This window comes from Mobula hypostoma, chromosome 21 (genome assembly GCF_963921235.1).
Source record: "Mobula hypostoma chromosome 21, sMobHyp1.1, whole genome shotgun sequence".
Classification (NCBI taxonomy): domain Eukaryota; kingdom Metazoa; phylum Chordata; class Chondrichthyes; order Myliobatiformes; family Myliobatidae; genus Mobula; species Mobula hypostoma.
The window spans coordinates 50113641-50257819 of record NC_086117.1 but is presented as its reverse complement, the minus strand read 5'-3'; the positions used below and the strand labels follow the sequence as shown (position 1 = coordinate 50257819).

The window sequence follows — 144179 nt, the reverse complement described above, 5'->3', positions numbered from 1 at the left end:
ATATGTTGTAACTGGGTTACCTGTCTGGACACGCCCCTCTGCTGACTGCTCCTGTGGCTCCTCCCACAGAGCCCTGAATAAAGGCGATTGCGCCCTGCTCCTCCTCCTCAGTCCAGGAGCAGATACTCAGCTTGCTGGAGGTCACGTTTTACCGTGTTGGTCGTAGGCAGTGGGAGGTGGCGCCGACCAAGATGGCCACCTCCATGTCTCGCACGTGGTGGCGGCGGGCAGGGAAGATGGCGACTCAACCCTGGCCTCCGTGACCCTCGACCAAAGCGCTCCCCACCAGCTCGCAAAGTTAATGATGGACATCCTGGTGGAGGGGTGCAGGACAAGCTACCTGTTTGATATGGGCAGCATGGAGAGTTTTATCCACCCGGACACGGTGCAGCATTGTGGACTCGCGATATGGTCGGTAAGTCAGAGGGTCGCCATGGCTTCCGGGTTGCATACATCCAGGGGGGTTGTGTAGCGACGCTAGTGGTGCAGGGCACAGAATATCAAGACTTTACATTACTGGTCATACCTCAGCTGTGTGCCCCTGTGGTATTGGGGCTCGACTTCCAGAGCCACCTGAAAAGCGTGACAATGGAGTATGATGGGCCCCTCCCACCAATTACTGCCATAAATCCTCAGTTTTGTAGGGATGCGTCACATACCCTGCTACTGACCACACACACACACTGACCCGCACATCCCACCCAACACCATGCCAACAGCCGCACTACCGACACCACTTGCGGCCTCTCCACCCTCAGGATCCCTCTCCCACCGCTGTTTGCCAACCTGACCCCCGACTGTAAACCTGTGGCAACTAAAAGCAGGAGGTACAGCACGGGGGACAGAGCCTTCATTAAGTCGGAGGTGCAGCGACTGCTCAGGGAGGGGGTCATTGAGGCAAGCACAAGTCTCTGGGGGGCGCAGGTGGTCGTTGTTCAGAATGGGGAGAAAAATAGGATGGTCGTGGACTATAGCCAGACCATCAATAGGTTCATGCAGCTCGACGCGTACCCTCTACCCCGCATCGCGGATATGGTCAATCAGATAGCACAGTACAAGGTGTACTCAACCATAGACCTAATATCCGCTTACCATCAGCTCCCCATCTGCCGGGAGGACCGCCCTTACACTGCCTTCGAGGCGGACGGCAGGCTTTATCAATTCCTGCGCGTCCCCTTCGGTGTTACGAATGGTGTATCTGTCTTCCAGAGGGCAATGGACCAGATGGTGGACGACAGCCAACTGAAGGCCACGTTCCCATATCTGGATAACATCACCATCTGCGGTCACGACCAGCAGGATCACGACAACAACCTCCAAAAATTTTTCCAAGCGGCCAAAGCTTTCAATCTCACCTATAACAAGGACAAGTGTGTGTTCGGAACCACCCAACTTGCTATCCTTGGGTGTGCTGTAGAGAACGGAGTCATTGGCCCTGAGCCCGACCGTATGCGCCCCCGTTGGAACTCCCTCTTCCCAACACCCTCAGAGCCCTTAAAAGGTGCCTGGGCTTCTTTTCATATTACAGCCAATGGGTCTCTAACTATGCAGACAAGGCCCACCCCCTGGTCAAGTCCACCACATTCCCCCTCTCTGTTGAGGCCCGCGCGGCCTTCAGCCGCATGAAAGGGGACATTGCCAAAGCAGCAATGCATGCGGTGGATGAGGCCATTCCCTTCCAAGTAGAGAGTGACGCCTCCGACTTTGCGCTGGCTGCTATCCTCAACCAGGCGAGAAAACCAGTGGCGTTCTTCTCCCATACCCTTCAAGGCCCTGAAATTCGGCACTCCGCAGTGGAGAAAGAGGCCCAGGCCATAGTGGAAGCTATTAGGCACTGGAGGCACTATCTCGCTGGCAAAAGGTTCACCCTGCTAACTGACCAGCGCTCAGTCGCATTCATGTTTAATAACCAACAGCGGGGCAAAATCAAAAGTGATAAAATTCTGAGGTGGAGAATCGAACTCTTCACTCACAACTATGACATCATGTACAGGCCTGGGAAGCTCAATGAGCCCTCCGATGCCCTATCCCGGGGAACGTGCGCCAGCGGGCAGATCGACCGGCTATACACCCTACATGTAGATCTTTGCCACCCAGGGGTCACCTGGCTTTTCCACTTCGTGAAAGCCCGGAACCTGTCTTACTCCCTTGAGGAGATCAGGACGATGACCAGGGACTGCCAAGTCTGCGCAGAGTGCAAACTGCACTTCTACCGACCCGAAAAGGTACCACTCATCAAGGCCACCCGCCCCTTTGAGCAACTGAGTGTTGACTTTAAGGGCCCCCTTCCCTCCACCGACTGCAATGTGTACTTTCTTAACGTTATTGACGAGTACTCGCGGTTCCCCTTCGCCATCCCCTGCCCCGACACCACTACCACGTCAGTTATAAAAGCCCTGCGCAAGCTCTTCACTCTGTTCAGATACCCATGCTATATCCACAGTGACAGAGGGTCCTCGTTTATGAGTGACGAGCTGCGCCAATACCTGCTGGCTAGGGGAATTGCAACTAATAGGACCACGAGCTATAATCCCCGGGGGAATGGACAGGTAGAGAAGGAGAATGCCACGGTGTGGAAAGCCACACTCTTAGCCCTCAGGTCAAAGGGACTGCCGGTCTCCCGCTGGCAGGAGGTCCTTCCCGAGGCACTTCACTCCATCCGCTCCCTGTTATTCACGGCCACCAATGCCACCCCTCATGAGCGGCTCTTTTCTTTTCCCAGGAAGTCGACCACTGGGACCACCCTACCAACTTGGCTGACATCCCCGGGGCCAGTGCTGCTCCGGAAACATGCGAGGAGCAATAAATACTCCCCGGTGGTCGAGAGGTTTCACTTACTTCATGCGAATCCCCAGTATACCGATGTGGTTTTACCTGATGGGCGGGAGGACACAGTCTCCATCCGGGACCTGGCGCCCGCAGGAGCACCAGGCCCCTACCCTGAACACTCCGTAGTGACTATTGACCCCGTACCCACCGATATATGTACCCACGAGACACCGCGCACTCCAAGCCCTACACAGACACCACACGACACTCCCATACTAGGCACGACGCACACGCATGAGGGATTACCGACGCCTAACGTGCTGACACCTCAAGTCAGGCCGGAGCCAGCACAACCGCCGTCGCCGATGCAATCACCACTGGTGCTACGTAGATCACAGCGACGGACTCCACCGCCTGATAGGCTTGACCTGTAAATATACTTGTTTTATATATTGTCAGTCACTTCACCCCGCGGGACTCTTTTTATAAAGAAAGGAGGGGTGAATGTGGTAAACCATATATATATGTTGTGACTGGGTTACCTGTCTGGACACGCCCCTCTGCTGACTGCCCCTGTGGCTCCTCCCACAGACCCCTGAATAAAGGCGATTGGGCCACTGCTTCTCCTCCTCAGTCCAGGGGCAGACACTCAGCATGCTGGAGGTCACATTTTACTGCTAATAAAAGACTTTCAGTACTTACTCTACTTCCAGTCTTTTGGAGTTATTAGTGGTGCATCAGGTATTGATCTACTTTCAGTACTGGGTTGCTGATAACCTTGAAACCACCACAGATCCTGACAAACCCATTCTTCTCGGCTACTGGGATCACTGCTGTTGCCAATGGACTCCTCTCAACCTTGGAAAGAATTCCTTCAGCCTCCCTCCATGCAATCTAGCTCACTGGCTACTTTATCATAGATGGTGTAAGGAACCAGACGGGCTTTGTAAAACTTGGGTGTGGCATTTTTATTTAATACTATTTTATCCTTGATATATCTGAGTTTTCCAATGCCATCCTGGAACACTGCTGTGGCATCATCCAGTATCTTTCTTAATTCGCTTTCACATGGCTTCATTGTGGGGGATGTGGCATGCAAATGGTGGATGGATCCCCAATCAAGTTGTAGTTGTCTCAGCCAATCAGGACCCACAATTCTGGTCCTTGTGTTTTCTACCACATACAAGCTCAATGTGGCTTGTTAGTTGTCGTATTTCACTGTTATGAATGACATACCCACAGGAGTCATCTCTCTCCGCTATAAGTTCTTAGTTGGATAACTGCAGGCTTTAGTTCAGTATCTTTGAAATGGTGTTCAAACTCATTTTAGTGGAGTGACTGAAACAGCCGAGCCAGTGTCCAATTCCAATTTAATTAATTTGCCGTTCACTTCTGGTGTAAGTCATATTGCTTGTCCATTGTTAATTTTCACACTGTAAATCTCACTATACAATCCTGTGTCATTATCAGATTTTTCATCAACAGCTTGCTGATTAGTGCTCTTTTTGAAACTGCATCTTAACAGTTTAGCTTTTTCCCTTTCCTGAGCAGTCCTTTTATTTTTGTCTGCCCAACATGCTCGTTGTAGTTGTCCTATGTCTTTGCATTTTCTGCAAGTTTCGCCTTTAAACCTGCACCAGTCTGGTATATGTGAGTCCCCGCCACATCGGTATCAAAATTTGTTGGTCAAGCCGGTTTCTGATTAGACGTTGCAATTTTATTCACACTCACTTTCATTCCTGACTGTAACTCTAACTGTCTCTGTTTGTAGTTTACATCGACACAGTGATTTCCACTGCTCTTTTGAATGTAAGCACTGCTTCAGTTAGAAGCCATTTTTGAATGCTTTCTTATAAGATTCCACGAACTAAACAATCTCTCAGTGCATCAAGACCATTACCGAATTGACAATGCTCAGACAATCACTTCAATTTAGCCAAGTACGCCGAAATGGAATCCCCTCCCTTTTGAGTCCGCTTATGAAACTTAAATCGTTCTGGTTCTAAGTGTTCCTGAATTACTTTGACAATAATATCAAAGCTCAGTTTTGGTTGTTTAGTTGGAGCAGTTAAACTTCGAAGGAAGCTGTATACCTTTAAATCCAATGCACTTAGCAAAATTGGCACTCACTTCTCATTGGCAATTTAATTTGTTTTAAAATACTGTTCCAATTGTTCAGTATACATGAACCAATCACCCATTGTGTAATCAAACTCGTCAATCTTTCCGATGTAGCCAGCCATTTCTGTCTTTTTTTTAATGATTATTATCACTTTTTATAAACACTGAATTCTTCTGATTGAGGCCTTTTTTAAAAACTCAATTGAAGAATGTTCTTTCTTTGTGAAGAACATGTGCTTTTTGTAACTCAACCATCCCTCACTGTTTTTTTTAGTCTGAATGCCTCGCTGAGCATGAACGGATCAATGGCTGTCTTGGATTCATTTTAAAAATACCTCGTCACCAGTGCTGTTTTGTAACTTCAAAACATTGAATTCATTCAGAGGACACTAGAGTCCAAAATATGAGCATAACTTCGGGTTTACTTTAAGCGAGGTGCATACATATTATGTGGTAGTGTGAAAACATATGCAATTAATGTATTTTTACACATATCCCATAATTAATTATTTAAACAAACAAGAATGCTTAATTAAAATATATATACAAGATTACTCAGATATTATTGAAATATTAAATGCACAACACTTCCCACAGTGTAGTCACTAGATATGTCCCTGATCTCCCACTTCCTGCAGGATGAGAATGCCACTGCCCTAACCCCCATGACCTTTATTCAAAGTCCCTTTCACTGCAAAACAGACAAAACCTCACCTTATCACTACTTACCCCCCTTGCCCTATGCTCACCAGATCTTACACTTTGAGCTCAACAGCTGCTCTCAAAATAGGTGCTGCTTCCACAGCCCCTCATCTTATAACACACCATCACTGATCCCAAGGAGCTGCCAGTCTCACTGGTCATCCAAGCCTTACTCGCTTGCTGTCAACGATCTTGTAAGTGCTACGTGTCTCCCTGGTGCATCTCAACCTTAACACTTTCTGAGCATTACTCTGGAGGATAGAAGCTTCAGATGTCTTGGAGAAGGATGAAGAAGAGGAGGGGAAGACAGATTACTGATTAGGGAGAATGTAACGGTTGTTTTACGGGAGAATATCCTGGAGGAATATCCAATGAGGACATATCAGAATCAGGAATAGTATTAGAGTCAGCATTATTATCACCAACATACTGTATGTCATGAGATTCGTTGGATTGTGGCAGCGGTATTGTGCAAGACATAGAAAATATTCAGAGTTACAATTTGCCTACTGTCACAACAGGTCAACAGAAGGTGCCATTTCATTGGATCTTCACTGAGTCCGGGAACATCTGGACAGTGAAAATGCAAATATTAGGATGCTCTTCATTGACTACAGCTTGGCATTCCCTCAAAACTAATCAATAAGCTCCAAGTCCGAGGCCTCAATACCTCCTTGTGCAACTGGATCCTCAATTTCCCCACTTGCAGATCAGTTTTGATCACTTCCTAGTCAATTCAGACTGGCAACATCTCCTCCACAATCTCCCTCTGCACAGGAGCACCGCAAGGCTGTGTGCTTAGCCCCCTGCTCTACTCACTGTGAGGCTAAGCATAGCTCCAATACCATATTTAATTTTGCTGACGACACCACTGCTGGTAGAATCAAAGTTGGTGATGAATCTCCATTTCTGTAGATGAAAATCTGGCTCCCTGATGCCACAACAAGAATCTCGCACTGAATGTCAGCAAGATCAAGGAAACGATTATTAACTTCAGGAGGAGGAAATTGGAGGTCCATGACCCAGGGTAAAGACTGCCTCAGAGTAGAGGTACGTCCATTTAGAACAGAGATGAAGAAGAATTTCTTTAGCCAAAGGGTGGTGAATCTGTGGAATTCATTACCTTGGACAGGTGTGGAGGCCAAGTCATTGAGTGTATGTAAAGCAGAATATGATAGTTCCTTGATTAGTCGGGGCCCCAAAGGTTACAGGGAGAAGGCAGGAGAACGGGATTCAGAAGGATAATACATCAGCCATGATGGGCTGAGTGGCCTAATTCTGTTCCTGTGTCATATCATTTAACTCTGGAGCAATAGGTTAGACAAAGGTTAAGGGATAATCTTTGTGTGTTTCCAGCCGATGTGGTTAAGGTTGTAAGTGAATACTTTTCACTTGTACTCCCCAAGACGAACATTGAAGGTGTGAATTCAGGGAGGCTACATGCAGGTACAGGTATCTGGAGCAGGTCATATTAAGAAGAAGGAGATGTTATACACTGACCAATAGACTGCAATCAGTAAGGACAGGCAACAACACCTCTATCATGAATATTTTGAACACGGGTACTCCACAAAACTGGATCCTCCACCTCCGATACCACCCCCTGTACACTCATGACTGTGGCCGGATTCTGCTCTAACTCCATCTAAAGTTTGCAGATGACACCACCATAGTGGGCTGTATCTCAGATAATGAAGAGTTGGAGTACAGGAAAGAGAATAGGTGCTTAGTAGTAACAAGTTATCATTACAACAATCTTTCCCTGAATGTCAAGAAAATAAACGAACTTCAGCGAGGGAGGTAGCGTGCATGGTCCTGTTTACATCAATGGTGGAGAGGTCGAGAGGTTTGAGAACTTTAAATTCCTTGGAATGAATATCGCAAGCAGACTGTACTGGTCCAGTCACATAGATGCCGTAGTCTAGCTCACCAACATCTCTGCTTCCTCAGGGGGATAAAGAAATTTGGCATGTCCCTATGAACACTTACCGATTTTTATTGATGCTCCTTAGATAGCGTCCTATCTGGATGCATTACAGCTTAGTATGGCATCTGCTCTGCCCATGATCGCAACAAACTCCAGAGGGTTGTGGACACAGCTCAGCACACCACCAAAACCAGCCTCTTCTCAATGGACAGTCTACACTTCTCACTGCCTCAGCAAAGTAGCCAGCATAATCAAACACCCCACCCACTCTGGAATCTCTTCCACCAGACAGAAATACAAAAGCCTGAAAACACAAACCACCAAATGCAGGGATGACTTCCACATCACCGTTATAAGAGTATCGAATTGTTCCCTCGGACGATAAGATAGACTCTTGACCTCACAATATGGTTCATAATTATCTTGCAAGCACGAGGAATTCTGCAGATGCTGGAAATTCGAGCAACACACACCAAAGTCGCTGGTGAACGCAGCAGGGCAGGCAGCATCTCTAGGAAGAGGTACAGTCAACGTTTCGGGCTGAGACCCTTCATCAGGACTAACTGAAGGAAGAGCTAGTAAGAGATTTGAAAGTGGGAGGGGGAGGGGGAGATCCAAAATGATAGGAGAAGACAGGAGGGGGAGGGATGGAGCCAAGAGCTGGACAGGTGATTGGCAAAAGGGATATGAGAGGATCATGGGACAGGGGGCCCAGGGAGAAGGAAAGTGGGGGGGATCCCAGAGGATGGGCAAGGGGTATAGTCAGAGGGACAGAGGGAGAAAAAGGAGAGAGAGAGAAAGAATGTGTGTATATAAATAAATAACGGATGGGGTACGAGGGGGAGGTGGGGCATTAGCGGAAGTTTGAGAAGTCAATGTTCATGCCATCAGGTTGGAGGCTACCCAGACGGAATATAAGGTGTCAGAGGGACAGGGGGAAAAAAGGAGAGAGAGAGAGGGGTATGAGGGGAAGGTGGGGCATTAGCAGAAGTTTGAGAAGTCAATGTTCATGCCGACAGGTTGGAGGGTACCCAGACAGAATATAAGGTGTTGTTCCTCCAACCTGAGTGTGGCTTCATCTTTACAGTAGAGGAGGCCGTGGATAGACATGTCAGAATGGGAATGGGACGTGGAATTAAAATGTGTGGCCACTGGGAGATCCTGCTTTCTCTGACAGACAGAGCGTAGGTGTTCAGCGAAACGATCTTATCTTATCACATATTATTCTCCGTAACTTCCGCCACCTCCAACGGGATCCCACCACTAAGCACATCTTTCCCTCCCCCCCCCCCGCTTTCCACAGAGATTGCTCCCTACGCAACTCCCTTGTCCATTCGTCCCCTCCATCCCTCCCTACCGATCTCGCTCCTGGCACTTATCCTTGTAAGCGGAACAAGTGCTACACATGCCCTTACACTTCCTCCCTCACCACCATTCAGGGCCCCAGACAGTCCTTCCAGGTGAGGCAACTCTTCACCTGTAAGTCGGCTGGGGTGATATTCTGCGTCCGGTGCTCCCGATGTGGCCTTCTATATATTGGTGAGACCCGACGCAGACTGGGAGATCATTTTGCTGAACACCTACACTCTGTCCGCCAGAGAAAGCAGGATCTCCCAGTGGCCACACATTTTAATTCCACATCCCATTCCCATTCTGACATGTCTATCCACGGCCTCCTCTACTGTAAAGATGAAGCCACACTCAGGTTGGAGGAACAACACCTTATATTCTGTCTGGGTACCCTCCAACCTGTCGGCATGAACATTGACTTCTCAAACTTCTGCTAATGCCCCACCTTCCCCTCATACCCCTCTCTCTCTCCTTTTTTCTCCCTCTGTCCCTCTCACTATACCCCTTGCCCATCCTCTGGGTTTCCCCTCCCCTCCCCCTTTTCTTTCTCCCTGGGCCTCCTGTCCCATGATCCTCTCATATCCCCTTTTGCCAATCACCTGTCTAGCTCTTGGCTCCATCCCTCCCCCTCCTGTCTTCTCCTATCATTTTGGATCTCCCCCTCCCCCTCCCACTTTAAATCTCTTACTAGCTCTTCTTTCAGTTAGTCCTGACGAAGGGTCTCGGCCCGAAACATCGACTGTACCTCTTCCTAGAGATGCTGCCTGGCCTGCTGTGTTCACCAGCAACTTTGATGTGTGTCATTATTATCTTGTACCTTATTGTTTATCTGCACTGCACTTTCTCTGTAGCTGTTACACTTCATTCTAGTATGTGTTGTTGATTTATCTTGTACTACCTCAACACACCGTTGTGATGAATTGATCTGTATGGATAATATCCAAGGCAAGTTCTCACTGTTCCTCAATAATGAACCAATTCCAATGACGTGAGACACATAAGTGGGCCGGATGAGATCTATTCCAAGTTACTCTGGGAAGCAAGAGAGAAGATATCTTGGGCTCTGAAGGAGATTTTTGCAGAAGACTGGAGAATAGCTAATGTTGTCCATTTTTTCAGGAAGGAAGCAGGGATAAGCCAGGTAATGAAAGGCCAGTGAGCCTTGAGTCACTGGTAGGGAAATTATTGGAGAAAACTCTAAGGGATAGGATTTATAATCATTTGGAAAGGCAGAGACTGTTCAGGAACAGGCACGTGGTTTTGTGTAGGGGAAACGTTATAATCATAGAGCATTACGGCACAGCTAGGGGCTCTTCAGCCTAAGCAATTTCTTCGATCGTGGGCAGAGCAGATGCCATACAATGCCAACTATGGTGTCCACCTAGCCAGTCCCACTTTCCTGCATTCGATCCATAGCCCTCTAAGCCCCACTCCTCTATGCATCTATCTAAGTGCTTCTAAATTAAACTATTTAACTAGCCTTAATCACTCTCTCTGGTAACTCATTCCATGTACTCACCGCACTCTGCAGGGAAAAAAGTGGCTCTCAGGTCCTTTTAAATCTTTTCCTTCTCACCCAGAACCTACGCCACTATTTTTGCACTCCCCTATCCTGGGGAAAAGACTTGTGTCATCCATCTTAACTATGCTCTTCACATCTACTTACTAGAGTTTTAAACACAGCTTTTAGTGTCACTAATTTGACCGAGCTTTTTTTGGGGGGCAGTAAAAGAAGAGATTGCAAGAGGTGGGGAGGTAGGCCTGTTTATGTGGACTTCAGTAAGGTATTTGAAAAGGTCCTGGGTGGTATATTAATCCAGAAGGTTAAGGTACACAGCAAACAATGTGAACAGGCTGACTAGTATTTTACGTCAGTCTTCAATGTAGAAGACACTAGCAGCATGCCCACAATTCAAGGGTGTCAGCAGGCAAAAAGTGAGTATAATTACTATTACTAAGGAGAATGTACTTGGGAAGTTGAAAGGTCTGAAGGTAGATAAGTCACTTGGACGAGGTGGACTACACCCCAGGGTTCTGAAAGACATAGCTGAAGAGGTTGTGTAGGCATTAGTAAAGATCTTTAAAGAATCACTAAATTCTGGAATAGTTCCAGAGACTGGAAAATTGCAAATGTCACTCACTCTCAAAAAAAAGGCAGAAGAAAGGAAATTATGTCAATTAGCCAGACTTCAGTGGTTGGGAAGATGTTGTAATCCATTATTAAGGAAGAGGTTTTGGGGTACTTGGAGGCACATGATAAAGTAGGCCAAGGTCACCATGGTTTCCTTAAGGGGGAATCCTACCTGACAAATCTGTTGGAATTCTTTGAGGAAATTACAAGCAGGATAGACAAAGGAGAGTCAGTAGATGTTACTAACTTAGATTTTCAGAAGACCTTTGATAGCTGCCACACATGAGGCCACTAAACAAGGTATAGTAGCATCTCCTACCACCAAATATATCTTTACCTCCACCACTCTCTCTTCTCTCCGTAGGGATCGCTCCCTCCATAATTCCCTTGTCCATTCTGCCCTCCCCACTAATCTTCCTCTCAGCACCTATCCCTCCAAGCGGCCAAAGTGCTACACCTGCCCATTCACCTCCTCCCTCGCCTCCATTCAGGGCTCCAAGTGGTCCTTAAAGGTAAGGCAGCATTTCACATGCTAATCTGCTTAGGTCATCTATTGTGTCCAGTGCTCCTGATGCAGTCTCCTCTACATTGGTAAGACAGGTCATAAATTGGGTTGAGCATCTCCACTCCATCCACCTAAAGTGGAACTTCCTGGTGGCCAAACATTTTAATTCAGGCTCCCATTCCTGTTCTAACATGTCGGTTCATGGCCTCCTCTTGTGTGAAGATGAGGCCTTCCTCTGGGTAGAGGAACAACACCTCCAATCTGGGAACAATTCCACCAATCTGGTGTGCCACAGGGATTGGTGCTGTGTCCACTGCCATCATTTATATTAGCGATTTGGATAACAATGGTATTAACATGATTAATGGATGGTGAAGGTCATCTAAGAATACAGCAGGATCTCAATAAGTTGAGGAGGCGCAGGCCAAGGGGTGACAGAAAGAAATTAACTCATCGTTTCATTTTCAAACAAGAGAAAATGCTGGAAATCCGAGCAACATTCAAAAAATGCTGGAGGAACTCAGGAGGCCAGGCAGCATTTAGGAGAAAAGTACAGTCAAAGTTTCAGGCTGAAACGTCAACTGTACTCTTCAAAGGTTCAAAAGTATAATTTAATGTCAAAGAAATGTATATAATGTACATCCTAAAATGCTTTATCTTCGCAGACATCCACAAAAACAGAGAAGTGCCCCAAAGAATGAACAACAGTTAAGCATGAGAACCCCAAAGTCCTCCCCAACCTCCCCCCCTACACATAAGGGGTAGCAAGCAATGATTCCCCCATCCCTCCAGCAAAAAAAAAGCATACTTACTACCGAGCACAAGTGTGAGCTAAGTGATAGCAGACACAGACCTTGCAGTTACCCCAAAGACTTTTGCAGTTCATCTGGCATTCGACAAACCACAGGTCCTCTCTCTCCCTAATAAGGGGGAGGGAGGTGTCCCCCATTTTCACAGCGAGCTGGGAAACATTAACAACAATTCACTGGCTTACGATGTTAAGAAGTCTGTTTCATTGCTTTTTACCAGCTCTGTGCCTGAAGATTGTAAAGATCTCGGTTCTTCGGGCCCACAACGAAAGATTTTCTGGCCTCCCCGACGACACGAGTCTCCTGCCATGACACTGACCCTCGATCCGCCTGTCTCCAGAGCCCTGAGTTCTTAGGCTTTTGAATTCAAGCTGGATTCTCAGGCCAAACCCTTGGCATGCCGAACCACAACGGCCGGTCCTGAAGCCCCGAGAATGGGTCCCGTTCCCGTAAAGAACCAAAGTCTGCATGTAACTTCAGGTCAGGGTCTTCAAACGAAACCTGAAAGGGAAAAATAAAGATATTAAAGATGGAAATTGTAGTAACTTCTACTTTGAAAAAGGCACACTCGACAACTTCAGGCCCAAGAAACAACTTTATGTCGAACTTCAAAACCGTTATGTATATACAGAGGCTTTCACAACCCATACGGCAAGGCAGGCACACTATATACAAAGCCCACCGGAAGTAAAAAAAAGCGGAAGTAGAAACCCCCCATTATCCTAATTAGTATTAACTTACTTTTAATAATGCTCACATTACAACACTTCTCCCACTTTAAAATCCAACATTCCCCAAATGTAAAAACTAGGAAATAAAACAGTGGTGTTATTAACTTGCGTACCTTATACTACTATCTCACAACAGTTTATCAGTACAAAACATTTGGGAAATGTGACAGATTCAACATTCAATCTAACAACAACAAAAAAAGAACTGTCCCGTCAAAGATTCAGTCTGTCAGGAGGTTTACGAGTGCACTGTGATCTGCGCACTACCCCCAGTGACCCAGCAGGCACCGCTGCTGAGGGTGTTTTGGGTGGATCTGGTTTTGGGGGCATGAGAGGGGTCTGTGTGTCTGCGTGAGAATGTCCATCCTCCTCAGGGGACCCCGACCCCTCTGCTAGCGTCTCGCCCTCTGGCAAAGTCACTGATAGACATGCTTCCACCGTAGTCTGTCTCACAAATGGAAACTCCATGGAGCTGCCTGCCTCTGAGCCGGTATCATGACGCAGGTGCACATGGTCCTGATGTCTGCGGAAAACATGCCCATCAGTCAGCTTAACAACATAGGAGACAGGACCGCTCTGCTTTAGAATATCCCCAGGCAGCCACTGCTGATTGTTCCTCACATGGACATTGTCATCCGGTTTTAACTGCCTCTCTCGTGCATGTTGATCATGTCCCTCCTTCTGCTTTTCCTGCTTTCTCTCCACTTTTGCCTTCATGTCCGGACGCAGCAGGTCCAATCTTGACTTGGGCCTACGCCCCATCAGCATCTCTGCTGGAGTGCAGGCAGTCGTAGTCTGTGGCGTAAGGTGGCATTTAAACAGGAAACGTGAAAGCCGCATACTAAGAGAGTCCCCTGTCATCCACTTCAGGCCTTCCTTCACTGTCTGAACAGCCCGCTCAGACAAACCATTGGAGGCTGGGTGGAAAGGGGCTGTCCAAATGTGATGAATGCCATTCTGCTGCATGAACTCACTGAACAGCTCACTGGTGAACGTCGGGCCATTATCAGTGACCAGAGTGTCAGGCAACCTGTGGACGGCAAACACTTGCCTGAGTTTGTGTATGGTTGAGCGGGCTGTGATGTTGCTCATGATGTGAGCTTCGATCCATTTAGAATGTGCATCTACCATGACAAGAAACATCTGCCCCATAAAAAGGCCAGCAAAGTCCAAATGTAGCCTAGACCAGGGGTGGTCTGGCCACTCCCATGGATGCAAAGGAGCTGGTGGTGGCATATTCTGATTAGTCTGACATTGTGTGCATGATTTTACCTTGTTCTCCAGATCCTGATCCATTCTTGGCCACCAAACGTAGGATCTTGCAAGGCTTTTCATTCGAGACTCCTGGGTGAGTCTCATGAATTTCCTCCACAATCGGTGAACGGCCAGGGGGAGGCACGATGACCCTCGCTCCCCAGAAAATGCAGCCATCCTGCAGACTGAGTTCTGTCTTGCGTTTGGTATAAAGCCTCAGTTCCTCTCCTTCCACGACTCTGGGCCAACCTTGTAAAGGAAAAGTCTTGACTTGGGACAGGACTGGGTCCCTCTCTGTCCACTGCTTGATCTGGGTCGCCTTTACAGGTGTTTCTGACAGCCTCTCCAATAAAAACACAGTCTCTGGAGGCACATATGTAGTAACAGGTATCTCAGGTAAAGGTAGTCGACTCAGCGCATCAGCATTTGCATTATTCCCACCCGCTCTGTACACTATCGTGTACTGGTAGGCTCACAATGTAAGAGCCTAACGCTGTATCCTGGCTGAGGCTAGCGGTGGGATGTATCTAGTCTCACTGAACAGGCCCATCAGTGGTTTATGGTCTGTATAAATTGTAAATATGTGTCCATAAAGGTGCTGATGAAAACGTTTGACAGAAAAACAATGGCCAGAACTTCTTTGTCTAGCTGTGAATATCCCTTCTCTGCAGCTGTCAGGGTACGTGAAGCAAAACCAATAGGCTTCTTTGAACGGTCCTCCATTACATCTGAGAGAACTGCCCCGACTCCATAGGGCGAGGCATCACATGCAAGGGTGATCTCCTTGTCTGGGTCATAGTGAACAAGCAGCTTCGCTGAGTGGAGGAGTTCTTTCACTTCCTTGAAAGCTTTATCCTACTCTTCACCCCACTGCCACTTAGTGTCATTGTGAAGCAGCTTATACAGTGGGGTCAAAACCCTTGAGAGGTCAGGAAGAAACTTGCCATAATAATTCACCATGCCCAAAAATGACCTGAATTCAGTGACGCTCTTGGGTCTTGGGGCCTCCTTAATAGCTCTCACTTTGTCCTCCACAGGGCAAAGCCCCTCAGCTGTGATCTTGTGTCCCAGGTAAGTCACACTCGATGCCAGGAACACACATTTTCCGCGTTACAACCGCAGCCCTGCAACTGAGAGCCTCTTCAGCACCTGTTCTAAATTAGCCAGATGCTCCACCTCTGTAACCCCCGGATCAAAATATCGTCAAGGTACACTGCTACGTGCAGAATCCCCTGCAGCAAAATGTCCATTGTCATTTGGAAAATGGCAGGGCTGGATGCCACTCCAAACACCAGGCGATTGTACTTGAATAATCCCTTGTGTGTATTAATTGTGACGTACTCCTTTGAATCCTCGTCGAGCGGCAGCTGTTGGTAGGCGTGGCTCATGTCCAGCTTTGTGAACAGCTTACCCCCTGACAGGGTCGCAAACAGGTCATCCACCCGTGGCAATGGGTACTCCTCCAGCCTAGAGACCTGATTCACCGTAAGCTTATAATCCCCACGTATCCTCACCGTTTTGTCTGCCTTCAAAACTGGAACAATGGGAGCTGCCCACCTTGAAAACTGGATGGGCTCAATAATGCCCAGCCTCTGTAAATGTTCCAGCTCCTCCTCGACTTTGCCTTTCATGGCATAGGGCACCGACCTGGGCTTAAAAAACGTGGTGTAGCCTCAGGGTTGACATGGAGTTTCACTGTCACACCCTTCAGTGTTCCCAGCTCGTCCCTGAAAACGTCACTGTATCACTGCAGAATGCCCTCCGTCGCGTGTGCATACTTAATTTCATGCCAGTTTAGCCGGATTTTGTGAAGCCAATCGTGATCCAAAAGACTGGGCCCCCTGCCCTTAGCTATCACTAGCCTGGCTTCAGCCTTCTGATCCCCGGCTGAAATGTCCACATATAACACCCCTAAATGAGGTGTGGGCTGCCCCGTATAGGTCCTAAGTTGGAGCTTTGACGGTCTAATGGGAGGCAGGTTGGAGCCCCATGTCCTCCTGTAGGTCTCCTCGCTAATGACCGATGCAGTAGCCCCTGAATCAACCTCAAACTTAATGTCCTTTCCCCTGACAGTGACTGTGGCATAATATGGTTCAGGTGGTTCCTCATCTGTTTCCACTCCAAACATGTTGTAGGCACACGCTGCCTCTCCATCTGCTTCTTCTAGATGGTGTGTGGCTGCCTGAACCTGTTGAGCTTTCCCCTGCCCAGGCTTAATCTTACCCTTTGAACTTCTGCACTTTTTAGCTAAGTGTCCCTTTTTGCTACAAGCATGGCAGACAGTGTCTTTGAATTTGCAATCATTTGCATAGTGCGTCCCTCCACATCGGAAACATTCCACCCGCTTTGCCTGTTTACCAGTCTCCCTCCTGACTTGGTGCACTGCCGCCGACTGCGAACCCCCATGTCCTTTCTGCGTATCCTTGACATTATTAGGAACCACCTCCATGCCTTGGGCAATCTCCAAGGCTTTCTTTAAAGTCAACGGTGGGGTTTCCCCTAACAGGTGGCGTTGTATATCGTCAGTATTAATGCCGCATACCAATCTATCACGGAGCATATCTTCCAACACCGCTCCGAAATCACAATGCTCCGACAGCTGCCGAACCTCGGCCACAAAATTGGCCACCGACTGACCTGGCTTCCTGAGGCGGCTGTGAAACCTACACCGTTGGACTATCACAGAAGGTTTCGGATTGTAGTGGTTCCCCACGAGCTTGACCAGTTCGTCATATGGAATGTCCCCCGGTTTCCATGGTGCGGCTAAATTCCTTATTAGCCTGTAAGTCTTTGCCCCACACGCACTCAGGAGAATAGAGCGCTTCTTAGCCTCTTCAGTAATTCCACTAGCACAGAAAAAGTGACCCAACCTTTCCTCATACTCCAGCCAGTCCTCCGTTACTTCCATAGATTCAACGATAGTCCCAAACGTAGCCATCTGAACGCGAGGCCCCTTATCAGCGCTGCTGCTCCCATTCAAAATGTGCCGACACGTCCACAAAACCAGTTTACCTCATCGCCAAAAACATGTGGTAACTTCTACTTGGAAAAAGGCACACTCGACAGCTTCATGCCCAAGAAACAACTTTATGTCGAACTTCAAAACGGTTATGTATATACAGAGGCTTTCACAACCCGTATGGCATGGCAGGAACACTATATACAAAGCCCACCGGAAGTAAAAAAGAGCGGAAATAGAAACCCCCCATTATCCTAATTAGTATTAACTTACTTTTAGTAATGCTCACATTACAACAGAAATAGAGCTGTTTCCAAAGATGTAAGCAAAGGAGTTGCCGCTTAGCACCATCTTTACTCTGCCTCCAACTCCAAATTTTCCTAACTGTTTCATTTTTATCAGTTAAACCAGGGCATAACTTGCACAATAAATAATAAGGCCGTGGCAAGTGTTGCGGAACAAACAACCTTAAGGATACAGATACATAATTCCTTGGCAGTGGCAACATAAGGCCATGAGACCATGAGGTATAGAAATAGAATTAGGCCATTTGGCCTATCAAGTCTGTTCCACCATTTCATCATGGCTGATGCATTTTTCCTCTCACCCCCAATCTTCGGCCTTCCCCACTCCCCCCACCCATATCCCTTCCTGCCCTGACCAATCAAGAATCTATCAACCTCTGCCTTAAATATACATAAAGACAGCCTCCACAGCTGCCTGTGGCAACATATTCCACAGATTCACCACTCTCTGTCTTAAGAGATTCCTCCTCATCTCCATTTCTAAAAGGATGCCCCTCTTTCCTGAGGGTGTGTTCTGTTGTCTTAGATTCTTTCACCATAGGAAGCATTCTTTCCATATCCACTCTTTCAAGACCTTTCACCATTTGATAGGTATCAATGAGGTCACCCCTGATTCTTCCGAATTCTCGTGAATATAGGCCAGGTGTGTTGGCGCGTGGCCAAGTGGTTAAGGCGTTGGTCTAGTGATCTGAAGGTCGATAGTTCAAGCCTCAGCTGAGGCAGCATGTGTGTCCTTGAGCAAGGCACATAACCACACATTGCCCTGTGACGACACCGGTGCCAAGCTATATGGGTTCTAATGCCCTTCCCTTGGACAACATCGGTGGCGTGGAGAGAGGAGACATGCAGCATGGGCTGGTCTTCCATACAACCTTGCTCAGGCCTGCGTCCTGGAAACCTTCCAAGGTGCAAATCCACGGTCTCGCGAGACTAACAGATGTCTATTAATAGGCCAGGCCATCAAATGCTCTTCAAACATGCCTGTAAACAGAGGGATCTTGGGGTTCAAGTCTGGAGCTCACAGAAAGTGGCTGCACAGGTTGATAGGGTGGTTAGGAAGGCCTACTGCATGTGTGCCTTCTTTACTCCCAGCATTGAGTTCAGGAGTTCAGTGCTAAACAGGGTGGTGAAGAAAACGTTCGGCATGCTTATCATCATTGGTCAGGGCACCAAGTACAGGACATTTGGACAGCACTTTCTTTATATAGAGGAACAGCACGGTAGCATGCCCTTCTGGCCCAATGTTCTGTAGATTTGCTAAGCATGCCCACAGACAAAGAATCTCTGGGTGTATCCGGTATGTACTCCGATAATAAATTTTACTTTGAACTTTGAGACCACGCTGTCCAATTACACCCATGTGACCAATTAACCTAGTACTAGTAACAGGAACATCGTTGGAATCTGGTAGGAAACCATAGCACCCGGAGGAAACTTAAACAGTCATGGGAAAGGAAAAGCTTCTTTCAGACAGTAAAAGAATTAAACTCGGGTCACTGGTGCTGTGATAGTGCTACGTTAAACGCTGTGCTATTACCACGCCACACCACGGCTGTGTGAGACTGCACTTGGATCATGTTGCCGCTGTACAAGTACTTGGTGAAATTGCAACTGCAGTACGCAGCTCTCGCTCAGCTATAGGAAAGACGTCATAAAGCGGAAAAAGGATGTATAAGAGATTCATAAGATAGATTGTGATTTTTTTGGGGGTTTGGGGGAATGACCTCATAGACGTGTATGAAATCATGAGGGGAGGAAACAAAGTGAATGATAGCAGTCTTTATCCCCGAGATGGGATTCTACAACAAGAGGAAAAAGACTTGTGCTGAGAGGAATAATTTTTTTTTCCAAGTTCACGTTTAATTGTCATTCAACCATACATAGGAATTCAGCCAAATGAACCAGTGTTCCTCTGTGGAAAACACAGTCACACACAACACACAGAGGAATGAATGCCAGAGGAAGTGGTAGAAGCAGCTACTGTTACAATGATTAAAAGATATTTCTACAGGGTCAAACGAAAGGTGGTGTATATCATCCCCTCAAAACTAATCAATAAGCTTCAAGACCTCGGTTTCAATATCTCCTCGTGCAATTGGATCCTCGATTTCCTCACTTGCAGACATCAGTCAGTTTGGATTGGCAGCATCTCCTCCACAAGGCTATGTGCTCAGCCCCCTGCTCTACTCACTTCACGTTTACGACTGTGTGGCTATACACAGCTCCAATGCCTTGTTCATGTTTGCTGACAACATCACTGTCGTGGGCCGAATCAAAGATGGTGATGAATCAGCAGATAGGAGGGAGAATGAAAATCTAGCTGAGTGGTGCCACAACAATAACCTCCCACTCAATGGCAGCAAGACCAAGGAGCTGATTATTGACTTCAGGAGGAGGAATCTGGACGTCCATGAGCCAGGGGGTCAGAGGTGGAGAGAGTGAAAAACTTGAAATTCCTCGGTGTTATCTTTTCAGAGGGTTTGCCCTGGATTCCACACACAAGTGCCATTATAAAGGTAACACAACAGTAACTCCACTTCCTTAGAAGCTTGCGAAGACTCAGCATGTCATCTAAAACGTTGACAGACTTCTATAGATGTGTGGTGGTTTCATCACTGTGTAGTATGGCGACACCAATGCCTTTGAATGGAAAATACCACAAAAACTGGTGGATACGACACAGTCCATTATGGGTAAAACCCTCCCCACCATTGAATATACCTACATGAAGCGTTGTTCAATAAGGCAGCATCCATCATCAGTGACCTCCACTACCAGGATATGTTCTCCTCTCACTGCTGCCATGAGGAAGGGAGGTAGCCTCAGGAACCACACCACCAGGAACAGTTATTACCCCTCAACCATAAGGCCCTTGAACCAGAGAAGACAACTTCACTCGCACAATCACCGGACTGCATAGGCCCATTTTCAATGCTGCTCTTGCTATTTATTGCTTATTTATTTTTTTTATTATTTTGTTCTTTTCTCTCTTTTTCTATTTGTGCAATTTGTTGTTCTTTTGCAAATTGGTGTTTGTCTTGTTGGGTGTGGCCTTTCATTAATTCTGTTGTGTTTATTTGTTTTATTGTGAGTGCCCACAGGGGGGTTGTGTATGGTGTCTATATACACATACACCAGACACACACACACATATTATATATACACACACTCTTCTAATCAATTTTCTTTGAACTTTGAACATGAATAGAGAAGATTTACATGGAAATAGGCCAAATACATGCAGGGCAATGGGACTAGCTCAGACAGACATTTTGGTTGGCATGGGTGAAGGGCCTTTTTTGGTGCTGTATCGCTCTATAACTCCATGACAAATCATTGCTACCTGGAAAGTGCTGCCAGAGGAGGCGGTGAAGATGGGAACAGCCACAAGATTTGAGAGGCATCCGTACAGGTACTAGAATGAGTAAGGCATAGAAAGATATAAAATTAATTCAGGTAGTGAAATAAGTACAGACATTTGATGAAGACACAGAGGGCTAAATGACCTGTTTTTATGTTGTATTAAATTTACTATTTCAATAAGGAATGATTAAAAGTCAGTGCTTACTTAAGAATTCCTGTTGTTACAGTCCACAAACCAAGCCAGAAACCTTGGTGTTGTGATGGACTTCAACTTAAATTTTAACTGCCACATTAAGGTAATTAAAAAGACAGTCTACTACCATCTTAAAAATTTAGCAAGAGTTAAATGGCTTGTGTCTCAGCAAGATCTAGAAAAACTCCTCTATGCATTTATTTTTAGTAGGCTTGACAACTGTAATTTTAACGCAAACAACAGGAATTCTGCAGATGCTGGAAATTCAAGCAACATACATCAAAGTTGCTGGTGAACGCAGCAGGCCAAGCAGCATCTATAGGAAGAGGCGCAGTCGACGTTTCAGGCCGAGACCCTTCGTCAGGACTAACTGAAGGAAGAGTGAGTAAGGGATTTGAAAGCTGGAGGGGGAGGGGGAGATGCAAAATGATAGGAGAAGACAGGAGGGGGAGGGATAGAGCCGAGAGCTGGACAGGTGATAGGCAGAAGGGGATACGAGAGGATCATGGGACAGGAGGTCCGGGAAGAAAGACAAGGGGGGGGGGGTGACCCAGAGGATGGGCAAGAGGTATATTCAGAGAGACAGAGGGAGAAAAAGGAGAGTGAGAGAAAGAATGTGTGCATAAAAATGAGTAACAGATGGGGTACGAGGGGGAGGTGGGGCCTTAGCAGAAGTTAGAGAAGTCGATGTTCATGCCATCAGGTTGGAGGCTACCCAGACGGAATATAAGGTGTTGTTCCTCCAACCTGAGTGTGGCTTCATCTTTACAGTAGAGGAGGCCGTGGATAGACATGTCAGAATGGGGATGGGATGTGGAATTAAGTGGCCTTTTATATATTGGTGAGACCCAACGCAGACTGGGAGACCGCTTTGCTGAACATCTACGCTCTGTCCGCCAGAGAAAGCAGGATCTCCCAGTGGCCACACATTTTAATTCCACATCCCATTCCCATTCTGACATGTCTATCCATGGCCTCCTCTACTGTAAAGATGAAGCCACACTCAGGTTGGAGGAACAACACCTTATATTCCGTCTGGGTAGCCTCCAACCTGATGGCATGAACATCGACTTCTCTAACTTTCGCTAAGGCCCCACCTCCCCCTCGTACCCCATCTGTTACTCATTTTTATGCACACATTCTTTCTCTCACTCTCCTTTTTCTCCCTCTGTCTCTCTGAATATACCTCTTGCCCATCCTCTGGGTCACCCCCCCCCCTTGTCTTTCTTCCCGGACCTCCTGTCCCATGATCCTCTCGTATCCCCTTCTGCCTATCACCTGTCCAGCTCTCGGCTCTATCCCTCCCCCTCCTGTCTTCTCCTATCATTTTTCATCTCCCCCTCCCCCTCCAGCTTTCAAATCCCTTACTCACTCTTCCTTCAGTTAGTCCTGACGAAGGGTCTCGGCCTGAAACGTCGACTGCGCCTCTTCCTATAGATGCTGCTTGGCCTGCTGCGTTCACCAGCAACTTTGATGTATGTTGCTTGACAACTGTAATGGTGTTTTCACAGGTCTCTGTAAAAAAAATCCCTCAGACAGCTGCAGCTCACTCAGAACGCTGCTGCTAAGTCCTCACTGAGACCAAGAAAGTAGAACATATCACCCCAGTTCTCAGATCACTACACTGCTTCCTGGCCATCAGAGGATTGGCTTTAATATATTACTACTGGTTTATAAAGCACTGAATGGTCTAGGGCCAAAGTACATCTCCAATCTCTTGCTGCATCGTGAAACTTCCTGAGCTCTCAGGTCATCTAGCGTGGGTCTGCTTACTGTTCCCGGGGTCAAAACCAAACATGGTGAAGCAGTTTTTAGTGACTCTGCTCCACATACCCGGAATAACCTTCCAGAGGAGCTGAAGTCTGTCCCAACTTTAAGCTCTTTTAAATCAAGGCTTCAAACTCTTCTTTTCGTTGTAGCTTTTAATTAGAATTTCCGGCACTGTAACTTCTATTTATTGTATCTATTTTATTCTCTTATATATTGTCCGAAATTTGATGTTTGATTTTTATATCTTGTTCTATGTAAAGCGCTTTGAACTGTCTTGTGATCGAAAAGTGTTATGCAAATAAACTTGCCTTACCTTGCCTTGCCTTAATAGACAGGATACAATGACAATGCGACATGGAAAAAGAATTAATCACCTACCTGTCACACTGTTGTCTACATTGTCAATAAACAGCTGCAACTGATTTTATAGACATAATTGGTGCAGACTATCCTCCAATCTTTGAGGGGAATCAGCTCGAAGATGTTGTTGCAATTTCTATTCTACCTGCTCTTTAAAAACACTTATTTTGAAGTGGATTGATTCTGACCACGAAATCCACAGGTTTGTCCTCGTGTTATCCATATTGTTTGTCAGAAAAACAACTGCGGTAGTAAATCATTGACTTTTTAATAGAGAAATTGATCAACGTATTTTAAGTAGGGATAATACAGAGAATGAGTGTTCAGACTGGCATTGTGTTCACTACAGAATAATTTCAATCCTTGGTCTAGAATCAAATGGAAATAAAACTCTAATAATTAAATAAATAAAGGTATCCGTTAATCTTGCGAGACCATGGATCTGCACCTGGAAATTCTTCACTCTCCAGGGTACAGGCCTGGGCAAGGTTGTATGGAAGACCAGCAGTTGCCCATGCAGCAAGTCTCCCCTCTCCACGACGCCGATGTTGTCCAAGGGTAGGGCACTAGGGCCGATACAGCTTGGCACCAGTGTCGTCACAGAGCACTGCGTGGTTAAGTGCCTTGCTCAAGGACACAACATGTTCCCTCGGCTGGGGCTCGAGCCGAGCCAACGCCTTAACCACTTGGCCATGTGCCAACTCTAAAAATTGCAGCACAACTTAATCAACTGATATCTCCTCTCCTCCATAGTCATGTAATTTTGGCTCCTGACAAGACTTTGTGGCTCTTGGTAGGTACCAACAATACCCACCAATGCTCTTTACATTTTATTTTCTTTGTCTCATTTGTGCGAGCATATCAAATAAAACGTGGGCTCAGATTCCAAATTTAACTGATCCTATTTATTTTCTGAAATTGGTGTGTGCATCACCACATAAACCAATATCCACTGAATCCCAGAAAACAACTCAATGTGCAAAATGAAATCATATCTTCAACTACACTTTTCTTTCCCAAGCAACAGTCTACAGGATATCGTTTTGCAGCAATAAATTTTGTCTCCACCTCTTCCAAAAGTATCTTTTTTTTTACCCTGCTCTTACTAGTGACTCAAGATTACAATCCAGATTGCCTATTTTAACTATTATTCAGTTACATTCAAATGTTACATTTAAATAAGTTGCAATTTTCTCTTGGCAGGAATAATGACAGTTGTGGAGTAGCTTTGTCCGGAGTTTACTGTCTTTCACTTGCATTTTGTTACATTACTTAAAACATAGAAGGAACATCATCTTCGAACTGGCTTCAGCAAATGAAAGCTGGGATATTCACTTATGTCCTTTGGTATCTGCTACCATGGCCTTAGAATGAAGAGCAGCAGAGTGTTGCAATTGGTGCTGCTACCTCATTGCACATCCACACAAGTAGACAGGATGTTAAGAAGGTCTCTACCATGCTTCATTAATCAGGGCCTCGAGTTTAGGAGTAGAGGCATTATGGTCACCCTTGTTATAGGAAAGACACTGTCAAACTGTCAAGGGTTGAAACTAATTTGGCTGGGGAATGGGAACCAGAGTGATGGTGCTGAAGGTGAGGTAGCTGGTTTACAAACAGAGGCGATGTGCAGTGAGGAGTGGCTGTTGATAGGGCAAAATTGCAGGCAACAGGATGAGCTGCAACATAAAAGGCGGACAAAATCGAAAAGGGTGAATACAGGACTAAAGGTGTTATACTTGAATGCACGCAGTTCACAGAATAAAGTAGATGAACTTGTAGCACAGTTACAGATTGGCAGGTACGATGTTGTAGGCATCACTGAATCCTGGCTGGAAGAAGATTATCGCTGGGAATTTAATGTACAAGGATTAGATTAGATTATGAGGACACACAGTCCTCTTTTATTGTCATTTAGTAATGCATGCATTAAGAAATGATACAATATTCCTCCGGTGTGATATCACAGAAACACAGGACAAACCAAGACTGAAAAACTAACAAAACCACATAATTATAACATATAGTTACAACAGTGCAACAATACCATAACTTGATGAAGTATAGGCCATGAGCACAGTAAAAAGTTCAAAGTCTCTCGAATGTCCCACATCTCACGCAGGCGGGAGAAGGAAGAAAGCTCTCCCTGCCATGCCCGACCACAGTCCAACTCCGAGTCGTTCGAAAACTTCGAGCTCCGATCAGCTCTCCGACACCGAGTACCAAGCACCACCTCTGCCGAACGCTTCGATCCCAGCCTCGGTCGCCAGTGGCAGGCAAAGCTGGGGATTTTGGGGCCCACCCTCCGGAGATTCTCGATCGCACAGTAGCAGCGGCAGCGAACCAGGCATTTCAGAAATTTTTCCAGATGTTCCTCTGTGCTTCTCACGTCTGTCTCTATCAAATCAGAATTGTCCACGGCATCCTACTTACAAATACGATATCATTTTACCGGAGAGCTGCGCGCGCTGCATCGCGCCGCCATCTTCTCCTCCCGCCTTGTATACACATACATACACATTATGTTGAAAGGATATGCGATGAGAGTCCTTGATGAGGATGGTTTGGATCCAAATGCTGGAGACTCCGAGGCTGGGATCAAGACATGGACACAAACAGGATCAAGAAACTGAGCACAGAATGAACGCTAGATGAAATCACTGCCAGGCTTACAATTGAGCACTGAACCTATGTTCATGTGTTCCTTAAATACTCAATTATTGGCTCCCAAAACATGATTATCAATTAACGGGAATGTCCTAAACCCTTAAAGAGGAGCTATCCGTGACTTTGTAGAGTTAGAGCATTTAAATCTCGGAAGGGGGCATTGTTGGGAGTGTCTCGTAATAGGACCTCCTCCCCTACAGCCGATTTCTGATGGCCCTGGTTGCTCGGATAGGCAGTGATGGTAATTGTGGATGACAGTCGGATCCAGGATATCCCATTCTGATACCCAGCACCTTTCTTCTGGTCCGAACCCCTCCCAGTCCACTAGGTATTGCCGAACACCTCAAACAGTATGCGGGTCCAAAAGTCTTCTCACCGTAAAGACCTGTTCCCCCTTGGTATACCTGCATGGCAGGGCCAGTGGTTCTGGGGCTAAGGGGCTGGTAGAGACAGATTGTACTTTAGAGATATGGAAAGTGAGGCTGACCTTTAGGATCTTGGAGAGCTGCAAGGTGTAGGCTACTGCGTTTACTTTCCTCAAGACCTTAAAGGGACCAATGAACTTGGGCATCAACTTTCTAGATTCCACTCGAGAGGCAAATCATGAGCGGACAGCCAGACCTGTTGCCCAGGCTATAATGGGGGTCTCAGACCTCTCCTTTGGTTTGCCTTGGACTCTGCTCTCTGGGTAAAGGCCAGCAAAATCTCTCTTGCCCTCATCAATTTCTCCTTTCAGCATTAGAAAAGATCTTTTGCTACAAGGACCCCAACCTTGGCTTCTTGTTGTGGAAGAAAGAGAGGCAGAGAATAACCAAGCTGGCACTCAAACAGTGACATCCCATATGCTGAGTGTTGTAAGGTGTCATGGGCGACCTCTGCCCACTTCAGCTGGTCACACCACTCAACAGGTCTTTCCGAGACCAGACATCTGAGGGTATGTTCTAAATCGTGGTTGGTCTGCCCCATTTGACCATTGGATTGTGGGTGAAACCCAGAGGAAAGGCTTGCTGTTACCTCTGTCAGTTAACAGAAAGCCCTCCAGAAATGTGATGAGAGTTGTGGACCACAATCTGAGACAATGTCCACCAGGAATCCGTGGACCCTGAAGATCTGGTCCAGGACAATCTCAGCCATTTCTGCCACAGAAGGTAGCTTCCCCAAGGCAATGAACTTGCAGGCTTTCGAAAACCAATTGACAACTGCCATGATAACCGACTTCCCCTTAAATGGTGGAAGACCCATGACAAGCTCCATGGAGATGCCTGCCCAAGATCTCTTCGGGTAAGGGGTGGAGGAGCCTTTGAGGTTTGTTTTGGGTGCACACCTCGCATGCCTGCACATACTGCTGAACTTCTCTCATCATTCTGGGCCACCAATACCTCCTTTTGATATACTTGAGGCTCCTGCCAATCCCTGGACGGGCAGTCATTCGTGACTAATGTCACTATTGGCAGTACCTGGGACCTGGGACAAACAGCCGACCCGGAGGACCGTTCTCAGGAATCCCCCCCTTGCACCTGGGCCTTGTGAACAAGAGCGTCGATTCCCCTACGAATTGGTGCTATCACCCTGGCTTGGGGCAAAATGGTGGTAGGCTGCTCCTCTCATTCTGGTTCATCAAACTGCCGGGACAGGGCATCCAGCTTCTGATTCCTAGATCCTGGTCGATAGGTTTGGATAAAACTAAACCCGTTAAAAATCAAAGACCACTTGGCCTGGCTGGAATTTAGTTTCTTGGCCTTCTGAATATAGGCCAGGTTTTTATGGTCAGTCCAGATGATAAATGGGTTCTTGGCCTCCTTCTGCGACGCCATTCCAGGGCGCCTGGAGAAGAACGTACACGGGTGTAGTTTACTGTCTGAAGGTGATCGTTGAGACAAGATGGCACCTATTCTGATATCTGAGGCATCCAGCTCCACAACGAAGGGAAGGTCCAAGTTTGGAGGAACCAAGATGGGAGTTGTAGTAAACTGCTGTTTAAGCTCTGCAAAAGCAGCCTCTGCTTCAGTAGTCCAGACAAAAGGGCCTGTCGATTTTTTAATTGGGGCCATCAGGGAAGCTGGCACCAACCTGAAGTTCCTGATGAACTTCCAGTAGAAGTTAGTAAACCCTAGGAATCGTTAGACCTGTTTGGTATTGGCTGGTGGTGGCCAGTCTCTGACTGCCTGGGTTGGGAGAGTCCATCTCGAGAATCCCATTAGTGATGAAACCCAAAAAGGAAACAGCCGTCACATAAAACTTCAATTCTTCAACTTGTTGTGAAGTTTATGGTCTACTAGCCTCTTTAAAATATCTCTGATGTGAGCAACGTGCTTCTCCATGGACTTTGAGAAGTTTAGGATATCATCCAAGTAGTCAAAAGCATATTTATGGAGAGTATCCTGGAGCATGTCGTTTATAAAGGCTTTCCAAGCTGGGGCATTTGCAAGGCCAAAGGGCATAACCTGGTACTTGTAATGCCCTGTTGGTGTATTGAGTGCTCTCTTCCACTCATCACTCTCCCTGATACGGACCAAATTGACACTCTGTAGGTCTAATTTTGTGAATACCCTTGTCCTTAGAGCATCTTGAAAGCTGTATTCATAAGAAGAAGGGGATAGCAATTCTTGGTCATTATGTAGTTTAATCCCATGTAATCAATGCGCGGCTGCGGGCTCACATTTTTCTTTTGTACTGGCAGGTGAGGTGGGGGGGCCAAATGAAGCCCGTGGCAAGATCTTCTTTTATATACTCCTCCCTGGTGCTTCTCTCTGGGCCTGAGAGCACGGACAAACAACCCCGCTGAGGACAATTACAGGGCACTAGGTCTATGGCACAGTTGTAGGATCGGTGTGGTGAAAGAATTGAGGTCTTTTCCTAGCTAAAGGCCTCCTCTAAGTCCTTGTAAACGGAGGGGACTTTGACCGGTTTGGGTGTTGCCATTTTCTCTATACCTTCCTTCGAGGATGACTCCTGAGAGTTCTTTGGTGACAGGAGTAATTCAACAGACTTCAGAGTCCCTTCTCTGAGCTCACAAAGTTCATCTGTGGAAGCAGTGGCCAAATCAGAGTCTGACTACCCCTCTGTATCCACAGGCAATGGATCAGCACAAAGGAATCTTTCACATCCTTGAGACCTGGTGGCTGGGTCCCTTCATCTTAACGGCAAGTCTCCCAGGCAGCTTGGGCATCTCCTTGCTCTTCTCCTAACCTAGAAATTACCTCCCTCTAGTTCCTGTGGGACTCTAAGTAGACTGTGCCTGGACTCGCACAGTCCCATTGGCCAGAACCGGCTTGTCTGCTCTTGGGGAATGGACCAGGTCTCGGGTTCGCTGGCACTGAATCCTGTCCCCTTATAGGTCGTTGGTCATTAGAAAGTCTGGGTGTCGGAACACCATGCTGTAAACAAAGCCTCTTACAATGATTGGACCAACCAATGATTCTCCCCTCTCTCCGTTCTACCGATGGGTTATGCTGGGACAGCCAAGGGTACCCAAGGATCAGGAGTATGAGTGGAGAGTCATTAAAATAGAAACAGATGCCCTCCACTTGATCTCCTATCCTTATTTGCAATTCCACGGTCTGATGCTGGACCAGCTGGAACCTAGAAGTCAGCCATCCAAGACAGCAGCAGACAAGGACTGGCTCAACTCTCGCAGTGGTATGTCGAACTGACGGACGTTTCCAAATTCAGAAGAATTACTCACTCCCCCGAGTCCACAAAAGACTTCACCTGCCTTAAGTTCTTACCCCAGGTGAACTCCACCTTCAGCACAAAACCAGAGTCTGTGGGACTGGGCATATTGGCTGCTACTGTCACAGTCCTCCTGACACTGGACAGACTTAGCAGTTCCCCTGGTGGCTGCAGCCTTGGATGTTTGGCCTGCAGGTGACCTGCTTCCCCACAGTAAAAGCAGCAACATTGGCTCCAGCACCGGGACCTCTCATCGGTGGAGAGTCTAGTGCAACCAACCTGCATGAACATGGAGTGGGCGACGGGCCGGTTATGACCCAAGGCTGGGGAGTGGAACGGCGATGTGTTGGGTCCGGGCTCGGACCGGCTCCCTTCAACCTCCTGAATCGGTCCCACTTTCGCTCTGCCAGACGATTATCAAGACGGATGGACTGGTTGGTGAGAACCCTTCTCTGCTGGCTCTCCCAAGGCAAGGGCATTCTTTAGTTCGTCTTGGAGCCTGTGTCAATACAGTGTGACCAAGGCCTCCCCATTCCAACCACTCTCCTAGGTCCAAAATTTGATTACATAATCGGCCACTCTCCATCACCCCATCAAACCTTCATCAGGCGGTCTGAGGCTCGGCTTGCTCCAGCAGGGTGATGAAACAACTTCCTCATGGTGGCCATGAACTCCTCCGAACCCGTGCAGAATTCTCACCTACATTCCCAATGCGTGGTAGCCCATGCCAGGGCTCTTCCAGTCAGGAGGGAGATAATGAAGGCCACCTTTCCGCACTCCAAAGGAGACCTGGATGGCTGAAGTTCAAATATTAATGAGCATTGAATGAGGAAGCTGCGGCAAGAGTCCGGATTACCAGTGACTCTCTCTGGGGTTAAAGATGTATCGGCCCTGGAGGTGGACCGACCTGTCCTCCCAAGCGACTCTGGCTTCCTCCTTGCAAAAGTTGACCAATGGCTACCTGGAGGTCATGAATCTCCAGGTTCTGTCTGGAAATATCTTCACTGTGGCTGTTCACAGCAGGCAATAGACTCTGACTGCCTTCTGGGTCTATGTTGACTCAATCATACTGTAACGAGGGTCCTTGACCAGGATGGCTTGGACCCAGACACTAGAGTATCCAAGGCTAGGAACGAGACACGGTCTCAAATGGGATCGAGAAAATGAGCACAAAAGAAACGCTGGACAAAATCACAGGAAGGTTTACAACTGAGCACTGAACCGATGTTCAAGCGTTCATTAAGTACTCAATTCTTGGCACCTAAAGCATGATTATCAATTGCGGGAACATCCTAAGCCCTTAAAGTTATCTGTACATTGGAGAGTTAGAGTGTTTAAATCTCAGAATGTGGTGTGGTTGAGAGCATCTCATAACGGAACAGGCAGGAAGGCAGAGAGGAGACGTTGCTCTGTTGGCAAAAAATGAAATCAAGTCATCAGAAAGAGATGACAAAGGGTCAGAAGACGTTGAATCAGGGTGGATAGAGCTAAGGAACTGGAAGGGTAAAAAGACTCTGATGGGGGTTGTATGCAGACCTCAAACAGCAATAAGGATGTGGTCTACAAATTACAATGGGAGATAGAAAATGTATGCCAAAAGGGCAATATTACAATAGTCATGGGGGAGTTTCAATATGCAGGTAGATTGGGAAATAAAGGTTGGTGCTGGATTCCAAGATGGGGAATTTCCAGAATGCTAACAAGATGGCTTTTTAGAGCAGCATGTGGTTAAGTCTACTAGCGGATCAGCTATTTGTCCTGTGCGGGGGGGGGGGGTGGCTTATTCTGATTGAGGAAAGTCCCTTCCATCATGATTGGTTAGTTTAGAAACTGCAGCTGTTTTTTGCTGAACACCTACGCTCTGTCCGCCAGAGAAAGCAGGATCTCCCAATGGCCACACATTTTAATTCCATGTCCCATTCCCATTCTGACATGTCTATCCACGGCCTCCTCTACTGTCGAGATGAAGCCACACTCAGGTTGGAGGAACAACACTTTATATTCCATCTGGGTAGCCTTCAACCTGATGGCATGAACATTGACTTCTCAAACTTCCACTAATGCCCCTCCTCCCCTCCTCTCCCTGACACGCTAGAGGCAGGAAACATGTTCCCGATGTCGGGGGAGTCCAGAACCTGCGGCCACAGTTTTAGAATAAGGGGTAGACCATTTAGAACGGAGTTGAGGAAAAACTTTTTCACACAGAGGGTTGTGGTTTTGTGGAATGCTCTGCCTCAGAAGGCAGTGGGGGACAATCCTCTGGATTCTTTCAAGAAAGAGTTAGATAGAGCTCTTAAAGATAGCGGAGTCAAGGGATATGTGGAGAAGGCAGGAAAAGGGTACTGATTTTGGATGATCAGCCATGATCACAGTGAATGGCGATGCTGGCTCGAAGGGCTGAATGGCCTACTCCTGCACCTATTTATTTATTTATTATTTTTTATTTTTCTCCTTTTTTTTCTCTTTCTCTTTTTTCTCCCTCTGTCCCTCTCACTATAACTCCCTGCCTGCTCTCCATCCTCTGGTCTCCCCTCCCCTTTTCTTTCTTCCTAGGCTTCCCATCCCATGATCCTCTCCCTTCTCCAGCCTTGTATCCCTTTTGCCAATCAACTTTACAGCTCTTAGTTTCATCACTCCCCCCCTGTCTTCTCCTATCATTTCAGATCTCCCCCTCCCCTTCCCACTTTCAAATCTCTTACTATCTCTTTCAGTTAGTCCTGACGAAGAGTCTCGGCCCAAAACGTTGACTGTACCTCTTCCTATAGGTGTTGCCTGGCCTGCTGCGTTCACCAGCATTTTTTGTGTGTGTTACTTGAATTTCCAGCATCAGCAGATTTCCTCGTGTGAGCTGCTTGGTGTCCAGTTTCAAATATCCTGGGTATACAAAGAGCACATGTGGGTGTTTTTTACCTATCTCTCTTTGCTTAAGGCAAGTTCGTGTACATGACCATTGGGAAGATATGCTCTGTGTGCTTTTAATTAAGTATGTTTGTTGAATATTCAGCTTTGTAGTTTCTGTAACCTGGGAAACATGAATGTTTGGCTGAATTTTTACTGTTTCCAAGTAAATGGTTAATATACTAATTTTCAGTCGGTGTTTTCTGTCTCACTTGCGAGACCCAGGAACCTGATTCAATATTACATTCTGGTGCTGTGAGCTGCATACCGCTTTTTGAGCAGAAATACATTTTTAAAAGGTTATTTAAAAGAGTTGATTCTACCGCGCCCCCCCCCCCACACCCGCCGTATGAGAGATGCAGAGTCCCAGGGTGGACAGATAATGACACAGGCTTTGGAACCTACTAATGGGCTATGGAATGCCTGTAAGTTAAACTTGGGTATCCCACTCTTACTGAATGGAATTTAAATCACCAAGCAGAATGGAGCACAGTACGGTGGGGCGGGGGGGTGGGGTGGGGAAGGCACTAAAGTTCCACATTAGTAGGCTCTTATTACAGAATTCTACGCAATAGTGGCAACCCGCCAAAGGATATTGAATTAACTTCTGGAATGAGATGAGAGGACATGGCAGTTTTTCCAATAAAAGGGGTAGTGCTGCCTTTAATAGCACCAGCTGTTGGCCATCCCATAAGTACAGCGATTCAATTATTGTAAGGTTTAGAGTGTGTAGAAGAGGGTGCACGTAGCCAGGTACGGAAGTTGGAGAAGCAGATGGGGAGTGGGGATCCCGCATATCTCGTAAATGAATGCTTTTAGCGTTGATTAATGCCAGGATCCCAGGGTGCAGGTAAACGGGGTTCCCACCCTCACCCTCTATGCAAAGTAAGCAAGAGAGGGAGACTGTTGACTGAGGGGGGAGGGTTAATATTCAAGCCCTCTGTAGATGAGGGCTTCTTTTGTCCTCTGTCAGATTCCTCGCGTTCATTGAGTATTCCCTCCAAAGGGCGTGGCTAATGTTCACCAGTGGGGATCAGGGAGGTGGTTAGCTCCTCATTGTTGTAGGGAGAAGGTCATTTGACCTGCGTTCCTCTTCCCTGGAAATAGTGTTAGTGATTTGAATGCAGAGAAATGTTGGGTGCGGCCACACATTTGCATGTGTGTGTGTGTGCGTGTGTGCACGCCAGTGCGCACGCACGGACTTTGCCTTTAAGAGATTACTTGAATATGTTGGGCCCCACCTAGTTGCTATTTCCTTCTCAGCTGTTTGCTGATAAGCGTACTGTTTCTCTATGAGAAATTAACTGTCTATTTTAGGTCCTTACCATTTCATACAAAGTTTTAAAGAAGAGTATAGCCTGGGTTTTGTGTTCTAATCTATCACAAACAAGAAAATCTGCAGATGCTGGAGATCCCACTCTCCCTGGCGGTCGATGTCAGTAGGTGCTCAGCGAAGCTATCTCCTAATCTATGTCGGGTCTCACTGATATATAGGAGGCCACACGGGGAGCACCGGATGCAGTATATGAGCCTAACAGACTCTCAGGTGAAGTGTCGCCTCACCTGGAAGGACTGTTTGTTTGGGGCCCTGAATGGTATTGAGGGAGGAGTTGTAGGGACATGTATAGCACTTGTTCTGCTTGCAAAGTATAATTGCCAGGACGGAGATCAGTGGGGAGGGACGAGTGGACAAGGGAGTCATGGAGGAAGCGATCCCTGCAGACAGTGGCGTGGAGGAAATGAAAGATGTGTTTGGTGCTGGGATCCCGTTGGAGATGGTGGAAGTTACAGAGAACTATGTGTTGGGTGTGGAGGCTGGTGGGGTGGTAGGTGAGGACAAGAGGAACCCTATCCCTGGTGGAGTGGCGGGTGGATGGATGAGGGCAGATGTGCGCGAAATGGAAGAGATTTGGTTGAGGGCAGCATTGATGGTGGAGGAAGGGAAGCTCTTTTCTTTGAAGAAGGAGGACATCTCACAGATTAGTGTGCAAACTTAAAGCACACGGTATTGGGGGTAAGGTATTGGTGTGGGTGGAGAATTGGTTAGCAGACAGGAAGCAAAGAGTGGGAATAAACGGGACCTTTTCAGAATGGCAGGCGGTGACTAGTGGGGTATCGCAAGACTCAGTGCTGGGACCCCAGTTGTTTATAATATATATTAATGACTTGGATGAGGGAATTAAATGCAGCATCTCCAAGTTTGTGGATGACACGAAGTTGGGTGGCAGTGTTAGCTGTGAGGAGGATGCTAAGAGGATGCAGGGTGACTTGGATAGGTTGGGTGAGTGGGCAAATTCATGGCAGATGCAATTTAATGTGGATAAATGTGAAGTTATCCACTTTGGTGGCAAAAATAGGAAAACAGATTATTATCTGAATGGTGGCCGATTAGGAAAAGGGGAGGTGCAACGAGACCTGGGTGTCATTATACACCAGTCATTGAAAGTGGGCATGCAGGTACAGCAGGCGGTGAAAAAGGTGAATGGTATGCTGGCATTTATAGCAAGAGGATTCGAGTACAGGAGCAGGGAGGTACTACTGCAGTTGTACAAGGTCTTGGTGAGACCACACCTGGAGTATTGTGTGCAGTTTTGGTCCCCTAATCTGAGGAAAGACATCCTTGCCATAGAGGGAGTACAAAGAAGGTTCACCAGATCGATTCCTGGGATGGCAGGACTTTCATATGAAGAAAGACTGGATGAACTGGGCTTGTACTCGTTGGAATTTAGAAGATTGAGGGGGGATCTGATTGAAACGTATAAGATCCTAAAGGGATTGGACAGGCTAGATGCAGGAAGATTGTTCCCGATGTTGGGGAAGTCCAAAACGAGGGGCCACAGTTTGAGGATAGAGGGGAAGCCTTTTAGGACCGAGATTAGAAAAAACTTCTTCACACAGAGAGTGGTGAATCTGTGGAATTCTCTGCCACAGGAAACAGTTGAGGCCAATTCATTGGCTATATTTAAGAGGGAGTTAGATATGGCCCTTGTGGCTACTGGGGTCAGGGGGTATGGAGGGAAGGCTGGGGTGGGGTTCTGAGTTGGATGATCTGCCATGATCATAATAAATGGCGGTGCAGGCTAGAAGGGCCGAATGGCCTACTCCTGCACCTATTTTCTATGTTTCTATGTTTCTATCTCATTAGTCCTGGAATAAAAAGCCCCATCCTGAGAGCAGATGCGGCAGACGGGGAGGAATTGAGAGAAGGGATGGCATTTTCACAAGTAACAGGGTGGGAAGGTAGCTGTGAGAGTCTGTGGGTTTATAAAATATATTAGTTAAGTCTCCAGGTATCAGATAAAAGATATCAGGTAAGTTGTCTCCAGAGATAGAGAATCAAGAAAGGAGAGGGAAGTGTCAGAAATGGACCAGGTAAATTTAAGAGCAGGGTGGAAGTTAGAGGTAAAGTTGATGAAGTTGATGAGCCCCACCTGCAGTTACTGATGTAGTGCAGGAAAAGTTGGGGAGTGATACCAGAGTAGGCTTGGAACATAGCCACCCATTTCAATTCCACTTCCCATTCCCATTCCCATTCCAACATGTCAGTCCATGGCCTCCTCTACTGTCCTGATGAGGCCACATTCAGTTGGAAGAGCAACACTTTGTATTCCATCTGGGTAGCCTCCAACCTGGTAGCATGAACATTGATTACTTGAACTTCAGGAAATGCTTCTCTTCACCATTCCTCATTCCCATTGCCCTCTCTCACCTTACCTGTCCATCACCTCCCTCTAGTTCTCCCACCCCTTCTTTCTCCCATGGCCTTCTATCCTCTCCTATCAGATTTGCCCTTCCCCAGTCCTGTATCTCTTTCACTAATCAACTTCCCACTCTTTACTTCACCCTTCCCACCCTCTTAGTTTCACCTATCACCTCATGTTTCTTCCTCTTCCCCCTACCCCAATCTTCTAAGTCTAACTCCTCAACTTTTATTCTCCAGTTCTGATGAAGGGTCTCGGCCCGAAACATTGACTATACTATTTTCCATAGATGCTTACTGGCCTTTTGTGTTCCTCCAGCATTTTACATGTGTTGCTTCACCTATCACCTACTACGTTGTATTTCTTCTGCTTCTCCCCCCAGCTTCTTACTCTAACTTCTCAACTTTTTTTCTCCAGTCCTGATGAAGGGTCTCAGCCTAAAACATTGATTGTTCACTCTTTTCCATAGATGGTGCCTAGCCTGCTGAATTCCTCCAGCATTTTGTGTTGGTTTGGTCAGTTGCTTTGTTACTTGTTTCCCCATGCAATTGGATCACTGATTTCATACTGGCCATGTGAAATTTGAGTTGATGGGGTAGAAATTTGGGCAACTTTATTCCAGATATGTGATGCCCGCATTTTAGAGGGAATTGAGTATTCAGGGGGCAAATCTAGTCCAAATGACTTGTCTACCTTCAGACCTTTCAACTTCCCAAGCACCTTCTCCTTAGTAAGAGCAACTACACTCATTTCTGACCCCTGACACTTAGATTTCTGATGTACTGCTAGATCTTCTACAGTGAAGACTGACACAAAATCCTTATTAAGTTTGCCCACCATTACTACCTCTCCCAAATCAAATCTGGCTCATTACACAACAAGCAATCCAGAATTGCATTTTCCCTAGTGGGCTCAACCACAAGCTGCTCTAAAAAGCCATCTCCTTGGCATTCCACAAATTTCCACTCTTGGGATCCAGCACTCAACCTGATTTTCCCAAATTACCAGCAAATTAAAATCCTCTATGTCTATCGCAACATTGCCCTTATTACATGCCTTTTCTACTTCCCATTGAAATTTATATCCCACATTCTGGTTACTGTTTGGGGGCCTGTATATAATTCCCATCAGGGTATTTTTATCCTTGCAGTTTCTTATGTTAGACACACAAGAATTCTACATCTTCCAATCTTATTTCATCTCTTTCAAAAGATATGATTTAATTTTATACCAACAGAGCCACCCCTCCCCTCTGTCTACCTGCCCATCCTTTCAAAAAAGAGGTATACCCTTGGATGTTCAGCTTCCAACTGTGATCTTCTTTCAGTCATGACTCAAGAGATGCCCACAATGTCATACCTGCCGGTCTCTAACTGCACTACAATATCATCCCTTATTCTGTGTACTCCCATATATCAACCTGTGCAGCTACTTTCAGGGAGCTTTGAACTTGGACCCCAAGATCCCTCCGCCCTTATTAACCCTGAACAGTGTACTGTCTCTTTGCATTTGACCTACCAAGGCGCAACACTTCACATTTGGCCGGGTTAAACTCCATCTGCTATTTTCCTGCCCCAATCTGCAACTGGTCTATATCCCATTGTTTTTTTTTGATGGTCTTCTATGCTATCCACAACATCACCAATCTTTGTATCATAGAACACGGAAGAGTACAGCACAGGAAAAGGCTATTCGGCCCACAATGTTGTGCTGATCTAGCTAAAAACAGATCAAAAACACCCAAACACTAATCCGTCCTACCTACACCATGTCCGTATCCCTCTATTTTTCTTACATCCACGTATCTATCCAAAAATTTCTTAAAAGCCTCTGATGTACTGGCTAGGTAGGCAGGCACCATACCAGGCAGCGCATTACAGACATCCACTGAGTTACAAACTTGCTCCTTACATTCCCCTTGAATCTACCCCCTTCTCACCATCAATACATGCCCTTTGTATTAGACATTTCAACCCTGGGAAAGAGATACTCCCTGTCCACTCTACCTATGCCTCCCATAATCTTGTAAACCTCTATCAGATCTCCCCTCAGCCTCCAATGCTTCAGAGAAAACAACCCAAGTTTATCCAGCCTCTTGTGATAGCATATGCCCTCTAAACCAGGCAGCATCCTGGTAAACCTCTTCTGCACTCTCTCCAAAGCCTCAACGTCCTTCCTAGAGTGGGGCAACCAGAAATGTAAGCAGTATTCCAGATGTGGCCTCACCAGAGTTTTATAAAGTTGCAACGTAACCTCTTGACCTTTGAACATAGTGCCTCAACTAATAAAAGCAAGCATTCCATAAGCCTTCTTAACCACCTTATTGACCTGTGTAGCCAGTTTCAAGGAGCTATGAAATTGGATCCCAGGATCTCTCTGCTCAACAACACTATTAAGGATTTTGCCCTTAATGTACTGTCTCCTCGCATTTGCCCTACTGATGCGCAACATCTCATATTTGTCTACGTTAAACTCCATCTGCCATTTCTCAGCCCACATCTGCAAATTTACTAACCCACCCATCTACGTTTTCATAAAAGTCATTTATATACATCACAAACAGTCGAGGTTCCAGCACAGATCCCTACGAATTTCCACTAATGACACACCTCCAGCTCGAATAAGTCCCTTTGACCTCTACTTTGTTTTCTATGCGCAAGCCATTTCTGAATTCAAACAGCCAATTCGCAAGGATATCCATGCATTTTAATCTACTGGATTAGTTTCTATGATAGACCTTGTCAAATGCATAACTAAAATCCATGCGGACAGCATCCCTTGCCCTATCCTCACCAATCTCTCTCGTCTCCTTGTCAAAAAACTCAATCATGTTGGTAAGGCACGGCCTACCACACACAAAGCCATGCCGGCTCTCCCTAATTAGTGCATGGTTTTCCAAATGCTCATAAATTATATCTCTAAGAATTTTCTCCAGTAACATCCCTACCACTTACATGAGACTCACTGGTCTAGCTTTCAGGATTATCTCTTGTTCCCTTCTTAAATAATGGAAGAACAATAGCTACTCACTATTCCTCTAGTACTTCTCTTGTGGCTGCAGAGGATAGAAAGATATTGGTCAAGGCCCCAGCAATTTCGTCTCTAGCCTCCTTCAATAACCTGGAGAAATCCCATCAGGCCCTGGTGACATCCACCTTAATATTCATTAGGAGACCCAACACTTCCTCCTCCTTGACCTCTAAACATCCTAAAGTATTTATACACTCGGCACTGATCTTCTAATCCTCCGTATCCTTTTCCTTGGTAAATACTGATGTAAAGTACTCATTAAGGACTTCACCCATAACCTCTACATCTAAGGAAATGTTCCCCATTTATCCTTGAGTGGTCCTACCCTCTCCCCCATTGTCCTCTTGCTCTTGATGTACATATAGACTGCCTTGGGATTCCCTTCAATCCTACTTGCCAGGACTTTTCATGACCCCTCCTGGCTTTCCTAATTCCTTCCTTGAGTTCTTTTCTGGCTTTTTTATAATCCTCAAGGTCTCTGTTTGATTCTAGCTTCTTAAGCTTTTCATACTTTTCCTTTCTCTTCTTGACTAAAATCATCACCTCTTACCTTGCCATCTTGTCCTTCCTCCTGCCTGGAACTCACCCATCCTGTACTCCATGCAGTTGGTCTTTAAACACCCTCCACATGTCAGATGTGGACTTGCCCAAAAACAGCTGTTCCCAATTAACTCTCTCTAGTGTCTAAAGCTCTCATAATTTGGCCCAATCCAGTTTAATACTCTCCTGCAAGCTCCGTACTTATCCTTATCTATAGCTATCTTAAAATGTAAGGAGTTGTGATCATTGTTCCCTATCTCTTCACCCACTGAAGTGTTGGTCACCTGGCCAGGCTCATTACTCAACATCAGGTCCAGTACTGCTCACTCTTCTTCTTGGACTATCTACATATTAATTTAAGAAACCTTCCTGGAAGCACCATTCTGCCACAACTAAAACACTTGCGCTAAGAAGGTTCCAGTTTATATTAGGGAAGTTGAAGTTCCCCATGACAACAACCCTATTGTTTTTTTTTAACCTTTTCTTAACCTGGCTGAATATCTGTTCCTCAATGTCCCGGTGGCTATTGGGAGGTCTGTAGTACAATCCCATCAGAGTGACTGCACCCTTCCTATTTTTGAATTCTACCCATACAGACTCAGTGAATGAGCCCTCCATTATGTCCCCTGAATGCAGCTGTGATATCGTCTCTGATTAGCAGAGCAACTCCACACATCATCTACCTCCCTCTCTATCTTTTTTAAAACATCAAAACCCTGGGACGTTAAGCACCCATTCTTGTCCTTGTCTCAACAAGGTCTCTGTAATGGCCACACCATCATAGTTCCATGTACTGATCTATGCTCTAAGTTCGTCACCTTTACCCATAATACTTTCTAACATTAAAATACACACACTTCAAACTGTCCATCCCATCGCCTCCTTTGCTCCCGTCTGTTCTTAGTGGCCCTGACATCTACCTTCTTCTCCATCCCTCACCTTTCTAACCTGGTGCTCCGGTTCCTTTCCCCGCCATACTAGTTTAAATCCTCCTGAGTAGCGCTAGCAAATGTACTGGCCAGGACATTGGTTCCCCTCCAGTTGAGGTGCGACCCGTCCCCTTGTTCAAGTCACCCCTGCCCCAGAAAGATTCCAATTATCCAAGAACTTGAAACGTTGCCCCCTCGATACTATCCTATTCCTGCCCTGTTTAGAACGTGGCACTGGGATAATCTAGAGATGACTACCTTGGAGGTCCTGCCCTGCAGCCTCTTCCTGAACTCCCTATACACAATGTCAATTGTGCTAATGTGCACCACAACGTTTGGCTGCTCACCCTCCCTCTTGGGAATATTCTGCAGCTGCTCTGAGAAATTTTTAACCCTAGTACCTGGGAGGCGAGAACTGGGTTCTCTTTTGTGGCTACAGAACTGCCAGTCCATCCCAACTATCAAGTATCCTATAGCTATCGCTCTGCCTGGCTTTACCTTCTCCACTGAGCCTCACAGCCAGCCACAGTGCCACTGGCCTGGCCGCTGCTGCTGTGCCCTGATAGGTCAATCACCAATCGTCTCCCCTCCCCACCAACACCCTCCCCCCCCCGCAGTATCCAAAGCGTTGTACTTGTCGCTGAGGGGAATGGCCACAGGGAACCCTGCACTAACTGCTTAGTTCCCCTGGCAGTCCCCCACTACTTTCTGAGTCCTGCACGCTGGGTGTAACCACCTCAGTAAAAATCTCCTCTGTGAGGTTTCTCAGCCTCCTGAATGGTCCTGAGTACATCCAGGTCCAACAGTTCCTGACCATGTCAGTTGGGAGCTGAAGTTGGGTGCACTTCCAGCAGATGTAGTCATCAGGGAGATTGTTATCCCAGAAATCCCACACCTCACAGGAGGAGCAGTCCACTGCTTTCACAACCATCCTGCCTACACTTGTTATACCTTTGGCTCTAACCTCTTAAGCTTAAGTTCTACCATCAACTAAATGATTCTAATCAACATCAATATTTCTGAAATATTAAACCTGTTTATCAACCGCTGTTGAAGATTCTTGGCCTGACATGTTGCCTGCTCATTTCAGTCCATTTGACTCCTGCTGATTTCCTCCATCATTTTGTGATTTATTCCACAAATGGGTCAGCCAATGGCTGATGAGATAGGTTTGTGAATAGTTTGTTAACATGAAACAGGAAGGATACAGATTATAGTTTTGTCAACCCAGGAGTGATATTACTGAAACTTCAGCAAGGATACTCAAAAGGACTCAACCAATTAGTTTTGGCTGTTTAGTTATTTATGTATTGTTCTTTGTGGGGTGTGTGGGATGTCCAGGGAGGGATAGCACCTCTGGTGAAGGGGCTTGTGGTCCTTATTCACAGGCAGCTCACTCACCTTCGGTTCCCACTGGACACTCAGCTCTCACCCGTGGCTCCAAGTAGCTGTTTACATTTGACAGTGGCCACGCCCCGGTGCACCGTCTCAGCAGGTGAGGGTAACCGGTGGCCTCATGCCAGTGAGATAGGAACATGTGAAGTCGACTCTGGCGAATGAGATCTACAGTGAGATCTAATGGATAGGAAGCCAATACTGCAATGCTCCGTGGAGAGCAAAAGGCATGACAAGGCACTGAAGACATCATGGTCATCCACTGCATCCAGGGAAGACCCCAGTTGTGACACTTGTTCATACCAATGGATCTGGACTTCTGAGGTTGAGAGAATGGAGCTACCCCAATGCAACACTTTAAAAACTCTCCTACAGGTTTCCTGTCATCATGTCAAACCACTAATGTTCTTCGAGCTACATCTGACACTGATAATTTAGATGCTATTTGTGAACAAGTCTGTCATAAAAGTATCGGCTTTTCATTAATCTTTTCCCTATATAGTATGGTATAAAGCAGAATTTGTAATTGCTCTCCCAAAATCATAAATCACATTTTTTTACACTCAGAACATATTATTTCAGATTACTTAGTTGCTCAAGGTCAATATTCTATTCATTCACTGTATGAATGTTTTACAATTGACATTGAATCAAACATTGCACACTCTCAAAAGTACTTGGTAACTAGCCAAATTATAATGACACATCATTTTTCTTGAATTTGATAGACAGCCAGATGCAAAGTGGAAGAAAGAAAAGTGGTGACAGAGAACGGTAGTGTTGTGTGCAAAAAAAAAATCTTGAAACACAATTGCCTTTGACCAACAGCTGCAAATCAACTGCGGTCTGAGCTGCAGTTGATCAGGGAAACACCACAATATTTTGTAATGCGAGAAAAAAAATAAAAGCTTGAAGTTTCTACTTTCATATCTCTTTCAGGATCTCCCAGATGAGGTACTTCTGAATTACCGCCAGTTATTAAATCAGAAAGCCAACAACTAATTGATACTTAGCAATGCCACACAATGTTATACCAACCAAATCTGTTTCAGTAACATTGCTTGAGGGATACATATTGACCAGAAGACTCACACCGCCAGGTTCAGGAACAGTTGGAATGCACCCTCGTGTTCTGAAGGAAGTAGCTGTGGAGATTGCAGAGGCATTAGCAATGATCTTTCAAAAGTCAATAGATTCTGGCATGGTTCCAGAGGACTGGAAGATTGCAAATGTCACTCCGCTATTTAAGAAGCGGGCAAGGAAGCAAAAAGGAAATTTTAGACCTGTTAGCTTGACATCGGTGGTTGGGAAGTTGTTGGAGACGATTGTCAAGGATGAGGTTATGGAGTACCTGGAAGCATATGACAAGATAGGCAGAACTCAGCATGGTTTCCTTAAAGAAAATCCTGCCTGACAAACCTATTGCAATTTTTTGATGAAATTACAAGTAGGCTAGACAAGGGAGATGCAGGGGATGTTGTATATTTGGATTTTCGGAAGGCCTTTGACAAAGTGCCACACATGAGGCTGCTAAACAAGATAAGAGTCCGTGGAATTACGGGAAAGTTACTTACGTGGATAGAACATTGGCTGATTAGCAGGAAACTGAGAGTGGGAATAAAGGGATCCTATTCTGGTTGGCTGCCGGTTACCAGTGGTGTTCCACAGGGGTCCGTGTTGGGGCTGCTTCTTTTTACGATGTACATCAACGATTTGGATTATGGAATAGATGGCTTTGTGGCTAAGTTTGCTGATGATACAAAGATAGGTGGAGGGGCCGGTAGTGCTGAGGAAACAGAGAGTCTGCAGAGAGACTTGGATAGATTGGGAGAATGGGCAAAGAAGTGGCAAATGAAATACAATGCTGGAAAGTGTATGGTCATGAACTTTGGTAGAAGAAATAAACAGGCAGACTATTATTTAAATAGGAAGAGAATTCAAAGTTCTGAGATGCAACGGGACTTGGGAGTCCTCGTGCAGGATAATCTTAAAGTTAACCTCCAGGTTGAGTCGGTGGTGAAGAAGGCGAATGCAATGTTGGCATTCATTTATAGAGGAATAGAATATAGGAGCAGGGATGTGATGTTGAGACTCTATAAGGCACTGTTAAGACCTCACTTGGAGTACTGTGGGCAGTTTTGGGCTCCTTATTTAAGAAAGGATGTGCTGACGTTGGAGAGGGTTCAGAGAAGATTCACTGGAATGACTCCAGGAATGAGAGGGTTAACATATGAGGAACGTTTGTCCGCTCTTGGACTGTACTCCTTGGAGTTTAGAAGAATGAGGGGAGAACCTCATAGAAACATTTTGAATGTTGAAAGTCATGGACAGAGTGGATGCGGCAAAATTATTTCCCATGGTGGGGGAGTCTAGTAAGAGAGGGCATGACTTAAGGATTGAAGGGTACCCATTCAGAACAGAGATGTGAAGAAATTTTTTTAGCCAGAGGGTGGTGAATCTGTGGAATTCGTTGCCACGGGCGGCAGTGGAGGCCAAGTCATTGGGTGTATTTAAGGCAGAGATTGATAGGTATCTGAGTAGACGGGGCATCAAAAGTTATGGTGAGAAGGCGGGGGAGTGGGACTGAATGGGAGAATGGATCAGCTCATGATAAAATGGCGGAGCAGACTCGATGGGCCGAATGGCCGACTTCTGCTTCTTTGTCTTATGGTCTGGTTACCACCCCTCAACCAACAGGCTCTTTGAACAGAAGGGGTTAACTTCACTCAAGTGCACACCCCAACATGTTCCCACGACCTATGGACTCAGTTTCAAGGACTCACCACATGTTCATGATATTTATTAATAATTTATTTATTGTTATTCTTTCTTTATTTTTGTATTTGCCCAGTTTGTTGTCTTTTGCACACTGGTTGAACACCCAAATTGGCGCAGTCTTTCATCGATTCTATTATGTATTTAATGATATGCCCACACGAAAATGAATCTCAGGGTCGAATATGGTGACATATATACACTTCGATATACTTTGAACTTTGAGGGTGTTGGAAATCTGAAATTAAACATAAAGTGCCAGAAATATTCATTAGGCAAGGCAGCATCTACATCAAGAAAAAACAAGCAGTGTCGCATCTCCAACGGGCAACATTGAAAGACTCCAAGTCCCTCACTGCATGTATGGCTCACACCCCCACCCGCAATCTCTGCTCCACTACCCATTCAAATCCCCACAACACCACTCCTTGTCACCTCACTCCTCGCCCCACCAATTAAACACGCCGTTCCCACCTCCAGCAGCTCGCACCCTCACTCATCCCACCGGCCAGCAGCCGGTCCGGGCTCCGGGCTCCGGGTTCCGGGCTGTCCTGGCGCATGCGCCGCCGGGAGGGGCGGAGCGCTGCGCTGACGTCTGGCAGCCATCGGTGCGCCTGCGCGGTGGTCTGCGGGGAGCGGGGCCGCGGCCATGGGGAAAGTTCAGGAGTTGTCCGTGACGCTGAGGAACAACAAAGTGGTGTACGGCCCCGGGGAGTTGGTGGCCGGGGAAGTGAGGCTCCGAGTGTCCGCGCACTTCAACTTCAAAGGTCAGTGTCCTTTCTCCCTTTGCCAGTCTCAGCTCTCGCCGCCCGCTCCCGGCGCAAGTTGGGGCTGTGGGGTGGTGGCGGTGGCGGGGGCTGTTGAAGCGGACGGGGTCCGGGGAGTTGGCGGGCGAGGGTGGAGTGGGGATCGTTGTTTGGTGAGACTGTCTGGGTCGGGCACCGTTGTTTGGTGAAGCTGCCTGGGTCGGGGGTGGGGCCGGGAGGGGTGCTGATGGGTCCCGAAGATAGGGACCGTTATGTGGTATCACTGTCAGTAATGAAACTACCGGGACCTGGGGTCCGGGGCGTTGGGTTGGTGGTTCTAGGGGTGTTGGTGGGGCGCTGATTGCTGGAGAGAACGTAACCTAGGCTCTTTCTGGGTGAGCCGAGTGAAGGGGCTACTGCACAGAAGCTGCAGCGAGAAGCTCCTGTAGGGTGAGTCAGAACATTGACTTTCAGCGACTAAATGATTTGAGATAATATGCCTTGAGTGAACTATGGTTTATGGTTTTGGAAGGGTAATCACAAATTCTGCTGAGTATCATTCTATTTGGGGATACTTACGAGAAATAGGATCAGACATTAAGGTGTGGAGTTAGACCTGAAGAAACAGGGGACAGGCAGTTGGAAAACTGACATTAATTTTCATTAACTGGTGCTTAATTCATGGTTGCTTTTTACCTACAGTACTGAACCAGTATTCATAAATGGATATTTGAGTAATCAATATTTTCTAATCTGTGAGCTGTATCCAGAAACACCACAAGGGCTTCAGTAATGGATGCTGAGCAAATGGGCATCTCACGTGAAGAGCTTTTGTCCTTTACCTATAACATAACTCATTCAGTGAAATTTTCATTGACTGATATTTGGGAGTGTTTAAGAATGAAGGACAACCATATTCTGACTCCTAAAGCAAAGGATTTTAGAAGGGGCAAAGTGTATTAGAGAAAACTTAAACAGCTGACTTATGAGAATGAAAGCTAGCATTAGGTTTCTTTATAGTCTCAATAACAGATCTTACTGAATCAACACACAGTAATAGAGATTTTTCTAAATGATAATTTAAACATTTTATATGGTATAAAATGGAAGGTTGGGAGGGTTTAAACTAGAATGATTGGGAATGGGAACCACAGCAGCTGAGCAACAGGTGGTAGGGTTGAGAGCAAGAAAGATGATCTGACAACCAGGACTGAAAGTAAGTTCAGGCTAATGAACATGGTGGACAGAAGGGCTGAAGTTTGTTTATTTCAATGCTAGGAGTATTATGAGAAAGAAAGATGAACACATCATAGACATCAGCCTACCCACTGCCAAGGACATATAAACCGAATGGTGCCAGAAAAAGGCCAGTAACATCATAAAGGATCCCTCCCACTCTGTTCATGGACTGTTGGTCTCACTCCCATCAGGGAGGAGGTTACGTAGCATCAATGCCAGGACTACCACCCTGAAAAAGTTACTTCCCCCAAGCTGTAAGGCTGATCAACAGCTCCACCCACTAACCCACCCTTCTACACACCCAACAACCACTGCTTTATCATTTCCTGTCTGCCACCTTACCTAGCGTCACTTTATGTATGCTATCTTATGTATTCACATTTATGGCTTTTTTATTAATGTGTTATTTATATTGTGTTTTTTTTGTGCTGCAGCTGATCCAGAGTAACAATTATTTGGTTCTCCTTTACACCTGTATTGGAAATAGCATTAAGCAATCTTGAACTTGGGGCCTAGATTCAGTGCAAAATATTGCAATGTTGCCACTTCAGAGACCTGGTTGTATGAGGGACAGGACTGACAGTTCTGACATTCTTGGGTTTTGTTGCTTTAGATGTAATGGGGGTGGGTAAAAGAGGAGGCAGGGCTGTACTGTTGCTGTGATATTCTTCATTATTCCTCCTGATAAGGGAGATGGTCACTGCACTACTCAGGTAGGATATACTGGAGGGCTCATCCATAGAGGCAATTCGGGTGGAGCTCAGAAATGTGACGTGCAGCTATGTTGATAGGATTATGCTCTAGCATCCTTCAAGAGGGCTTCTTGAAACAATCTGTGGAGAGTCCAACTAGAGAGAACATACTGGAACACACATCAAAGTTGCTGGTGAACGCAGCAGGCCAGGCAGCATCTCTAGGAAGAGGTACAGTCGACGGTTCAGGCCGAGACTCGAATTTCCAGCATCTGCAGAATTCCTGTTGTTTGCGTTTTTAAAGAACATACTGGACCTACTTTTGGAAAACGAACCAGACTAGGTCACTGACCTGATTGGTGAACATTTGGAGAGCAAGGATTACAACTCATTATGTTTTAGGGTAGTTAGTAATAAGGAGAAAATTGGATATTAGGGGAAGGTAAATTACAGCAGGATAAGGCAAGAGCTAAGAGACATTGATTAGGAGCAGCTGTTGGGCACGCCCATGTCTGATCCTGAACCCTAACACCCAGGTTAACCCTGGCCACACCCCCACAAACCTGATGACCTGTGTCAGGAGGGGCAAGATCCAAGAAAGGCAAGTGTTGGACCTGGTTAACGAAGGCGTGGGCCAGATCAAAGTGGCAGGGTTGCGTGATACTGCATCTCAAGTGACGAGATCAAAAAGCGCAAGAGGGCTGATTCGCCCACTGCCCGAATACTCTCAACCTAACACGTGTGGGAGTTGTTTAAAGGTCAGCTGATTAGAGTTCAGAATTGTCATGTTCCAATAAGGACAAGAATAGTAAGGGAGCCTTAGATGATCTGAGAGGTCCTAAATATAGTATGGAAGAAAAAGGAAGTAATTGTAAGGTTTAGGAAGCTAAAGCCAGACTGGGCCCTTGTGGAATATAAGATTAAAGGAAAATGCTCAAGTATATTAGGAAGGCCAGAACAGGCCATGAAATATCCTTGACAAGCAGGATCAAGGAGAATATCAGGGCATTTCATACTTCCACTAAGAAAGATAACTAAGGAGAGAGTACGTGTACAGTGGAGTTCATTTGTGTTTGAAGTCAGAGCAAGTGGTATTTTGTATCATGATTTGGAGGATAGTGAAAGAGTGGGGCATGCTAATATGCTTGAACGTTGAGATTAAGGAGGAGGTGGTGGCTTTGGGTCTTCTGAAAAGCATTAAGCTGGATAGGTCCCTAGGGTCTGATGGCTTATTTTCCAGAATATTGAAATAAGTGATGGAATTGTTTGGACATTGCCTAAGATCTTTGTCTTCACTGGCAACAGATGAGGTCCTGGAGGACTGGAGAGTAGAAAATATTCTGCTTTTGTTCAAGATAATCAGTCAGTTGTAGGCCAGTGAGCCGTACTTCAGTGGTAGCAATCTATTGGAGAGGACACTGGATAGGATTTCTGTGCATTAGAAAGGTGTGGCCTGCTTGGGGAAAGTCATCAAGGCTTGTATAAACAGGTCATGCCATACAAACCTGAATGTTTTTTGAGGTTACAAAGGTGCTCGATGAGGTGTAAAACTGGACCTTATCTGCATAGACTTAAGTAAGGCATTTGATAAGGTCTCTTCATGGCAAGGTGATTCAGAAGATGAAGATGCATGGATCCAGCTTAAATTTGGATTTGGAACTGGTCTGCCCACAAAAGACAGGAGTGGAAGGCTGTTAGTCTGGCTGGAGGTCCATGGCAAGAATTAGTGCTGGGACCTCTTGTATGTCATGTATATCGATGATCTGAATAGGAGTGTAGATGGGTGGATTAGCAAGTCTGCGGGTAACAATACTGATGGAGTTGTGGACAGTATAAAGGACTATCAAATAATACAACGTGATATTGATCAGCTATGGATACGGGAGAAAAGTGGCAAATGGATTTAATCCTGGTAAGACTGAGGTTTTGTACTTTGGGAGTCAAATGAGAAGTGAAATTTTGTAGAAACATAGAAAACATACAGCACAATATAGGCCCTTTGGCCTACAATGCTGTGCCGAACATGTACTTTAGAAATTATCTAGGGTTACCCATAGTGCTCTATTTTTCTAAGCTCTGTGTGCCTATCCAGGAAACACTTAAAAAACCCTATCATATTCGCCTCCACCACAGTTGCCAGCAGTCCATTCCACGCACTCACCACTCTCTGCATAAAAAAAACTTATCCCTGACATCATCTCTGTACCTACTTCCATATATTTAACAGTAGGCCCCTTATAGCATTGATATACAGCAAAATTTGTGGGGCTACGTCCATTATTCCCCTAAAGTGGATAAGGTGGTTAAGAAGGCCTTCAAAAGTTGGATGTTGAGTGGAAGAGTAAGGAAGTCATGCTTTAGCTATATAAAATTTGAGACAGATTTCTTTTAGAGTATTGTCTGTAGTTCTGGTCACCACTTTAGGAAGTAGATAGAGAACATGGAAGGGGTGCAGAAGAGGTTTACCAAGATGCTGTCTGGATTGGATAGTATGAATTATAAGGAAAGGTTAGCCAAACTGGATATATTCTCTCTTGATCAGGAGTTCCCAACCTGTTTTATGCCACGGGCCAATACCTTTAAGCAAGGGTTAATATTCTATTATGGATTTATTGAGTATGCCTGCAAGAATATGAATCCCAGGGCTGTATAAGGTGATATATGTACTTTGATAATAAATTTACTTTGAACTTTGAGATTTGATGGGAAGTTTCGTGAATTATGAGAAGCATAGATAGGATAGACAGAAAGAATCTTCTCTCTTAGGATATAAATGTAAGATACCAGAGGGTGTTACCTGGTCTTGTTGATGTTGAGTGCAAGGATTTGTTGTGACATCACTCAATCAAACATTCCTGTATTCATCTTCATCATATCTGTGATTCTACCAACAATCGTGTAATCGGCAAATTTATGGATTTTTTTATGCAGTATTTAGCCTCACAATCCTGAGTGTAAAGTGAGTAGAGTAGTAGGCTAAGACACATCTTTATAGTGTGCCTGAGCAAGGAGAAGATGTTACTACCAATCTGCACTGACTGGTCTTCCAATAAGGAAGTCCAGTATCCAATTCAGAGGGAGGACTAAGTTGTAAAGCTTGATTATTAGTGCTGAGGGAATGGTATGAATGCAGAGCAGTAATCAATCAATCATAGTAGATAACCTGACAACCTTGTTAGGCAGGGAGATCAAGTGGCGAATTCGGGAAGGAGAGAAGCAAAATAGTCATTATTTTGGTTTAGTTTTTCTTAATCATCATATGTTCTGCCCTTTACAATACTCTTGCCATTTACAATGCATTGCAATGTCAAAGAAGCTTAATGTGCTAGAAATTGCCCCATGAATCTTTTGGAACACCCATCCTCTCTCTAACTTAAAATTAACTTGTGTTTCTTTCTCTCAATGATGATGAGGGCTCCCAAATCTGAGACATTATCTCTCACTCTTTTCACAAGTGATGTCAGGTGATCTTTTAATTGCTCCTAGCACTTTTGTTTTTATTTCAGAAAACAGGAAGTGGAAGTTAGAAAGATAAAATAAATAGAAATAAAAACCAACAATAAATGTTGTCAGAGTACAGGAACATTATAAAATTTAAAGTGCTTTGTCTAAATGCTTGCAGCATTTACAACAATTTAAATGAATTAATGATATGAATAGAATTAAATAGGGAGATCTAATTACATTATGGTAGCATGACTGCGTAGAACTGAATAAGGAGATTCAGTCAGAAAGCATAGGCGGAGAATGAAAAGGAGGTTGCATAAAGATATTAATAATGGATGAAATTGCCATGTATGTGAGAAAAATCTTAGCTGGGCATAAGATGTAGAATTAGAATTGGTCTAAAGTTTAAAGCCTTCGGATCTAACGCTGGCTTGTTAATGTGTGACAGTGGTAGTAGTGGGTTGTTTTAAGTGGTTGGAAGTCTATCAGCAGTATAGTATAATGGAAGTAAGTGCTAGGACCACTGCTGTTGCTTGTCTACATTAACAATTTAGAAGACAATCTGTGATTAGTAAATTAGTGGTGGTTTTAGACTACAGAGTGGTAATAATCGATTGGGCAGATATAATTTAATCTCTCTAAGTGTGGAATGATGCATTTTGATGGCAATGAAGGCAAGCCAGGGAGAACGGAGGAAAAAGGGCTGATTAAGAAGGTACATGGGATACTTGCTTTAACCAGATGGGGCATAGAACAAAGTTAAAGGGAGTTTAGTATAATGCTGGTTAGGTCACAGCTGGAATATTGTGTGTATTTCTGGTTGCAAAACTGTAAAGACTTCATTTGCTCCAGGGAGGGTTATATCAGAGGTTCACAGGGATGTTGCCTGGATGGAATGTTTCAGTAACGAAGAGAGAACAGCTTGGCTGCATTGTTTTGTGAGATACAATTTTGAAGGGTGGGTACAGATGGTGATATTTAAGAGGAATTGAGATGCCACAAGAACAGTTTGCAACTCAGATATATCTAGGGCAAAGCAGTTCCCACATGGCACAATGAGGAACTAAGGATGTATATAAAAAAAATCATTTTGAAACTTTGTAACCTCTGGTGAAAAGAGTAATTGGGACTGAATAGGAATTCTTGAACTGATGTAAACTCTGTCTTCAGCAGTTAGCTTAAAAAAACCTTATACTAGTTCTCCCTTGGTGTGCAGAGAGACAAGTTGAGAGTTGATAACATTATACATTGTACCCTCGTTTGAGTAAGGGGAGGAGGACTCACCGATAAGGACAGGAATGAACATCCGTCTGTAATTAAGTCAGGGCCTTGTAAAGAGAATAACTGATAACGACTGGACAGTACATCCATCTGTAATTAAAACCTTGATTTCGACAATAGACAGGTGCAGGAGTAGGCCATTCGCCCCTTCGAGCCAGCACCACCATTCACCGTGATCATTTCTGATCATCCACAATCAGTACCCCGTTCCTGCCTTCTCCCCATATCCCTTGACTCCACTATCATTAAGAGCTCTATCTAACTCTTTCTTGAAAGCATCCAAAGAATTGGCCTCCACTGCCTTCTGAGGCAGAGCATTCCACAGATCCACAGCTCTCTGGGTGAAAAAGTTTTTCCTCAACTCCTTTCTAAATGGCCTACCCCTTATTCTCAAATTGTGGCCTCTGGTTCTGTACTCCCCCAACATCGGGAACATGTTTCTTGCCTCTAGCGTGCCTGTTTCCTTAATAATCTTATATGTTACAATCAGATTCCCTCTCATCCTTCTAAATTCTGGTGTATACAAGCCTAGTCGCTCCAATCTTTCAACATATGACAGTCCAGCCATCCAGAGAATTAACCTTGTGAACCTATGCTGCACTCCCTCAATAGCTAGAATCCTTCCTCAAATTTGGAGACCAAAACTGTACACAATACTTCAGGTGTGGTCTTACCAGGGTCCTGTACAACTGCAGAAGGACCTCTTTGCTCCTATACTCAACTCCCCTTGTTATGAAGGCCAACATGCCATTAGCTTTCTTCATTGCCTGCTGTACCTGTATGCTTACCGTCAGTGACTGATGAACAAGGACACCTGGATCTCATTGTACTTCCCCTTTTCCTAACTTGACACCATTCAAATAGTAATCTGCCTTCCTGTTCTTGCCACCAAAGTGGATAACCTCACACTTATCCACATTAAACTGCATCTGCCCACTCACCCAACCTGTCCAAGTCATCCTGCATTATCACGACATCCTCTGCACATTTCACACTGCCACCCAGCTTTGTGTCATCTGCAAATTTGCTAATGTTACTTTTAATCCCTTCATCTAAATCATTAATGTATATTGTAAATAGCTGCGGTCCCAGAACTGAGCCTTGTGGTACCCCACTAGTCACCGCCTGCCATTCTGAAAGGGACCCGTTAATCCCTACTCTTTGTTTCCTGTCTGCCAACGAATTTTCTATCCATGTCAGTACCCTACCCCCAATACCATGTGCTCTAATTTTGCCCACTAATCTCCTATGTGGGACCTTATCAAAGGATTTCTGTAAATCCAGGTACACTACATCCACTGGCTTTCCCATGTCCATTTTCATAGTTACATCCTCAAAAAATTCCAGAAGATTAGTCAAGCATGATTTCCGCTTCGTAAATCCATGCTGACTTGGACCAATCCTGTTACTGCTATCCAAATGTGCTGCTTTTTCATCCTTTATAGTTGACTCCGGCATCTTCCCCACCACTGATGTCAGGCTAACTGGTCTATAATTCCCTGTTTTCTCTCTCCCTCCTTTCTTAAGAAGTGGGATTAACATTAGCTGCTCTCCAGACCTCAGGAACTGATCCTGAATCTATAGAACATTGGAAAATGATTACCAATGTGTCCACGATTTCTAGAGCCACTTCCTTAAGTACCCTGGAGTGCAGACCATCAGGCCCTGGGGATTTATCAGCCTTCAGTCCCATCAGTCTATCCAACACCATTTTCTGCCTAATGTGAATCTCCTTCCGTTCTTCCATTGCCCTAGGTCCTCCGGCTACTATTACATCTGGGTGATTGTGTCTTCTCTAGTGAAGACAGATCCAAAGTACCTGTTCAACTGGGCAGCCGTTTCCTTGTTCCCCATAATAAATTCACCCGTTTTTGTCTTCAAGGGCCCAACTTTGGTCTTAACTAATTTTTTCCTCTTCACATACCTATAGAAGCTTTTACTATCCTCCTTTATATTCCTGGCTAGCTTGCCTTCATATCTCATCTTTTCTCCCCATATTGCCTTTTTAGTTATCCTCTGTTGTTCTTTAAAAGTTTCTCAATCCTCTGGCTTCCTGCTCATCTTTGCTATGTTATACTTCTCTTTTATTTTTATACTGTCCTTGACTTCCCTTGTCAGCCATGGTTGCTCCTTACTCCCCTTAGAATCTTTCTTCCTCTTTGGAATGAACTGATCCTGCACCTTCTGTATTATTCCCAGATTTCACGAACTGTCTTATCTGTAACCAAGTTTCGCACCAACAGACTTGGTGGGTGTACCAGTTCAAATGACATCTTGCAACAGTAATGTATGGGGCTTACTATGTATAAATATACGGCTGTAACCGGAGAGAGTGGGCCCACTTGTTTGACGGTGGCAGTATTTACGTGCCTTCCCTTTGACAACTGGGTCTCAAACTTCTGCAGGAGGGTGCGCAGTAAACTGTTGTAACTATAAGAAGCTGGTCTCCCGAGTTTTATTCAGATTCGACTTTAACAAGAAGATGCCTGCAGCCCAAGGCAAGTGGCAAATCCATCCCTCAGGTTTCCCGGAGCCACACTCAAATGTACAGGTCAGGTATTCATGAGCCTTAAAGGAACCATGCTGAGTAATTTTTTTTGGTGAGGGGTAAGATGTTTAGACAAGATCTGAGGAATTCCAAAGTGTAATCTGGAATTTATCTTTGAAGTGGTGGTGATACAGGCACACTCAAAACATGTAAAATAATCTGGATGATCACTAAAATCACTAGCCTGTAGTATACTAGTGCTGGTAAGTGTGGTTATAATAGATGTGAGTCATAGTGCTTGTTTTCCAGATTTTAGAATCTGTCACGATTGAGCTGCAAAAAGAGCAAAGGAAACATGAGTTATTTGTAGGTCAAATAGTAGGTTGTAATAGGCACAGCAAAAATCAGAGAATTATTGATTATGGTGGCAGGCAAGGTGTAGCAAGGTGATTTGGCCTCTGTCCTCTCGGGCAGGAAATTCCAATGACTCAGTACCTGTGAGAGAAGAGAGTTTTATGTACCGTAGTTTTAAAGAATTGGCTCCTTATTTTGTAGCTAAGTTGCCTTGTTTGTGACTTTCTCACCGGTAAAAACATCTGCTTCCCTGTCAAGTTCCATGGTATCTTGCATGTTTGATCAGTTAAAGTCACCCCTCATTCTTATTAACTAAAGGAATACCATCATAAGCTGTCTGGCCTCTCCTGATAGGACAACACCCTTAACCAAGCACTGTCTCCAATGTTAAAATATGGGATTTTTTTAAGGGGGCCAAAACTGCACATAGTAACAAAATCTCATTATTCTTAAACTCCTGCCTCTTTGCAGTAAGAGTCAGTGTTCCAGATAAGAGAATCCATATAGGAGAATGAGGAAATGGCAGCGGAATTAAATAACCAGGGAACAAAAGTTCTAGCAAAAATGAAGAACTGAAAGTAGAAAGTATTAGTGGCAAAAAAAAAGTATGAGAAGTTAATGACTAAATGCTGGTAAATCCCGAAGAGCTGTTGACCTACATTCCAGAAATCTAAAAGAAATAGAGAACTCCATTCTTCTTGTGATTGTGTGGATTTCCTCCAAGTCTATTTTCCTCCCATATCCTAACATCCTGTAGGTTGACTATCTGCTGTGGATTGTCGAAGTGTTCGGTTGTGTAGATGAATCTTGCAAAGAGTTGATGGGAATGTGGGAGAATGCCCTCTTCTCATCTTCACCAGGAGACCACTGTTAGTATGGATAAGCGATATCACCTCCTTGTTGACAATCAGCACAGGCGTATCTGTAAGATGCATGCTTAGCCCACTGCTCTACTCTACATTGATGATTGTGATGCTGTCTTTAAATAATGAGATGACACCAGTATTGTTGGCAAAGTCTCATGTTGTCGAGGTGGTGTACAGGACTGAGTTCTGCTGGTTAAATGGTGCCATAGCAGCAACTTCGCAAGCCCAAGGAAATGATTGTTGATTTAAGGGGAAGTTGGAAGCACCAGCCGCCTTTGAGGGGTTAGCAGTGGAAGTGGTGAGCAGGTTTAAGCTTAAGGGTGTCAACATCTATCCTGGGTCCAATATATTGTCATGAAGCCTTTGTTAGGTTTACCTTACTTTGTTATACTTAGGAGTTTGAGGAGGTTTGGTATGTCAGCAAAGACTTATAAATTTCTATAGTAGTGTAGTAGAGAGCATTCTGACTGATTGCATTACAGCCTTGTGTTGAGGACCAATTCACAGGATCAAGAAGAGGACATGCCCTCCTCTTGTTACTATTGTCAGGGAGGAGGTACAAGAGCCCAAAGACCCACAATGAGCATTTTAGGAACAGCTGCATTCCCTCTGCTCATCGGATTTCAGTGCAGTCCAGTATTCTATGAACATTATCTCAGTATTCCCTTTGCACTATTTATTCCAGTAGCCTTGACTTGCATGACAGTAGTTTTACTTAATGAGTCAGAATGCTGTGCCCAGAAACTGAATATGTAATCAGTGTTGAACCTGCAGTACAAATTGAGTAGCACACAAAATGCCAGAGGAACTCAGAAGGCCAGGCAGCATCTATGGAAAAGAGTACAGTCAACGTTTCGGCCCGAAATATCTACTGTACTCTTTTCCTTAGATGCTGCATTTTGTGTTGCTTGGATTTTCAGCATCTAGATTTAGTCTTGATTGTGATTGTACGAACTGCATAGTTGTCTTTTTGATGGGACATGAAAGCAAGTTTTTGTGTATGCCACTCTAGAGGATTATAATATCTGTGGCACTTTTTAGCAGTTCTCTCATTTCCTGGGTAATTTAAGGAAAAAAAAACTAAATAAACACAATGTGGAAGACATATCCAATTTTGCTTAATCAAGGATTACCATTACAGAAAATTGCAATGCAGAGGGTTTTCTAAGAACTTTACACTTCTGTATCAGACTGCATAATTTGTGAGATACATTTTTGTTAAGAGGAAATTACAGATTTTGTTAGCATTGATTGTCTTTGCCTTTGTTATTTTCCACTCTTACCCTAAACCCCCACCTGACTCTTGAATAAACATGAAAAGGTTATTTTCAATCTGTTTCTTTGGTCACTGGGTGCTCAAGGTACCAGGCTGAAAGGTCTTCTGTAAGGTCCAGTCCTGACGATAAGGTGCAGAATGTATTATGTTAACAGGGAATGGTTTTCAACGACTTGTCCATCCTCTGCTCTTTACATGGCCAGCAAACAAGGTTTGATAAACAGACTGAAATCCACCCCCCCTCCCCCCAGCCACCTTCCCCCTCAACTGGTCTCACTTGCTAGCTTGTACTTCTCCCTCTCTCCCACCTACTTGTTCTAGTTTCTACCCTCCTCCTTTTCAGTCCTGATGAAGGGTCTTGGCCTGAAACATCAACTGTTTATTTCACTCTATAGATACTTTTTTAGACCTGCTGAGTTGCTCCAGTATTTTGAGTGTGTTGCTCCAGATTTTGAAATCTGCAGAACCTTTGATCCTAAATATACCTGTTAAAGTTTTGAGGGATGGCTCCTTGAGTATGCAACAATGAAAATATTAAATGGCAGAAAGGACATGTCCAGAACCATTTTAAGTGCCAGGGTTATGTGTTGGTGTAGAAGATAGCCACTTATTTAATGTCTTCCTTGATCCCATCATGAGGTTTTCAATAAGGGCCTTTTATAGGTCAATTATTGTCTTCCTTGGCATGGTTACAATGGTACAGAGTGAAAATGCCTTACACCCAATGATTGGCCCCAGTGGCCTAAAGAATCAGCAGAAGTTAAATTGAAAGATATCCTGGAGTTAAGACTGCAATCACATGTCTTAACTTGTGTTTAAACTTAATCAAGACCAGCAAATCCATGAGAATAGAATTGCTAATGAGCTACTTCGGAAGGATAGGACTTTCTTGGTGATGATAAAGATCCAGGTTCATCATATTTGCTGTGCCTGTCTGGTAGTTGGATGCTAGTGAAAATATTGATTAGACACAGTCAAAATCTCATTTAGTTAGACAGGGGAACCTATTAGTTAGAAGCTTCGGTTTGAGTCACCTTTTCATCACAGATTTGCTGAAGTTAACACACCTTACATTACTCATATATAGTAAATTTCTGTTTGACATACTCAGACTTTCCAACCCAGCATATTTTCTTGATTATTAATGCATAGCACACTTATTGGTTCACTTTTTAAAAAATATTATACATAATGTGATACCTTAAAGTGAACCCAGAATATTTAAAGGGAGGGTGGGAAATGGGGATTTGGCTACTGAAGAGTATGGCAGACTGCACCTTGTATGCTAGAGGAGGTACACCAGGATGTTGCTTGGACTGGATGACTTAACAGGCGAGGCAGGGATTGTTGTCCTTGAAGTAAAGGAGAGAGTTGATCTTGATGCAAGATTATGAGAGTCGTAGGTAAGATGGACAATTAAAACTTTTTCCATGGAGAGGGTCACCAAAAACTAGAGGGTGAAGGTTAAAGGTGAGGGCAAAAAGTTTAAAAAAAAAGAATCTAAGCAACGTATTTTAAGAGTTGTTCATATCTGAAATGTGCTAGCAGGAAAGTTGGTGGAGTCAGATACAATTAATTTTGAGAGCAATTCAGACAGACACAAATAGGCAAGTCATAGAGGGATGCACACCTAATGTGGGCAAATGGGATGAGTGCAGATGGGCAAAAAGGTTGTGTGTGTTGTTATCTTTCAGTTTGTTTGCTGTACAGTTTGTAGACTCTGCAGGAATTATACTGTAAAGAACAATTCCCAGTAGTTAGATAGCAAATTACTGGAGTTCTGCTGTTTTGAACTACAAAACATTTTTTGAGTAAATGTATTTAATTCGTATTTAAGTGCATTAACACTAATTTCATTGTCTCCCACAAAACCTATTCCATAGAAGTGTCATAGAGAGACAGTACAGAATCTGCTCTGAGTCCATGCCAACCATCAGCTGCAATAATCCTACATTAGTCAAAGTCAACTTATTATTAAATGTGGTATATGTTACTATATACTTCCATATGCTATATTTTCGTAAGCATATACAGGAAAGTAGAATTTATGAAAAACTATAGATAAAGACTGACAAATAACCAATGTGCAAAATAAGATGAATTGTGCAATTAAGAAAATATTGAGGACATGAGTTAGAGTCCTTGAAAGTGAATCTGTAAATTGTGGAATCAGGCCAAAGTTGAGATGAGAGTGAAGTTATTCTCACTGGTTCATGATCCGATGGTAGTAGGGTAATAACTGTTCCTGAACCTGGTGGGGTGGGACCTATGTCTTCTGTACCTCCTTCCCAGTGATGTTAAGAAGAAGTGAGTGTGGCCTGGGATGATGTGGTTCCTTGATGACGGGTACTGCGTTCTTATGGCAGCGCATCTTGTAAATGTGCTCAGTGGTGGAGAGGGCTTTGCTTGTGATGGACTGGGAAGTATCCATCACTTCCTTTATACTTTTCCATTCCTGGGCATTGGTGTTATCATACCAGGCTGTGATGCAACCAGTTAGGATACTGTCTACTGTGCCTCTATAGTAGTTGAATGTCCAATCTACGCAATCTGGCATTGAGAGGAAAAATAAATCAGCCATGATGGAATGGTGGTGCAGACACGATAGGCTGAATGGCCCAATTCTGCCTTATGGTCAAACTTACAAGAAAGTGGAGGCGCCGTCATGCCTCCTTTGTGATGGCACTTGTGTGCTAGTCCTAGGACAGATCCTCTGATATGATATCACCAAAGAATTTACAGTTACTGACCCTCTCCATCTCCAATCCTCTATTGAAGATTGGCTTTTGGACCTCTGGCTTTTAACTCCTTTGGTCAATAATCAGCAATTTGGTTCTGCTGATGTCGAATGAGAGGCTGTTGTTGCATCAGTTCAGTCTGCCTCCCATATGCTGGATCATTACCACCATTTCTGATTTTAATCCTATGTTTTATTCTCCCTGTATTCTCATCAACTCTCTCCAGCTTCTACAAGGCTAGAGAGTATCGATAGTGACTAACTAACCTACCAACACATGTCTGGGAGAAAACTGGAGCGGCCAAGGGAAACCTGCACAGTCGCAGGAGAATCTGAAAGTCTCATGCTACCAGCAGCTGAGGTCAGGATTGAGCCTGGATCTTCGCTTCTATGAGGCAACACTTCATCTAGCTGAGATACTACACCACCTGTGTTACTGCAGATTAGTTTTCAATTGCTATCACTGCAGGGACAGTTGTATCCTATCCTTCCTGTGGTGTTTGGTCTATATTATATTATTCCTTTAAAAATGCTATACATAGCAATTTAGCACTTTGCAGCCATTTTTCCACTGAGAACGTAGCCAGTAGTTAAGTCATTGTTTCGCCTATGAGCTGCTAACTTGTTTTTACTTTGAAGTTTTGGATCAGTGTTAACTAATCATTACCCGAACTATCTTTTTACAGGAAGATATCCATCACTGTGGGCATTGGGAGCTAGTCTTTGCTTTAAAAGTGCAAGCTGTTAAGAAAATTGAATTTTCATACATCTCACATCATTGTGTGATGTTCTTTCTGACTGGAGGGTACAATTAACAACTTCTGTCACTTGTAGCTCTACAGAGAAATTTTCTCCCAATGCCTGGTTTATGTCTATTTATTTCTTCCTCGAGTAATTTTCAGGTATTTCAAGATTTTTGCTACATTTACTTATATTTGTAGACTTTCCCAGGTTTAAACTGATTCTCCTGCTGCCCATGGTGCTCACTTTCCTCTCTGGAGATCCCTAGAAATCCTTTGTTTTGGGTCCACAAAACTGCATTGTTAAGGCTTCTAAATTGGACCAAAATTTTGATAGAAAAATTCAAATGCAGATGCTAATGCTTTTGCTGAATTTATCAGTGGCATAGACATTTTGGTGTAATGTCTAATGTTATTGTACCGAAGAATGTTCAAAAAATAGTTGTACTGTACTTTCGCAGAATTATTTTAGTAAATTTTGAAGATGAAAGATCTAAAGAATAGTTTTGCCACATACATCAAGACATACAGTGAATGCATTGTTTTGTGTCAGATGACCAATACTGTTCAAGGATTATGCTGTAGGCAGCCCACAAGTGTCGCCGTGCTTCTAGTTCCAACATAACGTGCCCATCACTCCAACCCTAACCATATGACTTTGGAATGTGGGAGGAAACCGGAGCACCCAGAGGAAACCCACGTAGTCAATGGAATAACGTACAAACTCCTTACAGACATTGGCGAGAATTGAATTCTCTTCAGAGATCACTGGTGTGTTGTACAGCTTTGCTGTAACCACTCTTACTATGCTGCCCAGGAGCACCCAGAGAGAGTTTACTTCATAAACACATTTGAAATTCTTTCTAAAAATTTTTTTTATTAATAGAGAGCTCAGTTGTATTTGATATATTTTCTATATCAATTAACGAATTCACCTTGAGTATTGCTGGCAGTTTACTCATTAAGCACTTAACCTAAGTTTTGGACCATTTTGTCCAAACTCATTTCATTCAAATCAGCGAGAGAAGAAAGAAAGGATGCTTCATCATTCTAAAAGGGATCTGAACCTGCTTTTCGGGAGTGATAAGAAAATGTATGGTACTTTTGCAAAATATGTAAGATTTGAATGGTAACCATGCTTACTATGTGCGTTGCTTTGACTTTAAAATGCTGTCCTGTCAATTCAGAGCAATATTCTCCCTTCAGGAATGTTTCATGTAGAAATGGAATAGTTTCTGTGGTGCATCTACTACTGGAACAACTTTGAATGGCATGTGTATTTTGATGTGCTCTTTGAAAGTGTTGCAGCATGTTTCAAGCTGTTGCAAGCCTTCCAGGAAGAGGAGCAAAGTATGACTAATTTCTGTCGAGTTATGTCAATAACACCACCTATCTTGCATTATCAACAAACTTACCATATCTTGTATATTCACAAACAAGAGAAAATCTGCAGATGCTGGAAATCCAAGCAACACACAAAAAGCTGGAGGAACTCAGCAGGCCAGGCAGCATCTATGGAAAAGACTATTGCCAACATTTCGGGCCAAGATCCTTCATCAGGACTGGAGGAAAAAAAGACGAGTCAGAGTTAGAAATTGGGCAGAGGGGAGGAAGAAACACAAGGTGATAGGAGAACCGGGAGGGAGGTGGAGGGGTGAAGTAAAGAGCTGGAAAGTTAATTGGTGAAAGAGGTGCAGGGCTGGAGAAGGGGGAATCTGATGGGAGAGGACAGAAAGCCATGGAAGAAAGAAAAGAGGGAGGAGCTTCAGAGGTAGGTGATGGGCCAGTAAGGATATAAGGTGAAAGGGAAATGGTGATTGGGGGGGACAGTACTGAAAGTTAGAGAAATCGATGTTCATGCTGTCAGGTTGGAGGATACTCAGACTGAATACAAGGGGTTGTTCCTTCAACCTGAGTGTGGCCTCATTGCGATAATAGAGGAGGCTATGGATTGACCAGCTCCTTTAGGTCCTCTGCCAATGAGTAACTCACTGACGGGGTAGACTTCCAGTGCGTTAAATTCTTAATGTCCAGCAGGATCTTGTGATCATAAACTATATGTTTCAAAAAAGACAAAACATATATACTCTTTGGTTAGCGATGACTTGCTGCACTCAAAGCCATGTTGGCTATCCCTAATCATCCCTGTCTATCCAAATACATATATTTGTGTGTATTATATGTATGTTGTGCCTGTATGTATGTGTTTGGATAGACAGGAATGATTAGAGATAGTTAACATGACTGTGTGGTAAGCAATGTCTAACATTTCAAAGAGATTGCCTGGAAAATTGATGAAGGAAAGGCAGTTGATGTCTACGTGGACTCTAGTAAGGCTTTTGATCAGGTCCTGCATGGGAGGTTGGTCAACATGATTCAATTGCTTGGCATTCAGGATAAGGTAGTAAATTTGATTCAACATTGGCTTTGTGAGAAGCCAGAGAGTGGTAGTAAAGGGTTGCCCCTCTGACCGGAGGCCCGTGAGTAGTAGTGTGCCACGGGTGCATGTTGGGTTTGTTGTTGTTTGGCATCTACTGTATATCAACAGTTTGGTTGATAATGTGGTAAACTGGATAAGCAAAGTAGTGGGAGATGCCAAGATTGGGGAGTCATAGTTGACAGTGAGAAAGGCTATTTAACCTTGCTGTGGAATCCGGACAGGCTGGAAAAGTGGACTGCAAAATGGCAGATGGAATTTACGCAGACAAGTGTTGCACTTTAGGAGAATAAACGAAGGTAGGATTTACACAGCAAATGATAGGGCCCTGAGGAGTGTGGTAGAACAGAGGGATTTGGGTGTATAGATCCATACTTTGAAACTGGCATCACAGGTAGCCAGAGTCATACAGAGATCTGTTGGCACATTGGCCTTCATAAATCAAAGTATTGAGTGTAAGATTTGAGATGTTATGTTGAAGTTGTATAAAATGTTTGTAAGACCAAATCTGGAGTATTTTGTGCAGTTCTGCTCATCTGTCTACAGGAAGGATATCAATCAAGAAGATTGAAAGAGTACAGAGAAAATTTACAAGGCTGTTGCCAGGACTTGAGGACCTGCATTAGAAGGAAAGGTTGAATAAGTTAGGACCTTATTTCCTGGAGCGTAGGAGAATAAGGGGCATTTTGATAGAGATAGACAAAATTATTATGGATATAAGACCATAAGACATAGAAGGAGAATTAGGCTATTCGTCCCATCGAGTCTGCTCAGCCATTTGATCATAGCTGATTTATTATCTCTCTTTGCCCTGTTCTCCTGCCTTCTAGTAACCCCTGACGCCCTTACTAATCAAAAACCTATCAACTTCCTCTTTTAATATACCCATTTTCTTGGCCTCTGTAGCCATCTGTGGCACTGAATTCCACAGATTTACCACACTCTGGCTAAAGAAATTGCTCCCCATCTCTGTTCTAAATGGACATCCTTCTATTCTGAGACTGTGCCCTCTGGTCCTAGACTCCTCTATAGGAAACAACCCTTCCACATCCACTATCTAGGTCTTTCAATATACAATAAGTTTCAACAAGATTCTCCCTCATTCTTCTAAATTCCAGTGAGTACAGGCCCAGAGGTATCATATGCTCATCGTACATTAACCCTTTCATTCTCAGGCCATTTTCACAAACCACCTCTGGACCCTCTCCAATGCTAGCACATCTTTTAGATAAGGGGCCCAAAACTGCTCACAGTACTCCATGTGTGGTCTGACCAAATGCCTTATAAAGCCTCAGCATTACATCCTTGCTTTTATATTGTAGTCCTCTCAAAATGAATGCTAATATTTTATTTGCCTTCCTTGCCACTGACTAAACCTGCAAGCTTGAAATCTTCATTGCAGGGAATTGTGCACACGGACTCCCAAGTCTCTTTATACGTCAGATTTCTGAATTTGTTCTCTGTTTAGATAAATAGTTTACGCCTTAATTCCTTCAAGCAAAGTGCATGACCGTGCAGTTACTTCCCTACATTATATGCCATCTGTCACTTTGCCCATTGTCCTAATCTAAGTCATTCTGCAGACTTCCTGCTTTCTCAATGCTACCTGCTCCTCCATCTGTCTGTGTTGTCCACAAACTTGACCACAAAAGCCATTGATTCTGTCATTCAAATCATTAACATATAATGTGAAAAGACGTGGTCAGAATGCCGACCCCTACAAAACACCACTAGTCACCGGCAGCCAACCTGAAAAAGTCCCTTTATTCACACTTTTTTTCCTGCAAGTTAGCCAATCTTCTGTCCATGTTTCCTGTAATCTTTCCATGGAATCATGGCTTGTTTAGGAGCCTCACATGTGACACCTCGTCTATGGCCATTTGAAAATTAATGTAAACAATCTCCGCTGATTCTCCTTTGTCTATCCTGTCTGTAATTTTCTCAAAGAATTCCAACAGATCTGTCAAGCAAGATGTCCCCTTGAGGAAACTATGCTGAAGTAGGCCTATTTTATCATGTGCCTCCAAGTACCCCAAAGCCTCATCCTTCATATGGACCCCAACATCTTCCCAACTACTGGAGTCATGCTGACTGGCCTGTAATTTACTGTCTTTGGTTCTATCTTTTCTTAATGTTTTGAGTGACATTTGCAATTTTCTACTCTTCCAGAACCCATGCAGAATCTAGTTATTTCATGAAAGATCACTTTTAATACCTCCACAACCTCTTCAGCTATCTCTTTCAGAGCCCTGGGGTATAGTGCATCTGGTCCAGTGACTTGACTTATCTTCACACCTTTCAGCTTCCTAAGCACCTTCTCCTTTAGTTATACCAGTTGTATTCTCCCCTGCCCTCTGACACTCTGGTTTCTGGCATGTTGTTGATGTCTTCCACAGTGAAGATTGACCGCAAAATACGAGGAGTGATTGATATGTTTGTAGCCTAAGGTGGAAGGAGTCAATTTTAGAAAACCTAGCACATTTATTTTTCAACATAGTCCTCTCCTACTCTTCCACACTGAGTCCAGTGGTCGTGGAGCATACGGATCTTGGTTCTCCAGAAAGTGTCCACAGATTGGTGATTTTTAAGTTTGTGGCCTAAAGTAGAAGGAGATGATTGACACAGCTCTCGTTACGTGCACATGCAGGTCAACTCTTTGATTATGCAGAAAGTTTGAAGTTAATAACTCATTTCCTTCTACTGTAGGCCACGAACTTATCAATCACCCCTGCTGTGGATACTTTCTGGAGGTCCAAGATCCGTATGCTCCACAGCCGTTGGACTAAGCGTGTAAATGTAGGATGGGACTATGTTGAAAAATGTGTTAGGTTTTCTAAAATTGACTCTGCCTACCTTAGGCCATGAACTTACCAATCACTCCTCGTGCTTATTGAGTTTGTCCCCTATTATTACCTCTCCAGTCATTTTCCAGCAGTCTGATGCCCACTCAGTTCATTTACTTTCTTTATATCTGGGGGGGAAAGAAATTTCAGTATCCCCTTTTTTATTATTGGCTAGTTTACCTTTGTATTTCATCTTTTCTCTCCTTGTGGCTTTTTAAGTTGTCTTCTGTTGGTTTTTAAAAGCTTGAGTCTGTTAACACTACGATGGAAGTTGTCTTTGAGCCTGGTGGTACATGCTTTTAGTCTTTTGTATCTTCTGCCCAATGGGGAGAGGGCAGAAGAGAGAATGTCTGGGGTGGCTGGGATCTATAATTGTGCTGGCAGCTTTTCTGAGGCGTCAAGAAGCATAGACATTGAATCCGTGGAGATTGCTGTGACGTGCTGAGCTGTGTCCATAACCCTCTGCATAGGTAGGATATAGTCAGAATCTGTTTCCCATGGTACAAATGTCAAATAGAAGAGGATCTGCATTTAAGGCGATGGACAAAATTTAAAGGAGACATGCCGGGTGAGTTTTGTTGTACATAGAAATTGATAGCTACTCGAACAAGCTGTCAGGGCTAGTGGTGTAAGCAAATACAATGGTGTTTAAGAGGCCATTTAATAGAAACACCAGTATGCAGGGAATGGAGGAAGAGGCAGAAGAAATTTAGTTTGATTTGGTATAGTGTTCAATGTAAATATTGTGGGCTGAAGGATCTGTTCCTATTCTATATGCCAGCTCCCTGATCAACTTTGAATTTGGGTCAGGTAGGCTGTCTGCCGCCTCTCCTCTGTGGTGTTTGTGCTGTTTTAGACTCAAGACATGCCTTTTAGTCCGTGCTGACTGTTGAGTACAGATCAATTAACTATTAGCAGGTATCCCCTGCCATAGGATGAAGTTTCTTACTATCTATCCTTTTGATGCCTCTAATAAATCACCTCTCATTTTCCTATGTTCCAAGGGGAAAAAAAACCTAGTATGACCAACCTCTCCCTTTAGTCCTGGCAAAGTCCTCATAAATCTTTTCTGAACTGTTACCACTTCAGTCACATCTTTCCTATAAGAGGGTGACCGTGGTTGTACACAGAACTCCATGTGAGGCCTTACCAATGGCATCCCATTGCACCATAATTTCCCAACTCCTATACTCACCGTCATGACATGCTAAGTGCCTTTTTCACCAAAGTTCAAAGTAAATGTAAGTACATATGTCACCCATATACAACCCTGCAATTCATTTTCTTGCAGGCATACTCAATAAATCCACAGAACAGTATAACAGACCAATGGAAGACCACGCTAACTTGGGCATTCAACCAATGTGCAAAAGACGGCAAACTGAGCAAATACAAAGAGAAAGAAATAATAGTAAAAAATAAATAAGCAATAAGTACCTAGGACATGAGATGAAGAACTCTTTAAAGTAAATCCATAGGTTGTGGGGATATTTCAAAGATGGGGTGAATGAAGTTGTCTCCTTTGGTTCATGAGCCTGATGGTTGAGGGGTAAAAACTGTTACTGAACCTGGTGGTGTGGGTCCTGTGGGTCCTGAGGCTCCTGTACCTCCTTCCTGATGGTTGAGGGGTAAAAAGTGTTCCTGAACCTGGTGGTGTGGGTCCTGAGGCTCCTGTACCACCTTCCTGATGGCAGCAGTGGGAAGAGAGCATGTCCTGGGTGTTGGGTCTCTGATGATTTTATGATGCTTTCCTGCAGCAGCATTTTATGTAGGTGTGCTCAATGGTGGGGAAGGCTTTACCCGTGATTGACTGGGCTGTATCCACTACTTTTTTTTGAAGATTTTCTGTTGAAGGGCTTTGGTGTTTCAATACCAGGCTGTGGTGCAGCCAGACAATATACTCTCACTACACATCTCCACCTCTTATCCTCTGATGAAGACTGGCTCATGCACCTCTGTTTTCCTTCTCTTGAAGTCATTAATCAGCTCCTTGATCTTGCTGACATTGAGTAAGAGGTGGTTATGGCGAGATTTTCAATCTCGCTTCTATATGCAGATTCATCACCTTTCATTTGCCCTACAATAATGGTGTCGTCAGCAAACTTAAGTATGGCTTTGGAGCTGTGTTTAGCCACACAGTAAAGCAAGTAGATTCATCGGTGGTATCATTTCAGAGGACCTGTCCATGTAAGTGCAATTACGATAAAAGCACGGCAGTGCCTCTACTTCCCTATAATTTAGTGATGCACTTGTGCTGATGAAGATCATAGAAGAGATGTTGCCAATACGAACTGACTGGGGTCTGCAAACCCCCCCCCCACGCGTACCTGTGATGCCACTTTAAACAAATTAAGAGTTTGTACTCCTAAGTCCCTCTGTTCCATTACACTTCATAGGAGTCTACCATTCATGGGACCAATCCTTCCACACTAGCCTCTTATGTGGGACCCTGTCAAAGGCCTTAATAAAGTCCAAGTAAACAACATCCTTCCTATCCCATCTACTTTTTGGTTACTTCTTCAAAACACTTTTTCAAAAGTATGACTTCCTGCACACAAAGCCACACTGTTTTTTAATCAGACTCTGCCTTTCAAGTGCTGGTAGACCCTGTCCTTTAGAATTCCCTCCAGTCTTGCTCATGGAGTGTTTGTTTGCAAGAAGGCCTGGAAAAGGATGCAGTTGTCTTCACTGAGGTTCATCCCATTGTAATTGCTGTCTGTAGACTTTGAAAGAGAAGGCTGTTCACATGGAGAGTACTGAGATGAACACTTGACTGTGGCAGAAGGGTTATGAAAGACTCAGTTTGGCCTTTCTGAAACAGCTTCTTGCATTACAAGGAGATTTCCTTATCAAGATATTGTAGACTGGGATTTTCCAAGGTGTATACTTGCACTGTTGAGGGATGCACTGAAACTTGGTTCAAACAATGCAAAAGCTTTATGGGGAAAGGTCATGACTTTCATTGAAGGACATTGAGAGGCTAGGCTTTGTGTAAAACAAAACTTATTGATGGAATGTTGCTGCAAGTTAAATATTATGAGGAAATATAATGTACTGGAGACAGTAAATAATGAATAATGTCGTGCTTTGTAATATTGCTGGTTTAGTGAATATCTCATTCTGTATTACAACATGTTATTCTTCATGAAGTACTTAGTTGGTTGTAAGGTATTTTATAACATCCTGAGTCTGTGAAATCTTTTAAGTAACTTTTGGGCAACTATCTGCATATTTTATTTGAAAACATACCTGCACATTTCAAAATGTTTGGTTGCTTGCAGTTAATATTCAAAAACCTGCAGGCAAATGTTTTCTTAGGGTGTGTAACTTGATAAGATCTAAAATGTTAAATTTAGTTTCTATTTTTCTTCCTAAGCTGCGTATACCTTGGCTCCAGATAAGTAACTTGTTCCAGACTTCTACAGTATTGTTACAAACTGTGGAGTGACGGCCTGAGATATTGTTTGTGTTTGTCTCCTATCGTCTTGTAATAGTGGTGAAAATTGATAATACGGTTGTGTAGCTGTGCACTCTGTGTGGGGTGAAGAGTTTATGGCCTTGAAATAGTTGCACAATGCCATAGCTGTCCAATTTGGGGCTGGATTAGAAACTAGAATTTTGATTCAGATCTGGTATACCTTGTAAAAAAAATAGCAATTTGAAAACAAGGGAGTTCATGACAAAACTTTACAATAATGACATATTCCATGAGTAATACCTGTTATCGTATGCATGTACACGTACAGTCCTATTTTTTTCAAGACTGCTTGAGGAAGTAAAATGGGGACATTGTTTCAGAGAAGTTGTTAAGTTATTGCAATGCTAATTGTACATGGAGGCAGTCTGCCAATATACAAGCAACAACACTTCTCCCACTTGACCCACGACCGACCTTAGCAGCTTTAATTATAAGCTAACATAACTTATTCAAAGATTTTACCAAGATGTTGTGTGTTACTGTAGAAATGTAATACTGTGTGCATGTTGGTTCTTCATTAATGAGAATGGTTCTTTATTAATGAGAATTGTACCAATGTACTATTCACAGTGCACCTGTAACTTAAGAAAAACTAAGCAAGCCCTTAAATATTAGCTAACTGTTCAAGTGCACAACTGAATAGTGGTATGGGTACAAGGGAAGAATATATGTAAAATGGTAAAGTAAGAGCTTATTTCAGAAACTTGTCTTATTGAGTTGCTTGTGTTACGAGAATACACATAAAATTAAGATGTTTGCTGGCCTGGGCTAGCATCAGTGGCATCAGCAGTTGGTCTGCCACCTGCCCTCAGGGGAAGGAGAAATAAGGAACAATGGAGCAGCGTCTGGAGATGTGTAATGAAGGGACGTGGGAGAGAGAGAGCTGTCTGGAGCGGCTCCCCCCTTTGAACCCTGAACTGTTTGAAGTGATGGACAGGCGATACCCCAGCAGGGGGATAAAAAGGGACAGGTCCGCTAAGACAGGACACACATGCCACCCGAGGTAACGAGACCCTGGAAGCGGTGCGCCTCTCACGAGTGGGTGAGAAGTACTAGACAACGACCAGGGTGGAAAGGTACGATCAGCGGGATCCCGGTGTGTGTCCGCCCTTGCCTGGGTGCCGGGTTCACTGCAGAGGATCGACCGCATCTGGAGGAGGGGTCACAGTCGGTGACCTCAGGTGACATCACCAAGGACCCGCCCAAAAGCTGTTTGTGAGCCATCTCGCTGGTCTGTGAGTGAAGCAGTGTTCTGAATGATCAGTTGTTCCTGTTCTCTCGGTCTCTTCCCCCACGTTGTCCATCGCCATGGCAACGATTACTGCGAACTGAACTTTGAGTCATTTTGAAATTTGGTCATTTACCCCTAGACAATGATAGAGCTTGATTGATGCTGTTATCTTAATTCTGTGCACATGTGTGTTTATCATCACTGAACTGTTGCATTTATTATCCTTTCGATTACTGTGTTGCTTGTTTCTTTAATAAAACTTTCTTAGTTCTAGTACTCCAGACTCCAACTGAGTGATCCATTTCTGCTGGTTTGGCAACCCAGTTACGGGGTACGTAACATAAGTGGGGTTCTCGTCCGCGATTTTGAACGCTAAATTTGGGACGGAGTAAATTGATTGGGTTAAAATTCCCGAAAGAAAGAAAAGACAAACAGCAGAAATGGGGGTTGAGGAATTTATAAAGGCGCCGACCTTGGAGGCATTAGAGGATGCCAGGAAATCGGAATTGATAGCTGTGGCCAAACGGGTGAATCTTGCTAAGGTGAAGTCGACAATGAGGAGAGAGGAGATACACAGAGCTATTGTAGAGCACTATGTATCTAAAGGTGTGTTTCCCCAAGGTGAGCTGGGGGAGGTGTCTATTGAAAAACCTGCTGGAGATGCGGTACAGGTACAGCTTGAAAAATTGAGACTCGAGCACGAGTTCCGGGTACGGCAGTTAGAACACGAAGAGAAGCAGTTAGAAAGGCAGGAGAGAGAGTTAGAAAGGCGGGAGAAAGAGATGGAAAGGAAAGAGAGAGAGAGACAGTTGGAGAGAGAGGAGAAACAGAGGGAAAGGGAATTCGAGTTGGAAAAGTTAAGGATAAGGGCCGAGCAGGGGCTCGTGCCGAACCAAAGTGGAGGGTTCCGGGCGACCCAGGAGGTTAGGCTGGTTCCCCCTTTTGACGATACCGACGTGGATCGCTACTTTCTCCACTTCGAAAAAGTGGCTATAAGTCAGGACTGGCCAAGGGATAAGTGGGTTGTTTTACTTCGGAGTGTACTGAAAGGGAAGGCCCAAGAAGCTTACTCAGCTTTGTCCGCGGAAGATGCCCAGAGGTATGAGGTGGTGAAAGAGGCCATCCTCAGGATTTATGAGTTGGTCCCGGAGGCATACCGGCAGAGGTTCCGGAATGCGAGGAAGCGGTGGGACCGCACGTATTTGGAGTTTGCTCGTGAGATGCAAACATATTGTGAGCGTTGGTGCGCCTCGAAAGGGGTAGAGGGGGATTATGACAGACTGCTGCAGCTGATTCTGATTGAGCAGTTTAAAGGTTGTGTCCCTGAGGGTATGAGACCCTACCTCGATGAGAAAGAGGCAGCCACGTTAGCCGCAACTGCTAAGTTAGCGGATGAGTATGCGTTGACGCATAAAATGAAGGTTGCCCCGAGTAAAGGCTACCAGAAGGGTAGTCAGGACGGCGGGGAGAGTCCGCCGGAAAAGTCAGAAAGTAAGCCGGGGACTAGTGGAAAGGATAAGGTAGACTGGGAGCAGTCTGGTAGGAAGTCTCCTGGGGTCGTCTGTTATAATTGTGGGAAAGTCGGACACTTTGCGTCCAGGTGCTTTGCCCCAAGGAAGGAGACGGGGAAAGGAAAAGCGGAAATTTTGAATGGCTGTATTGAGCTGTTAAGCGAACCGCTAGGGAAGGACAGGTCTGAAAAAGTCCAGGAAGGGCGCGAGAGGTTTATCTTGGCCGGATTGGTGTCAGTGAAGGAGGGGTTAAAACCAGTTCCAGTGCGGATCTGGAGAGACACGGGAGCGTGTCAGTCACTAATACTGAAGAGTGTATTAGAGTTTAGCTCAGAGACCCGGACTGGGGAGGTCAAGGTCAAAGGTGTTGGGGAAGGGACAGAGTCAGTCCCTTTGCACCAGATACACTTACAGAGCAACCTGGTCTCTGGAGTAGTCACGATCGGGGTGAGGTCCGAATTACCGATGAAAGACGTGGAAGTCTTGCTCGGTAATGACATCGCCGGAGGAATCGTGTTCCCAGTCGGGAGATTGACAGGTCAGCCTGCCAGCATTGAGGCCCCGCCCGCGATAGTGAATTTAGCTGAAACATTTTTGCCAACCTTGTACGAGAAGGGGGTAGAAAATGAAAAGAAAGAGGGTAGTGAGACAAGTGGTAGTGAGGGAGCTGGGACGGACGTAGCAGTAGCCGGGAAAGAATTTGTGCAGACGCAGGAGCGAGACGAGGGGCTGATGGTTTTTGCAGAGACAGCTCTCTCTGACACAGCCTTGACAAGGGAACTAGTAGGCTATTGTGCGGATGAGGAAGTGCTAAGGAAGAAAGGGAAATCAAGTACAGTACCCGCAGATGAGGAATGGGGGGTGGTGCAAAAGAGTTATGGGGATGAGGTTTTTAACATGGCCCACGAGGTACCCCCCGGTGGACATCTTGCGGTGCTGGAGGAAACAGTTGGTGGAATCATGAAAGAGATTTACCGGCTGCCCAGGGGGAAAAATGTTATTGATCATGACCGACGCGAACTGAGACGGTCACCGGCTTTTGATATGCTAACAAACCTGGTCGGTGTTAGCGTGGAAATCAATGAAGCTAGGGGCCCCCTGCTAAGAGGAAAAAACCATTTTGAAAAGATTAGGATGGGATCGGTCAGATGGGAGAAGGCTATTGTTTTGGCCAGGTCTACTGATAAGGTCTCTCCCTTAATCCCCGAAGGAGTAATTAAACGACTCGCACCCATGTGTTTGATTGTCCCGAGGAAATGCAAAGAACTGGGACGTTGGGTGATTGTGGTTACAATAGGGCAGCCAAGTAAACAACACCCATATTTTTTGAGTAATTCAGTGACTAAAGGGCTGATGAACACAGAGGTGTGTATTGGCAATTTAATACGGCTGTCTGAAGCCAGTTTGATAGTGAACCTTGAAAAAAATGAATTCGGCCACACGAGGGTCACTTACCTGGGAATTGTGGTGACACAGGGGCAGCTGGCAGTGATGCAAGCTACAGTGCAGGCTATCGCTGACCTCCCAACCCCGACAGACAAGAGGGCCCTCAGAAGGCTCTTGGAGATGGTGGGGTACTGCAGGAAGTTTTGCAATAACTCTGCGGTCAATACCCGTCCCCCTCCTACTAAGCCCTTGCGAGAGAAAATTGAGTCGGAATGGGACGACCCTTGTTATTGTGGTCCGGGACAAAACCAAATGAGAGGTTACATTGGTCGCAATTCATCAGTGTTTTTGGCCACTATGAAGTTTGCTGAGTTGGAGCCTGGTCTAAGGGATTATTAATAACACGTGTAAAAGGAACAGAAAATGTGATGACTGTCTGTCAAGGTGTTGACAGCTTCAAATTCTCTGTATTAGCCAAATAACTGATAAAGATGCATATTTGTGTGTGTATCCAATAATGTAGTCATGTTTGTAATTTTTACCTCCCGGTAAAAATCCTTAAAAGGGGGGAAGTGTTACGAGAATACACATAAAATTAAGATGTTTGCTGGCCTGGGCTAGCATCAGTGGCATCAGCAGTTGGTCTGCCACCTGCCCTCAGGGGAAGGAGAGATAAGGAACAATGGAGCAGCGTCTGGAGATGTGTAATGAAGGGACGTGGGAGAGAGAGAGCTGTCTGGAGCGGCTCCCCCCTTTGAACCCTGAACTGTTTGAAGTGATGGACAGGCGATGCCCCAGCAGGGGGATAAAAAGGGACAGGTCCGCTAAGACAGGACACACACGCCACCCGAGGTAACGAGACCCTGGAAGCGGTGCGCCTCTCACGAGTGGGTGAGAAGTACCAGACAACGACCAGGGTGGAAAGGTACGATCAGCGGGAACCCGGTGTGTGTCCGCCCTTGCCTGGGTGCCGGGTTCACTGCAGAGGATCGACCGCATCTGGAGGAGGGGTCACAGTCGGTGACCTCAGGTGACATCACCAAGGACCCGCCCAAAAGCTGTTTGTGAGCCATCTCGCTGGTCTGTGAGTGAAGCAGTGTTCTGAATGATCAGTTGTTCCTGTTCTCTCTGTCTCTTCCCCCACGTTGTCCATCGCCATGGCAACGATTACTGCGAACTGAACTTTGAGTCATTTTGAAATTTGGTCATTTACCCCTAGACAATGATAGAGCTTGATTGATGCTGTTATCTTAATTCTGTGCACATGTGTGTTTATCATCACTGAACTGTTGCATTTATTATCCTTTCGATTACTGTGTTGCTTGTTTCTTTAATAAAACTTTCTTAGTTCTAGTACTCCAGACTCCAACTGAGTGATCCATTTCTGCTGGTTTGGCAACCCAGTTACGGGGTACGTAACACTTGATATATGTGCAACACACACACACACACACAATGCTGGAGGAACTCAGCAGGCCAGACAGCATCTATGGGGGGGGGGAGAAAAGTACAGACAAGTTTTTGACCCGAAACGTCGACAGTACTTTTTTGCGTAGATGCTGCCTGGTCTGCTGAATTCCTCCAACATTTTGAGTGTGTCACTCGGATTTCCAGCAGCTGCAGATTTTCCCTTGTTCTTGATATGTTTTGGATCTACCTGTCTCTATCGCTGTACACCTGCTATCTTTCCTCTTCCCTCTCAGATTTAATGTAGGGTCTCGATTTAATGTAGGGTCTCAACTCAATGTTGACTTGCACTTTTTTGCCACCATAGATGCTGTTTAGCTCGCTAAATTCTTTCAGTGCTCACTAGTTAGTTTTATATTGCAAAATATTTTTGAAAACTAGAAATAAAGCACAATCTCTGTTGCTGATGAGTTTTTACTCAGATTACTTGTGACAAGTGGGAGCTATTCTTTTAATGTCAGTGTAATTATGCAACTTAAAGCATGAGCTTCATTTCTTTGCTAACACCCAGGTTTGAGTTTAATTTAAAATAAAGAAGAGAAGGAACTGTGAGAAAATTGTATCGAATGTCCAAGAACATTTGGCACAGGTGTAATACAAAGTGGAAGGGGCCACTGCAGTTTTCTGGTATTTATTAAATCCTACTTTGCCAGCTGGCGTACGGTATAAATATAGCTGAGTGTTTTTGGCCCAGCCTTGTAATCTTTACAGAAAACTAAGCGTAACCAATGACTTAATTGTGTGCACAATGCCTGCTCATGCTAATTCCCAAGTTTAATAATAAACTAGGCTTCTAACTTTTTCTTTGCTTGTTTCCATTTTCCTTTCTGGTAGCTCTGAAAGTAAACTGCATTGGATCCTGTGGGGTTGCCAACAAAGCAAATGATACAACATGGCAGGTGGAGGAGCAGTACTTCAGCAGCACACTCAGTGTTGCTGAAAAAGGTGAGTTGATTTGAAATGCTTGAGTCAATAGTTTATTTGACTTTGGTACTTTACATTGTGATGTTGCTCACGAATGGTTTTGTTTCAGAGATTCAAAGTTCAAAGTGCAATTATTATCGAAGTATGTCTAGTTTATGCAACCTTGAGATTCGTCTCCTAACAGACAGTCACAAAACGAAGACAGCAAAGGAACCTATTTTAAAAGAGACGCCGTCGAACACCCAATGTGCAGACAGGAAGAGAATGCAAATAATAAATGCAAGCAAATGGTGTTCTGAGCTAAAATCCGCAAAAAAAAGGTTTGAGACCCATAGTTGTGTGCAGAGCCGAGTAAACAATGTGAAGCAGCAAGCTGAATCGGCCCATCCCTCACTTTGGTCCCCAACACCCTGACCTCTTCAATTTGGCATCGAACATCGGGTTCTGTTGTTTCCCACTCTGGGCGCTGGACCCCGCTGCCTCGATTCAGAATGTACCCGACCTTTTCAATTCACTCGGTGCTTAAATTGATCGAACCTTGGGCCTTCCTAGCTCTTGGTGCCTCGCTTCATCAAATTGCCTCCAAGTCCAAGGGGACTTGTTTGCAATGATCATTTACCAGAGAAAGAGTGATTCACAAAGTATTTATTGTTTGTTTCATTAGCCACCAGCCATAAGTTGCTGAGATTCACCAGCGCCATCTATTCTTAGTATTTTTCAGATGTATTTTGATACCAATTTAAACAAGATAAATAAAACAAAACAGTAAAATTAAAATGTTTTTCAGTTGCGAATGCCAAATTTTTCTTAGAGCAAGTAATTTAACATCTGTCTTAAGAGATAAGCAATCTGATTGGATGCAAAACTGAAGAATAACACTTGAAGATGAAGGCAAGACCATTTGAAAAATGTAAGCTGAACCTTGCTGGCTATTGTCATTTGTTCTGTAGGTAATCAGTCATATTCTGATGCAATACCATATGTGCAATGGAGGAAGGAAACCTATGTCTCCAAGAAATGATTCAGCCCTATTTTTCCTATTTATGCATAAGTAATATACACTAAAGTTACTGTACAGTTAAAATGTCAGATCTACAATAGTTTGTCACATGGTTGTCAGCCTGCTACACTAACAATTTGCTTGACTTGAATAGTTTTGGTAGTTTCTGTTGTTCTGCTTGACTCTGATTATTTCGGTTTAAATTTCCAAGACACGATGAGCACCATTATAGGTGCTTAACCAGTCGATGGCATTAATGGTAGTATTCATAGTCACTAGCTTCTGGTGAACTCCCTGCCATTGAGAGGATACAACGGTGATTCATCGGTTCTTGGTGTATAATTGGGTTGTGAAAATATACTGCCTTTTACTGGAATCCAGGAAATCCTGTTAAACTTGTTTTTTAAAGTTAGTTACTGAAAGTTGTGCATTCTGAAATGTTAAGATAACGAAACCAAAATCATTTTTGGAATGACAAAATTGCATACACCTCGAAAACTTGTTTTTTCTAAAAGCTATGTATTATTTGAAAATGGTAACATACTACATTTCCTTAGAGCCTTATAGTAGTAACCGTTCTTTGTTTTGCATATTTGTATTCGTAATACCATTTGATCACATGGTTTAGCGAGCAAGTGCGAGCTCGAATAATATTGAAGCATAAAAACAATGAACTCCCTGGTTCACTTTTTAATCTGTGATTGGAATACCCAAACAAGATCCCAATTCTTTAACTGAGAAACGTGTTTTCCATTATGATTACTGAGGGTGTTTAGAATTGTATATGTGAATAGTATTTGAAGACGCCATTGTAGTTATAATAAAGCAAGAATTTAGTAACCCACTATTACTTATAACCTCCTAGACCATATTCTTGCAGTGTCTTCAACAGCATTCCAGTGAATAATGCTTTATGGGGAAGGGATGAACAGAGTCCCGACCTTCAAATGAGGATTATGTAAAGGACACAATGTTTGAAATGAGAAGCTAGGAACATCTTTTAGGAACTTGTAAATATCATTGGGAAGCTTAAGAATAGCACTATTAATGTAAATGAAAGAATATATGCAGATTCCCCCCCATCCCTTCCCACCGATCTCCCTCCCGGCACTTATCATTGTAAGCGGAACAAGTGCTACACATGCCCTTACACTTCCTCCCTTACCACCATTCTGGACCCCAGACAGTCCTTCCAGGTGAGGCGACACTTCACCTGTGAGTCGACTGGTGTGATATACTGCGTCTGGTGCTCCCGGTGTGGCCTTCTATATATCGGTGAGACCTGACACAGACTGGGAGACCGTTTCGCTGAACACCTACGCTCTGTCCGCCAGAGAAAGCAGGATCTCCCAGTGGCCACCCATTTTAATTCCATGTCCCATTCCCATTCTGATATGTCAATCCATGGCCTCCTCTACTGTCAAGATGAAGCTACACTTAGGTTGGAGGAACAACACCTTATATTCTGTCTGGGTCGCCTCCAACCTGATGGCATGAACATTGATTTCTCTAACTTCTGTTAACGTCCCTCCTCCCCTTCTTACCCCATCCCGTATTTATTTTTATTCCCCCACATTTTTTCCTCTCTCTCTGTCCCTCTCACAATCATTCCTTGCCTGCTCTCCATCTTCCTCTGGGCTCCCCTCCCCCTTTCTTTTTCCGTTGACCTCCTGTCCCATGATCCTCCCCCTTCTCCAACTCTGTATCCCTTTTGCCAATCAACTTTCCAGCTTTTAGCTTCTTCCTGCCCCCTCCTGTCTTCTCCTATCATTTCAGATCTCCCCCTCCCACTTTCAAATCTCTTACTATCTCTTCTTTCAGTAGTCCTGATGAAGGGTCTCGGCCTGAAACGTCGACTGTACTGCTTCCTATAGATGCTGCCTGGCCTGCTGCATTCCAGCAACATTTTGTGTGTGTTGCTTGAATTTCCAGCATCTGCAGATTTTCTCATGTATGCCGATTTATTGTTTTTTAGTTAGATATAATAATTAAGATCTAGCATTTCATGCACTGTGCAATTTAGATCCATAATCCTAGGTTTGGGTTGAATTCCTTGAAGAGTTTTTATCATGAATATTGCTTAAAATGTTAGCACTCTGATAATGAGGTACCCCACATAAGTTGTAGCATTAATTGACAGTAACAGGTATGATTAATTTAGCTTAACAGGAAACATCTCATTAAAGTATGTTTCCAATTGCTCTTCTTCGGACTACGTTAATTTCTAACCAATTGCCAAGGTATTCAAACTAGTGCATTGTTTTGTGAAGATGAGTCACTCTTCGGGTGAACTATTCCCAAGCAGGTATACTGTCCCTGAGCAATTAAAAATAAATTATTTTTTTTTTAATTGCAGGTGTTGGAAAACTCTAGGTCAGGCAGTATCTTTGAAAGTAGAAGTAAAATTAAAAGCAATCTTGTTAAATCTTGTTAAAGGTGAAAGAATAAGGAATAAGTCATGAACTTAATTTTGATTTGTTTTCAAATGGACAATATTTTGTATAGGTTGAGGTTGATAGCCTTTTTAAAGTTTAATCGTTGAATTAAATGTCTACAATTAAAATACCGTTTCCAGGCAACTTTGGACTTTGAGAAGAGTATTTTTAAATATATGAAGGAAATGTGGATAAGGTTATTTTCCCCATTTCTGTGAATAATGATTAATTAAGATAAACAATGAATGCTACCTATTAATGATTACCTATAATCTCTTCCAAATCTGGAAATTCCTCTTGTAGGATTTATTTTCAATATAGGAATGTTTGAACTGATGCCATTCTTTTGCTTTCATATCTCATTTCTGCTCAGGATTAAGTTTTAGAATTGGTGTTTTTGCAAAAATAGATTATGAAAATGGATTTTCTATTTTTTTTAAATTTGTTCATATTTTTTCATCCAGGCTTTGCTGGTGAGTCCAGCATTTGTTCTTGAAATGTTGATTACTGGGCCACTTGAGGGTTACTGATAAGGGTGGTATAGTGGCATTCACACCAGACTTTGAAGTGAGTGTTCCCAGGTTCAAATCCAGCCGGCTCTTGCACACTTTCCATCCATGCTGGGTTGAGCGTCGAGCTAGCTACTCGGCCTTGTAAGAAAACAGACAAATGCTAAAGAGGCAGCAGGGTTGCCTCTGATGCACCACAAGGTGAGGAGGGGAGCTCAACAATCACGTATTGAAGAACGAACCGTATTAGGAGGACTAGAGTCACATAAGCAAGACCATAAGGATGGTACACTTCCACCTCTGAAGGATGTTGTGTATTTAATATTTAAGCCATATTTGAGTAAGGTTGTAAATATATTGATTGAGCATTATTTATGTAATTCATTATGGTTTTATGTTGAAAAGATGTTCATTGCATACATCATGATACTACCATGTGATATGTGCATGCCTCGCTTAAAGTAAAAAAAAACAAGCTAGACTAGCCTTTTTGGCTTTGTTTTCCTTGGAATTAGTTCTATACTTTTGAGTTACAAACCTTAACAATGATGATGAGATTTTTTAGATGAGCCCAAGATGACTAGGTATCAGTTGAAGCATTGCAAGATATTTGACTTCTTAAAAAGTGCAGCGAGGAACAGCCGAGTAAAAAAAATCGTATGTGTTCTTTGGAAGGGGAGAAGACATTCAAGTTTTTTAAAAAAGCAGAAAAAAGGATTTGCAGCTTTATAAACAGTGAATACTGAGTAATCATTTAAAAAAAGAGCAGTAATGGCTGGCTACATTAGAAAGATAGACGAGTTCAGTTGCTCAATAGACGAGCACTGTGCTTACACCAGAGGTGAATTACAAATCAGTTAAATTTCATTTGTTTCAGTCATTCCACAAAACAGCATTTCAAAGATTTCAAAGATCAATTGAAGCCTGCAGAAAAAGATAACAGTGAAAAATGCAACCACCTTTAAACCCACGTTGGGCTTGTCTGTGGTAAAATCAAGGAGGGCCAACATTGTGGGGCATGATTGGCTGAGACATCTACAACTTGATTGGAGATCCATCCACTATTTGCATGCCTCATCCCTTGCAATAGAGTCAACTGAAAGTGAATTAAGGTACTGGATGGTGCCCAGTTAAACCCGTGTGACCAATTAACCTACAAATCTGAATGTCTTTGGAATGTGGGAGGAAACCAGATCACTTGGAAGAAACACACAATTGTGGGGAGAACATACAAACTCCTTACAGACAGCAATGGGATTTGAAGCTTCCCATTCAGATTAAATGAGCTGTTTGTCACTTACACCAGGGTGGAATGAAATTCCTTTTTGGCATGGAGCTCATGGGGTAAACATGGCAAAAATAAACACAACGAGCAACAGCAAATCGGAGATGGGAAGCCTGAGAAGACGTAGCTCACTCTGGTTCGTGGATTGAGTAGAAAAATCAGTGACTTGGGATTGATTGGCAAGGACAAATTAAAGTAAGACGGGTGCAAGCAGAGCGGCCAGTCTTGGAGTGGAGAGAGTTAGAGTGGGGTTTTGGAGGCTTTAGCTCTTCAAGGCTTCAGTGTGGGGAGGCTTGAGCGGGCGAAGGAATAAAAGCTGTAGGTAGTTATTTTTTCTCCCCCACAGTTCATTGTTCTTCCTTCTTTGTTTGCTCAGTTAGAACAGTAGAGATGCTAGGCATCTGAGTCTGACTCTGACTCAGAAGGGAAGGTGGGGAGAGAAGAGGTGAACTGTGGTGATAGGTGATTTGTTAGTTAGGACAGCGGACAGGAGGTTCTGTGGGCAAGAACAAGACTCCTAGATGATTTGTGGCCTCCTGGGTGCCAGGGTCCGGGATATCTCGGATTGAGACTGCAGTATTCTTAAGTAGGAAGGTGAACAGCTAGAGATCGTGGTCCATGTAGGTACCATTGACATGGGTAGGAAGTGTGACGAGGTTCTGCAAAGTGAGTTCAGGGAGTTAGGTGCTAAGTTAAAGGACAGGATCTCCAGGGTTGTGATCTCAGGATTGCTACCCATGCCACGTGCTAGTGAGGTTAGAAATAGGAAGATTATACAGTTTAACACATGGCTAAGGAGTTGCTGTAGGAGGGAGAGTATCGGATATTTGGATCATTGCACTCTTACAACGGAAGTGGGACCTGTACAGAAGAGACAGTTTGAACCTGAACTGGAAGGGGACTAATATGCTAGCAGGAAGTTTTGATAGTGCTGAATGGGGAGGGGGTGTGGGGTTAAACTAGAGTTCTAGAGGGATGCGAACCAGAGTGCCAGAACGGATAAGGAAGAGGTTTGGAAACAGTTAAGACCTTGGATGGAGTCAGGAATCAAATGGTTGAGCATGGTGCCACTAATGTCCTGAGTATCGTAGGAAAGACAGATAAGAGGATATGGATTAACTTGGAATTATGATAGTGTAGCCATTGGTGAGATTTGGTTGCAGGAAGGGCAGGACCGGCAGCTCAGTATTCTGGGGTTTCACTATTTTCGATGCAACAGGGCAGAAGGAATGGCGTTACTGGTCAGAGAAAAAGGACAGACTGGTGAACTTGTCTACTGAGGCATTATGGGTGGAACTGAAGATTAAGAAAGGCATGACCACAGAACAGGGGCTATATTATAGGCCATGCAATGGTCCACTGGATTTAGACGGACAAATTAGTAGAGAGATTGCTGGCTGTTGCAAGAAACAAGATTGTTATAGCAGGTGATTTTAACTTTCCATATATTTACTAGGACTTCCACACTGTAAGAGGAGTAGATGGGATAGAGTTTGTCAAAAGTGTTCATGAAAGCTTCCTTAATCTGTACATAGAATTCCCAACGAGAGAGTGTGCAATACTTGATCTCCTATTTGGGAATGAGACAGGGCAGATGACAGAAATTAGTGCAGGGGAACACTTTACATCGAGTGATCGTAATGCTATTAGTTTCAGGGTAATTATGGAAAAAGATAGGTTTTGTCTGCGGGTTCAGATTCTAAATTGGAGAAAGGCCAATTTTGATACTATCAGAAAAATGGATCTGGCAAGTGTGGATTGGGACGGGCTGTTTTTTGACAAAGGTGTAGGTAGGAAGAAATAGCAGGTATAGGCAGGTAAGAACAAGTGAGGTGCTATGGAGTATAAGAAATGCAATAGGACATTCAAGAAAGAAATCAGGAGGGCTAAAAGGTGAAGGAGAATCCTAAGGGATTCTGCAGATATGTTAAGAGCAAAAGGATTGCAATAGTCAAAATTGTTCATCTGGAATATCAGAATGGTAATCTGTGCCAAAAGAGATGGGCAAGATCTTGAATGGGTTTTTTTTTTGCATCTGTATTTTGGCAGGAGATGGACACAGACTATATAAAAGTAGGCAAAGTATATAGTGAGGCAAAGCAGCAGTGAGGTCATGGAACTTGTACAGATTTCAGAGGAGTTGGAGTTTGCTGTCTTGAGGCAAAATAGGGTGGATGAATCCCAGGGCTTGACAAGGTGTTCCCTTGGGCTCTGTGGGAGGAAAGTGCAGAAATTGCAAGGGATATTTAAATCATCCTTAGTGACAGATGAGGTACTGGAGAACTGGAGGATAGCTAATGTTTCTCTGTTTAAGAAAGGCTCTAAGAATAAACCAGAAACTATCGGCCATTGGGAAGCTATTGGAAGCTATTCTGTGAGTATTTGGATAGACCTGGACTGATTAGGAATAGTCAGCATGACTTTCTGCATGATGGGTTGTTTCTAACCAATCCCAACACTATATTCCATCTGCTACTACTTTGTCCATTCTCCTAATCTAATTCTTTCTGCTTTTGCAACACTACCTGCCCCTCCACCTATCTTCATATTGTCTGCAAGCTTGGCCACAAAGCCATCAATTCCGTCAACCAGATCATTGACATATAATCTAAAAAGAAGCGGTCCCAACACAGACTCCTGCAGAACACCAGCAGTCGCTGGCAGCCACTGGCAGCCAACCAGGAAAGGATCCCTTCATTCTCATTCTTTGCTTCCTGCCAAAGAGCCAATGCTCTTTTCGTACTAGTATCTGTCCTATAATAGGCCTTCTGAAAATGCAAGTATATAACGTACACCGATTCTCCTTCGTCTATCCTGGTTCTTATTTCCTCAAAGAATTCCAACAGGTTTGAAGGATTTGTCAGGCAAGATTTCCCATTAAGGGAAGCAATGCTGACTTTGGCCTACTTTATCACTTGCCTCCCCAAGTATCCTGAAACCTCATGCTTCATATTCGACTCTAATGTCTTCCCAACCAGTGAGTTCAAACTAATTGGCCTATAATTTCCTTTCTTATAACTCTCTCCCTTCTTGAAGACTGGAGTGACATTAGTAATTTTCCTGTCCTCCTGGAGCCATGTCTGAATCTAGTGATTCTTGGAAAATTTCTAATGCTTACACAATCTCTTCAGCTACCCCTTTCAGAACCCTGAGGCGTAGTCCGTCTTGTCCAGGTGACTTATCAGACCTTTCAGCTTCCCAAGCATCTTCACCATAGTAATAGCAACTATACTCACTTCTGCCCCCTGACACTCTTGAATTTCCAGCATACTTCTACTTTCTTCCACAGTGAAGACTAATGCGCGATACTTATTCAGTTCATCCACCATTTCTTGTCTCCCCCCCCCCCCCATTACTACATTCCGGCATCATTTTCCAGTGGTCCGATACCTACTCTTGCCTCTCTTTTACTCTATATATCTGAAAAAACCTTTGCTATCCTCATTGATATTATTGGCTAGCTTGCCTTCTGTTACTTTTAAACAGTTCCTATTACTCTAACTTCCCACTAACTTTTGCTCCCTTAAATGCCCTGTCTTGTTTTTAAGTTGGTTTTGACGTCCCTCGACAGCCATCCTCCTAGCGGACTCAACCACAAGCTGCTCCATAAAAACATCTGTTTTGGGATCAAATTCTCTCTTGGGATCCAAAATCAGAACCAATCTGATTTTCCCAATCTACTTGCATATTGGATCACCCCCCCCCCCCAAACCCCATGACTATCGTAACATTGCCATTTTGACATTCGCTTTCTTCCCCCCTTGTAACTCGTAGCCCACATCCTGGCTACTGATAGAGTCCTGTGAAAAGCTCCCAGTGGGGTCTTTTTACTTTTGCAGTTCTGTAACTATCCACAACTATTCTAAATCTTCTGATCTTGTGCCACCTGTTTCTATGGATTTGATTTCATTTTTTAACCAACAGAGCCAGAGCACTTCCTCTGCCTACCCGTCTGTCCTTTCGATACAATGTGTATCCTTTGATGTTAAGCTCCCAACTATAATTGTATTTCAGCTGTGACTCAGTGATGCCCACCATGTCATACCTGCCAATCTCTAACTGCACTACAAATTCATCTACCTTATTCGGTATATTGCATGCATTCAAATATAACGCCTTCAGTCCTGCATTCGTCATCCTTTCAATGTTGTCCCCGTTTTACTGCAACTCATTCCACTGACTGCAGTTTTGCCCTAACATCTGCCAGTCCTTCCTGATGGTCTTGTTACACAGTGCCTCTGTTTGTATACCAGCTGCCCCATACTCAGCCCTATCACTCTGGTTTCCATCCCCCTGCCAAATTAGCTTAAACTCTCCCTAACAATTCTCAGCAAACATGCCTACAAGGATATTGGTCCCCCTCAGTTTCAGGTGTAAACAATCCCTTTTGTACAGCTCATACCTTTGGCAGAAGCGATCCCAGTGATCCATAAATCTAAAGTTCTGTCCCCTGAACCAGTTCCTCACCATGCATACATCTGCCAAATCATCCTATTCTTGCCTTCAGTGGCACAGGCAGCATTCCAGAGATTACTACACTAGAGGTTCTGCTTTTCAGCTTTGTATCTTGCTCCCTAAGTTCTTTTTTCAGGACCTCCTCCTTTTTCCTGAATATGTCATTGATGCCAATATGTACCAGGACTCTTGGCTGTTCACTCTCCCCCTTTAGACTGTGGTGGAATCGATCTCAGATCCATGATCCTGGCACCTGGAAGGCAACATAACATTGGTATGTCTCTATATTGTCAACAGAATCTCCTATCTACTCTAACTATGGAATCCCTTGTCTCATCCTTATCTCTGCTTCAGTTCTCTTCTCCGCCTTCCCTTTGCCAAACTAGTGCCAGCGACCAAGACACGGTGGCCTCCCCCTGGTAGGTTGTTTCTTCCCCCTTCCAACAGTATCCAAAGTTATATACTTATTATTGAGGGGAACATCCACAGGGGTACTCTGCACTATCTGCCTATTTCCTTTCCCTCTCCTGACAGTCACCTAGGTACCTTCCTCCTGAAACTTAGAAGTGACTACCTCCCTGTAGCTCCAATCCATCACCTTGGTTTCCTGTGTGAACCAAAGGTCATTGACCTGCACTCCTGTTCTTTAACATGGTATCTCAGGAGCTGCAGCTTGGTGCACCTGGTATAAATGCTGTTATCTGGATGGCTGGAGTTCTCCCAGAACTCCCACAACTCGCTCAAAAAACACAACACAGCCCCTGGAGTCACTCTTACTGCTCTAACTATGTACTAACAGACAAAGAATGAAAAAGAAGAACTTTACCAGATTTATACCTTGCCCAAGCATGTTCTTGCTAAAGCCTGATGAACCGAAGTCTCTCCATTCTAAAACTGGTCCACTCACAATAGCCTCTCCCCTTGTCCCTACCTTGTTTTTACTTGCACTTGCCAATGAATCGTTCTTTAATTTGGTTGCCAGAAAATGCCAAAAGGCCACAGATGCTCCTTTTTAAATCTCATTCACAGAACTGTGAGTTGTCTCCTCTTTTGCTCCCAATTGGGCCACTGGAAAAATGGCAAAAGCCTGTAAATGCTCCTTTTTAGAATCTCGCTCAGACCTGTGAGTTGTCTCCTCTCTCGCTCCAAATTTGATTAGGCTGCTGAGAAAATGGTCTAGATTAACTGGGAAAGTGGTAAAGGAGTGGCAGATTGGACTCGTGCTAAGTGATGTTTCGGAAATTAAATCAGGGCAATACATACGCATTGAATTTCAGTGTTCTGTGGGGATTTATAACAGAAAGTGGCAACACAGGTAGAAAGGATGTTGAAGGTGTATGACAAACTTGTTTTTATTGGTCAAGATTCAAGGTGGTTTAATATCATTTCCAGTACACAATTGTAAGGAGAATGAAATAATTGTTGCTTCGGATCCGATGCAGCCCAAAAAAAACCACTAAAGATAAAGAACACAATTTTTTAAAAAAATGCAATAAATATAAATACATAAGATAGCTTGTATACTTTTATTGTATGTCCCTAAGGTGATGCTAGGCTGTATATAAAGTCACTGATGTGAAATAGAAAAGTAGCGGTGGAGTTAATAGGTGGAGATGTTGATCAATCTTACTGCTTGGGGAAAGTAACTATTTTTGGTCTGGTAGCCTTGGTGTTGAATAGTATGTAGCCTCCTCCCCTGATGGGAGTGAGACAAACAGTCCCTGAGCAAGGTATGTGGGTGGATCTTCCATGATGTTACTGTCACTTTCTGTGTATATATATCCTTGATGGCAGGTAGACTGGTGCCGGTGATGTGCTGGGCAGTTTTGACTACCCATTGGGATATTGAATACAGAGGTTAAGACATCGTGTTACAGTTGTTCAGGGTATTAGTGAGATCTCACTTGGAATATTGCATACAGTTGCCATGCTTTAGGAATTAATTAAGTTAGAAAGGGTGCAAAGAAGATTCACAGAGAAGTTTCTAGGATTGGAGGGTTTCACATAAGGAGGGACAATAAAGGCTGGGACTGTTTTGCTGAAGTGAGCGATGGTCTTATAAAATCATAAATAAGGAAAATGGTCACATATTTTTCCCAGGTTAGGGGAGTCTAAAATTAGACGACGTAGGTTTGTGAGAGAGGAAAGCTCCAAATAGGATCCGAGGGGTAAGCTTTTCCACATTGAGGTACTGGTTAATGGAATGAGGTGGTAGCGGCAGATACAATTAAAATGTGTAAGAAGCATTTGGACGGGTTTATGAGAGAGGGGTCAAATGCAGGGGAAAGGGACCAGCTCAGCACCTTGGTTGACATGTTTCTGTACTGTTTAACGCTGACTCTACTTAGAATGCAGGAGAATGAAACTGTTTATCAAACTTGGCACTTGTAATATCTGATTTTAATTGTAGAGTACTGATGCACAATAACAAACAGGAATTCCGGGTGTCATGTTCTGCAATTAGGATTGACAAACAAATTTGAAAGTACTGGTGTTCTTGTCTGCAAATCTGTTTTAATTGTAATTGTTTACCTTCAGTATCAGATCTCAAGGGGATAATTATCTCTTATGTTTTGTAAATAAATGTTTTAATGAGGAAGCTAATTAATTGTTATCCTGAAATTGGAATTTGTCCAGATTTTTTTTTCTGGTGAACCTTCTGTGTGATGTTTTTGAAATCTGCACGGCTAGCAATGTAATACAGTTTCATCCTCCAGTGAGAACTGATTCACCTTCAGTTTGTTGGATATTTTAAAAATTGTAATATCGTTGTATTTGAAAATAATGAATTCCTTACGTATTTTGCAAATTAAACTTGAACTACTGTTTCCCTTTTAATTCACCAAATTTACGTTATGGAAACCGATGACCTTGGAATAATTTTTAAAGCAGCACAGTCATTATGAGATGTTAAAGGGCATGAGCACAAGAGTTCAGCATGCAGGTGGTGGGTTTATGGGCCTGTGCTCTATTGTTCTGTGACTATGATCCACATAAGTAAGTTTGTGAATTATCTGTTAAACAGAGGGTTGCTTTCCACATATTGTATTTTGTTTATAGAATGACCAGCTGTGTTCAGCAACAACACTTCTAAAAGGTTCTGATAACACTTGCTGAGGGAGTTCATCAGAATAGCCCCTGAGATTTTTGAAGCAATTAACTATTTTGAAATCTTAGCTGCTGCTAAGTTAACAAATTTCGCAACACATGCCGGTGATAATAAACCTAATTCTGATAGTTTTGCTCAAGTTATATACCTGTCAGTAAATGCTCGGTTTATAGCTCACCTATGTAAATTGCCTCTGTCTATATAATTGTGTTTTCCATTTGTATCTGGAACAGCCACAAGTAAAACTCCAATAATGCTGCATACAGAGTACTTTGGGGCTAGACTTATTCTCATTGAAACCTATTGAATATTGAAAGGTTTAGGCAGAGTGGATGTGGAGAGGATATTGGGGGAATCTAGGACCAGAGGAGACAGCCTCTGAAAAGTGGGAAGTCCACTTAGAACAGGTGAGGAGGAATTTCTTTAGCCAAAGGGTGGTGAATCTGTGGAATTCATTGCCATGGACAGGTGTGGAGGAAAGTCATTGAGTAGACTTAAAGCAGAGGTTGATAGGTTCTTGGTTAGTCAGGGCATCAGAGGTTATGGGAAGACAGGAGAATGGGGTTGAGATGGATAATCAGCCATGAAGGATTGGCAGATCACACTCTGGGTCAGGTGGCCTACTTCTGCTCCTATGTCTTATGGTCTTATAGACTTGCATATTTTCCATATATTGGATATTATTAAAACCCCACTGTGCTTTAAGGTCACTTTTTTGGATATTACTCAGCGTTGTAACTTTTTTCCAGTGAACCAGGAAGTTTAAAGAATGTAAGGGAGCCGAGCTTCCAGGGAGTGGAGGAAATATTACATGTGAGCCAGATGCTGAACTAATGAGACCAAGTAGATTATTGGAGTGTCACTGCATATTGAGTCTGCTGTCAGTGCCTTGTGTCCAGCCAGAAAGGTATCAGTCTATAACCCTCTTAAACCCACACAAACACTTTAAAGTTATAAATGCAATAGCCTTGAGGTCATTGGTCTGAGGTTTGGAGAACTTGTTCTAAATTATACCCAAATTGTGGTGCATTGGATCCAGAGTAACAATTATTTTGTTCTTCTTTACACTTGTGTACTGGAAATGACATTATGCAGTCTTGAATCTTGAACTGTTTTAACAGGTGATATTTTTGGCATATGTTTAAAGTGGAATGAGCAATACTTATTTTTCTTCATGGGTTTCCATGCAAACTTTAATGGGCAGTTTTTGCTAAAGCTGCTTTATTGGGGTATTCAGGTTCACAGTTCTGTAAGATGCTGAGTGTTGTCTTAGTGGTGTTTATTTGCTTAAGTCTTGACAATTTGTCATTACAACTGAGGCTGTTGAGCAAATGTAGTTTTTTATTTACAGTGCCTTGAAAGAGTACTATTTTCACATTTTGCTATCTCATTTTCTAAATTTATATTATATCGAAGTAAGATATTTCGAAGCTAATCTACAAATCATTATGCATCGTGTCAAATCAAAAGAAGAATTCCAAAACCTGTCAACAAATTACTAAAAATTAAGAAACAGAATTGAGGCTGAAAAAATATTCATCCCTTTTGTAATTACTACACTAACTTTCCTCAGGTGCAATAAACAACATTACCAACTCACCCAATTAATGTAGAAAATTGGAGCATCACTTGTTCTCAATGAATTCAGAAGAATAAATACCACCGCTCTCTATAAGGTCCAATAGTGTGGTAGCTTTTCAAAAGACCAAACCAAAATTAAGACAACAGAGCAATCAATGCAAGTCAGGAAAATGATAATAGAGAAGCATAAATCTGGAGAAGGGCACAAGACCATATCAGAGGCATTGAAGTGATAAGTTTCAAGACTGCTTCAGTGTGTAAAGATTAAACTTTGTACTGGTTCTAACTAAGAGTGTGAGTGCCTAGCTTCCCTGAGTTCAAGGAATTTTCACAGATTGTCAAGATAAATCTTCTGGAGACATAAGAGAAAGCAGTTGTTGGAAGCTGGAACAAAAACAAGTTGGTAGAGGAACTCAGTGGGTCAGGTAGCATCTGTAGAGGGAAATGGATAGTCAGTGTTTTGGGTCAAGACTCTTCATCTGGACTGGAATAGATAAGTATCCTCCTGTCCAAGGAGAAGGAGCATGATTTGAATAGTAAACTGAAGAACAATTAACCTCAGGATCTGATCCTCTGTTCTTATAGAACCAGATTATCAGAGCTGGACAACATTTACCTCTCAGCTTCACAGAGCTGTATACTTAAAGAATTCTTTCGGCTCTCACTTTGTAGATTTGTCAAAATTATATTGGCAAATCTGTTACAAATGCTATTCCACCTCGAATGTGGGCAGAATATAGAGCGATATCACCATCTTTGTTTAGACAGCTCACAGTAAACATTTTGGTGACAAACCAATTATGAATGTGAAATATCCTCAGGAGGATCAATTCCATTAGTGTCAAAGGGCTTGAAAAGAGCCCCTTCAGCCCATCATTATCTGTACCAGCCATCAACTGCCTGTCTTAAACTGATTTTGTTTTCAGTGCTCACCCTGTGTCTGTCTTTCTCACGGTCTTTTGGTACTCATTTTTATAACAAAATAAATTTTATTCATAATAAAAAAAATTTTTAAGAATAAACCATTCAGTGTCTTTTCATTTTTACCTACATGGCCAGGGCTTTTGATACTGTTCTACTACACATTAATAACACTGGTGCTACTTCTGGCATTCTGGGGTCGTGTACTAATGACTACAATAATTGAGGAGCTCCCTCCCTCTCCAGTAGGAGAAGAACCTTCCCCACCAAAGTACCATTAATGTAGGAAGTACATGCTGTCACTACTCTCCTCACTACATGAAGAATCAGAAAGGCTGAAACACCTCATTTCAATATTAATGGGTTTTGAAAATGAGAATGATATTGGACTACTCTGGATTAATTCTTGATGGTATCACAAAGAAAATGCTATCCAGTGCAAGGCTTCTCATTAATTGAGCAGTATTGGAATTTATGTAAGTGTGTAAGCTATGCCATTTGTCAGAGTATTAGAGTAGGAGTGAACTACACGGACCCTCAGCATGTTTTGCTGTTCTGTAATATCATGGCATGTCTGATCTTCGCCACACTTAGTCTGTTTCCTATAATCTGTGACTCTCCTAAAGTCAAAATGATAATGCTCCTGAATCAATTCACCTGTCCAGTCACCATAGCTCTCTGCAAAAGAGAGAATTCCAAAAATTCATAGCCCTCAGTGCTGCTTAATTTGGCAAAGCACCATTCTGACAGTCTCACCTGTACTTGGTTCCCAAGGGAAAGCATTTTGGCATTTGCCTCTCAGAGCTTGTTTTTCAATAAAATCCCCTCCTCCTCCTAAACACTATATGCACAGCCCGACCATCTCATGCAAGGAATTAATCCATGGCCCTTCTCGAAACTCTTACTGATACAAGTATATCCTCCTAACACAAGACTGAAACTACACATTAGCCAAGAAATATTTTCACTATTGCCTTATACATTTGAAACAAGTTCATTGCAACTTCCCAGCAGAAGACCAGCATTGTTCTGATATTATGGTGCTGAGTATTTCATTTTTTTTGTTTAAAATATTGTTTTAAAGTTAAGTCAACGCCAATCAAGTATTACAAGCTGATGCAACATGAGATTAGAAAGATTTGCATTTTTTAAAATGCTGTTCTCCATCTGGTTGAAATTAGCTATCAAACTTTAAAAGAACCTATTAATTTGTGGTCAGCAAGATCTGACAAACAGCGACAAGGTCTTGATTACATAATCTGAACTAGTGATGCATTTCAGGGAATTGATTCTGTCTAGGTTACAGAAGGAGCCCCTTGCATACTGAAATCGTGCACAATCTCCCAAAAGCAGAATGAACTTCCTGTCTGAAGGATATGAGTTTGATAAATAAGCACACAATCCAAGGGGCACAAGTCCTTTGTATTTCCCTCTGTCACGCATGACAAGTCAATGCATTTACCTCCTGTCAGTTTTGGCACTTTGTCATGACGGAATTGTTTCAAGAAAATCACTGAGATAAATTTTGTTGTGTGCTCTGCAAGCTTGGAATCTGTGGAAAGCGTAAACTGTAAAGTTTTATTCAAAGGTTGATTTCATTGGCTCTGCTTGTATTTGTCTGTAAAATTGCAACTGTTTATATTTGAAGAACTGATTACTCATTGGCAGTGTATTAAAGTTTTTAGATTCATTTTCAATTATTTAAATCTTGGAGGGGTTAGGTGCAAGGTTACAACTCACACTGCCTTTTTAAGTTCTTCTAGCAGAAACATGATTAAAACTCGGTATCCTGGTATATTGTACCTGTGTTTCCAAGTTTCTGTACTTCTATGATTAAATTTTATAGAAAATGTTACTAAAACTTTATCGATTGTACATGGCTGTAAAATGTTATAAGAAAGCATAGTCTTAGTACAGGAAGCAGTTACACCAGTGAGAGGGTTGAGATCTTAAAAGGGGGCAATTTACAAGTAGGAAAGAATTTCAAATGTGGAGCAGTTAAGCCAGATGTTGGTGTTGGTCACCCAGATAGGATCATATCTGAGATTTGATTGATACTATTTGGCATTTGGGATCTCAAGGAAAGTCGCTAGGAGTACTATTAGCAAGCAGCAGGAATTCTGCAGATGCTGGAAATTCAAGCAACACACATCAAAGTTGCTGGTGAGCGCAGCAGGCCAGGCAGCATCTGTAGGAAGAGGTGCAGTCGATGTTTCAGGCCGAGACCCTTCGTCAGGACCCTTCGTCAGGAGTACTATTAGAATAGTGGAGACTCTAGGTAAAAAGAGCATGAGTGAGGTTTCAGCGTAAAGGTAGGGTGGATGGGGTAGATATTACAACAGAAACCTGCCTTTATGTCTTTAACATGACAAAATGCTCCAAGATGATTGACTGTAGACTACAAAACAAATGTTTTGGACATATGAAAAGCTATCATGAAAAAAGAATCAGAATCAGATTTAATATCACTTTCATATGTTGTGAAGATCTATTGTTTTGCAGCAGCAGTATATTGTAATACATAATAAAACTATAAACTGCAAGTATATATAATAAAAAAGAAAAGTAAGTACTGCAAAAAGATGGGAAAATACTGAGGTGGGACTCATGGGTTCATTGTCCGTTCAGAAATCTGATAGTGGAGGAGAAGTCGTCATCCTGAAATATTGAGTGTGTGTCTACAGTCTCCTGTACCACCACCTTGATGGTAACAATGAGAAGAGGGCATGTCCTGGGTGATGGGGGTTGATGGATACCGCCTTTTTGAGGTACTGCCTTTTGAAGGTGTTCTGAATGCTGTGGAGGCTAGTGCCCATGATAGAGATTGCTGAGTTTGTAACTTTCTTCAGCTTTTTCCAATCCTATGCAGTGGCCCCTCCATACCAGACAGTGAACTACAAATTAGAATGCTCTCCATGGTACATCTATAGAATTTTGCAAGTGTTTTTGATGACATTCCAGTTCTTCTGAAACTCCTAATGAAATAAAGCTGATTTTGTGCCTTGCTTGTAATTGCATCAATATATTGGGGCTCAGGATAGATCCTCAGAGATGTTGACATCCAGGATCCTGAAAATGCTCCCCCTTTCCACTTCTGATCCCTCAATGTGGACTGGTATGTGTTCCTTTAAGTTCCACTTATAAAGTCTGCATCAATTCTTTGGTCTTACTGATGTTGAGTACAGGGTTGTTGCTGCAACACCACTCAACCAGCTGATCTGTCTTGCTCCTGCACGCCTCTCGTCACCATCTGAAATTCTGCCGACAAAAGTTGTGTTGTCAGCAAATTTATAGATGGTGTTTGAGCTGTGCCTAGACACACAATTGATGGTGTAGAGAGAGTAGAGTAGTGGGCTAAGCAGGCATCCTTGAAGTGCATCGGTGTTGATTGTCAGCGAGGAGGAGATGTTATTTCTGATCTGCACAGACTGTGGTCTCTCAGTGAGGAAGTCAATTAATAAAATTCCTATCTCTACAGGATCGCTGTCAGCTGGAGAATATACTTACCCATTCCGGTTTCTTCTATCAGGTAAGCATATATTTGTGTATTCTAAGAGATGTTAAAATTGCATAGATTAACATTATTGATTGGAGTGATATTTTTGTCATAGAATGTCAATGACGGAGCCTTTGTCTTTTATCATAATAATTTGTTTTTAGAGGAGACTGCTTAAATCTTATTGTCCTATTCCTGGGATAAGTATTTGTTCCCAACCCTGTTGCTTCTGTAGTTTTTCTTGTGTTTGATGCAGGTTGTTATTTTGATTGTATAAAACCCTAGCTGCATTTTCTCTGGATTTTTTCTTTCTATGTCTTTCTATATATGCACTTCATATACTGGGAATCCACTTTTGGATATTGCTTGTGGGAACTTACTGTAAAATAACTTTGTACTTAAATAAAGCTGATTGTCTTAACTTCACACAGCCATCTTGATTACCTCAATCTGCACTCATCCCATTTATGAACAAGACTATCTAATCACATGCTAACTCAGATTTTATTTTATAATGCCTTGAAAGGAGAGAAAAGAGAGCTGCATAGAACAGGACAATGTAGCACTGGAACATGCACCAACCGTGATACCCCTCTAAGCAATCTCATTTTCCTGCACATGTCCCATTTTCCTCTCTATTCCCTGCCTGTTCATGAGTCTGTCTAAACGTCTCTTCCTCCCCTAGCAGTGTGTTCTACACATTTAAATATGCACATATTTGAAACAAAACTTGCCTCTCATATCTTTATCTCTGCTCCCTTGTATTGGACCTTTCTACCCTGGGGAAAAGGATTGACCATCTACCCCATCCATATGTTATAATTTTATATATATCTGTCAGACTGCTTCTGGCTGTTCAGGCTTGCCAAACTTCTCCATGTAGCTAGTTACTGTCCAATCATGGCACTATCCTGGTGATCGTGTCTTGGAGACTCTCCAAAGCATCCGCATCCTCCCTGTATTGTGATGACTAGAATTGCGCACAATACGGCAAATGTACCCTAACAAGAGTTTCATGCAGTACTTTTGTACTCAGTGCCACAACTGATGAAAGCAAGCATGCTGTGTTCCTCCTTTACTATTCTATCTACTTCTGTTGGCACTTTCAGGGAGTTGTAGAATTGCACTCCAGGATCCTTCTGTACATCAGTGCAGTTAAGGATCTTGCCATTTACTGTATACTCTCCTCTTGCAATTTATCTCTCCAAATGCAGCTCCTCATAGTTTATCCAGATTAAACTTCATCTCCCATTTCTCCACCCAAATTTCCAACTGAACTCTACCTTGCTGTATCTTTCGATAACCATATTTTGTGGTCACTATCCACAACTCCATCAATCTGCAAACTTGTTAGTCAGGCAAAATTTACTAATCTGATGAAATAATTTTAAGTTGCAAATCCTGCTGTAGTACAATAATTTGTATTATACAATAATTTATACTAAGGCAATGAAGTTTGTAAATAGTCTTTAAGAATCATTAACCTTTTGCCGATTTATAAATTTGAAGTTGCATGCAATTCTCATTTATTTTCTTCCCAGCTGATATTGGGAAAGGTTGGGTATCAGCTGTCTCACCATTTATGGGTAGCTGATACATATGATTTTGATAATACTAATAGAAGCACCCCATCATTACTCTTCCACATTTAATCAATTAACAAAAATGTGAATTAACCAAAGCTGTTTTTTGACCTCTGCAAGTGTCTTAAAATAGGAAATTTATTTCATTCCTTTTTCTGTTCCTTCATCTTTCCAATCTAGAGTTAGGTTCTGCAGATAATTACTAATCTAGAGCAATAGTTACCACATTTTTAAGTATGTGGTATCTCCTTGAAAATATTGACTTGGGCATTCACTATTTGAACTTTTAACAAAATATTGTTCATTTCCCAAAAATTAATAGTGTCAGCACATCAAAAACCTTTATTATCGTACACTGTTGAAACTTTAGTGTTCGTTACAATATCCAACATCTGCCTGAAAGCTCAACAATATTTGCAAAATTATGAACAGAGAATGATTCCAGTGATGAAGGTTTAAGTTATGTTGAATAAACCAAAGAAGTTTTGTTGTCCTCCTCAGAACAAATGAAAAGGCATCTGTTTAAATGTATTTGCAGTCATAGAATGTCTAGACAGTGGATAAAGAAATATTTTTCTCCATTGATGGAAGAGCCAAAAACTAGACAACCTAGAATGAAGGTGATTGGAAAAAGAACCAAAAGCAATTCTTGCAGAGAGCCAGCATGGATTCAGTTGACTGAATGGTCTCTTGTGTGGTAACCTTGGTGATTCTGAAAGACTGCTGAGATGAAGTACACTGTTATGCAAATGTCCAGATACATCAACATTGTTTACAGGATGAGTTGGGCAGATAGAATTAAAGCAGAGATCATTTAAGATCTTGGGGTATGATATTAAATTGTAGAATTTAGGGTTCTAATGACAGCATGCTTTGGGAAGTGTTGCTGAACATCCATGCTTTGGAAATTGTGTTAGCAGAGCAGTCTAATTTTTTTTGAAGATGATCACAAAATGTCAAGGAATGATTGACAGATCAAGTTAGGTTGGGATTGGATCATGTGTTTTTCTTTCCCTTACCAAAGATAAGTGTTCTGCAAATTCTGGCCAATGGCCAATTAATGTTCCAGATGTGACTGAACTACATAGAGGTTGTCCATGTGTGTAGTCGCTCAGCATTCACTATCCACAGAGATATTACGAATCTCCCAGCCTACTCCTTGTTCTCCCAGAATTCATTCTAGGCATTGCCGGGTGCAACATTGCAGCATTTTGGAGGAAAGTGTGTAATTATTATTACCCAGAATTAAAATCTAATGGTCAACCTAACGGTTTTGAACAGTCTTGTAAAAGTATCCGAGCAGTCTAATAGTGTATGGTTGCTACAATCACATGGTGCACAGAGGATACTTTAGAGTTTCTGCATTCGCAATCAAACAGTGAGCCACTCTACCCTCTATGAAAGTCTGACACCACAGTTACAAACACAATCTCTTCAAAAGCAATACACCAAGAATGAACCTGGGTTTGTAATTGATGTTCCAAGTCAAGCATAGAATAGAGAAGGAAAAGGCAAAAATTGCCTCCTGTAGACCTGTGTGCATCCTGCACCCCAGGATAGATAGTGAAGTCAGACAGCAGAGAATGCTGCTTCCTCAAATCTCCAACTGCCCCACTCTCAGTCCTGACGTCTGGAACTATTGGATGGAGTTTGTGCATTCTCCCTGTGGTGGCATGGGTTTTTCGTGGTTCTCCGCCCCTTACTCCCACATCCTGAAGTCAGGATGATTGGATGGTGAATCGACTACTGAAAATTACCTCCATTGCAGGTGTGTTGTGGACTTAATGGCATTTGAAGGGGAACAGGTTACTATGGTATAAGTGTGGACTGGAATTGATGTATTACTCCAAGAGCTGGCGTAGACTTGATGACCAAGACCCAAATGTTATACAGCTTCAGATACATCTTCACTGGGTGAAGTTACCTCTGCTCTACCTTAGTTGAAGCACATTTCCAGAAATACCCAACTGAGTAGAAAGTAAGCCAGTTGAGGATTCCAACAGGGGATATAAATTCTTGCTATACTGCATTTGCATGGCAGTTTGTGTAGCAAAGTTAATAAAATTATTTATTTGTTTTTTTTATGACCTTAAAATACATTTAAAAAGGATTGTAGTAACTATGGTCGTTGACTATGACGGAATTACAACCACTTAATTTGTGTATATTTTCTTTCAAAGCTACGATACCTACTTCATTTGAAGGTCCCTTTGGGAAGATAAGCTATCGCATCAGGGCTACAATAGAAACTGCACGATTCTCTAGAGATTATAGAACTGAGAAGGTGTTTTACGTTCTTAATCTGCTCAATCTGAATGAGATCAATGATATTGAGGTAATTTGATGGTTTGAACATACTTGCATATATTGCATTTAATTTGTATACTGCTAAGTGAAAATGTATTCCTGTAGTCATTATTGTTCCATGGAGTGCAAGTTTTCTGCATGGAAGGTCTATAAACTGTACACATATGGGCAGGGCATAATAACTTTTTAATGTAAACTAAAGTGAAACAAAGACTCTGATAACCATCCTAACTATAAGAAAGAATTGTTCCAATTACAAAAGGCATTGATTCTGCGCCATGTCCTTAAGGGCTTAGCAGGTGTTAGATTAAAATTACATATTTAAAGTTTTCCCAATGTCACCTCTAATTTTCTACTCTTTGCCCCACCCACCCCTGGAATATTTTAATGTTTTGATGGAGCTGATTGGGCCACATATCACAGCAGCAACATCTAGATCTTAATTACCTTATCAGTCTGTGACTGGAAGGTGAAGATTATGCTGGGCAGTTATTGGAGTGTGTAAGGGTTGAGCTCAGTGTGTATCTTAACATCTCATGGAATACCAGCCTTTCTGTTTTTTTTTAACCTTTCTGTTATGACAATTATAATGTACCTGTAAGGAGTTAATTTGATTCAAGTTTTTCATTGTGCAAAGTAATATTGCTACTGTAAAAAGAAGGAATCTAGAGCAGGTTGACTATGAGCAGCAACCTGACTTAAAGCTAAAGGGTTTGGCTTTAGTCTCTGTAGAAACTGTGAAAGCTGTAACCACTGGCTTGTTCAATTTGGTCTGGGGAATTGTGTATCGTAAAATCAAGCAAAGCTTTTGGTGTAGTCTTCGGAGAATTGCTGTTTGAAGTGCTAATCATTGCTCCAGTTATTAGAGTTGGAGAGTCATAGAGTAGTAGAGCTTCATAGGTAGCAGACGTGAGACTTGCCCAGTCCTCCGACCCATTATGTCCGTGTTAACCTTCTTTGCTCACCTAGAATAATCCCATTTGCCTGGAGTACATCCATGTCCTTCTATCCATTGCCAATCTAGTACTGTACCTGTCTAAATGATAGGTTATAGAGAGAGCTGGTGGATGAATGCTTTTCTGCACTGTAATCCATAGCAAGTGATATTTACTATAGCGGTTGCTGCTCATAATATGTACAATGAACTTGAATGAGAATGTCTGGGGTATGGTTAGTAAGTATGCAAATACATTAATAATTGGTGGAATCATAAATAACGAGGTTTTCTAAGGATGTAGTGGGATGTACATAGATCTGCTGGAAAGCTGGATGAAATAGTGACAATTGAATTCAGTTAAATGTAAAGTTAATACGTTTTGGATGGTCAACTTATGGTTAGACACATGGTGTAAATTGAGGGGATATTAGAGTGGCGAAAGACATTTTTATATGTGTGCCTCTGTAGGCCAAAACATTGAGTGTAAGAGTCAGGATGCCATGTTGCAGTTGTACAAAATGCTGTTTGGGCTGCACTTGGAGCAGTATAATTGGAGTAGTAGCGGTTCCAATCACACACGACAGGAGACGGTAGCATTCGAGGTTAACCAGAATCTGCCTGGAATGGAGGGCTGTGGTTCCAAGGAGATACTGAATCGAGGATAGAAATACAAGGCACAGCTTTAAGAGAGGAAATTTTTTTTAAGGAGATCTGAGGGGAATGTTCTTTGACACAGAGGGTGATGGTTATCTGGACCAAAAGATTGAAGACGTAGCAGAGGCAAATGCTATTACAATATTTAAAAGGCAGTTAGACAGGTAGTCGGCGTACCTGACGCCGGCCCCTTTGGCCTGAGTCGACGTAGTAGTAGTGGACAGGTACTTGAATTGGAAAGGTGTAGAGGGATACAGGCATAATTGAGCAAATTGGATTAGCATAGGTAGGCATATTAGTTGATGTGCACAAGGTCACTGTAGGAGGAGCTATAGGGACTTATTTCTGCACTGTATGTTTCTATAATTCTATGAAGTGATTGAATTGTACTGCTGTACCAACTCTGCCAGTCAGATCCAGATAGCAACCACACCGTGTGTAGAAAGCTTTGCCTCCAAATTTACTTTAAAACTCCTTCCTCACACCTTAGACCTACACACTTTTGTTCTTGATACCATTGAAAAAAGATTAACTATCCAACCTATTGATGCCTACACGTTTCTTTGTATAATGCGGTGACCAGAACTGTACACAATACTCCATATGTGTCCTCACCAGGTTTATAGAGCTGCAACATAACTTGCCAACCTTTAGATTAAATGTTCGGACCAATGAAAGCAAGTATACATATGCCTTCTTTACCACCCAATCCATTTGTGTTGACACTTTCAGGGAGTTACTCCCCAAGATCCTGCTGTATATCAGTGCTCTTCAGGGACTTCCCATTTACTTTGCTCTTGTATTTGACTTCCCTAAGTCAAATGTAAGAAGATTGTTACATTCTAACCAAGTACTCCTCACACCTGTCTGGATTAAACTCCGTCTGCTACTTCTGCACACCTATCTCCATCTGATCAATATCCTGTTCTGTCTTTCCACAGCACTGCCAATTTTTCATCTGCTAACTTACTAACTAGTCTACCTGTGTTTCAGCAGAGATCCCAGCACTGAACCTTGCAGAACACCACTGGTAGCTGACTTCCAATCAGAATAGCACCTCCCCACCACTACCCTCTCTACAATGACAAGACAATTTTGAATCCAATCTATCAAGTCTCTGTAGATACCATGTAACTTAATCTTGCAGGTTGGCTTACCATGAAGGACTTTTTCAAATGCTTTACTGAAGTCCATGATTTACCATGGAAACTACACCTACTGCCTTACCTTATTCAATTATCTGTCACCTTAAAAAAAGGCTCATTTGTCAAAAAAGGCTCAGTCAAGTTTGTGAGATGTGACTTACCCTGAATAAAGGCGTGATGACAAACCCTAATAAGTTTGTCAATCCGATCCCTAAAAATCTTAAATAATTTCCCTACTGCTGATGTAAGATATACTGGCCTATAAATACCTGGACAACACACAAAATGCTAGAGCTCAGCAGGTCAAGCAGAATATGGAGAGGATCAGTCAACTGTTTATTCCTCCAAGCATTTTGTGGTGCTCAAGACTTCCTGCATCTGCAGAATCTCTTGTATCTCTAATTTCCTGTGTTGTCCCTGTTACCTTTCTTAGACGAAACAGTGATGTTGGTTATTCTCTTCAACTCTCTGGGACCGTGTCTGTGGCAAGAAGGCCCCAGAGAGCCTGCCTGAACCTGGGATAAATGCCATCAGGCCACCTTAATGTTCATAGAGACCCAATGTACAGTAGCATAATGGTTAGCATAATGCTATTACGGTGCCTGCGACCTGCTTTCAGTTCCCATTGCTGTCTGTATGTTCTGCCCGTGACCACTTGAGTTTACTCCAGGTGCTCCGGTATCCTCCAACATTCCAAAGATGTATAGGTTAGTCGGTTAATTGGTCACATGGGTGCAGTTGGGTGGCATGGACTTGTTGGGCCAGAAGGGCCTGTTAGCATGCTGTATTGCTAAATTACAATTCTGTCCTTCTACCCTATACTACCTCACTATTCTCCATGTCCTTCTCTTTAGTGAATATTGATATGAAGTACATGTTTTGTTGCTCTAGCATTTCCTCTGACTGCAGGCATATCTCTCCTCCTTTGTCCTTAACATCACAAGGTGTGGCAGGAGAGAGGCAACATTTTGCTGGCAGCTAACAACAATGCAATTGCATACTTGAGATCTGACCTTTTAAACCTGAAAATTGCTGTGAAAACTTCCAGTAAGTAATGCGCTTTTCAGCAATTGTGTGAACCTTTGGACAGAGCCAGCAGACTTGAGCAGAACAGACCTTTTAGAAGGTGAGCACAGAAGTTGGAAACATTGGGGAGACCTCCACTGTGCCAGAAAACATGGTTGCCAGGTAGGGCTTCAGGTCAGACTGAAGCCCAGGGTCTTATGACCCTCTCCCCAACCCCCACCCCCAGCATCCTCCTGACTAATGTGTAGTCATTAGAAAACCTCCACATGATGGTGACATCATGTAAGGGACAAAGCTGCAGTTTCTGCTTTATAATAAACTTGTCATGGTGAATGGACATGGTGGTCCTGTCTCATTTTGCTCATCCTAAACTAGGAACACCTGGCAGTGAAATGCTGTCCATTCTACCTTCTGCAAGAATTCCTCACCATCATCCTGACTGCAGTCTATATCTCACCTCAAGCCAGCACGTGAAAAATGGAGTGCTGTTATCAACAAGAACAAACTGCATATCCTGGTGCTTATCACATTGTTGTGGGAGACTTTAATCAGGCTAACCTGAAGTTTCTGCCTAACTGCTATCAACACAACACCTACAACATTGAAGGATCCAACACACTTGACCGCTGCATCAGTGGTGCCTATCTTGCCTACCTTGCTGTGCCCCTCCTGCCTGCATACAGACAGAGACTGAAGAGCACAGCGCCGATGAGGAGGACTGCAGAGAGTTGGATACAGAGGTGGAAGAGTGAACTTGGGACTTCAAGTCAGTGGACTGGACCATGTTCAAGGAAGGATTTGACACCTGACCTAAATGAACTATCCACATTTGTCATCGACTTCGTAAGGTCATGCATTAACAAGAGTGTACCAACACAAAAATTTAGAGTCCATGAATCAGAAGCTCTGGATGAATGAGGAGATTCATAATTGGCTAAGGGCTGGATATGTGGCATTTAGGGCTAGTCATATAAGAACTCCAGGTATCACCTCTGGATGGTCATTGCAAATGCAAAGAGGCAATTTCGAACAAAGTTGGAATCTCAGACACTCAACGGCTGTGATAGGGCTTGCCCAATATTACTTCTGAGATTGGTTAGCATAAGTGGAGATAACCCATCTCTCCCGGATGAGCTCAGTGCCTCCTTTGATAAGCGCTGTGACACACCCACACACGAGTACCCACATCTCCAGATGACCCTATATCTCAGTATTTGTGGCTTATGTGTAGCATCCTTCAGGAGGGGGAATCCACGAAAGGCGTCTGGACAAGACAGTTTACCGGGCTGACGACTTAAAGATCTGTGCAGACCAACTGACTGCAGTATTTGTACATAAAGTTGACCTCTAGCTTTTACTGTCTACGGTTCTCATCTGCTTCAAAAAGGTATCTTGTACCAGTGCCCAAGAAGAATGTGGTGAACATCGACTACCATCCGGCAACTATCATGTCAACAATGATCAAGTGCTTCGAGAGGTTGGTTGTGGTGTGAGTCAGTTCCTGTCTCGGATTACCTGGATCTGTTCCAATTTGCCTCCTGCCACAACAGGTTAACAGCAGATATCATTTCTCTGGCTTTTCACTTTGCTGTGGACCATCTGGGCAACAACAACTCGTCAATTGCAGCTGAGCATTCAACATAGTCATCCCATTCAAACTCAACATGCTTCAAGACCTGGGCCTCTGTACCTCAACTCTGTAACTGGATCCTCAACTTCCTCATTGGCAGACCTCAATCGGAATGGATGAATGATAACATCTCCTTGAAGACCATCGGTACAGGTGTACCTCGAGTCTACATGCTTAGTTCCGTGCTCTCCAATCTATACACACATAAGTCCAGCTCCAATGCCATATACGAGTTTGTTGACAATGGCGCTGTTGTTGGCGGAATTACGGAAGGTGATGTGTCAGATAACTCGAGCGAGAGAGGTCACCTGGTGAGTGGTGCTGCATGTCAGAAAAACTAAAGAGCTGATTATTGACTTCAGGGAGGGGAAGGAGGGTGAATATGTTCTGGTCTATATTGGTGGCTCAGTGGTAGAGTCAGCAACATTAAATTCCTGGCTGAGTACATAGATGCAATCGCGATTAAGGTGCGCTAGTGTCTTTCTTAGAGGGCTAAGGAGGATTGGCGTGTTACTGAATGCTCAAACAAACCTCCACAAATATACTTTGAAACTATTCTGACTGGTTGTATAATGGTCTGGTATGGCACTTCAAATGCACAGGAACATAAGGAGCTTCAGGGTGTGGAGGACTTGGTGCAATACATGGAATGCAGTTTTGAAAAAAAAAGATTCCAGATTGAATGGGTTGTCAATAAAGAGAGTTCTATGGCTCTGGGCCTTTATTCACTGGAATTCAGAAGAATGGGTGAGGGGGCCGAATTGAAATGTATCGGATGGTGAAAGATCTTGATAGAGTGGATGTGGAGAGGATGTTTCTTATGGTGGGGGAGTTAAGACCAGAGGACACAGCCTCAAAATAGAATGGAGATGAGAATCTCCTTCATCCAGAGAGTGGTGAATTTGTGGAATTCATTGCTGTGGAGGTCAAGTCTTTACGAATATTTAAGGCAGAGATTGATAGATTCTTGATTGGTCAAGGCTTGAAGGGTTATGGGGAGAAGGCAGGAGATCGAGGCTGAGAGGAATAGTGGATCAGCCATGATGAAATGGCAGAACAGACTCGATGGGCCAAATGGCTTAATTCTGCTCCTATATCATATAGTCTTATTATGGGCACATCCCTGCCCAAAACTAGAGGTATCAAGAAGGCACCATCATCAAACATCCCCACCGTACAGACCATGCCATCTGTCACAGCTACCATTGGCAGGAGGTACAGAAGGCTGAGGTCCCAAACCATCAATTTCAAGAGTAGCTGTTTCAACTATTTGGTTCTTGAACCAACTTGCATAACCCTCATCACTACTCAGCATCATATTGGATTTTGTGAATAAAACATGCGAGAGTCATTTTATGTGCTGAACAAAAGCCGCAGCCCTTACTTCCATCACGAACAAACCCAAAGGAGTTACCTTATGCTGACGTCATTATGTCAGACACCGTCTCTTAAAATGAATACAACAACTCAGTGACTGTGTGTATAAATTATATGGAACAATTTCTATTATGAACATTTTAGGTGTCATCTGTTACCTATTATATCCTACACAGCACCCCCCCCCCACAGAATTCAGCAAAACTGACACTGAGAGTCTGTCTGGAACTCATTTGAGCCACTAGGCTGGGGTCCCATGTGCGTGTTTGGAGTAACAGCAGGCTCTTGGCTCGACCGGGGTGTGCTGACACGTTCGTGGTCATGTCATGATGCAGAGGATATGCTAGTGGAACGATCCAATCTTTGTGGGCTGGTTTAAGGTGATCTACAGAAATACATTCAGGTTTAGCCTTCCTATCTACAATAAAAATCTTATCACACTGTTCCGAAACGCGGAATGGACCATCGTGAAGGGACTTAAGCAGGGCGTTGATGTGCATCAAGCTGACAAAAAATGAGCAGGGTAGAACATAGGTCAACCAGAAGGCGAGTGCTGTATGCCATGATGTGTAGGAATGTGTGTGAAACAATTGAGTTTACTGAGGAGGGCAGAATGCTGCTAACTTGTTGACCAGATGGTTGTCCTGTCAGAAATAAAATCGCCCGGCCCTAGTAGCTGCTTCACAAACACCAACTCAGCTGCGGAGGACTGTAGGTCTTGAGTCGTTCTGAGCCCCAGCAGGACCCACGGGAGAGAATTGTACCAACACTTGCCCGCCAGGGAGATTCTCAGAGCAGCCTTTAAGGAACGGTGAAACTACTCGTACAGGCCATTGGACTGCGGGTCATACTCGGTGGTGTGATGCAGTTTAACGCCGAGGCTCTTAAGCTACTGCGACCCAGAGGTCTGATGTGAATTGGGGGCCACGGTTGAAAGAAATATCAGATGGCATACCGAAGTGAGCAACCCGGGTGTTGATGAACGCCCAAGCCATGTCCGCAGCTGTCGTCAATGCTAGAGGGACAAACTCAGGCCACCTGGTGGTACGGTTCACAATGATAAGGAGAAGTGTGAAACTGTGGGGTGGGGGAGAAGACCAACCAGGTCCACATTGACATGGTCGAACTGTCACTCAGGGAACTTGGAAGGTGCTGATGGTGCCTGAACGGGACGGTTAATTTTCACCTGCTGACACACACAACACACGCTGCACTCCAGTCTTGCACATCCTTTAAGGCTTTAAAACAACTAGTTTCTTGGAAGCCTTCTTACTCAGATGCGAAAGGCCATGAGTGGAGTTAAAAACGGTACGCCTCCAGTTCGCAGGCGCTATGGGGCGAGGGCAACCAGTTGTGACATCACACAGGAGGGAAACTCCTGTGTCCCTGAACTTGACATCAGCCAAGCGCAGCCTGTGACTGCTGTCCTGTAAGCCTGGACCTCTACATCAGTAGATAGATAGCTTAGTCAACCCTGATGTGTATGGCACAGACGCGAACTGTGAGAGGCAATCAGCCGTAGCATTATTTTTCCTTTCAATGTGCTGTATATAGTCATGAATTCTGAAATGTAGACCAGGTAGTATTATTGCCGTGCAGACTAGAGGTCTGACCCTTTTGCTATTGCGTACATGAGGGGTTTGTGGTTCAATGAATGTTGTGAAATACCAACCCTCCAGTAGAAAATGAAAATGGTAGGCGGCCAGGTCGAGACCAAGAAGTTTGCAGTCAAAAGTGCCATACTTCCTCTTTTTTTGGGGGGGCGGGGGGAGGGTGACAGAGCTGCCAGCTGAAGAAGACAAGCAGTTACCACATGCCTCCAAACAACTGTTCATGCACAGCACCCACAGGATAGTCATTGGTGATAACTGTAGGTGCATTGGGAAACGGGTATGCCAGTAGGACATTCAAATGCTCCAGTCATGTCTGCGGACCACTCAAGCATGCAGTTAGGGGCACTGCCTTTAAAGGTACTATACAAGGGGAGTATAAGTTTAGCAGCTCGTGGAATGAAACTGATAAAAAATTCACCAGACCTAAAAATTCTTCAAGGGCTTTGGTAGTGCGAGTCAGCAGAAAGTCAATAGTAGAGATCCTGAACTGGCATTCAGTGGGGTTAATAATCAGCCCAGGTTGGCTTAAGCACTTGAAAAGTGTGCGGAGATGTGATAAGTGTTCAGTTTTAGATATGCTGGCGGCAAGTATGTCATCCAGGTAACCAAAAAAAAATCCGGCTCTTTTATCACAGAGTCTTAGCAGTCACTAGAAAGTCTGTGCGGCATTTTCAGCCCCAGCAGTGTGCACAGGAACTCAAATAGGCCAAATGAAGTTTTGGGAACGTCCTCAGTGCACACATGAACCTGCTGGTAGCCCCTGACTAAGTGTACTGTAGAAAAAAACTCTTTCTGACTAAATGCGCTGAAAAGTCTTGAAAATGAGGGACCGGGGTAGTGATCGGGCAGTGGCGGTGGTAGTCGTCGGATGGACGGCAACCACCATCAGTCTGAAGGACCATCTAGAGAGTTGAAGCCCAAGGGCTATTCGACCTTCTTACAGTGCCAAGCATTCCCATGTTGGGAAACTCATCCTTTGTACTGACCAGCTTTTCTGGGTCCAGTGCCTTGACTAAAGAGTCCCAACTCACTTTAGTTTGCCTGTCCAAAGTGTTTCAGAAGGGGCAGCCACAAGATACTCCGGCACTACCTACCTGCCCTTCCTGGTGGTTACCCATCTGTTTAGCTGAACCTATGCTATGACCACCTCTATTCCTATCTCTAATGCGCTGCATCATTTATGCAGCTCAGTGAACGTTCCTGCTGCACCAACCAATCTACGAGATCTGAAATGAGCTGCAGCCAGACACACTTTCTGCATATATAGTCATCAGGGGCACTTGGCTTCTCCCTGATCTCTCTCGTGCAGCACTGTAGCAGATAGCTTAGCGCAGCGCTTTACAGTACTGGCAACCTGGGTTCATTTCCTGCCGCTGTCTGTAAGGAGTTTGTACATTCTCCCTGTGACCACATGTGTTTCCCCTGAGTGCTCTGATTTCCTCCCACAGTCCAAATACGTACTGGTCAGTAGGTTAGTTTGTTATTGTAAATGGTCCTCTGATTAGGCCAGGGTTAATTTTCAGCTTGCTGGGCTGCACAGCTTGAGGGGTAGAAAGGCCTATTCTGCACTATGTCAATGAACAAACAAATCTCACGGGCACACTACTTAATGTTGTTACTGCCCCTTTAATAAACAGTGAACTACAAAGAAGGGAAATAAAACTTTATCTTGCCTTCCCCACCAAAGCCCACGCTTCAACCTCAAACTAGCGCTTCTCAAAATGCTGCTCTGAAATGACCACTCCAAATGAACGTGCTTCCCTCTTATTAATCAACTCTGCCAAAATGAGCAGTTGCTTACCTGTAACTTGCACTCCCCATGACTAAGGTCTTCTAATCGGGCAACCTCCTTGTGAATCTTCTCTGCACTCTCCCCTTCAGTGCAACCTCATAATGTGACAACTGAAATGCACATAGTAATCCACAAGTGCAGCCTGTTGTGATTCATTAAATGGTAACACCATTAGGCCATTGCAATTTGATAAACATGGTTGAGTAATGAGCCCAACATGAACTGAAATTCTGTCTTGCTGTTTATTTATGACCTGTACAGAGGGGATATTTGATGGGCCTTCTTGACACCTCCATTTCTGAGCAGGAATGTGCCCATAATAAGACCTAAGATATAGGAGCAGAATTAAGCCATTTGGCCCATCGAGTCTGTTCTGCCATTTCATCGTGGCTGATCCATTATTCCTCTCAGCCTCGATTTCCTGCCTTCTCCCCGTAACCCTTCATGCCTTGACCATTCAAGAATCTATCAATCTCTGCCTTAAATATTTGTAAAGACTTGACCTCAACAGCTGCCTGTGGTAATGAATTCCACAGATTCATCACTCTGGTTGAAGAGATCCTCATCTCCATTCTAAGAGGAAGCTCCTCTATTCTGAGGCTATGTCCACTGGTCTTGGACTCCCCCACCATAGGAAACATCCTCTCCACATAGACTCTGTTAAGATCTTTCACCATCTGATGCATTTCAATTATCTTTGTTCTTTACCCTCCCTTCAATTATTCCTCCTCCTTCAACTCAGTTCTCTCCATGACATGTTAAGAATTAATCATGTGTTAACTCTATTGCCTGCAGTGGAGGACAGCTTCTGGTTTGAGCTGGAAGCTAACTGCAGAAGCTTTACTTGGGGTCCTTGAAACTGGAAGCATTTGGGTGGGAAGATTTAGTTCTCACCTCAGTCGGGGTTGTGTAGCAGGTAGTTCTCTTTCCAAGTGACCTGAAAGACTTAATCAAATATCTGTATATGAACAGATGCTATGTCATTAAAAGAAATCAAGAGAACCTTTGCCGTGGAATAATTTATCATCACATTGTCATATTTTTGAAAATAACTTTTGAAGCATTTATTTCTTCACAGCAACCAAATATTGCAACTGTAACCAAGAAGTTTAGCTACCTGATCGTGAAAAGTGGGATTATCACTTTAACATTGAGCTCTGATCTTAAAGGATACACTTCGGGTCAAATCATTCATCTTACAATGGACATCCAGAACAAATCTGGGAAGGATATAGGTAATATTATCGCCGGTCTCATCCAGGTAATCTGCATTGAATTCTAACACCCTTGAATTTTAAGTCGCTCTTTACTGACATGATTGCAGTGCCTCCATAATTACTGAAAAAAGTTAACAAAAGCAACTTCCATTTATGGGAGCATTTTCAGACAAAAGAATATTTAGCTGTGTCAGGAGATGCTTTGTCAGATGGAGAAATTTTGGGAGAGGATTCAAGCTTTAGGCCTTCGAAGCTGAGGCATGCCTGTTATAGACCAACGTCCTTTTGCACATCAGAAGGTCATTGATGGATCTGTGAGAAAGAATAGAGTATAGGGAACTAAAGTGAGTAATCAGTCTGATGGGAATGCTCTAAGAGCTGGCTCAGGCTAAAGGACCTCCAAAGAGAAAATATTAGAATAAAATCGAGAGATAGATATTTTATTGATCCCACAGAAAATTACTGTGGCACAGTAACATTACAAGTACAGAGATATACAAATACAGGTATACAAATATTAGAAGAGAAGTAAGAAAGAAAAAATAAGTTATCTCCAAACAGTCAACAGGAGGTGGTCATCGCTTTCCCGGCTATTGGTTGACTCATTATAGAGCCTAATTGCTGAGTGCTGTCTGGAGCAGCTCAGTTGTCTTAGTCTAGTACTAAAAAATGTTCCTCTGTTCAGCCAAGGTGGCATGCAGAGAGTGAGAAACGTTGTCCAGAATTGCCAGGGTTTTCTGTAGGGTCCTTTGTTCTACAACAGCCTCCAGTGTGTCCAGTTTGACTCCTATAACAGAGCCAGCCTTTCTAATTGGTTTATTGAGCCTGTTGGCATTACTCGTGTTGATGCCATTGCCCAGCACACCACCACATAGAAGATTGTGCTGGTGATAACGGACTGGTAGAACATGTGAAGGAGAGGCCTGCATAGTCCAAAGGATCTCAGTCTCCTTGGGAAGTAGAGGTGAATCTGAATCTGGCCCTTCTTGTACACAGCCTCTCTTTTAATGCTGCACCCAAGTCTGTCATCCAGATGCACCCCCAGGTACCTCTAGGTCATCACGATATCCACATCCTCACCATCAGTAGTAACAGGGAGCAGTGCAGGCTTAGTCTTCCTAAAGTCCTCTACCCAGGACCCTATATTCATCCTCCCAACTATTGCTGGGTCATCAGAGAATTTCTGCAGATAACATGACTCAGCGTTATATCCAAAGTCCAAGGTATACAGGGTAAACAAGAAGGGAGCCAGTACAGTCCCTTCTGGGACCCCAGTGCTGCTTTTGCCATGTCTGATACACAGGTCTGCAGCTGCGCAAACTATAGTCTGCCAGGAACATGTGTAGACCGTACAGCCCCACTGTACAGGAGTGTGGACCGTACAACCCTTTGTGCCTTTTCTTCATTCAAAAGAATCATGATATGATCTTGCCTTCAGCTCCACTTAAATCATAACTCCTATTCAGACCAAAGAATTGTGTCTGTCAGCCTTCAGTGTTATTCATAGATTGAACCTCCACAACTCAGTAGGGCAGAGCACAGTCCTGTTTCCAGGACCTTTAACACAAATACCTCATTCTTTTGAAATAGATTACCATTTATTCTAAATCTGTAGCTCACAGCTCAAACTTCCCTACGAGTATCTACTCTGTCTAAGAACTTAATCTGAAATGTTGACAGTAAAATTGATCAAGCACGTTTGCAGTATAAAATTATGCTGTGAACTTTCTGATTGGACAGGATGGCATGGGCTATTGAAAGTCACTAACTGGTTGATTCAACTATTTGTAGTTGTAGAGATCCATCCAGTAAAGGGCCTTGTGCATCATGGAAGGGGCTGCTACCTGCTGTTGTGAGATTGCCGTCAGCAGTGCTTTGGTGGAGGAAACTGCCTACTCACCATGGCAATGTGACCAGTGAGCTCAGCAAGTGCATTCAGAGGGAGATTCAGCCGATAAGATCACCTCTCATTCTTAAGCATCAGCGAGTAAAGTCCCAACCTGTTCAACTGTGTGAGACAGCACCTTTATCCCAGGAATCAACTGAAAGCGTCTTCTCTGAACAGCACCCATGGCAAGTGTAACATTTGTTACATAAGTGGACCAAACCTGGAAGCAGGACTCCACTAAGGCTGGTGCAGACTAGATGGGCCAAAGAGCCTGTTTCTGTTCTGTGACTTCCGTATCTAGCACAGTTATAGCAAAGTCTATCCAACTTCCACACTCCCTTGGAATAAGGCCATCAGATGATATTCCACCCCAATTATTTACCATACTTTGTACTTCATGTATGATGAAAACCCGATCACTTTGATTCTCTGCTTTTAGCCAATATGTAGCTTTCAGTCCTTCCCAACTGCACGGCTCAGCTAGAACCTTTGGTAGTTGCTAAGCAAGGTTAGATAACACTGCAGAGAAGGCAGAACCATGCAGGGATGAGAATTGTAATTTAGTCTGGAGCAAGTGCTGGCCGAACATCAGTGGTGCAAAGGTGAACAAGTATTTCAGCAGAGCTTCGGGTGAATTAATGTTTACAAGGAATAGAATGTGGAAGGCCAGCAGGGAGTAATTAAGTCCGCAGATGATGTGTCTGCCAGCAGCAAGTGAGCTGAGACAGCTGGAGTCTGCTGCTATAGTGGGTGACCTTGAAACTAGCACAGTGTGAGGAACAAAGTAGAAATCATATTGATGCTAAAACATCAAAAACATTGGGTGACTTTCTTTCATTAACTGGAGTTATAAAGAGAATGGAGTTTGTAGTGGATACTGACAGTAATTCTCATTTTTCACTATTTTTACTGAGGGATATTTTGTGTTCTCTTTATGTTGGGTTTCAGCCAAACAGCCTCACAATATTAAAAAGAGAGGCGAGTTGAGGTGCACTGTGAGGTGGAATGTGGGCATAATCAATGTTGCTATGTTTTTTAGATATTGCTGAGAAACTTGAATGTAGAGTAGAAATGAGACCTACATTTCAATGTTAAATTTTAGACTGATCGTTTTATTTTGTACAGGAACAATGCTTTTCCTCTTAAGGTATAAATATGTAGTGGCAGGAACTAACTGAAAAATGAAAGAGCTGTCAGCAGTGGAAATAAATCATCTAGCAAACACATGCAGATTTAGCTCTTGATGCTAATTCATGAAAAGAGCTCTGTCTAGGGAGTGAGTAGGCAATTTGAAGAGAGTTTTCAGATATGCGGCATAAGTTCTGTTGAAAACATCTCCACAATTTCTATCAAGGCTATGTGCTTAACCCACTGCTCTACTCGCTATACACTTATGAATGTGAGGCTAGGCACAGCACCAGTGCCATATTTAAGTTTGTTGTTGGCCAAATCAAAGGTGGTGACAAATCAGCATATAGGAGGGAGGTTGAAAATCTAGCTGAGTGGTACCACATCAAACTCACTCAATGTCAGCAAGACCAAGGAGCTGATTATTGAATTCAGGAGGAGAAAACTAGTGGTGCATGAACCTGTCGTCATTGGGTGATTAGAGGTGGAGAGAGTCAACAGCTTCAAATTCCTCAGTGTTATCATTTCAGACAATCTGTCCTAGGAAGAATACACGGCAGCGCCTTTACTTCCTTAGAAGTTTGCAAAGATTCAGCATGACATAGAAACTGGCAAACTTCTATAGGTGTGTAGTAGAGTGTATATTGACTGGTTGCATCACTGCCTGGTATGGAAACTCCAATGTCCTTGAATGGAAAATCCTACAAAAGGTAGTGAAGATGGCCAGTCCATCATGGGTAAAGCCTTCTCATGACTGAACACATCTACAAGGAGTGCTCTTTGCAGGAAAGCTGCATCCATCATCAAGGACCCCCACATCCCAGGCCATACTTTCTTCTCACTGTTGCCATCAGAAAGAAGGTACAGGAGCCTTAGGACCCACACAACCAGGTTCAGGAACAGTTAATACCCCATAGCCATCAGGCTCTTGAATCAGTGGGATTAACTTCAGTAGCCCACCACTGAACTGTTCTCATAACCTATAGACTTTCAAAGGACTTTTTACATGTTCACAATATTTATTTATGTATTTTTTTCTTTTTGTATTTTCACAATCTGTTTTTTGCACATTGGTCGTTTGTCCATCCTATTGGGTACCGTCTTTCATTATGTTTCTTGGACTTACTGAGTATGCCCGCAAGAAAATGAATTTTCAGGGCTGTATATGGTGACGTATATGTACTTCGATAATAAATTTGCTTTGTGTCTTGAACTTTGAAAAGTAAATTTTATTTAATTACATTAAATCCATGAGACTGCAATACTTCTGATGAACCATGTGTGATGAATGAAGTTGCCAAGCTTAAATATAATTATTTAGTATTTAATTGATTTTTTTTTTTTAGTTTTTATCTTTGATCTACTGGCTTTTTGTGATTAGTGGTGAGTCATCAACATACACTTTTTCAATTAAGAAGTGCAGACATGTCTTCACTGTTGTCCAGTGTCACCTTGGGGCAAAATGCAGGCATATCTTTCCGTAAGCTTTGCATATGTTTGCTGTAAGTGTTATAATATGGAGCAGTTGGGTCAAGATCTATCCACAAAATCAGAATCGGGCTGAGAGGCTATAACCTCAGACTTGGCCTTAATGCTTAGAGTTTAAACTTATTTTTTAAATTCAGAAATTTAAAAGTTGAACATAGACTGACAGGGTTGTTATGTTACTGCAGTTCTTTATTATGTACATACATGATAACACAGGGGTGACTTGATAGAAGTTTATAAAATCATGAGAGGCATGAATAGGTTGGACAGAATCTGTTTCTCAGAGTATAGATGTCAAATACCCTTAAGACATAGAATTAGGGTGAAAAGGAGAAATTCTAAAGATGTAAAGGGTTTTTTTTTACAAAAGTTGGAACTAGAATATACTGCTGGGGGGGTGATGGAAGCAGATACGATTGTGGCATTAAAGAGACTTTTAGACAAGCACCTGAATATGCAGGGAATGGAGGGATTAGTTTAATGCAGCATCATTTTGAAAAGGGCATCTTGGACCAAACGGCCTTTTCTGATACTGTTCTGTGTATAAATAACTGAAAGCTTTTTATCATTTAAACTTTAAACAATTAGTGATCAATAAATCAACTGAATGATTCTATTTAAAAGTTCTTCCATATGACCAAGCATTTGTAATATTTGCTACTTTCTCTCAGCCATTTATTTCCCTGTAAATCTTCATATGAAAGGTTTGTTTTTGCCTCCTTAGATTTCTGTATTCTTAGAGATAGAATTCTCGGAATTTTGACACGTAACCAGAAGTAGACAGACTATTTTGACACTCCAGTCTTTATCACTTTTCATCTAGATCAGAGTTGCTGAGTGTTTTTTTGCCTAAGGCAGCTTCACTGCAGAACACGATTAAAACCAATGTTTTGCTTAAATTGGACTCTCTCATGGCACACCAGTTTTTGATGAGTGCATTGCATTATACTGTTTAATTTTAATGAAGTTTTCCTCATTAAATGTCTTATCATTTTGTTTCAGAAAGTTACCTATAAATCAAAGCGAATAATCTATGACCTGCGGACAATTGCAGAAGTTGAAGGGTCTGGAGTAAAGTCTTGGAAACAAGCAGAATGGAGGGAGCAGATCATTGTGCCACCATTACCTCAGTCATCTCTGCATGGTTGTAATTTAATACAAGTGGATTATTTCATTCAAGTGAGGACAATGTTATTGCTTACAATCTAATCCACTTAAGAACCACTTTACCTCTGGCCCTCATCACTGAAACTAAAACTAATTATTAAATGTTTGCTGACCTTGGTACTAATTATGCAAATACAAAACTTTGTAGTATAGTCAGTCATTTAACATCTTGCAAGAGTGACTGGGAGTTACAGAATACACTTAAGTCAATAAAGCAGCAAATAGGAGCCAGATAGAAGATATTAGGATAAGTGCTTGATTAAAGACGTAGGCTTTTCAAGTGCCAAGGAGGAGTACAAAGGCAGTGAACGCAAATGGTTTCTGAATGGAATTCCAATGTTCAAGACTTAAATGGCTGAAGATGTGTTGGAGAGATGTTGAGGTTTTGGTAGAGTATAGAGTGTGAGGAGGAAATGAGCAAGCCAGGCTCTGAACACAGTGATGGGATCTTAACATTGAGGCTTTGTAGTAAATTGGGTTAAATGAAACGTTAATCTTATACGAGTTTGCAGATGATGCTGCCATAGTGGGCTATGTCTCAAATAATGATGATTTGTAGCAGGAAGGAGATGATAGTTTAATAACATAATCCAAGACATCAAACTTTATCTCAGTGTCAGCAAAACAAAAGAGCCTGGTCATTGACATCAGGAAGGGGAGTGGTGCAACGGTGCTGAGGTTGAGAGCTTCAAGTTCCTTGGAGTGAACACCACCAATAGCTTTTCCTGGCCCAACTATATTGATGCCACAGCCTCATATTGCTTCCTCACGAGGATGAAGAAATTTGGCATTATCCCATCAATCCTTACCAATTTTTTTGATGCATCATAGGAAGCATCCTATCTGAATGTATCATGGCCTGGTACGGCAACTACTGGATGCATCATAGCTTGGCATTGACCACAAGAAACTGTACATAGTTATGGATGCAGCTCAGCACATCACAGAAACCAGAGTCCATGGACTCTGTCTTTACTTTTAGCTTCCTCAGTAAAGCAGCCAGCAGTAATCAAAGAGCCCACCTACCCCAGATGTTCTCTTCTTCCCTCTTCCATTGGACAGAAGGTACAAAATCTTGAAAGGATGTCACAGGCTCATGGATAGCATCTACCTCGCTATTATAAGACGATTGAGTGGTATGGTAAAATGGACTTTTGACTCAATCAACCTCGTTTACTGAGTTACAGGCAATGCAACAGAGGCAGTTACTGAACGATTAGTGCCGGCAGCGCAACTCTGGATTAGAAAGGAAGTCATTGTTGTAAACTGCCATTCAAACCTGGGAACGGTATGTGGTTGGTTGGTAAGGAACAAGTTTGCAGGGCGAGGTGAGGTGGTTTTGCTGTTCTTGGTGCTAAACTACAAGAAACATTGTCTTATTCAAGGTTGTACATCAGGTCAGTGAAGTGAGTGAGAGAGAGATGGTGATAAGATAGGTACTATTAACATAAATGTGGAATCTGACATGGTTTTGCAAGGTATTGCAGGGGTTTTTTTAATAATAGCAATAGATGAATTGTTGCTTGAAATGCTCTGGTAATGACGAGATAGGTAAGAACCATTTGAGGGCTTTCCACTGAGCTGGATCACAGAAACAAAGTACTGAAGGTTGTACAGTACTGTGCAAAATGCTTGAGCATGTGTGCGTTATATGTGTATGTATGCATATGTACCCACCCCCCCCCTCAAGGCACCCAAGACTTTTAAGACTTTTGCACAATGCTGTATTTGTCAATGTGGAGTGGATATTGATCTGGTGGGAGTAATGGATACTAGGAGTGGCAAGGGTGGAGTGCTGCTGGAGGGATGTAGCACAGGTGGCAGAGAAAGGAGTGCTGGTGGGTGGGTGCAGACACACCCGGCCCTGAGACACTAGGCAAGGACATTTGATTCCAAACAATTGGTTTATTGATCATTACAGAATGTTTCTCTGGCGCTTCCCACTCCCTTTCCCTTTTCCAACCATGATTCCCTTCTCCCTGCCCCCTTCCCACACTCAGTCCACAATAGAGACCCATATCGGAATCAGGCTTAGCATCACTCATGTCATGAAATTTGTTTTCTTTTTACGGCAGCAGTACAGTGCAATAGATAAAATTACTACAGTACTGTGCAAAAGTCTTCAACACCCTAGCTATATATGTATATTTTGTAAGCTGTAGATGCAGTCAAATAACAGGAGGTTATGTTGCAATTTTATAAGACTCTGGTTAGGCCACATCTGGTCGCCCCACTACAGGAAGGATGATGAGGTTTTGGAGAGAGTGCAGAAGAGGTTCACCAGGATGCTGCCTGGCTTAGAGCTATCATGAGAGGCTGGATAACCTTGAGTTATTTCTGGAGCACTGGAGGCTGAGAGAATATCTGATAGAGATTTACAAGATTGAGAGGCATAAGACAGAGTGGACAGAGTATCTGTTTCCCCAGGGTTGAAATGTCTAATACCAGAGGGCATGCATTGAAGGTAAAAGGGGTAGGTTCAAAGGGGATGTAAGGGGTAAGTTCTTTACTCAGAGAGTGGTGGATACCTGGAATGTGCTGTCTGGTATGGTGGGGGAGGCAAATACTTCAGATACTTTTCAGAGATGTTTGGATAGGCGCATGGGTGTAAGGAAAATAGAAAGATATGGACATTGTATAGGTTGGAGGGATGAGTGTTCAGGTGTTTTTGCTTTTTAGCTGGTTCAGCACAACATTGTGGACCGAATGGCCTGTTCCTGTGCTATCAGGCCAGGAGGTTCAGAAGCCTGAAGTCCCACACTGCTAGTTATAAGAACAGCTACTTCCTTTCAACCTTTCAGTTCTTGAATCGGCACAACCCTAATCACTAGTCAGTGTAGCAACACTATGACCACTTTGCACTACAAGTGACATTTTTTGTTTCTAATTGTTCTGGCATAACTCTGAATAACTTGTTTTCTATGTGAAACTTGCATCTGTAATACTATGTGCATGTGTGATACTGCAAGTAAGTTTTTCATTGCACATGTCCTTGTGTCTATGACAATAAACTCGACTTGACTCTCTGGCACAAATCACTCCAGTAAAGCCCCAAGCGTGCAGCACACTCAGAACTTTGATGCCAATCACAAATTTTCCAGATTACTGGGTGTTGTTGATACCCCAAATACCCTTTTCATTCACTTTTTAGACTATTGCCATACGTTAAATTTTCCAGTGAGCTTAAAAGGAGTAAAACAGACAGGGCCAGATGATTGAGATATCCTGACTTCTGAACAGATTATTGGCCTTTTACTATAGTTGATGACCAAAAGTGAAATGGCTGACATTTGTGTCATCATGTTTCCCCTGCGCCCCTCCGCCCATTACCTCTGAGCCCCATCTGATGTGTGAGCTAAAAGGATCAGTTCACCACTAACCTAGCAATAAAGGTAGTATTTCTCATCATTACTCCTGTAGATTTCTATTGATTATTGCTTAAAGAACTATGGGGGAAACGGGAATAAAATGGGACTGATCTTGTGTTTTCCAGGTTTCCGTCCGATCACCAGAGGTTTTAGTCAGCTTGCCAATTTATATTGGAAATATTGCAATCAACAGTCCACCACTGACACCTTCTAGGCAGTCCCAGCTTCCAGAGGCAGTGATACCTACAGCTCCTCCAGCTGAGGAGGTTGGGGCAATAGGTTACCAGCCCATGGATAGCGTCGTTCTTCCAACCAAAAGCCATTCTCAGCAGCAGACTTCATCACCTCAAGCTTTCAGCTACACACCTGGCTTTGAAAATGATGCTGGCACGCAGATTCCTGTTCCTAGACTTTGTATTTCAACTGGTGCTACAGTCCCATACTATGCAGACGGACCTGTTGTTGCAGATTTCACAGAAAATCCCCTGATCTTACCTCCTGAATATAGTACGTGGGCCCAGCCATTTGGTAAGTTGTCTCCCTCTTACTACAAACCTGAAATGCATAGGACTATCAATAGTTATCTATTTTCATGTAATTTTGCTAAATAAATACTGGCCAAGGATTTCCTGCTTCAGATATGATTATTCTTGTGTTTTAAAGGTCTTTGAATATTTAGAAACATCAGTAAGGGAAAACGCCAAGCTGCTTGCAGGTTTGAAGAATGTGTAATTTGATTGTTGTCTTTTAACAGATCCTCCCCCAACATACGAAGAGAGTTGCAGCAGTGCTAATTCCAGCATGAGTGCAGGAAATTAATCTACAATAGACTTCAAAAGGTGCACTGCAGATTGTGTACAGAAATGCCTCTTAGTGACATTTTACTGAAAAGCACAGCCTGACTTTATGATTCACCACTGCAAATGCATTCTGAGTTTGAAGAAGTTGATACTTTATTCTCAAGATGCATTATCAACACTCACAGGTATTTCTCCAGCTTTGTGGAATGTCTGCCTTCTGCTTCCCTGCTGGAAGCATAGCTATTTTGGTATATTAATCTGAGTTCTTTCCTTATGAGTATTTTTGGAATGCAAAGCACTGAAGGGTTATAATATAAATATTTAAAGCCTTTCATTTCATGTATATAAATAAATATAATTTTACTCTTGCTGAATAGCTCCACCGTATAATAGACTGTTTATCTAATCAGTCTAGTTCTGTAGAGGAAGCTGAAAATTATAGACAACTCTGAGCCTTAAGAACCATAAATAAGTGATGATGCTTGCTCCTTGTATTTGCTTGTTTGGGCAAAGGAATATCTGTGATTATAGGTGGACTGTATGCAATAGGAATTAATTTCCAATTCTGATCAAGTTTGAGCCTTCTTTTTTACTTATCAATGTAGTGGGCTATTTACACCATGTGCTGTAACAACTGAGCTAATGTTATACTGGCCTTTTGGAAGGACCAATACCAGCCAAAATGCATTAACAATCCTTTCACCTTGAAGTGTTATTTTGCACCTTTTGATAGAATATTTTCCAAAAGAGAGATCCATATATACTGTATTTATATAGTGTATGTTTGCGGAGTCATATCATCATCTTTAAACTAGCACATAAAAAAAGGCAAGTTCAAACTTCGGCACATTATTATAACTTAAGCCTTACTGAAGTCAGTTGAAAGCCAAACCACTTACTGGAATGTTTACTTAGTGCATCTTTTTAACTGCTGTATTTGTAACCTTTTGGAATTTTACGTGCACAGTTTGAAGTACTATATAACATTTAAATTCTTAAGTGCAGTACTGAAATATATTTTAATGGTTGAACCAAGGAATCTGCAGTCTGTTGAAAGTAACTTGTAGATGAATGGTTTATCTGGAGTTCCCATTTTATTAATGGCTTTAAAAAAAATTGAGAGTGTGCATTTAGATGCAAGGAACCTAGAAGCGTGTTGATTTAATTTTTCACTTTGATGCTTAGAGTTTGAATTAACGTAACATTGCTGTTTTGAATAAATTCCTATGCAAGCTCTCAATTAGCTGTTTGGTGCAATACCACCATGAGTACTGGCTGCCAGCTTTTCCTGTAGGGCGGGACTTCCATCAGTTCCTTAGGGAACATCTACAGAAGGATGTAGATTTATGAAAGGGATGGATTGGGAGGAAGCTTGACTCGGGCAGAAATTAAGAGGAATCAGTCTTGAAGAGTATACCATGAGTAGCGTAGGGACATTGGTGAATCTGAAAGTAATTACTTTCATTTGCTAGTACCAAGTGTCCTGTTATTGAATACAATTCAAGATGCATTCATTGCTAGATTTATAGAGTGAAGTAAAATATTTTGTCTTGAAACTGGTGATAGTAGTGGTCAAGATCACTCTCATTTTGCTGCTACCCATGTGTAACAGATGGGATCTGAATTTATTCTAGTCACAATTTTGTTCACTGAAGAGTATTTTCCTTTGCAAGACTGAAAAATGAGGCTGGAACTAATTTTAATCTCACTATTATAATTAAGTGTTTTTAACTTTCCTTACATTTTGTAAGAAAAAATGATGAAGGGAACAATAACTTTTTATCAACTATTTGTTACCATTGGCCTGGAATTCCCAATTCTCATGACCTTGTTTCTTTTCTTTATTGTATACAAGTCTTCTCCCATCTATAGGCACAAATTATAAATAGTTTAGCTAATTTTGCAGTCGTTTCAGTAGGTTCATCAGCTGAGAATTTGTGAGATATTTTGCTGAATTCCAAGGATGACAATAGAAATCAGTGAAACGCATTGCTCCTCTGATTTTTTTTTTCCTATCCCACTATGAATCACAAGCACCATATCTAATTAGTATAATAATAAGCAAAGCTTTCATACTTATGCAATATCTTAGGAATTTGTCCAGGTTATGGAAAAGGGACACTCACAAATCTGATTTACTGCTAAATTATCCCTTTTATCTTGCAGATTGCACTATTGTGGGCACTACAGCCTGACTAACAAATGTACTTTGGGAATTTGGGGAAGAAGGGAAGGGTGTTCCTGTGCAGTGTTCCATGTAGTAACTGGATGCACAGGGTGTTAAATGGCACCAAGTCACTGGTGTGTAGTCGATGAAGAAGGAAAGCAGATTGAGGGAAAGGGCTACAGTAATGAGTGAGTGTACTCTTTCCAGCACCAAGTTGCCAAGCAGCTTTGTTAAATCCGCTTTGCAAAATTGAAAGTCATTTGGTAGCTGCTTCTAGCTCAGCTGATATAGGATTACTGGAAAATGTTTACATTTTGAAGCTGATTATATTAGGAACAACTCAGGACATCCAGATCTCATCATATACGGTAGAAAATAAAATACTGCATAATTCCAGTGGCTTGCCCTTTCTCGTCCAAAGGAGGTGACCTGTCATGTGCTTGCTGTGAACTGTGTGTAAACTTTTCCTGACTTGAATACTTGACATGAAGGGTTGACAGGAAAGGTCACAGATGGTAAATGTAAATGACTTTGGGGAAGACTCTCTTACTTTAAATTTTAACAATGCATTTCTTAAAGAAGACCAAAGGTGTCCAAAGTGCTTATAACAGTCAACCATTGAAGTCTCTCACGGTCTCTAGCCTCCACAAATGAGAGGAAGATGTGAACTGATCTATAGCTGCAGTCTAGTTGTGCAGCCCACTCTTTTGCGCATCTACTCTATTCCCATTAGTACTGTCTCTGTTAATACCTTGCCAATTAAAGTGCCTGTCTGAATGTCTCTTAAATGTAGTGATAATGTCCAACAAAACCACTTCTGGCAGTGAGTTTCAGGTATCAACCACCCCTTTATTTTAAAATAAAGACTTTCCTGTCAGATCTCCTTTAAAACTGCTTCTCCCAACCTCTGCCCCTTGTGTTTTTGTTGACCCTCAGCATGGGAAAAGAATAACCAGCTACCTTATTAATGTCTGTTATCATTTTATATTCCTTGATCAAGTCACCCTTCAACCTCCTTTACTTGGGAAAACAGGCCTAGCCTATCCAATCTCTTACCATCACTAAAGTCCTACAGTCCAGGCAAAATCCTGATGAATCTCCTCTACACTTCCTCCGATGCAAACGCATCCTGTAGTGTGGTGGCTAGAAATGTGCCCAACAATCTGTTCATAAGGTCATACAGCATTTCAAACAACCCCCCTTCAGCCCATCATGTCTGTGTCAGGACTTGATAATTCAAGTGCCCTCCTATCTTAGACACCACTTCCTTTAGGAAAAGTTTCTTACCATCTACCTTATCTGTGCCCCACATAATTGTGATAAGGATGAGGCATATACCAGCTCTGTTAGGGCCCTGGAGAGAATTAAGAAACCTTGGTGTGCAGGACCAAGGTTCTTTGAAGATCTAGGTACAATGTTATAAAAGATTGGCTAAGCCATAGCTGGAGAACTGTGCATGGTTCTGCTTGCCACATTATGGGAAAGATATCTGTACGGTTCCTCCCCCTGGCCCCATCCTGTGCTCCAGGGAAAACAAACCCAACCCCTCCATAACTCTAAAATCTCATCTCAGGCAGCATCCTGGTGAATCTCCTCTGCATTCTCTCCAGAGCAACCACATCCCTCCTATGGTGTGGCGAGCAGAACAGGCACAGTACTCCAGCTGTGGCTTAACCAATCTTTTATAACATTGCACCTAGAGCTTCAGAGAGCCTTGAACTTGCACACTAAGGTTGGTCTATTTCTCAGTTCTCTCTGGGGCCCTAACAGTCCTGGTTATATGTCTTACCCTTATCAGACTCCCCCCAGAATTGTATCACCTCAAGTTCATCAGGATTAAATTCCATCTGCCATTTCTGTGCCCAGTTTATCAATGTTCTGCTGTGTTTGAATACCACACTCATAATCAACAGCACCAATTTTTGTGTCATCTGCAAACATTAATTATACCTCCTACATTCACATAAATTGATGTGTATAACAAACAGGTGTTGGTACTGGGTCCTTTCAAGATACGATCACCATTTTTGCTAGTGGGGCACATTAAGTGGGAGCTATTGCAATTGAAAATCCCTAAAGAGAAGGAGGAAGTAACATTAATCAGTATCTTCACTTTTACTTCAATGAATGAAATAGTTAAAAGTAGAATTGCCCATCTATTGCTCAGCTTACTGAAACTTCCTCACTCACTTTAGCCTACACTGAGACTATGCCACTCCGGGATCCACAGAGCAGAACAGAAAATAACATTTCCTGAAAATTCTCCAATCTAAGAGAGTATGTCTAGCTGCAATTTAAAGCGTTACTCAATACTTGGTTAACTTAGCAAGGATATAAGCAACTTTTAGGTTTTCCTCATCCAGTGCCAGATGGAAGAACTTGGCAAGGTAGAGACATGGAGCACAGATCAGTACAGCACAGTTTGGTCCTTCAGCCCATGAAGCTGTGCCAGCCTGTTTAAACCGGCTCCACAGTCAAGCTAACCCTTCCCTCCAACAGAGCCCCTTATCCTCTATTTTTCTTGCATCTGTGCACTAGGAGTCTCTTAAATGTCCCTATCATATCAGCCTGTACCACCACCCCCTGCAGTGCATTCCAAGCACCTACAACTCTGTTTTTTTTAAAAAAATAACTACCTCTAACATCTCCCCTAAACCTTCCTCCACTCACCTTAAACAGATGTCTTCTGGCATTGGCTGTTGCTGCCCTGGGTCAAGGGCGCTGTCTGTCCACTCTGTCTATCCTTATAATCTTATACACCTCTGTCAAGTCATCTCTTACTCTCAGTCACTCCAAAGGGAAAAGTCCTAGCTCGCTCAGCCTTTTCTCATAAAGCATGTTCTCTAATCCAAGCAGAATCCTGTTTGCCAAACAATTGATTAATAGCTTCTTACTACAGTTGCAGTCATTATGTTAAAAACAAGGAAACTGTGTGCATAATTTGTGTTCCGCCTTGTCAAGATTTTGTGTGCTGTACCAGGGGAAAATCTCTCCGAAAATGTTTTCCCCTTGGGGAGAAACCCATGAGCAGTATAACCTGAGGTTGTGCCTCTTTAACTTTACATTCATGTCTGAAAATTGAAGCATTTAGATGGCAGAAGAGGGAGTTAAGTCAATGTTTTCCACAGTCAGAAAGCTTGGGTTGGTCAAATACAGTACACTCGTCATTCAAAGCAGAAATTCGACCCCCAAGTTGTTTACTGCACTCCAGCATCTATCAAAGGGATTATAGTTTATAATATGTTTTTCAGTGTTGTGTGCCTTTTTGTACTATTTAGAATGGCATTAGAAGTATTTTCTCTTGTGTTTATATAGCCTCATTAGGATCCAGTGAAAATTCTAGAAATGTGTATTTTATCTAAGTACAGTACTTTTTTCATTGTTACAACTTGGGAAAGATATTCTCTCCCTATCTTCATTCCTGTTATAATATTAACGTCGTTGAATCTTAATCATGCTTTATCAACTTTGTCTTGTGCACTGGAGTGAATTATTGCCTTAGCAACATATTGTAATTTGATCCATCCAGGGGAATAATTAATAAGAACATGCAAGTTTTTTTTAATTTTGTTTCACTTAAAGTAGATAAGATTCTGAAGCAAGCCAACCACATTTTTAACTCGGATGCAATTCACAGAACTCTGGATTGTGTTGGAAATAGAACGAGGTAAATATAAAGCAAAAAATTGTTCAGACTAACTCCTCAACTGTAAAATTACTAACAGGTACAAATCCTCAAGGATTATTTATGTGAAATTTATTTCTGTTATTGTTAACTTAATTTTTTGTCAGTAACTACTATATATTTTAAAACTTTTAGCATGTATTTTTTTCTATTTTCAGAATCAAATGTTATAATTTTTTTTAAAAACTGGTTTTAATTTGTATTTTCCGAAGCACAGGCAGTTTTCACAGAATGCTGGGACATGGTTTGTTGTTCCCCAATAATAGAATTATTTGTTCTAATTGATAACAGCACAAGTTCCAGTACATCTGTTTGTCCCAATGAACTCTCTGGATTTTTTTCTTAATCTTCTTTCCCACCCTGCAGAGTCCAGAATGTTCAGTTCTTGCAATGTCAATTTGGGTAGCTTAAAGTTTCAAAACTCTGAAGTTTAAATGTATTCAATAACCACCCCTCCCACAAAGCCCCAACTCATGTATATTATTTTTCTTGGAAACTGGTCTGAATTTGAATAGGACTCGTTCCAGTACCAGAGTTTTTATATGATGTTGAGAAGGGAAATGGCTTTAATCAGTGCTGAAGCACACTTTGGGCTCGTAGCTTTATGAACTTGCCTTTCTTCCTCTCCTGTGTTAATTATTCTCAGTTTGAACTCTTCGTAGAATGCATTGACGTCATATTTTCCTCTGCAATGATTTTGTAATAAACTGATATATTGATGCACTTTAGTGTTTTAGAATTTCATGTAATTGTTTGGAAATGTAAATTGAGTAATCAAACACCATACTAATAAATTTTTTCAAAGTAATTATGCTGTCTCTCTTTGATGAAATGTAGCTGAATGTAGAAAGTGATCTAACCCTGAAAATGCCTTTTTAGAGAATGAGGTTTAGGGGTGAATAAGTCAACTTGTTGAAGATTACCTGTTTTTTATCACTATCTCAAACAAAATCAGTGCTACAGGATCGAGGATGGATTCCAAGTAGCCAATGTGGGCCCCTTCTGCCGATGAGGCAAGCATCTGGTAGCTTGCAAGTTGGCACTCTTCTGTGGCTTACACCAGGTTTCTGTGTGCTCTGATCTTACTGAGATGAACTCATTCTGTAATGCTTTCACTTCATGAAAACAGTGCCCTTCTAGTTTATCCCTCCGGAGGTGATGTCAGTCCTGAGTGAGAACTGGTGAGTGGTGTTCAGATCTGTCATTGTCCATCTTCATGCTAAGAGTGGAAGTTGCTCAGGTACAGTCCCTGTCAACATAGATAACCTTTGCAAACCATTTACCAAATGGTTTCGCCAAGCGAGAACTTGATCCAGTGTTGGGGAAACCAAGGTGACTGGAGGCCCAGGATCTGCTACCTGGTGATTAATGCTCACATGTAGATGCACATTTGCAGGTGCCACACAATTTGTTTTCATTGTCTTCTCATAAACAAACCCTCCCATATTTCAGGATCCACCTGTCAGTAAAGGCAGACGGTGATGAAATTCCTATCTTCCTCAATGTACCAGCATAGCCCTAGTTGGTGGAAGAAGGATGTATCTGAAGACCAAGGCCTCAGACATAGAGTAAAATTCATTATCTTACAGATGGCAATGATCCCTGCTTTCCTGTATGTTTCTATGACCTGAATTACCTCCTGCAGGCATCGCAGAGCACTGAAAAGGTATCAGAATGTTCAAAATTCGCTGGAAGACAGCATGGCAACATTAATTCTCTTTCCCAGGCCAACACCCTGAGACTGACAGTCAAATGTTGCACCATATAGGTGCTAAAGACTGGAAAGAGGGGAAGGAAAAGGAGGAGAGGGAGTTGCATTTCTGAGTAAGGGGAATGTCACAGCAGTCTTGAGAAGAAATTACTGATGAGTTGTTGTGTGAGGCTGTGTGTGGAACGGAGCAATAAAAAGGGGATTGTATTAAAGGCCCCCTAGTCATCAACAGGAGTTGGAGCAACAGGGAGATCATCAAAGTTTTCATTTAGGGTGTACATGGGATGGAATTTTTGTGTTTTCAGGAAAGTTTCTTCAGGCAATATTTAGAGGGCCCTACTATTAAATAGTAGGCAAAGTTTGGCTTTTTCTTGGTTAATAGGGTGGGCAGGTTTCTGGGGTGTCAGTGGGGGAGCACTATGCGAGCAGTGACCACTTTTTTATTAGTTATAAAGCAGTTGTGGAAAGAGACAGCTGGTCCACTGGTTCAAGTTCTAAATAGGGACAAGGTGAATTTTGACAGTGTGAGACAAGATAGTGCAAAATTTGGTTGGAGGGGGTTACTTGTGGGCAAAGAGACAGCTGAGAGGCTATTAAAGGTGATGTAGGAGGAGTTCAGGGGCCACATATGCCTGTTAGAAAGAAGGGCAAGGCTGACAGGACTTCAGAGCAGGGAAACCATAAGACTGAGTAGCAGATACAGGCTATTCGGCCCATTGAGTCTCCTCTGCCATTCCATTATATTTTACCCCTTTCAACCTCATTCTCCCACCTTCTCTCCGTTACCTTTGACGCCCTTACAAATCAAGAGCCTGTCAACCTCTACTTTAAATATAGCCAATATCTTGGCACCCACAACCATCTGTGACAATGAATTCGGCTGATTCATCTTACAGCTAAAGAAATTCCTCCTCATCTCTGTTCGAAAGGGGTGTCCTTCTATTCTGCGACTGTGTCCTCTGGGCCCAGTATAGGAACCCTCACCTCCATAACCACTCGATCTAGTCCATTCAGTATTTAATAGGTTTCATTGAGATTCCCCCCCCCAATTCAGGAGGGCAAAAAGGGAGCATGAGATATCCATGGTGGAGAAGATTGAGTATAAAAAGGGATGTAAGAATATTGAAGAGTAACAAGGGAAAGAATAGGGCCCATGAAGACTAAAGTGGAAACCTTTGTGTGGAACTGCAGGAGATGGGCAAGGTCTTCAGTGAATATATCTCTTGTTTTACCATTGAGAAAGACATGAAGACTTTGGAACCAAAGTTAATGGGGATGCCTTTGGAATAGTGCTCTTTTCAATAGAGGATCTTTTCAATACGCCTTCAAATGAATGAAAGTAGACAAATCTTTGGGGCCTCAGTAAATACGTTCAAGGACACTGTGGAAGGTATGCAAAGAAGCTGCAGGAGTCCTGGCTGAGATACTGTATATGCATCATCACTAATCATGGGTGAGATGATAGAAGACTGAAGGATGAGTATTGTTGTACCCTTATTTAAGAAGGACGGCAAAGAAAAACCTGGGAACTACAGAGCAGTCAGTCCAATATCTGCAAATGACCCTCCCTCCCTAGCATACTGCTACCTAACTTCCAGGCCACTGAGAACAATGCTGATGAACTATGAGTGAGGCTGACGTACCATAGAGAACTGAGGGATTGTTGTGTGCTCTGTCTCACTGAAGCATGACTAACACCTGCCTCACCTGCCTACACCATTAAACCTGGTGGTTTCTCACCACTGGATACTTGGGCAAAGCAAGAGGTAGTCACTCCTTGTGGTGCTTGGATGTGACAGTTCTGGCAAGCTCCTGCTCACCCAGTATGGAATATCTAAAGTTAAAGTGTCACTTCAGCTGTCCTGATGGCAGACTGCATCTCACCTCAAAGGCACATGAAGCTGGTCAGTCAATAAGCTATACTCTGGTCAACAGCTATGAAACGGGATATCTTTCAATGCTGTTGGAGGATGGTGCAGAAGTTCTGAGTTTTATGCAAAGTTTAATGGATGCAGTTTGTAGATTAGACTCTAGTTCACATTATGATACATGTCTGATTTTTTTTGGGTGATTTTTGAATTGGGCAGCTAGCAGATAACGAACAGTGAGCTGAATTGAATATGCCTCGATGCTTTTGATTTTGTGTTTTATATTGTGATTTTTGCTTGTATTTTTTTGATGCCATTTGCATGATTTTTTTTCCTGCGTGTCAGGGGAGTTTGATTTTTCTTTGAACGGGTTCCCGGGTTTTCTTTGTTTCATGGCTGTCTGTGGGGAAGACAAGTCTCAGGGTTGTATGCTGCATACATACTTTGATAATAAATGTACTTTGAATCTTTGAATATTGAAGTCCTCTTTGTCATTGCTTGTAACTATAACCAGGCCAATTCCAAGAGTGTGTTAGTAAAATGCAACCACCACATCTCCTGTCCCAGTGAGAGCCCAAACACTCTCAACCATTGTTACACAACCATCAGGGGTGCTTACTGAGCCAGCCCTCTCACTCACTCTCTCTCTTACATCCTGCATGCAAACAGAAGATAAAATAGGAGAATCCACTGGAGAAAGTCCTAACGTGCTGCTCTGAAGAAAACACTTTGCTACCAGCAACCCCAGGTAGGCAAAGGGCCAAGGTGCTGCAATGCAAATTTGTGGAGTTTGGTGGCAGTCTTAAGCTTGAAATCCCCGGATTACTTCCAGTTTCATACACCTGAGTGTAGGAACTGGAAGAAAGGACAGATGAATGTGTGGCTAAAGGGATGGTGTGGTGGGGCGGGTGGATGGTGTTCAGAGGAAGTGCTTCCAGTTTTTGGATCACTGGGACCATCTCTTGGCTAGGTGGAGCCTGAGCTAGTAGGTTGAGTTGTACCTGAACTGGACTGTCTCTATAATAGCCTTGTTGGGGGGTTGGCCTCTGTAGTTAGGATGTTTTGGCAGAAGGCTGGATCAGATTACAGCTGAAAGGGAGTTTCCATCAAATATAGACCAAAAATTAGGAGAATTATGTCATTTGGCCTGTCGAGTCTGCTCTGCCATTTCATCATGGCTGATCCAATTTACCCCTCAGCCCCAGTCTCCTGCCTTCTTCCCATAACCGTTCATGCCCTAGCCAATCAGGATTCTACTTCTGCCTTAAAAATACATAAAGATTTGGCCTAATCTCAAATAATAACAAGGCAGTCTACAGAGAAGTCATCACCCTAACACAGTGGTGTCGAGAAAACAACCTCTCCCTCAGTGTTGTCAAAACAAAGGAGCTGGTTGTGGACTACAGGAGGAATGGAGATAAGATAACCTCTATTAAAATCAATGGATCTGGGGTTGAGAGGGTGAACAGCTTTAAGTTCCTCAGCATACATATCACCGAGGATCTCACATGGTCTGTACATACTGGTTGTGTGGTAAAAAAAAGCACAACAGCACCTCTTTCACCTCAGAGGGTTGAAATTTAGTATGGGCCCCCAAATCCTAAGAACTTTATATAGGGGCACAATTGAGAGCATCCTGACTGGCTGCAACACTGCCCGGTATGGGAACTGTACTTACCTCTATCGCAGGGCTCTGCACAGAGTGGTGCAGACAACCCAGCGCATCTGTAGATGTGAACTTCCCACTATTCAGGACATCTACAAAGACAGGTGTGTAAAATGGGCCTGAAGGATCATTGGGGACCCGAGTCACCCCAGCCACAAACTGTTCCAGCTGCTACCATCCGGGAAACAGTACTGCAGCATTAAAGCCAGGACCAACAGGCTCCAGGACAGCTTCTTCCACCAGGCCATCAGGCTGATTAATTCACACTGATACAGTTGTATTTCTGTGTTATATTGACTGTCCTGTTGTGCATCCTATTTATTACAAGTTGCACATTGCACGTTTAGACGTAAAGATTTTTACTCATGTATATGAAAGATGTAAGTAATAAAGTTAATTCAATTCAATTTCACAGCTGCCAGTGGCAAAATATTACACAGATTCACCACTCGAGCTAAAGAAATTCCTCCTTGTCTCCATTCTAAAAGAACACCCCACAGGGGACTGTATTGGCTTCATTTTTGTTTATCCTGTATACCTCGGACTTCAGATACAAAACTGAGTCATGTCATCTGCAGAAACACTCTGATGACTCAGCAGTTGTTGGGTGTATAAAGGAAGCTCAAGATTAGTAAGACAAAGGAGTTGGTAATGGTCTTTAGGAAGACTGAGCCTGACTGCTCCCTATGACTATTGAAGGTGAGGACATGGATGTGGTGACAGCCTACAAGTACCTCGGGTTGCATCCAGATGACAGACTTGAGTGGAGCACTAACACGGAGGCTGTGTACGAGAAGGGCCAAGTCGCCTCTACTGCCTGAGGAGACAGAGGTCCTTTGGAGTATGCAGGCCTCTCCTTCACACGTTCTTCCTGCCTGTTGTTGCCAGTGCAATTTTCTATGCGGGGGTGTGCTGGGGCAATGGCATCAACGTGGGTGATGCCAAAGGGCTCAATAAACCAATTAGAAAGGCTTGCTCTGATATTGGAATGAAACTGGACGCACTGGAACAAAGGACCCTACAGAAAATCCTGGCACCCCCTGCATGACACCTTGGCTGAACAGAGGAGCACTTTTAGTAATGGGCTAAGACAATTGCGCTGCTCCAAAGAGCACTATAAGAGATCCTCAGCCGTTAGGCTCTACAATGAGTCAACCTATAGCTGGGGAAGTGATGACCCTCTCCTGTTAGACTGTTTGAGGTAACTTTTTTTTGTTCTTTCTTGCTTCTCCTAATATTTGTATATCTGCACTTGTAATGCTACTGTGAGACTGTAATTTCCTTTGCGATTAATAAAGTATTTATGTATCCTGAGGCTGTGTCCTCTGGTCTTAGACTCTTCCCACCATAGGAAACATCCTCTCCATATCCACTCTATCAAGGCCTTTCACCATTCGATTGGTTTCAGTGAGATCAACTCGCAAATTAACTTTTAGGAAATCCAGCACGAGGACTCCCAAGTCCCTTCTGTGCATCAGTTTTTTGTATTTTCTCTCCATTCAGAAAATATTCAAGCCTTTCATTTCTTCTACCAAAGTGCATGACCATACACTTCTCAACAGTATTCCATCTGCAATTTCTTTGGCCATTCTCCTAATCTGTCTAAATCCTTCTGTATCCTCTTCCTCAAAACTACCTGACCCTCCAGTTATCTTCATATTGTCTGCAAATTTTGCAACAATGCCACCATGCCACCAATTCCATCATCCAAATCATTGACATATAACATAATATAATTGGTCCCAACACAGACTCCTTTGGAACACCACAAGTCACCGGCAGCCAGTCAGAAAAGGCTCCCTTTTTTCCCCACTCTGTCTCCTGCTAATCAGCCACTGCTTTACTCATGCTAGAATCTTTCCCGTAATATCCATTGGCTCATAGCTTGTTAAGCAGCCTCATGTGACACTTTGTTAAAGGCCTTCTGAAAATCCATGTATACAATATTGACCAATTCTCCTTTGTCTATCTTGCTTGTTACTTCAAAGAATTCCAACAGATTTGTCAGGCGAGAGCTTCCCTTGAGGAAACCATGCTGACTATGGCCTATTTTATCATGGGCCTCCAAGTACCCTGTGACCTCATCCTATTGACACCAACATCTTCCAAACCAGAGGTCAGACTAACTGGCCTATAGTTTCCTTTCTTCTGCCTCTCTCCCTTCTTGAGCGGAGTGACATTTGCAATTTTCCAGACTTCTGGAACCACTCCAAAATCTAGTGATTCTTGAAAGATCATTGCTAATGCTTCCATAACCTCTTCAGCCACCTCTTTCAGAACTCTGGGGTGTACACCATCTGGTCCAAGTGATTTATGTACCTTCAGACCTTTCAGTTTTCCAAGAACCTTCTCTCTAGTAATGGTAACTTCATGCACTTTATGCCCCCTGACACCTGGAACTTCCACCATACTGTCAGTGTCTTCCACAGTGAAGATTGATGCAAAATTCTTAATCAGTTCATCCACCATTTCCTTATCCCCCATTACTAGCTCTCCAGCATTGTTTTCCAGCAGTCCAATATCCACTCTCATTTCTCTTTACACTTTTATGTATCTGAAGAAACTTTTGGTATCCTCTTTAATATTATTGGCTAGCTTACTTTTGTATTCTATCTTTACCTTAATGACTTTTTTTAGTTGCCTTCTGTTGGCTTTTAAAAGCTTCCCAGTCCTCTAACTTCCCACTAATTTTTGCTCTATTATATGCCCTCTCTTTGGCTTTTATGTTGGCTTTGACTTCTCTTGTTAGCCACAGCTGTGTCATCTTTCCTTCAGAATACTTCTTCCTCTTTTACCTTAAGCTCTCTAATCAATTCCAGTTCATTGCACAACACCCGATCCAGAATAGCTGGTCCCCTGGTGGGCTTAACCACAAGCAGCTCTAAAAAGCCATCTTGTATGCCCTTTAGAAGCTATCCCCACCCCCATCCCTGTAATCCAACACCAACCTGATTTTTCTAACCTACCTGCACATTGAAGACCTCATGCCTGTTGTAACATTGCCCTTTTGGCCTGCATTTTCTATCCCCATTGTAATTTGTAAGCCACATCCTTACTATTTGGGGGTCTGTATACACCTCCTGTCAGGGTCTTTTTTACCCTGGCAGTTCCTTAGCTCTATCCACAATGATTCAACACCTTCCGACCTTATGTCACCTCTTTCTAATGATAGGACTTAATTTTTTTTTACCAGCAGAGCAACACTGCCCCTCTACCTTCCTGCCTATCCTTTCGACACAATATGTATCCTTGGACATTAAGCTCCCGGTAATAATCTTTCAGCCATGATTCTGTGATGCCTACAACATCATGCCTGCCAATCTACAACTGTGCTACAAATTCATCCACCTGATTGTGTATACAGCATGCATTCAGGTACAGCACCTTCAGTTCTGTATTCACCTTTTTCAAATTTGTTCTCCTTTTACGTTGCAACTCACCCTGTTGACTGCAATATTGCCCTATCAACAACCTCTCCTCACTACACATTGCCTGTATTTGTAATGCAACTACCTCATCTTCAGCACTATTATCTGCCTTTCCTATGATACCTCTTACATTGAAATATACGTAGTTGAGGACAGAATCGCACCATGCTGAACCGTTTGATTCCAAACTTTGTCTGAGGTCTGAACAACATCTGCCTCCACACCTCTCCACTAACTATTCTAGCACTCTGGTTCCCATCCCCCTGCATGTCCCTAATGTACCAGCTTCTACCAATACATTCCAGGCACTTACCATACTCTGTATATTTAAAAACAGTAACTGTATTATCTCCCTTAAATTGCCTTCCGCTTATTTTAAAAGGATGTCATCTTATATTAGCTATGTTCCCAGCTGACCTGGGAAAAAGATGCTGGTCGTCCAATCAATCAACGCCTCTTATAATATTATGCTCCTCTATCGAGTCACTTTCCCTTACCCTTTCATCATAGGACATGTTCTTTATTTCATCCTAATAAATCTCCTCTGCATTTTTTCTGAAGCTTCCACATTCTTCCTATAATGAGACAACCAGAACACAATACTTGAAGTGCAGTTGAGCTAGAGTTAGAGTGGGGGATCTTGAACTTTTGGTTCAAGAGGCTTCAGTGAGAAGAGGCAGAGGCTAAGGTAAGTTTCTAGTATCTATCTTATCTATCTATCTTATTGCACAACTAGAGCAAAAGGAATGCCAGGTAGGACAGTGGAATGCTCCTCTTGTGGGATGTGAGAAGACAGCAATTTCCAGTATCACTGATGGCTACACTCACACAAAGTGCATCCAGCTTCAGCTTACAAGCCATGTTAGGGAATACACCCAAGGTTCCGGATCCAGGCATCAGGGTGACTGTCAGGGGAGGGAGAGAGGGGGGATAAACAGCCAGTGCAGGGTACCCTGTGAGTATTCCCCTCAATAACAAGTATATTGTTTTTCATATTGTTACGGGGGTGGGGTGGGTGGTGGAATAACTTAGCAGAGGGAAGCCACGGCAATCAGTGCCCTGTCGTCGTCTAGCTCTGTGAAACAGAAGAGATGGGAGGATTCATTGGTTAGGGGAACAAACAGGAGGTTCTGTCGATGCAAACAGCATTCCCAGACGGTATCTGCCTCCCAGGTGCTAGGGTCAAGGAAATCTCAGATCAAGTCCATAGCATTCTCAAGGGGGAGGGTGAACAGCCAGAGGTCATGGTCCACGTTGGTAACAATGACACAGGTAGGAAGGGTGACAAGGTCCTAAAGAGTGAGTACAGGGAGTTGGGTGTAATGTTAAAGGACAGGACCTACAGGGTTGTGATCTCAGGATTGCTACTTGCACTACGTGATAGTGAGGCATGAAATAGGAAGATAATACAGTTTAGTGGGTGATTAAGGAGTTTATGCAGGGAAGGACTTCATACTTTTGAATCATTGGGCTTTTTTTCTGGGAAAGGTGGAACCTGTATAGACAGAATGATTTGCACCTGATCTGGAGGGCACTGATATCCTTGCAGGAAGGTTTGCTAGTTCTCCTCTGGCAGTTGGGGGTTTAAACTAGAGTTGCAAGGAGATGGAAATTAGAGTGCCAAGGCAGCTGGTGGAGTGGTTGAAGGGAAAGATAATGTTAAGCCTACATACAAAGTCAGGAATCGAAAGACTGAGCATGGTGGGAGTAATATTGAGCCTATTTCAATGCAAGGAGTATTATAGGTAAGGCAGATGAGCTTTGAGCATGGAATTATGACATTGTCGCCATTAATGCAACTTGATTGCAGGAGAGAAGGGCTGGCAGCTTAATGTGTTTTAGACACTATAGAGGGGTAGATATTAAAAGAGTGGAGTGGCAATACCAGCCAATGGAAATGTCATGGCAGTGCTCAGACTAGAAAGGCTAGAGGGCTGGGCTACTGATGCCACGTGGGTGGAACTGAGGAATGAAAAAGGGATTACCATGTAATGAGGTTTGTGTTGGGGAACACTGGATCTCATGATCAGAATTCACTTAGTTTCAAGGCAATTATGGTGAAGGAAAGGACTAGTCCTCAGTTTGAGATTCTAAATTGGAAAACAGCAAATTTTAATGGCATCAGAAAGGATCTGGCATTTGTGGATTTTGATAGTTTGCTGTCTGGCAAAGGGATGTTTGGTAAGTGGGAGGTCTTCAAAAGTGGAGTATTGAGAATAGTTGTATGTTCCTATCAGAATAAAAGGCAAAGCTAACAGGTTTAGGGATCCTTGGTTTTCATGGGGTATTAAAGCCCTGGTTTGAAAAGGAGGAGCTGCACAGCAGATATAGGCAGGTAGGAAAGATGAGGTGCTTGCAGAGTGTAAGAAATGCAAGAGAACACTTAAGAGGGAAATCAGATAGGGCTAAAAGAAGACATGAGGTAGCTCTCACAGACAAGGTGAAGGAGAATCTCGAATGCTTCTAAATGTATATTAAGAGCAGAAGTATATCAAGGGACAAAATTGGTCCTCTTGAAGATCAGCATGGTGCCAAAGAGATGGGAAGGATCTTAGACGGATTTTTTTTTTGCATCTCCATTTACTCTGGAAATGGGCACTGTCTATAGAACTGAGGCAAAACAGCAGTGACGTCATGGAGTGCAAATAGATTACAGAGAAGAAGGTACTTACTGTTTTGAGGTAAAATAGGGTGAATAAATCCGAAGGGCCTAGCAAGGTTTCCCTCAGACCTAGTGCAGAAATTACAGGAGCACTGGTAGATATTTAAAATGTCCTTGACCAAGGATGAGGTGCCAGAGGACTGAAGGATTGCTGTTCCATTGTTTAAGAAAGGTTCAAAACAGAAATGGGGGAAGCCCTTCAGTACAGAAAGTGTAGCGTGAAGTACTTCTTTAAAAATTAGAGCAAAAGAGCGGGGGGGGGGGGCGTGAAGTATCACTGGCAGATAAGATCATTGAAATTCCTAAAGGATTTTATAAAAGTGCGAGAGGGAAGAGTGGGGCCCAATTGATAGTTCTCTTCTATATGTAGAGAAGGACGTTGTAACTGGAGATTTCTGGGGAGGAGCTATGAGGCACATACTAGACTGTATTGTTAAACAGAAGAGGGTATGAAATGCCTTACTAGACATAAAGCTGGATAAATCCCATGAGCCTGACGAGATGTGTCCCAGTTGCTATGGGAAGCAAAATGTAGAGATTTAGAGATTTCTGGAATCTTGATGGAAATTTATATTCTCCATTGGCCACTGTGACTTGCCCAAAGACAGAGGACAGTAATTATGATTCCTTTATTTCAGTGCAGCAGTGATAAGCCAAGGAATTGTAGGGCAGTAAATCCTACATTATAATTGGGATATTATTAGGAAAAATTCTGAAGGACAGGATCAAATTGATCTTAGTCAACTGAGCTTTATTGCTGCAAGATCCTGTGTGACTAAATGTTTTTTTTGTTTCAGAAATGGAATTGTTCGTTTATTACTGTCACATTTGAGGTGGGGAAGTGTTGAACAACAACATCTATCTTGGAATGTTCTGTGGCAGATGGAACCGTTCCACATTTCTTTTCTATACAGAGCAACGTACGACCTGCTCCCAACACCTGCCAGCCTCAGCACCTGGTATGAAGATATGACAGACAGGTGTGCTGCTTGTGGCGAGAAGGGAACACTTCAACATATTTTGAGTGCATGCAGAGTCAATCTTTCCAGTGGCATGTACACTTGGAGACATAACAATGTTCTCAAAGTTCTAACAGTAGTGGTTGAACAGAGAGTACTGCAGCACAACTTATCTCAGGCCCCATGCTGCACAGAACATCCCATATCATTTGTGAAGGAAGGCTCCAAGTCAAGGGTGTACAGCGCAGGCTCACGATCAAACATACTTTCTTCAGCCAATGATTGGTGTGTCAAGGCCGACCTGGATGGGAAAGGCAGTTTCCCAGAGCAAATAGCTTTCACCACATTGCGTCCAGATATAATCATATGGTCTGACACCAGTAGAGAAGTGGTTATTGGTGAACTCATAGTCCCCTGGGAAGATAACATTGATGAAGCCCATGAGCACAAATTAACCAAGTATGCAGAATTAAGATCAGAGTGCAGAGACAGAGGGTGGAAGGTTTCCTGCTATCTATTCGAAGTAGGTTGCCGTGGCTTTATTGCGTTCACTTTCCAGAAGTGGCTGTGTGACCTTGGCTTCAGTAGAAGAGAGATCAAGTCAACTAGCAGGGCTGGAGCTGAGGCAGCAAAGACAGGATCATCATGGGTGTGGGCCAAGTATGTCCAGAGGGGCAGATAGTTGGACAGTGTATACATGTCTTGCAAACCCTTCAGTAGTTGCATAGACACCTGAAGAGTAGACTATCTGTTGGATGGAAGTGACCAACAACTCTGCTAGAGGCAGATGCCAAGTTTTTAAACTCACCAGTGGGAGGTGGTGCTTTAGCACTGCTGGCCCACCACCTCAAGGGAGTCTTGATTATAAGCGGGCGGAAACTCCTGAAGACAGGTGGCAGATCAACTGATGATCCCACTGGTGATAGCACAGGACAGTTAACATCTTAGTCCAAGTGTATTTTCAGTTCATAGATACAGTGAGAAGCTTGCAAATCATTACCCAGTGCTTGAAGTAGAGCACAGTCAAAAATTAACAATGCAGAATAAAGTATAGCAGCAACAGAGAAAGTGCAGTACAGATAAACAATAAGATGCAAGCTCATAATGGGGTAGATTGTGAGGTCAAAAGCCCATGTTATTGTACCAGGGAACTATCATACTAGGGAACGATTTGATAGTCTTATAACAATGGGGTAGAAATTGTCCTTGAGCCCAGTGATGTATACTTTCAAGCTTTAGTTTTCCTTTTAGAAGTATGAAGTTGAGGACATTGTGGTTGATGTAGTTAGCATGAAGTTCAGTCAAACCTGAATGTAATCCAAAAGATAAGATACCATGGGTCCAATGTAAATCAGATTCAAAACTGGCTTGGTTACAGGAGGAACATGTCGGTAGAAAGGTGCCTTTGCGACTGGAAGCCTGTGAACAAGAGGTACCACAACATTGTTGCTGGGATACTTACTGATTGTTGCTGGGATACTTAATTGATTGCTATATGCAGTAATCACTCGGTGATTAATATAGGTTTGATTAGCTGATGACACAGTGGCATTGTGGATAGTGAGTGGGGTGTAGATACAGATCAGCTGGTATGTTTGGCAGAACTAGGTAGAAATTAATCCTGATCAGTGCAAAATGATAAATGCTGAGAGGCCAGCTAAAGGTAGAACACATACATTTGGTAGGATCTACAGTGTATTGAGAAACAGAGGGACCTTGGTGGTGCAATCCCAAAGATCCCTGAAAGTTGCACAGACAGAGGATGGTGAGGAAGGCATGCAGAATGCCAGCATTCATGATAGTTATGGTACAGCTTTATGAAGTGCTGGTGAGAACATATCTGGAATGTTGTGTACAGTTCTTGACACCTTGCTAGAGGGTGAATGTGATAAAGCTATAGAGGGTGCAGAAGAGACCTACCAGGATGTTGTCCAGTCTGGTGGTCTTGGGTTATAAGGAGACACTGGACAGGCTGGGACGAGACAGAGGTGACTTTATGGATAGGGAATTTAGTAAAGAACTTTTCCGGTGACAAGATTGTGTAAGGCCAAACATTTAAGATAAGGAGTAAGTCGTTCAGAGGACATATAAGAAAGATTTTTGTTCAGCCAGAGGGGATTTTGTGCCTGGAAGTTACTGTTGCAACATTTAAGAAATACCTAGATGAACACTTGGACTGACAACACATATTTGCTGGTAAACAAAGTTAACACAGAGTACTTGGTGGCCAGCATGGACGCAGTGAGCTTAACGGCCTTTTTCTGTGCTGTTCAACTCTGAGATCTTATCTTGAAGAGCATGTTATTTAGTTCTTCCTATTGCATAAAATTAAATAGAATAATGTGTGTCATTGAGCAAAGCTTGAAGTATATCGCAGCCAAGCAATCATCGTACAGAAGTTCTCAGTTCAGATGTCTCAGTAAATTGAAAGCTGTTATTTGATACGGGAGTTTGAGTTTCTGCTTTGTGCTGACATTCCTATTGTACAATGGCACATTATTTCCAAGGCCACGGTACAATGGCCCACACATGTGACCTCATGAACATTGCTCTATTTGTCATTCTACCTCAAAACTCTTGAATGGGTTGAATTGCACCCTTTGAGTCTGGCAGTTGGGCCGGACTGAGGCTGTGCTGGGAGGTTCTGCATGACTCCAAGACAAAACTGTGCAACAATCCCTATCATACGAACTCTTTCGACGTTTCGATGACAAACTCTGCCATCTTCTTCAGGGATGAATTTATTTGTCATATACACCAGGAAAGCACTAGATCCTTTTTCAATTCCTGTCAAGTTTGGCAGATGGGAGAACACTTACCCCTGTATTGGGCTGAATCAACAGATCATTAAATAGCAGTAACTAAATACTGTTACAGAGAATTTGATGTGTCAAGTCCATATATAATATATAATTGAGATCTATATCATGTATATTCAAATCTTTACATTGCAAAGTGGCTGAGGGGAGACCTTACAAAGGTTTATAAATTGAGGAAGGGAACAAAGTGGGTGGATAGTCACAGTCTTTGTCCCAGGACAGGGAAGTCTAAAACAAGAGGAGACAGGTTTAAGGCGAGAGCAGAAGTATTTAAAGGAGGCCTGAAGGGCAATGTTTTCAGACAGTGTGTATTGAACGAACTGCCTGAGGAAGTGGTAGAGACGGGTACAATTGCAACATTTAAAAGACATTTAGGGAGATACAGAGATAGGAGAGGTTTAGAGCAAGGGTTCCCAAATCTTTTTTTATGCCGTGGACCAATACCATTTAGCAGAGGTTCTGTAGACCCCAGGTTGGGACCCTGGTTTAGGAGGAAATGGGCCAAACACAGGCAAATGGGACCAGCCCAGGTAGATTCTGCAGATGCTGGAAATCTTGGGAAACACACACAAAATGCTGGAGGAACTCCGCGAGTCGGGCAATATCTATGGAGGGGAATCTCCCTCTGTATATGCTGCATGACTTGCTAAGTTCCTCCAGCACTTTCTGTGTTTGCCGCTCAGGTAGACACCATGGTCAGCATGAACAGGTTGTGCTGAAGGGCCAGTTTCTGAGCTGCATAACTGTATGTCAAAAGCTCAATAGTCCTTACAGTTGCACTGAGGACAGGAGACAAGGAGCGTCTCTGGTATGGAGATATTAAATGGCTCCAGTATAAAATGCAAGGTCATTCGAGGACTGGCAGCACAAACACATGGGTGGGTTCTGTTTTTCAAGAGTCTATTGCTTCTAAATTCCTGAAATCTAATATGTGAAGGGATGTAAAGTGGAAGCAGTTTATTGTAGATAGAGAAAGAGCAGCGAGTACCTGCCGCTCGCTGTGAGGGAAGATAGATAGAAACAGAGCAACTTGGGATGCTGATGTTAGATCAGAAAGTGGGCTGAGAGAGATGCAAGAGACTGCAGATGCTGTAATCCAGAGCAACAAACAATCTGCTGGAGCAACACCTTCTATTCCGACTCGGTAGCCCTCAACCTGATGGCATAAGCATCAATTTCTTCAACTCCTGGTAATTTCCCCCCCCCCCCCACCATTCCCCATTCCCATTTCCCTCTCTCAGCTTCCTCTGCTTTCCCCCTTTCCTTTCTTCCATGGCCTTCTATCCTCTCCTATCAGATTCTCCCTTCACCAGCCCTATATCTCCTTCACTAATCAACTTCCCAGCTCTCTACTTCACCCTCCCCCTCTCCATTTCAGCTATCACCTACTACCTTGTACTGTTTCCTCCCCCCCGCCCCACCTTGTTGCTCTGACTTCTCATCCTTTTTTCTCCAGTCCCGATGGAGGGTCTAGGCCCGAAATATCGACTGTTTACTCTTTTCCATAGATGTTTCCTGACCTGTTGAGTTCCTCCAGCATTTTGTGTGTGTTTCTTGGATTTCCAGCCTCTGCAGATGTTCTCCTCTTTGTGCTGGAGGAATTCAGCAGGTTGAGCAGCATCTGTGGGGTGGAAGGAACCATCAGCGTTTCAGGTTGAAACCCTGCTGCAGGAGTGAGAGTGGAGCAGGAAGGTGGCCGATAGAAAGGTGTGAAGCAGGGGGTTAGACAGGAGCCAGCAGGTGATAAATAGGTTGAGGAGGGGTCAGAGTCAATAGGCACGTGGCATCACCAGGAGGAGGTTTGGAGGGGTCACGGGCAATAGGTTGATAGATGGGGGAAGACGAGGGAAGAGGGGCCAGGTGGGGTGGGGAAAGACAGGGTGAACTGGGAGATAGGCTGGAGAATAACTGGTGATGCAATGGTTGTAAGTGCTGGAATCTGATAAGACCATAAAACAAAGGAGCAGAAGTCGGCCATTCAGCCCATCGAGCCTGCTCCGTCATTTTATCATGAGCTGATCCATTCTCCCATTTAGTCCCACTCCCCTGCCTTCTTACCATAACCTTTGATGCCCTGGCTACTCAGATACCTATCAATCTCTGCCTTAAATACACCCAAAGACTTGGCCTCCACAGCCACCCGTGGCAACAAATCCCATAGATTCACCACCCTCTGGCTAAAAAAATTTCTTCGCATCTCTGTTCTGAATGGGCGCCCTTCAATCTTTAAGTCATGCCTTCTCATACTAGACTCCCTCATCATGGGAAACAACTTTGCCACATCCACTCCGTCCATGCCTTTCAACATTCGAAATGTTTCTATGAGGTCTCCCCTCTTTCTTCTAAACTCCAAGGAATACAGTCCAAGAGCAGACAAACATTCCTCATATGTTAACCCTCTCATTCCCAGAATCATTCTAGTGAATCTTCTCTGTACCCTCTCCAACATCAGCACATCCTTTCTTAAGTAAGGAGACCAAAACTGCCCACAGTACTCCAAGTGAGGTCTCACCAACACCTTATAGAGCCTCAACATCACGTCCCTGCTCCTATACTTTATTCCTCTAGAAATGATAGATAGATAGATAGATGTACTTTATTGATCCCGAGGGAAATTGGGTTTCGTTACAGCCGCACCAACCAAGAATAGAGCATAAATATAGCAATACAAAAACCACGAACAATCAAACAACAAAATGCAAACTATGCACGATGGAAATAAGTCCAGGACCAGCCTATTGGCTCAGGGTGTCTGACCCTCCACGGGAGGAGCTGCAAAGTTCGATGGCCACAGGCAGGAACAACCTCCCGTGACGCCCAGTGTTGTGGACTATGGCTGGAGTCCAACAGCAAAAAGTTCAATATCTGGTCTACAAACACGTTCCTCGATCGTAATATGACCCGGATTGCACCATCCGTTGTTAACCAGAACAGTAAGCACCCAACTCCTTTACGCTTACCGCTCTCAGTGCACTTCTAGTCAGCCCGAACGGTCTGGAAGCTATCCATGGATGCCAACATTGCATTTGCCACCTTCACCACTGACTCAACCTGGAGGTTAACAGTAAGGGTATCCTGTACGAGGACTCCCAAGTCCCGTTGCATCTCAGAACTTTGAATTCTCTCTCCATTTTAATAATAATGGAAGTGATAATGGGACCATTCACAGAACATCCTTGGCACAGGTGCTCCTCAAGGCTGCATGCCTACTCCCCTCCTCTACTCCTTACACCCACAGGACTGTGTGGCAAAGCACAGCTCCAGTGCCAGCTTCCAGTTCGCTGACAGCACCATTGTTTATGGCCAG

General features: G+C 43.3%; 1 protein-coding gene across 1 annotated transcript; it reads left to right on the top strand.

Annotated features, from left to right (window-relative positions):
* Positions 1 to 45436: 45436 nt before the first annotated feature.
* arrdc1b (arrestin domain containing 1b) lies at positions 45437 to 126564 on the top strand. The gene is made up of 8 exons (XM_063073970.1): positions 45437 to 45620; positions 75907 to 76017; positions 94770 to 94820; positions 98551 to 98705; positions 109930 to 110112; positions 115575 to 115751; positions 119233 to 119635; positions 119862 to 126564. The coding sequence occupies exons 1-8, from the start codon at positions 45503 to 45505 to the stop codon at positions 119924 to 119926; spliced, it is 1263 nt and encodes a 420-aa protein (XP_062930040.1). The 5' UTR covers positions 45437 to 45502; the 3' UTR covers positions 119927 to 126564.
* The last annotated feature ends 17615 nt before the right edge of the window (positions 126565 to 144179 follow it).

Excerpts from the sequence above, each read along its gene's own strand:
- arrdc1b (XM_063073970.1), top strand. The coding sequence starts at position 45,503 with ATGGGGAAAGTTCAGGAGTTGTCCGTGACGCTGAGGAACAACAAAGTG. Across the intron at positions 45,621-75,906 it reads CGCGCACTTCAACTTCAAAG|CTCTGAAAGTAAACTGCATT; the intron begins GTCAGTGTCCTT and ends CCTTTCTGGTAG. Across the intron at positions 115,752-119,232 it reads AAGTGGATTATTTCATTCAA|GTTTCCGTCCGATCACCAGA; the intron begins GTGAGGACAATG and ends TGTGTTTTCCAG.